Genomic DNA, 144,179 nt, shown 5'->3' with positions numbered 1-144,179 from the left:
GTGGTCAGATGAAGCCCATGATGAAGCCTCATGAGATGAACCCTTTTGCGAACCAATTGGCTGGAAAGCTTCAAAGCTTCATAAGGCTTCATCTCGCCATCACTAGTTTCCAGATGTCATAGCTAGAGCTATAGCTCTATAGCTTCACTCTCATGCAAAATTGCGTCAGCAAAGCCCCAACCTTTTTGTTTTACCATGTGTGTGAGTGGGGAGATTCCCCTTCGATTCTATTGGCTCTAACGGTCAGAAAGAGATGTCAATCACCGAAATCGACCAATGGGTTCCAGAGAAACGGTAAAACCTCCATTTCCACCCAAATCACCTCAGAGGTGGAGTTATTTTTGCTAAGCCTCTCTAAAAAGGTCAAATGTCACTTGTTTTGCATCAATCTTGATGCAGGGTACTTATTATATGTTGTACTTTGGATTCCTAAAGCTTTTAGTCTACCTTACCATCATCCAAGGGTAGTTTTCACCAGGCCCGGACTGGCCATCGGGAGGACCGGGAGGTTTCCTGATGGCCTGGCCTGCTGGCCTTAGGCCATAAGGTGAACCCTGTTATCGTTTCAACCCGCTCCACAGAAGTGGAACTACATAATCTTCAGTTCATAAAAAAGAACGAGTCATGCTTATCCACCAAAAAAAAGTTTGTCGCTAAAATTCCTGCCAATTCTTCTAGGCACGTATTTATTGGCTGAACTAGTCCCTTCAAAGCGTAATAATATCTTGGTCCAAAGTAGTGCCACGGTTCGTCACGTGATCGTGCTACACCAATTGGGTAGCTGCATATTGTCAACAGAGGTGAAAGATGGCCGCCTACATGGTTGCGCTAAACCAGACCAAATGGATTCTAAACAGTGCAGTATGCTTGTTTTATGTCATGTTTTGTCATATGTCTTAATACATCACTAAGTCCGAGGTATTTGCGTTATATACGCGGTATTTGTGAGAGGTTTTACTATCTGGGAACAGAGTTGACCATCGAATCAACATTGACTAGCAGCGTTTATCAGCCAACTCCAGCTACAAACAATTTCCCCACGGGAATTAATAAAGTATATCAAACTCAAATTTATCAAACTATCATTCCTGGACTACCATGTTCGCATCGCTAGGTTCATTGGCTGAGCTCGTGGATTATTCCATTAGACTGAGGACTTTTTGTCTGTCTGTTGTTACCCTGTACACGTTAAATGCACTCTTAAAATGACTTGATTTCATACATAGCTGCGTCCAAGAAGAAGGTTAACTTGTTATGTTAAGTAATTTAGATCAATAAAATGCAGTACTTCCAGGCTGAAGACTTTTCTTTTTGTCGCTGCTTTTAATTGAACTATTCATATCTTAGACTGCACTGTAACTTTTATCCATGTATTTTTTCTTTTAATGTTTATTTTATTAGCTTTTCTTTTTAATGACTGATTTTAAATGCCATTTTCTTAATGTCTTTCATTTTTTGTAAAGCACTTTGAATTGCCTTGTGTTGAAAAGTGCTATATAAATAAACTTGCCTTGCCTTACTTATACCAATGTCCATTGATTCATTTATTTACTCATTCATCCCTCCACAAATGAAAACAACACTGATGAACCATAAAAACGAGATTTATTACAAATATAAAAAGGTATGACGTAGAAAACAGTACAAAACAGAATAAGGACATGTAATGGAGTATAATTGATTGGTGTCAGGTGATCGTGATCCGCAGCCACGGCTGGGCGGAGCGGCTGATTGGTGCTGTGATTGCCTCAGCTGGTTAAAAGAGTCCTGCTGATTATACTCTGTGTTCTAGTTTGGTTTTGAAGCCACATGGTTTTTTGACCGCTGCATTGCACTGCAGAGAAGAGACTATTTGTTTATTTAAAGGACGAACACTGTTTCAACCTCGTCTGGTAAGATACGATAACTTGGAAATAAATGTACAAAAACAAACGTATCTCTGAGTGATGTGTGAGCGCGTCGGCCAGGCGCTAAAACCAAAAGAACAGAAAAGAGCTTAAGAAAGGTGGAAAGAAGGCTCCAGACGCACCAGAAAGTCTCAAAAAGTCAAAATTATCAACACACAAACATTGTTACATGCATATTACGTCTGTGAAGCACAAAAAGGTTGATTATTTTGCCAATACAAGATGGAATACGTACAGGACAAGCTTACAACGGTGGCTCGGCTTGAAGGGAGACTCTCGGAACGTGGTGGCTGAAAACCACAAGTTTAACAACCACTGTTGATGTTTTAGCGACAAACTTTTTTTTGGTGGATAAGCATGACTCGTTCTTTTTTATGAACTGAAGATTATGTAGTTCCACTTCTGTGGAGCAGGTTGAAACGATAACAGGGTTCACCTTATGGCCTATGGGGCCTCACCTCGCGGAGGGAGCCGCAAATACGGCGCACCTATGCGCTTATGCGGCGCATAGTGTGGCGCGGCACGGTTGCGAGGCTCAAACTGTTTGGTCACCATTTATGTAAACTAGGGCTGTCAAGTTAACGCGTTAATAACGCGTTAACGCAAAAAAAAATTAACGCCACTAATTATTTTAACGCGATTAACGCATGTATATTTTTTTTCCTCGGCCGCCCCGTAGTTTCAGAGCGCATCGAGTTTAAAATACTCACTACTTACAAATATCTGGGATTTATTATTGACCAGAACTTGTCGGAAAATGTTGTCTCAAAGCTACACATAAAATTAGGTTTCTTTTATAGAAACAAATCCTGTTTCTCTTTTCAGACAAGGAGCGATTGATATCTGCAACGTTTTTACCTGTATTGGATTATGGTGATCTGCTTTATATGAATGCCTCTGACCAGTGCCTAAAGAGTGTGGATACTGTGTACCATTGTGTTTTACATTTTATATCTGGATGTGGATATCGGGTACACCATTGCACTTTATATTCTGCTGCTAATTGGCCATCTTTGTCTGCACGCAGACTTTCCCACTTGTTGGGTTTTATTTAGAAATCTCTGCTTGGGCTGGTTCCCTCTTAAATTTGCACCTTTTTGTGTAAAAGACAAAGTCTATATGGCCTGCGCTCCCAAGATTGTATTCAGATGCTGGTTCCTAAAGTAAGAACAGTACTGGGTAAAACAGCTTTTAAATATGCTGCCCCCACTGCTTGGAATAATGTACAGAAGGAGCTGAAACTCCCAGAATGTATCACAAGACACCATTGGTAGATGTGAGTGCTCGTATATACCAAAATTGAAGTCGTTTTACATTTTGCCAGTTTTTAATGATTTTAATAGTTTCTTTTATATTGCATATTTGACTGGCTAATGTGCCATTCTATTTGTGTTTTACAGCTGTATTTGTCTGCCTGTATTGTCTGTGTTTTATCTGTTGTATCTTTGTTCATGCTGCCGTTCTTGGCCAGGTCACTCTTGTAAAAGAGATTTTAATCTCAATGAGTTATTTTACCTGGTTAAATAAAGGATATATACAGCAAGGATTATTTCTGAAACAGTATGGAGCTCAAACGGTGAGAACCTTTTATATTCGGCTTTTTTGCACATATTATCTCCAGTACAGCGTTAGCTCTGAGTGTTAGCGATGCTTGCTAATGTGAACACAGACCATATTACTTCCAAAACACGTTGCGCATTGTTTCTTATACAGCGACATTTCTGATAGGGGACGATAGGTTGTGTGGGCGGAACGTTGCCAGGAGTTCAATGTAACGCCAGCCCACATTTTAGTAATGTCGTCATGACCGCAGCAAATCTGGATCGGCTCCGTTGTACCCCCGTTATTAGAGATGTGGATAAGGAGGAAAAGAAAGATGGTTGTTTTTTCTGATACTTTGTGAGTCTCCTTACACACCAGGGACACATATTCATGTATAAAAGACATAAAAAAGTGCATTTTGCACAATAGGTGACCTTTAAACAATATGTAGGGTGAAGTATGGAAACCATTTTTTTTATTTTCTTGCAATGATTGCAACTAGTTTCTTTTTTGTACTCACTGGGACCGATTTGCCTTGCATTTGGTGTAGTCCTTATTTATCTTTAATATAGTTAATATAGTTTTTTTGGTATGAAATAGGGAACTCAGTTGGACAAATGGGCTACTCTCCAACACCAATCCAAGTTTGTTTTAAACTGAACCAAAACAGTTGCTGCAATCAGAGTTTTAGGATGGGGTCTTTAGCGGGTTTCCCTAACTGTTGCCATTCAGTCATGAATATTTGGTGTTGTACAGATAAGCCTTTAAAACCATGTGACAAGGGCTTTTACGTAGTTTTTTTGATATTCTCAAGCTGTATGCACTTGAAACGATAAACATAATTTCTCTTGCTGCCAGATTGTCTTTATGTAAAGAACAAGATCACAAGGCTAAATAAATTCACGCTTTTTAAGCGGTAAAGTGAAATGTTATCTTATGTTTGTTTACTTATGTAACTTTTATGCTTTTATGATGCTCCAAGGAAAGTTGTTTCATCGTTTGAATTTCAAAGTTGACCACAGTGTACATTGTGTACACAGTGGCACATTAATGCTGCGAAATAAGACCAGAGATTTTTTTGATCTAAAACCTTATTATCTTTGCTGGTCACCTTGCCTAATTGATGTTTATGGTTTGGTCCAGATTGTATGTATTTTTGCTGTACTGGACCTGCAGTAAAAGTGTTGAATTCCAATATTCCAAGAAACTCTCGAGGTGATTTTCTGATTTTGACTGCTAAGGAAGTCCCCCTGCAGCACAGTTAGTCCCAGTTGTTCGATCTCTTTAATAACATATGTTGGATAACTTTAAAACTACAGGGAGTACACAAATGTAAATAAGAGTTTGTTTGCAAGGATGCTGAATACGAGTATGCATGCTCAGCAATACCTCCCTTAATTAAAATAAATGATGCTCCCTTTCTCTCACCACCAATGTGTCCAAACAATACAAAAGCCATGACTCTGTTCCAGGTCTGCAGCCTGTGTTTGCATTGTTATTCAGTCATACATGTTTGTATTCTTCTACATAATCTCTGCTTTGCAGGGTACACAAGAGTCTGCCTTGAAATCAGCTCTAACTGGCCAGTAGTGTTTACTGACCTCTTTATATGTGCTTTTAAAATGCCATTATTACAAGCAAACAGTAGTTTAGAGATGATCAAATGGTTACACAAAGGTGTAGGACAAAGGAAAATGGCATTCATATATTTCTGTTGCGAGGCAGGGACATCCTCAGTGTTAGCAGAGAAGAGTAATAGGGAGTGAGATGTGTGATTGAGGAGAGAAAGGGGCACGTGTCATGCTTGTTGATGAGAGGAAGTCTCACTGGAGGAGGAGCAGGAGGAGCAGACTCTGCTGTCCTGACTAGGGTGAGCAAGTCAGTAAACCATCTGGGATCAAGGAGATGGAGCTGCTGCGGCTCTTTAGGAGCAGTGGGGAGGATCCTGCAGGGGAGGAAGAGAGAAGAGCAAGACAATGTGGAGGCAGGACTGAGACTGGTGGTGCAGCCCAGTGGTTTAAAGTAACTAGGTACATTTACATTTAAGTACTGTGCTTAAGAAACATTTTCCTTACTTGAGTATTTAAATGTTTTGCTTCTTGCTACTTCTACTCCACTACAATTCAGAGATATTATACTGTTTTTCATCAATGTATTATAGTTCTCAGATATATACAAAACATGTCTCTGAAGTGTTTGGCTCGAAATACCAAACAGATCATGCATTGCAGCATCCCATAATCCCCTCTGTTTCAGCCCTGTTTCAAAAGTGCTGATTCTGTGTCTGTTTCTTTAGAATAACATAAGGAGGCACTCTCAATGCCCCTGTGCGAAATATTTGGTAAAAAAAGAACACAATTGTGCTCTAGGAGGAGATTCAGGTGATAAAATGGGGGGGGGGTTGGCTAATGGTTACAAGCCAAATAAATCGTTATGACATCATAAAGTGTCCAAAATCTGATCAGCTCATTTCCATACAGGTTTTTATATAAATGGATCAGGACAAAAAGTGAGCGAATCTTTTTTCCTGAAACTTTCAGAATGTCTTTACACATGTTTATGTATAAAAGACGTGAAATTCGCGGATTCCGGACGCAGCAGTGCAGCTACCAGGTCGCTCTACCCACCGCTACGACAGGAACAGCGCTTCCGGTAAGAGCCGAGGGGGTGGTCTGTGTGTTTACATCCACAACGACTGGTGCATGGACAGCAGGGTTACACATACACATTGCTCTCCCGACCTGGAAGTAATGTCTATCATGTGCAGACCCTTTTACCTGCCCAGAGAGCTGACGGTGGTGATAATTAACACTGTTTATATCCCACCTGATGCTAACGCCAGCATTGCACTTGACCACCTCCAGAGCTTAATAAATAAACAACAGAGGTCCCATCCGGACGGAGTTCATATTGTTGCTGGAGACTTCAATCATGCATGTCTAAAAAATGTGCTTCCCAAATTTGTACAATATGTACGATGTACCACCAGAGGAAAGAACACACTGGACCGGGTGTATTCTAACCTGAAGCATGCTTACAGAGCGGTCCCCACTCCCCCATTTAGCACTTGAGGGTGCTTCGGAGAAACCGACTGAACAAGAAGCTGCTGGTGTCCTTCTACCGGGCGACCATCGAGAGCGTGCTGTCATACTCCATCTCGGGGTGGTATGCAGGATGCTCAGCTGCGGACAAGAAAGCCCTGCAGAGAGTGATCAGGATGGCAGAGAAAACCATCAGCTTCCCCCTGCCCTCTCTAGAACACATCTCCACCTCCCGCTGCCTCAGCAGAGCTAACAAAATTATAAAGGACAGCTCTCACCCAGGTCACAGACTGTTCTCTCTCCTGCCTTCTGGGAGGAGATACAGGAGCTTCAAGTCACGGACAAACAGACTCAAAAACAGTTTCTACCCCTGGGCCGTCAGGCTGCTCAACCTCCACACATAATGCAATAACTGTAACCATTCTCACACATACTATACACATACTATTTTGTATATCAATATTTTTAACTATTTATTCCCCCGTATGATTGTATGTTGTCTGTCCTATTGCCGTGTTTTTTAGTGTTATGTATGTGTTTGTATTTTTTGCACACCGGGACAGAGTTGCACTCTGAATCTCGTTATACTCTGTGTATAATGACAATAAAAGGCTCTCTAAATCAATCTTCCTATTCCAATCCCAAAAAACTATTTTCCATCTTCTCCACCCTCTTGGACCCCCCCAAAGCCCCTTCCCCCTCCTCCCTTCTGTCAAGCGACTTTGTTAACCACTTTGAAAAAAAGGTTGATGATATTCGCTCTTCTTTTTCTGACTCACCTTTACTCACCGCTGGGTCACCAGACCCTCCTTTCACCCACACACTAACCTCCTTTTCCCCTCTCTCTCCAAGTGAGGTTCTTACCCTCATTACCTCTGTCCGCCCTACCACCTGTCCTCTGGACCCTATCCCCTCAAACCTCCTTCAGACTATCGCTCCTGATATTCTGCCGTTTCTCACCCATTTAATCAACACTTCTCTAACTTCTGGTCACATTCCAAACAGTCTCAAGGAGGCAAGAGTAAACCCTCTCCTAAAGAAACCGACTCTCAACCCGTCTGATGTTATAAACTACAGGCCTGTCTCTCTACTCCCGTTCCTGTCTAAAACACTTGAACGCGTCGTCTTTAAACAACTCTCCTGTTATCTCCATCAGAACAACCTTCTGGATCTGCACCAGTCTGGTTTCAAGGCAGGTCACTCCACAGAAACTGCTCTCATTTCTGTCTCTGAGGAACTGCACACGGCTAAAGCAGCCTCCCTCTCCTCTGTCATCATCCTGTTGGACCTGTCTGCTGCATTCGACACGGTGAACCATCAGATCCTCCTTCACACTCTTCAAGAACTTGGAGTTTCAGGCTCTGCACTTTCCCTCCTCACCTCATATCTCAAAGACCGTACTTACAGGGTAACTTGGAGAGGGTCCGAGTCCGACCCTTGTCAATTAACTACAGGGGTCCCTCAGGGCTCTGTTCTTGGTCCCCTCCTCTTCTCCCTGTACACAAACTCGCTCAGATCAGTCATTAGCCCGCATTGGTTTTTCATACCACGGCTACGCTGACGACACCCAATTCATTCTGTCCTTTTCCCGCACAGAGACCCAGGTCGTCGCACACATCTCTGCTTGTCTAGCTGACATCTCTCAGTGGATGTATGATCATCACCTCAAGCTCAACCTTGACAAGACTGAACTGCTTTTCCTTCCGGGAAAAGATTGTCCCACTCTTGACCTGACAATCAACATCGGCACCTCTGTTGTTTCCCCGACTCAGACTGCAAGGAATCTGGGTGTGATCCTAGATAACAACCTGTCCTTCACTGCAAACATCGCTGCTACAACCCGTTGCTGCAGATACACGCTCTACAACCCAGAAAACAACGCAGGTTCTGGTCCAGGCTCTCGTCATCTCACGCCTAGACTACTGTAACTCCCTCCTAGCTGGTCTACCTGCATGTGCCATCCGACCTCTGCAGCTCATCCAGAAGGCAGTGGCTCGTCTGGTCTTCAACCTTCCAACATTTTCCCACACCACTCCGCTCCTCCGCTCACTTCACTGGCTTCCGGTAACTGCTAGAATTCACTTCAAGACACTGGTACTTGCGTGCCATGCTGCGAATGGATCTGGCCCTTCCTACATCCAGGACATGGTTAAACTGTACACCCCAGCGCGTGCACTACGCTCTGCATCAGCCAAACGACTCGCTGCACCCTCGCTGCGAGGGGGACCCAAGTTCCCATCAGCAAAAACATGTGGGTTTGCTATCCTGGCTCCAAAAGGGTGAAATGAGCTCCCCATTGACATCAGGACAGCAGAAAGCTTGCACATCTTCCGGCGCAGACTGAAAACCCATCCCTTTCGACTCCACTTCGAGCGATAGAATTACTAACAAAGAACTGCTAACAGAGCACTTATATAATAATAAAGGACTGGCTTATCTATAGCCAGTTGAGTAGCACTTGAAATGTTTGGCTCTATGAAACCTGATGTACTTATATGATTCTGTTTTCTTCAAGGTTGTGTCTTCCTGGTCGAATGTACTTATTGTAAGTCGCTTTGGATAAAAGCGTCAGCTAAATGCAATGTAATGTAATGTAATGTAATCCAGGACTACGGATCCAGGACACATGATTCAGGATCCAGGACCGCAGCAACAGGATCAGCCACGACCAAAAAAGAAATTTGGGGGAAGCTGGGTTATTCGGAACATGAGAGTTCACCGGTACAGACAGACAGAAGGAAGAAGTAAGGTGTCCACCGACAGTCTAAGCCTATAGCAGCAAAACTAACGTGTCTACGTACATGGACTGCCTTAGGATAGGTTGAGGGAAAGGGGTAGCAAGTAAGAAGTAAGGAACAGAGGTGGAGAGGCACAATGTGTCTAGGTACATGCACTCCCTTAGGATAGGGAAAAGAGTAGGAACTAAGATGTATGCGCAACATCTATACAATGAGCACATTGCTCCTAAAAGTTTTTTTTTGGCACTGACACCAATCAACAGTTTTGCGTAGACTCGGCACTGATCAAGGCACTTATATGCCTCTCCCTGCTTCCACCGTACACACACAACCAAATGACATCTATACCATGAGCGCATTGCTCCTAAAAAGTGTTTCTGGCACTCTTACCTCATTCACACCAACGCAACTCCGGTTCAAGCTCCGTGCTAGAGCTTTTCAGGTTCAGAACCAGGTCTTCGGTTTAGCTCTGACTCTTTTCACACCGCCCAGAGTCCGACTGGTAATGTGTCGTTGCGTCAACGTTTGCGTCATGACGTAACCATTTGCGTGCCTGCTTCATAAAGCCAAACCGCGCGGATGAAATCAGTTGCATTCATTTCCTATGGCTCTATCTGCAGCTTTTCCGGAGTCATTTCTGTGGTTTAGTTATATTCTTATAAAAAAGTGTACTCGTGTCAATAAAGGTTTTTTTAAAACACAACTGCTTCCGAGGTCGGTCTTATTTCTTAAGGTGGACTGAACCATGAGTGTGGAGTAACGTTGTATCTTTCATTTAAATGAACTGTAACCTTCACCCAGGTATGTAACAGCTGTTCTCAAATGAACATGTGAAGTAAAGTTTAATATTTATAGTTTTATAGATTTATAATGAGAGGTGATCAACGTGAATGCTCAGGTTCCACCTTAACACGCAGACACGTTGCTTCACCATGAGCAGAAACCTTTATATATACAGTCTATGGCAGAAACACTGAAACTCTTGTTAAGTTTCTCCATCGTTGTGTACAAACTGGATAAAACGCGGGCTTTTTGTTGTTGTTCAGGAGTTGATCCCGCCCCTGCCCCTGCCCCTGCCCCCACCTCGACGTAAGCGTGACGTATGTGGTGCTTTTGCTCTGGCCGGACAATTTTTTGGTGCTTGAAACGAACCGGATTCCGGAGCTAAGAGGCTGCTCCGCTGCGGTGTGAAGAGGAAAACCCGGTGCTTTTCAAGCTCCAGCTCCGAACCGGCCCTGAAACACCGTTGGTGTGAATGAGGTATGTGAAGCCCCTGTGGGTTCATCTGGAGAGGGTGTGGCTGTGCTGCATCCAGCCTCCTTGATTGCCTTGATTGCAGTAACTCAGGGCACCTGGGTCTGGTGCCCTGCAGTTATTTAAAGCCTCTGCTCCTCACTGTCTCCTTCTCTGCTTCTCCCTGCAGGCACCCCGGTTTTGTTGAGTATGCTATGAGTTTCTTCAGTTGCTTCACTTTGTGGACTCTCACACTCATACATGTCCATACAATCCTCACCCTGCATTTACACTACTGATACTACTGACATCCACACCTCATACTTTATTTGCTTTGGACTTAATTAATTTGGTTGATTTGAATGTTTTGCTTAAATAAACACATTTTGTTAAACGTGGATATGGTGTGTCTCCTCTTTGTTGTGGCCTTTTGAGCCAGGTCATAACAGGCACTGACACCAATCAACAGTTGTGCGTTGACTCGGCAGGGATCAAGGCACGTATATGCCTCTCCCTGCTTCCACCGTCTACACACAACTACATTACATACCATCAGTAAGGAAAATGAGTAAGAACTAAGATGTATAGGTGAAGAGGCGCAACGGGTCTACGTCAATGCACTCTTATTAGCTCCGTTGTACCCCTGTTTTTAGACATGTGGGTAAGGAGGACAAGAGAGTACCTCCAGTCGGGATGTTATAAAGGCATGGATGAGAGTTTCTGCTGCGGTGGATGCGTGCAATGTTTTTGAGGTGGAAGAAGGCGGTTTTTGTGACCCGGTTGACATGGAAGGAGGAAAGTGAGAGCGGGGTCGAGGATGATACCAAGGTTACGGACGTGAGTTGAGGGGTTGACAATGGAGCCGTCAATGTTTAGAGAGAAGTCCTGGGTGGAGCGGGTTAGTGAGTTTGGGCCAATAATGAATATTTCAGATTCATCACAATTTAGTTTCAGAAAGTTGCATCCATGTTTTGATGTCAGTGAAGCAGTTGGTGAGTTGGGAGTGGGTGGTTGCAGAAATAGTTTCTGTTATCATTATTATCATCATAACTGAAAGAACCAAATGCCAGAGATATCAACAATTAACCCTATCTGTATGTACAAAAAAGTTACCCTTCAATAAGTAAAGGGCAACTATTAATTGTGGTTTTAAATGCCACAGGCAGGTTGTTATAATGTATGTTGTTGGTCATTTGTTGGAATGGTATGTCTGAAACCATTCTCCTCATGAACACCATCAGACCACCAAAACAGTGAATCATTTATGAAAACTAAAATGTAATAAAATGAAAATCAATCCTTATAAATATCAGATTAGTACTGTCTGCTGTTTGTATCAGTCCATTAAAGCATTTTTAATTTGCTGTTTCCATGGGTCTTTCCTTTGAAACTTCCTCTGGCACACAGGAAATGTTTCATTTTATGTTGCCAGAAGCAGCAGAATTGTGTGTGTGGAATAAATAGAAGATAAGCTCCTGCAGCTACAGCCAGATACTCAGCTTTTATCAACAGAAAAACTGAGATATTGCACAATATTGCACACAGCGTTAGATTGACGGCTGATACTTTGGGATTTGTTGGTTGTTTTGCAACCAGTGTGTCATCAAAATACATTTAAAAAGCCATATTTTTAAAGGGTTTATAGAGGAGTCAGGCAGTTGTTCAATGAGTTGAAAGACACTTATGGATGATGTTTGCCTCAATAGGCGCTTTCACACCGGAAAAAAAGTTCCCGGAACTTTTATTTCCTGGAACTATCTAGTAAATCGCGTTCACACCGGAATAAGTCCCTGAGGGAGCCTCCGATGTCACTTCTTCTGCTTTGGGTTTACTGGCAGGCCGCAAACAACTTCACGTCGTATACTGCCACCCGAAGTCCCCGGCCGGAAGTCCCCGGAGTTGGGGACTGGCCATCCGAGTAAATCGCCAGAAGCGCCGACACCCATACTTGCCAGCCCTCCCGATTTTCGCGGGAGACTCCTGATTTCATTGCCCTCTCCCGGTTTCCTCCCGGGGTCATATTTCTCCCGCATTTCTCCCGATTTCTGACAAAATCAGATTTACTCACGGCTTTTTCTACTCTGACTTTAATACAGCTACACCATTGTTTGGGTTCCATGGTAGCGCGTCTCTTTAGTAACGCCACCGCGCGCAACTGAAAGTCTGAGAGGGTGTTCAGCATGGTGAGGAAGATTGTTACAGAAAACAGAACAAGAATCGACAACTCTACCCTCTGCTCGCTTCTTTCCTGTAAAATACAGGTCCCATACATATGCTCCATCAAGGATGGTGCTACAGGCAGCAAGGCATTGCACTTACAACTACAATAGGCATGTGTAGATGTTCTTTTCATCTTTAAAAGTCAGTTTCCCCGCTGCGAGGCTCCGGCGCTAGAGGTGTTGTGAAGAAATGGATTTCAGCAGCGTGGCTGCACTGAGACGACTAAAATGGAGGAGAGTGGAGGTGCACACAGGTAGAAGTCAAAGACACAATGGAGCAGAAAAGGGTTTGATGAATTTTTAGATACATGGACAGGAAGAAAACAAGACAGGTAGAAAAAGAAGTGGTGATAAAATACAGGAGATACACAATTTGACTACAAAATATAAAAAAACAATGAAATGCAGCAACGCCAAGAAATGTAAAATCATCATCTCATCATTATGTTTTCCGTTTTACATATTGATTACTGCAGCTTTAATTAATCTCAACATTACTTCCATTGATTATATAGTTAAAATAAACGGTCATTTAACAACACAGAGTTGGAGAAATGTTGCTTTGATCAGATTTCCTGTTACACTGAGGGCTTTTTCTCTCAGCACTGTATTGAAATGTTGAGTGTGTGCGACATATTTGACACATTTAGTTGAACGACATACGTTGAGTGCATATCAAGAACACAGACTTGTGCACAAGCCTGCTCCTTGAGAAGTAGAAAAAAACAACTAACTGAGTAACCAGAAGCATTAGTAACTGTGGGATAGAATGTTTTACACGAAAAAAGAAGGCTTCGAGGAACCTTTTGATGTATAATAAAGTGAAGCAGGAGTACAAAAAAATGTGTGCACATCAGAAAAACCTTTCTTGCTTATTCATTGTTAACTTTTAACATGACTTTGAACAAACTTAGAATATTTTACTAATATCAGATGTTGATGATTAATAGAAATGTTTTCATTCTGCTTGCATTTATTAAGAATAGAGTTAGTTTTGAGAAAACACTGCACTGAGAACATCTTCAGAGCCCCTCTTTTTCACATTTAGTTATGTTCCTGTCTTATATTGTTAAAATAAATGTTTACCCTCATTAATGTACTCTCATCTATGTATAGACAGGTGTATGCCATTATACAACATTGCAACCAACCTACATTTCAATTCTCATATAGCAAAATGTCTAAATACTGAAGTGAATGTGCTCTTTCTTTTTTTCTTCTTTTTAACATATGTAAAATCTTGTTTTCTCTGTTTTGTGTATTGAGTCAAGATTTGAAAGGGAATTTTTTTTACGATTTTAGTGCAAGGTTGCAATACAATAAAACCTATTGACTTTTATAATGAACTGTATCTCCTTTGAGAATATTTCAAAATTGAGATATGTGTTCTTCTTGTGTTCCATTAAATGCCAGTGTAATTCCAAAATGAGTTATCAGACCTTGTAAAATAAAAATGTTGGTTTATATAACCAAAATGTTTATGAAATACAATAATTGCAAATTCCATTTTCAATTCGGTGTTGCAAATAAAATACTGACGTTGAATTAATGCTACAGTTTTTTATTTACACCTTCCATGATTCCATGATGCATAAGGTATCAATTAAGGCATTTTAATTGGAGCGTAAATTCCAGCAAAGAATTTCAGGATGTCTAAAACGGAATCTACAGACTCCACAGCAAAAATGCTTTATTATTCAACTGTGTAAATTAGAGCGACATCAGGGGAAAGAACATTGAGTTATACAACAGGCAGCAGCACTGTCTCTCTGTTTTAAAGCAGTCCATCCATGGTCCTGAGTGCTACAGCACACAGTTGTTGTTGTTGTTGTTGTTGTTGTTGTTGCCCATACAGTGCATGACTCATCAGTACACACACACGCACGCACACACACACACACACACACACACACACACACACACACATACGCACACACTGTATTTCTACAATTGTGTTCTCAGAAGGCAATCCAAGTAATGATATATGCGAAACCCCATCTGTGTTCCATTTTCAATTTGGCACATCCTGCAAACACATTTGTATGCAATCCATTTGCAATGGGAGCATATTTTCACACCACACAACATATTGATATGATAAATCTCAAGATTGGATTTCGAATAAAGTTGACTTTGCTGTGATATCTTCACAAACAGCATGTGTGGAAGCCATTTTCCAACACAATTTATCGTTTATAGCAATAATGATAACATATATTCTTAATGGCATCATTCATTAACAAAGAAAAATAGGACCTGCAATGAAAGTAATGGAGGATTTAGAGTATAAAAGCTTTAGATGATTGAATAATTGATTGCAGGAATAATGTGTTTTATGCAAGTGAAGTAAGTGGCTGTTTCTTAGTCAACTGTTGTTGAAGACTGGGAAAAAGTAACCAAAGTAATGATGACAAAGCATCAATTCTTCATGCATCATTGCAAAGAAACCCACAAAAAACACCCTTACAACATAATAAAGATGTTGTCAATCCCACACCAATGAACAAAGCTGTTTGTATTTACATTTATAGGAAATAATATAAATATTTAATTATATTTTAACCAAAATGTAACATAATGAAGCTATTTTGAGGCCTATGATTTTGATGTAATAGGCTTCTTGAATATTTGAATATAAAAATTGATGTTAAAGGTTTTTCCAGAATAAAAATCTTAGCCTTTGTCTACATTTAGATTCATCTTACTGGACTCATAAATCTAATATTCTCCTTTTAGACTTGTTTTGGTCTTCAAAATCTGCTATCTTTGTTTGTCTACCATTTGATAGGTAGTTCAGGATTCTATTTTCATGAAAGGAAAACAGCTGTCTGCGGTGGAAACAAAGTAAGAGTCACTCTAAACATGTAATGCAGGCCATATAACAAGAACATCGGCTGAAAGACGCTAAAACACTGTCGAAATCAGGGGAACGGCATATTTTGGGGATATCTATCACTATTGGTGACTCTGTTATATATATAAATTGTGATTAGTGCAGCAATCAAGTAGATATTATGTGACAAAAGAATTATTTGTAAAACCAAAGACGTTAAAACGTAGTGCATATCTCATTTGAGGACCAAACTTATCAATTGATTTTTCCACAAGATGATATGCAAACATGGCACCACAGTGTTCGAGGTTGAAAAAACCAACCTCATTATCCTCCCTGTGACACCGCAAAGCTATTGCAGCTGTGTTTGTTTTGAAATTGGAAAGGGGTAATGTGAGTATTTGACCTGCAGTATTCAGTAATTCCAATTACACCAGTTTAATCCCACCTCATTTTAAAACAGCAGCCTCTTCTCACCTAGACGGCTTCGAATCGATCACATCACATCCTTTAATTTAAAAAGTCATTAAATCAGACCGGAATTCCAGACTTTCTCATCGAGCATAGGCCAACTCTATTCGTCCCTCCTCCCTCGTTGGATTCTGCTTAGCTCCACATTACCCTGAGCAGCTGTTTGGGAAAATCTAATTATGCATGGAGATGAAATTCAAATTCAGCTGACAGAGTAACTTATGATTTATTGATACTTCGGAGCAGACATTAATATTGTCATTATGATTAAGGCTCATCCGACGATCGGCTCCAATTTTGGTATCTTTATTATCTTTCTGTCACTGTGCAGGGAAGTTGATCTTGTGTTGCGGCCACACTGATTGTCAGCCAGTGGGGTTTTTACAGTAGGGCTTCCCTTGTTATGCTTAACCTTTCCAAAGGTTGCATTGCTTCGTTTGACATTTCAGAAACAGCCAATTTGCTTCGACAGGCACGCCATCACTGAATGACACAACCTCTTTCTTCGACGTGCTGCATTACCTGTTTGTCAAAGCACTATGCTCTATGAAACTATGTTTGGTGATTAATGTTTTTTAATGATAAAATACCGTAGTTCAAGAATGTACTGGATGCATGTGTAGATAATTGAAAAATATATTTATCTCAAAGTGTAAAAGCATGTTTTATTTTTCTTAATACTTTAATAGCATTTCCTTGAGCAAGGCTGAATTGCAAAGATTTTTTGTTTGAACCGATGTTTTTGGAGCAGCTTTTATGAAAGTAAGGGAAAAACTACTTGAAAACACAATAGCTACTACAACATGTTTTATTCTGGCCTCACTACACTGGCTTCCAATTTGGTTCCGAATTGATTTTAAAATCCTTTTATTTGTTTTTAAAGCCTTAAATGGGCTGGCTCCTGCCTATATAGCCGAACTCCTCCATCACTACACTCCAGCCAGAGCCTTAAGGTCGAATGATCAGCTGCTGCTGGTAGTGCCCAAGACCAGGCTCAAAACCCGAGGTCACCGAGCCTTCGCAGCAGCTGGCCCCAGGCTCTGGAACACTCTGCCCCTCCATGTGAGGTCGTCCGAGACACTAGGGTTTTTTAAATCCTCACTAAAAACACACTTCTTCTCCCTGGCCTTCTAGTCAGAGCGGAGCATGACACCTGACTATTCCCTGTGTTTTTGTTTTTTATATTTCTGTTGTAAATGATTGTCTTTTATTGTGATTGTAGTAATGTGTTTTTTCTTTACATGTACAGCACTTTGGCTCGACCACAAATCGCTTTTAAATATGCTATATAAATATGCTATATAAATAAAACTTGATTTGATTTGATTTGATTTTTCAACAATATATTATAGGTCTCAGATATATTAAAAACATGTCTCTGAAGTGTTTGCCTCAAAATACAAAACAGATCATAGCATGCCAGAAACCCCTGTTTCAGTCATTAAATCAGACCGGAATTCCAGACTTTCTCATCGGGCTGAAGGCCATCTCTATTCGTCCCTCCATACATGTGAAAATATCAGAGCATTAAGGGCTAAAGAGTCAAATATTGCCCTCCTGGGTTGGTGAAAACAGAGTTCAGAGTGAATATTGGTCTATTGTTCGTCAGATGGCCAGAACAATAAGCCCAAATGGATGATGATAAATACTTTTGCTATCTTTCTGCTGGTTTTGTCATACAACTTGATATGATAATATCTCAGTGTTGTGTTTACAGCAGGACAAACAATAATGAGTAAATGCAGTTTTGAGTATTATGAATAAATACACTTGAATGTTCTAAAAGTATACAAATTCAAACTCACTCAACTCAAGAACACCCTCCGTTGTTGTTTATAAAACTCCAGTATTACATTTGAACCTGGAATGTGTTTTTAATATTCAACTGTGTGAAAAGTTAATATATATATATATTAGGGCTGTCAGTCGATTAAAATATTTAATCGCGATTAATCGCATGATTGTCCATAGTTAATCGCGATTAATCGCAAATGAATCGCACATTTTTTTATCTGTTCTAAATGTACCTTAGAGGAATATTTTTCAAGTTTTTAATACTCTTATCAACATATGAGTGGACAAATATGCTTTATGCTAATGTTTATTATCATTTGAACAATGACAAATATTCTCATGAATATTAACCACAACAACCTGGAACCTCTCTCATACAATACAAATTGTGTGTGTGTGCGTGTGCGTGTGCGTGTGTGTGTGTGTGTGTGTGTGTGTGTGTGTGTGTGTGTGTGTGTGTGTGTGTGTGTGTGTGTGTGTGTGTGTGTGTGTGTGTGTGTGTGTGTGATCGTTGGAGCTATGTGCAACTCAAGGCATATGCTCGAACGGGAGCTGCCTGGACGCTGCAATCATGTTGCTGCAATCATGAGTGTGCTGACTTCTCGTACAATGTCCCGCTGTCTGTCTTCCTGCATAAAGTCAAGTGCTCGGTGCAGTTGTGTGGATGGAGCGCTCCTCTGTTTTCATTTAAACAGCTCCTTATATCCGTTAGCGCAGCTAGCTAGCACCAGATGCTAACAACAACAATAGCCGCGTTCACACTGCGGTACGGTAATGCACGTAAGAGGTCTCTCTCTCGCTCGCTCGCTCGGGCCACACACACACACACACACACACACACACACACACACACACACACACACACACACACACACACAACACACACACACACACACACCCTCCCGGTCCTCCCGATGGCCAGTCGGTGCCTGCCGGTGAGCGTGGAAGTGTGGTCTGCCACAAGCGGGCGGCAGGAGCGGGGCTGTCAGCATCAGCTTGTAGATGGTGTTTTAAACTCGATGCGCTCTGAAACTACGGGGCGGCCGAGGAAAAAAAATACACCTGCGTTAATCGCGTTAAAATAATTAGTGGCGTTAATTGTTTTTTGCGTTAACGCGTTATTAACGCGTTAACTTGACAGCCCTAGATCAAACATAACATGGGATTTAAAGAACAACCATTACTCAATGGAGATGCAGTACCATCGGTCTTTCTGGTGTCATCACCGACCAGGACACCAGTTCGGCCAGTAGAGAAATCGCCCTCTGCAAGTGTGAAGCGACGGAGGAGCAGAAGTAGTGCTCGGAGTAAGAATAAGGTATGTTATAGCGCATTTCCATTGCAGCGGCTAGCCTCGTTTTAACGTCCTTTAGCGTCCAGTCCAGGACAGTTTTTGGTGGCCTTTCCATATAGCGTAGTACCGGCTAGTGTGTATTTTACCCCAGTTTTTTCCGGCCCCATAAAATCGTGATTCTATGGCCAGGGACAACGAAGCTGAGTATGCTAAACTAGAGAGGGAATCGCTAGCAAGGGTGGTACTACATGCATACATATAGTATCTTATATCATCTTCCCATTATACACACATGCATTTCCAAACATTTGGACTACCTATGTTGCAAATGTATTATCTTTTCAATGTACACACGGCATCTATTGCACGTCTGTCCGTCCTGGGAGAGGGATCCCTCCTCTGCTGATCTCCCTGAGGTTTCTCCCATGTTCCCTTTAAACTGGGGGTTTTCTTCGGAAGTTTTTCCTTGTACGATGTGAGGGTCTAAGGACAGAGGGTGTCGTATTGTCATACTGATATGTATGGCTGAATTCCCCCATCCAATCTCTTCACATTGGTCAAAACTTGTTCCTCTGCTGACGAGTCCGAACTGAAATACTCATGTTTCCGTGTGTTGACAAAGTGAACGCATGGATGACGTCACGACCATCACGTGACTACTGAAAATGGCAAACATGGCGGCGGCCAGACGGAATATACAGGTCTTGATAAAAAAGAGCTATAAAATCATTATTTACCAGGGAATATCGCTGATTTCTTCAGGGTATGGTTTAAACATAACGTTTCACTAAATACTGAAGTTTTGATTAATTATCTAATGAGTGGACCATTCCTTTAAAGCAGTTGAGAATGGCCGATTTGTCAGTGAAAGTGTCACGATCTGTCTGTGTTGTGTTTTGTCTTGTCTTTTTCTGTCTTTGGTTTCATGTTTTATTTTGAAAAGTGTTCACCCCCTGTCTTGCCTGTTGCTTTCTGTCTGTTTTCCCTCCTACCTAATTACCCGATTGTGTTCACCTGGAGCCCCTGTGTTTTCTCCTCCCTCCTCACCTGTGTCTTGTTTGTGTGATTAGTCTTGTGTGTATTTAAGTTCTGTTTTTTCTGTCTGTCATTGTTGGTTCATTGTTTGTCTTTCACTGTGTTCACAGGTTAGTGTACTGTTTGTTCCTAAAACCTTGAAATAAAGGTATTTTTTCTGTTTATTCTGCATTTGGGTCCTGCCTGCTTCTCTCAACCCTAACAGAATGAACCAACCACAAATGGACCCAGCAGATGATCCATTTGAAGTTGAATTACAACATGTTACCTTTTATTTGGCTTGCTGCTTTGATTGGTGGAAGGGAGCGTCCAGTGTTCGGCAGAAGAGGGCCGCTCTGGTAGAGGCGCTCCGGTTGGCAGCAGAGAAACCGTGTTTTGTTGAGTTCTTACCTGACTGGATTTTGGACTTCCTTTCGACATGTGATTCCCGGCCTGCTAGCCCCCTGCCTGCCAATTCCCAACCTGATGCCATACGTCTCGGTGTGTTCCGTCTGGACTCAACCCCTGCTTCTTCCCCATTTCCTGCTCCTGTCCAGGAGCCGTTCTCGGGTACTCGTCTGGCTTTTGGAGGTCCACGGAGCCTCCAAAAGGCTCCTAAGAGAAGGAGTCGCAGGTCCAGGCTAGCAGCCCGAGCCACAGAAGCCATGCTTTGGGCTCCAGTACAGGCCCCAGCAGCCATGGTCCCGGCTTCAGTACCGGCCCACACAGCCATGGTTCCGTGCTCCAGTGCCGGCCCACACAGCCATGGTACCGTGTTCCGGTTCGGTGCCCAGCAGCCATGGTGCCTGCTCCAGTACCGGCCCACACAGCCATGGGTCCAGCCCCAGTTCTGGCCCCAGCAGCCATGGTCCCGGCCTCAGTTCTGGCCCTAGCAGCCATGGTTTCCGGCTCCAGAACCGGCCCACAAAGCCATGGATCCGTGCACCATACCGGCCCACACAGCCATGCTTCCGTGCTCCATTACCTGGCTTACACAGCCAGGGTTGTTATCTGTGTGTGATTATTCTAGCGTCCAGGAGAGAAGTTTAAAAAGGAGACTAAATGGAGTCTCTGAGAAGGTTCAAATTGGTACTTTAATTAATAAAAAGCGTGATAATGTCACAAACAGAATATTGTCCGAACAGGAGAGAAAAGCTGCAGCTCCCTCTCCCTTTGGTGGCCGTGCAGAAGAGCTTACAAGCATTCGTCTTTCCCGCTTGCTCGCTGTTCGCTCCTCCTCTCTGGGAGCTGTAGTGACGCAGGGGACTTCCCCCCTCGTTCTCCTGTGTCCGATATCGCGTTAAACAGAGGATTTCAACATTTTACATTCATTGCTTACTTCCCCATGCCTTTTCTCCTCCTTATCTCTTTCATAACATTATATGTAATACATGTTAACGGCGTCAATAGCCACTTTAATGATACTAATGGGCGGTAGTCCCGGATGTCGTCATGACGGATTTTCAGAATAAAAGCTTAGTATTGAGAACTTCCGGGTTTTTCCAGAATAAAATAGCATTTAAACTGACGGTATGTTTAAGGTACATTATGCCATAAAACATTGATTTTAATTTCTAACAGGGTCCAAGCTTCTGTTCCGTGCCCAACAGCCATGGTTCTGGCTCCAGAACCGGCCCCAGCAGCCATGGTTTCGCTCCAGGACTGGCTCTCCGGCCGACGCCGACTCCCCGTGTCCTGTCGGTGTACCGGCCGATGCCAGCTCCCCGTGTCCTGTCGGCATTCTGACCGACTCCAGCCCCCCGTGTTCTGTCGGCGAACCGATGGTCTCAAGTCCCCTCTCGAGTCCCCTCTCCAGCAGAGGTCGCGTTAACCGAATATTTTCCGTCTATGACGGATTTTCTTTAACAATGACGGACAAATCTGAAAACAGTCCGTCATTTTGACAGATTAGAACAAACTCAGAACAGCGCCAAAGTTTCCCCGCAGCGAGGCTCTGGTGTTATGCATGCCCTCCAAAAAGGAAATGATACCGTTTCCAAACCTAACTGAGCCGTACAAATCATTGAAATGTCTGTGAGTTTTGGCTTTACGCTGTGCACGCTCCCGCGAGGTGCAGCAGCCATGCATAACACGGCACATGTGAACTGTCCCCCCCCCGTTAACAGTTCACGAGCATGCTCCCCCCCCCCCCCCCTCGTCAGTGTTGTGTAAAGGCCGACGGGTAATTCTGGATTTTGACAGAAGTTTTACGATCCTGTCCGTCAAAATGACGGGCAGCGAAAAAGTCTAGCGCAACCTCTGCTCTCCAGTCACCTCTCCAGTCAGCTCTCAAGTCTCCTCTCGAGTTCCCTCTCAGGTCCCCTCTTGAGTCTCTTCTCGAGTCCCCTCTCAAGCCACCTCTCGAGTCCCCTCTCGAGTCCCCTCTCCAGTCCCCTCTCCAGTCCCTACTCAAGTGCCGTTGGAGGTTCCGCTGGGGGTCCTGCCAACTCCATGTCCTGTCCCGTTGGGGGTCCCGCCAACTACTCTTCTGCCGGGGGTCCTGCCAACCCTATGTCCTGTCCCGTTGGGGGTCCCGCCGACTACTCTTCTGCCGGGGGTCCTGCCAACCCTGTGTCCTGTGCCGTTGGAGGCCCCGCCGACTACTCCTCTGCCGGGGGTCCTGCCAACTCCATGTCCTGTCATGTTGGGGGTCCCGCCGATGCCTGCTCTGCCGGGTTTCCTGCCAACGCTGTGTCCTGTCCTGTTTGGATCCCATCGACACCCGCCCTTGCTCCGTCGTGTGTTCAAATGACACCAGCCCATGTTCAGTCCAGGGTCTCGTCTACGTCTGACCTGCCAAGGGTTCCACCAGCTCCTGCCCGTCCTCGAGCCCGGCCCCGTGACTTTCCCGGCCGCGGTCCTCGCCCTCGAGCCCGGCCCCCTGACTTTCCCGGCCGCGGTCCTCGCCCTCGGGCCCCGCCCCCTGACTCTTCCAGCCGCGGTCCTCGCCCTCTGGCCCGGTCCCCTGACTCTTCCAGCCACGGTGTTTGCCCTCGAGCCCTGGCCCCCGAGCCGGGCCCCTGACTTTCCCGGCCGCGGTCCTCGCCCTCTGGCCCGGCCCCCTGACTCTTCCAACCACTGCCTTCTCCCTCATGCTCGGCCACCTGAGTTTGCCCGCTGTGGCCTTCGCCCCTTTGTGAACTCTATCTTGCCCCCTGGTCGTCCGCCTGAGACCCCCACCGCGAACTCTGCCTTGCCCCTGGGCCGTCCGCCAAGATCCCTTCCGGGTCCTCCACTTTGCTCCTGGGCTGTCAGTCCAAACCCGTCCTCCAGACCCCCTCGACCCACCCTGATGGACGTTTTTTTTGGACGTTTGTTGGACTTTTTTGTGTTTTGGGACGTCTGGGATCCGTCTGGGATCCGTCCCTTGAGACGATCTGTCTGTGTTGTGTTTTGTCTAGTCTTTTTCTGTCTTTGGTTTCATGTTTTATTTTGAAAAGTGTTCACCCCCTGTCTTGCCTACCTAATTACCCGATTGTGTTCACCTGGTGCCCCTGTGTTTTCTCCTCCCTCCTCACCTGTGTCTTGTTTGTGTGATTAGTCTTGTGTGTATTTAAGTTCTGTTTTTTCTGTCTGTCATTGTTGGTTCATTGTTTGTCTTTGACTGTGTTCACCGGTAAGTGTTCTGTTTGTTCCTAAAACCTTGAAATAAAAGGTATTTTTTCTGTTTATTCTGCATTTGGGTCCTGCCTGCTTCACTCAACCCTAACAGAAAGTTTGTGAGTCTGTAACAATGCAGGCTGGTAATTTATTTTTAGTTTCTGTTCCAAATCAATGTTGTATTACCTTCCAGAATTTATTTGGATCATTTAAGTTACTAGTAGTATTAGAGATGTAGTACTCAGATTTAGCCTTTTTAACGAGGAAGGTAAAACGATTTTGGAGTTGTCTAAAAACAATCCAATCCGCTTGGAATATTCTGGCCCTTGACCAGGCAACATCCCTTTCCTTTAGAATGCTGGCCAGTTGAGGACTAATATAAGCCAGGGATGTTTTAGCCCTTTCACCCTAAATGTACAGAAAGGAGCATGTTTGAATACCATGCCAGTTCAACATCACTAATGAGAGATCTTGTTCCAATCAAAATCCCACAGGTCACGAAAAAATGCTTGCTCGCATAAATGTTTAAAATCATGTTTAAAAACGATTTGTGGTCTTGTTTTTGGAAGCTTAGCTTGCCTGATTGTAGCTAAAGCGCAATGGTCACTCATGTCATTTGCAAAAATACCAATATCCAAAAACTTTTGAGGCGCATTTATAAAAATAAATTGATAAGCCGATTTATCTTGGTGTTTAAGATTAGGACGAGTTGGGCTATTGATTAGTTGCGTAAGATTACATAATAATATGGCGTTTAATTACGGCAGCGTTTAGCTGAGTAACTGCTGGTAGATACTCTTCTGTTCAGAGACCTCACTGCTTGCATGCGGCTCCAAAGGGGCATGGCCAGCAGCAGCTTGGTTACATTTAAAGGTACAGACCCAGAATCAGCACTTCTGTAACAGGGCTGAAATAGAGGGCTATGAGGCATGCTACAATGGGTGATCTGTTTGGTATTTTGAGAAAAAGACTTCAGAGACATGTTTTGTATAGATATGGCCCTATAATTTATTGTTCAAATATAGCATAATAGGTGAGCTGAATTATATCCAGTACCACTTTGTCTTTGTATGTACAGTATGAGTGCATTTCTTTGTGTCCATATGCCTGTGAAAAACAAAACGACAGTGACACAGAAGCGTGCAGAAAGGAGTGTGCTGTGTTTTAGACGGGGACAACTGACAGAGGAGGAGGACAGGAACAGATGTACTTTGTTCATGTGTCTGACAGGTGTACCAGAGAACCCTCTCCCCTCTACCCTCCAATGACAACCAAACATGTGCTCCCCCTCAAGAGACATATCTCTCTTCCCTCTCCTGTCCCTTAGCCACGAACCGTACCCACAGTACCCGCAGGTGGGACCTCACCGGCGACTCGAGCAACGTGGATCCCATTAAAAAAGCAGCTCTGTGTGCTGTGTTCTCTCAAGTGGAAAGCCTATTTCATTCCATAAAAGCCAAACAGCTTGCAGTAGCTTGACGCACGGGTGGTTTGTTGCAGATGGAAAAGAGCTGCAGAAGCTTCAGTTTGTTTGTTTTTGGCATTTGTTTGGGATCCAGATACAGTTTGTAGGGTGGAATTCTTGACTCAGCTGAGAATCCTGCCTCTAAGCTCCTACAGTCCCAAGTTTTAACCCATCCAATATGTGGATATGACTTGAAAATACTTTTTGAAAAATAACAAACAAATACAAATCATGATAATTTGGGATTAACTTCCCTGTTATTGCTTTACTGCACTTCAAAATCCAATGTTGTATACATTTGAAATTGCATGGAAAGGCTTTTAAAATGGTTGCAACATACAGTACAAAGACAACAGTATCTGTCATTTGTAGGGAAAAAACAGGCTTTTGTTTTAATTATCAACTGCGAAATTGCCTCTGTACTTAAAAATCAATTAATTGAATCTATGAAATGTCAAATTCTCCCTCACAAAAAAGTGACATTTTAATTACTTGTTTTGAAGAAACATGAGGAATTACTGGTTTAAGTTGCAGATCTGCAATTTGTATATGAATGGCATTATGAAGTTTCCATATGAGGACTTAGGATAAGGTGTACTGGCAAATCACCAAGAACACACTGATGTATCTTCAAAAGTTAAAGTTAAAGTAAAGATTCAATAACTTGTGAGTTTATGGGAGATATTGAAAGTAAGCCAGGGTTTTAATGATAGGCTAGTAGTAACATTTAGGTTAAGCCTAATGAAATTTGATTGAAGAGTGTGGTTTTTTCCTAATTTGGTGTGAAAATTGTTACCTAATTACATAGCGGATACATGTTTTAACTGTCAAAACAATGCAACTTAACATCTGAAAACGTCTACCTCTTTAACCAAGTAAAACTATTGAACACCTTGATGTATTCTAACCTGCAAAACAAAATCCAAGTTTGCATAGTTTTTAGGGTGACTTTACAACATCTGTCCTGGGAATACAGATGAGGAGGAACCAAAACTAAGAGCAGTGAGTTCTCGGCCAGCCAGAGGTGAGTTGTTTTATGGCTGTTGGCAGGAATGTTTTCCTGTATCTGTCCTTGTGACAGTGGAGCTGGAGCAGTCTGTTGGAGAAGGAGCTCTGCTTCAGCTGGTGGTGGAGAGGGTTGTCGTGGTTATCCATAAGTGTCCTCCTCTCCGCCACAGCATCAAAATGTCCATTTTAACGCCGATGACTGAGCCAGCTTTCAGCATTAATGTGCCCTGTCCCTTGCCCCGATACATGGGCCGTATTATGCTCAATTCCATGTTCATATTTGTATTTTGTTTCTCTTCTGTGAAATGTTTACATGCTTTAATGTTCAAAAAGGTATTTATTTTTCTTATACTGTCTGTGCTGCAGCACCTCTTTTCACCCTCTGTCTAAAACCAGAGCCCAATCTGCTCTGTGTGGTTTGCTGGCTGGCTCTGATAGTATTGGTCGGCTGTTTAGAAATGTCCCGCCCCTTAGCCTATCACATACAATCTGTTGGAGCTTTAGCCAATAAAAGCCTGAGTGTTACATCGTGAGGTCACAGAAGTAAGCTAGGACTCCAGTTGATGAGTTTTGAGGCAGGGGGGAGTGTGATGACAGAAGGATACTTAAGGATGATAGCTTTTGCAGACCATTTGCATGCACAAATATCTATATAACACACAGGAAAGGGAAAACCCCAATAGCATAATTGGGCCCCTTTAAATAAACTAATACAATATATAATTTAAAATAAAAAATTATCAACAAATGAAATACTGTGATGGTTTATATCCCACTGCAAAGATCTAGCAGGCACTACAAATCAGTTTTTTTCCCCGACCTTCATGCAAAGACTATTTATATCCACAGCAAACTTCTTGTGTTTGTATTTTAAAGGAGAGAGTAAAATCAACTTTCCCTGCTGGCATGAAGAGAATGTTGAGTATTTTAATTTAGCTGGCACTCAAATAGTGCAGAGCCCTCTTAATCAAGACATTTCATCCTTCTCGCTTTGTTATGAACAACACATGTGGAATCTTTAATGAAATTATCACAGGCTCAATCAAAGCCATTCCACTAGCCAATTGCTTTTCTAAGTCAATTTCAAATGTTAAAGGGATCAGGAAAGGATCCTTGAAGCACTCCCATCCTTATTCTACTTGTTTCGCAGACAACAAGTGAGAATCTCAGATATTTCACATATTACAATGCTAGTGCCATGATAGTGTCATCCCATTAGTCAGCGATGTTGTTGGTGTTCCTGTGGAAAAGTACTACAGGGTTGTATTCTGACCTTCGAAAGGGACAGACTCTCGATCAAACATGAGATAACACTGAGGGCTCAGTAGCAGCCAAAAATCCTTGCCTTCAGCACAGATATTTTGAAGCAAAATATATCGATTCACATGAGGTAAGTCTGCGAGGGTGAGAGCGTGAGGAGAATTTTTGGACATTACTCAACTGGACTCTCTTCCGAGGAGCCAACTTTAATCATAATTTGAGTCTTGGCTGTCTCACTTGTTGGCAAAATGCCTTCATTTTAAATAGGGGATCTGTTTTTTTACCAATGACAAATCAATGACAAAATGTTTCAGTTGAAATTATTTGAAATATACATTAACATAATTATTTTCAAGCTCATACTTGGAGCTGATCATGTGTTTCCTTGTTCATGTTTATTCAAAAAAGTTCCGAGTGTAATCAGCGCCAAGGCTTTAAAAACAAAAAGATGTCAGTGACAACAACTGCTGTGATCTCAAATGGCTATGGGAAGCAGATCTGCACACACACACACATGCTTTTCTATCTCCTTTTTGCACAGACAAACTCAGCTATTCTTATTTCTGTCACAGGGAGAAGTGCAGGTGCTGTAACCTTTTGCTGCTGGTCCTGTCAGTGAAAAACCCAGCTGTGCGGTGGGAATGACATACTGCAAATAGGCCTTCAGCTTCTTATTGGCATTCCGGTAGCCTAACCCTTCACTTTCTCACACACACACACACACACACACACACACACTCACACTCACACTCACACTCACACTCACACTCACACTCCCATCCACTTCCTCGCTTGTCACCATGCATATTGATAAGCCCTTCCCGAGCACCATCTTGTGGACATTTCCCACTCTGGTGGTTGTCTAAAATGTCCCTTTTGATTACATCCAATTATGCAACGGTCTAATAAAGTTCAATCAAAAGTGCCTGGGATTCTTTGATTCTCTCTCAAAGTGCAATTATAATTATTAATCTATTTCATTAAATCTGTCATTAAAAAAAGCTTTGTCTGTGTCTGTCTTTCCTTGGCTCAGTGAGACATCCTGAGCCAAGCCAATTCTATAAATTTGAAGCAGTATTTCTTTATTTTTGAATGACTAAAAGCGACAAAAATGACTAACAACTCTTTGGCTGATGAACAAACAAACACACCCTCACCCTCTGCTACAGATCCCCCTACCGGATCTTGTAGGCTAGATTACATTCAGAATTCAATGTGTGCGTGCGCTGCAAGATATCTGTCTCCCCAGGGTGTGGAGCTGTGCAACTCCACTGCCTGTGCTGTGGTGCAGCCATCTGGATCACAGTGGGGAGCACCTGACACCTTAACACTGCATCTGCTACACACTCCTCGCCAATCATTTCTAACTGAAACCCTTTTCATCTCTATGGGAAATAAATGGTTCTGCCCTAAATGCTAATCTAATGCATTTCAGACCAAATTCTTCGTATTTGTTGATTTTGTGTGATGGTTTTTTTTGGAACACTTTGAAGCTGGAAGTGGGTTGCTGCCCCTTTTCCAGCAGCATACTAGTTACACATTTATATCATTTTAGCTGCTCTTTTTACTAGCTTTATTGTTAAAGGGGTAAATCATAAAAACCCTGTGAACATCCCCTCCAGCTTCATGTAGCGTTTTAGCATCTGTTAGCTTATTGTTTTGGTTTTATGGGTTGCTTGCAGTTTAGTATTTGGTATTCACCCTTACCGCTGTCATCAGTGTTTTTAACATTAGATGGTAGCCGTACACAAGTTAGCGACTAGATTTGGTAAACATATTGGAGCTTTTACCACGTAAAAAGATAGATACATTCCCTAATAGGCTGTAGAGACCAAAAACAGAGCAAAAATAAGTAAATATTGGACATATATTACTCAGGTTGACACAAACCCAACTCAAAATGAGATAGTGTTGCTCCTTGACTTCTTATAGGCAACTGTTTGCTAACAAGATTATCATATTGACTTTAAAGGTGGGGTAGGTAAGTTTGAGAAACCGGCTCGAGATACACTTTTTGTTATATTCCATGGAATGCTCTTAACATCCCGATAGCAATGAATAAGTGCTGTGGAAGCCCGACCAATCATCTGAGCCGGCCCGGCTAAAATAACTGGATGGCCTACCTGCCTGTCAGCCTTCCATCTGTGCACACACTTATCTCGTGCCCTCATTGGTCATGTGCGCATTCGTGTGTGTTGGAGGAGGGGCTCTGTAAGGAAGTGGCAGTTTTTTTCCGGCTGTGTATTTTCAAATTATAGCGCACTCGAGCTGGTTTCTCCAAAATGACCTACCCCACCTTTAAAACGTGACATTAATGTTACTGTTTAAAGCTTGTTTATGTTTCCCCCATGTGGTCAAAACGAAAAAATGCAAGTTTAAGCTTCTTTCAGTAAAACTACATCCACTAGAGAATATAATAGTTCCTCATTCAAGTCATTGCCACCTTGTCTCCTTCTTAGCTTATTTATGTCAGGGTTTTATTTAGCAGCCTCACCCCTGCTTTCACCTTGCTCCAGATTTATTGTCCAACTAACTCAGCCAGAGGTCGGTGTGGAGACAAGCAATCAGCTGGTCACTGGTACACACACGTCCTCTGATGTCAAGTTTCTACAACAAGGTGCAGCAGCAGCAGCATACTGATAATGGCCCGCTGCTCCTAAGTGGAGCCAAAAAATCTATATTTCATCTTCAGGTGCAGACCTAATAGAAATGACAGTGTGAAGGCCTGGAATGGAGATTGTAAATACCGGAGTGGACTACATTCAATATGATTTAGACCTCACAACCATCTGATGCTAGATGTATGAGATGCTTGTTGAAAGTCTTTTGTGAACTTCAACATACAATTTTTGAGGCAAACATTTTCATCATTATAAGCAGGAGTCACAATGAACTCCTATGTGAATTCATTTACACTTAATTCAAGGCATGAAAAGCATGATAATAAAGTGTGAAAACCTTCAAATGTGTTGCGAAACCAAAATGAAAAGAGGGTGTGCTATCCTTTAGAGAATGTTCTGTTTTAAAAAACCCTAATAAGTAGTTTTTGAAAGCAGGCAGAAACAAGATGAAGAGGAACAATGCAAGCATATCAACAGTTTAGTTAAGCAAGTAGCGCTATACAATTGGACAATTAATTTACTGTCATTCAACAGAAAAGCAATTACTTTGATTAATCCCATAATCATTTTAGCAATTTGTCAAGCAAACATTTGCTCCTAGTTATAAATTATATTTTGCAGAATACTATTTTGTTTTGGACTGTCGGTTATAATCAGAGGTGTAAATTAACCAAGTACATTTGCTCAAGTACCATTTTTAGATACTTGTACTTTACTTGAGTATTTCAATGTTTTGATACTTTGTATTTCTACTCCACTACAATGCAGAGGTAAATGGTGTACTTTTACTCCACTACATTTATGTAATACTATGAATTACTTTGCAGATTTGGATTAATTATATGAAATATAAACAACACTTTAATCAGACTCTAGTTACACCTGGAGTCAATTCTAAATCTGCAAAATTATTACTTTTACTTTTGGTACTTTAAGTATATTTTGATGACAATACTTTTGTACTTTTACTTGAATAACATTGAACGCAGGACTTTTACTTGTAACAATGTATTCCTAAACTCTGGTATACTTCTACTTTTACTGAAGTGCAGGATCTGAGTACCCACCTCTGGTTATAATTAAAGTGGGAATATTCTACTATAGTATGTTGTTTTCTTAAGAAATAAATTAATCAAAGTATAAATCAGAAGATTCATGGAAAATAATCCTTGAAGAGAAAACATTCTACACAAGAGAATATTAACCAATACAAATAAAAATCTCCTTCCAGTTCCAGAAACAATATTACTATTGACAGAAGACAAGTCTTTCAGTTTCTTTGCATTTAATATATAGAATGTTTAAAATACACACATGCAATAAACCGTAGCTGTTTTTAATTATTAACACATTTACAGTCTTGATTTTGACATTTCATACAACATGTGTTTGCCTGAGGCTTATGACAGCCCATCTTTCATGTTCCATTATAGCTGAGAGAAGAGTTGAGCGGCACTATCGATGTTTACAGACTCCTTCGGTGGCTCTTTGACAACCTAAAGGACCAATAACAAGTTGCATTATTTATATCATTAGGACTAAAATGCTGGAGGATCAAAATACGTTTTTAAAATATCCACCCCTACCTGTGTTAGTTTCTTTTTTTCGGGAGCAACAGACTTTGAAATGCTCGTGACATCCCTCTGGACTTCTGTGAAGATCTTATTGAGGCTCTCTACCTTCTCCTTTTTCAATACAGTGATCTGTGAAGCCACAAATCAAAGTATGCAGGTGACACCATGTACAAAAGAGAGTAGTAAATATATGCAAGAGAGAAAAGAAAAGAAAATATATCTTACGTGTTTTAGCGTTGTGGTGACAGGCTTTGTTTTGTTCTTGTGCTTCGTGTGCTTGTTTGCCACTTGAAAGACGTTCTTATGTTTTTTCCCCTTTGGTTTATTCTTCCCCATGTTGCCTGAGGAGAGAACACCAGTCAGCATGGATAGGCTCTAGGCAGACATTTCATTTATAAACCAGGGCATGTGTTTTATCCTGTTTTCTTTTATTATTATTTTTTGGTCTGTGTGCTCTCAAGTGGTAGTTTCTACATTTCAAAACAAGCGATAGGCCTTTTCTGTTTTCCAGTTGGTACATCCGCAATTTGTCCTCTAACGCCAATAGGAGAGAAGGGTTGGGGCGACTGGCATTTAACCAAATTAGATAACTTTTTCAATAAAAGAGACATCCTTTGTAAGCAATGTCAATGAATATGAGGTGTGGCACAGCTTAGGGCTGCTCAATTAATCGTATTTTAATCGCGATTACGATTATGGCTTGCAACGATTACGAAAAGAACGTAATTGAAATAAAACGATTTATTTATTTTTCAGTCGAATTATACTTAAAGATCAGGGTAATCAACTGTTAAAAACATACTGTTCAAATATTTTTGGATGTTTTCAAAGTCAATGAATAATCACAATTACAATTATTGACCCAAATAATCGAGATTATGATTTTTGCCATAATCGAGCAGCCCTAGCACAACTTCATCATCGGTCCACAGTTTTGTTGAACTGCTGTATTCGATTAACTTTATCAAATTAGCCTAAGGGCTCACAATGTTGCCTAATGTGTATAGTGAAAAGCAGTACAAATGTTTACATGAAAAATACTATAAAAAATAAAGCAGGGAAAACTCTGCATTCAATCTGTACAAGTTGTCGTAAAAATATCAAATTTGCATTTTAGGACGCCTAGAGAAAGGCATTCTTTAAACAAGTATACACTGAAAAAACTGAAACGTTGACTTCAACTTAATGTCAACAAATTTCACATGCAATAACATAAAGTTGAACCTATTTTTTGTTGCTTTGAACTAACAGTTATGTGAAACTGTTGAAATAATACATTTAATTAAATTGTACAAGATTGAGTGAGAGGGATACAAAAACACACTCATGTCTACCTAGCTTTCTACTGCAGTCTTTCTATTATACCAAAATACAACAGCACATGAGTGTTGAATGTGGTGGATGTTCTGCTTTGTATAATGAGTTGACGTAAGCAGCTGCACTCGTTAACATCTTGTCACAATTAGCTTTAGAATTAAATAAAAACAAAAGTAATATCAAGGTGAAATTACATGAAAGCAACGCGGTTAGAACAGAGCCTTGAGGCGCTAAAGGAACGGTGAGACAAGTTGGAGGATAGAGGAGCGAAGAGGCACTGAAATCAACACATTTCAAAGGATTGGTGAGTCATTACACTTGAAAAGGATCAAGAGGTTGAAGTAATGTTTAATAACCCTTATTCAATTATTCTGATTAAAGCAGACTTCCTTGCAATTTCATGCACATATCTACTTTCTCCAAGAGGTTGCACCATAAACAAAACAAACCCTCTTCCCAGTTGTCTGACTGGCAGTGTATTATGACAATACTAATAGGAGTTGTTAATTTGATAATAAACTTAATAAAGTAATTATAACATCTAAAAATGTGCTCTTCCAAAATCTTATACTTAAGTACAATTGTGTGTTACTTGTACAATTTTGTGTTACTTGTACTTTACTAAAGCATTTGATGTTACTCTATTCTTCTTAATTTTGGAAGGCTATATTGTACTTTTTACTCACATATATTCGACAACAAGAGTTAATATTATTGTGGTAACTTTAAAAATGCAGTTTAGTAAAACAAATTAACTAATACATGATGATGTGTTGTTATGGATTAAGCATCCTGCAGTATATAAACTAGTTAAAGCTCCACCAGCTGCAACAATAGTGAAGCTTACACATGAATGCATCACTAAATATAATCCGGGTTACATAATTGTATTACTCTGAAAAGATCAATTCTGTACAGGAAGTTATTTACTTTTGGAATTCAGTATGCTAATACTTTTGCACCTTAAATGCAGGATGTCTCACTTGTAAACATGTTACACAGGGGATACTAATGTAGGGTAGTTTACCAGAGGTGGAAGAAGTACTCATATATATTGTACTTAAATATAAGTAGAATCACTACTAGTTGTATACTTCTTTAACAACTGTTCACTGGTCAATTATACTAGACAACCCGACAGTAATTCAACAAATACTGAACTGTGTATCCCTGCCTCCTATTTACTACGGTCATGTTGGTCTATAGTTGTGCACTGAAATATCACACACGTAGCATACGTGTTGGAGAAACATTTAAATCCATTTAAAACTGTATCTGTCCTTCTGTATAAACATGACGTCAACTAGAATACGGTTCCAATGGTGTTAACAATACCAGCTTGATGTCTTGTTAAATATATCAGGAATGCTATGTCAATTGTTATCGAAGTTGAGTAATTTTACTAAACGGCATCTTTTTTAACAAAAGGATTCGAAAACTGTGCGTACACAGCTAAACGATATAACATTAACAATGAAATACTTGCAAACAGACCGTGTTTCAGTCGATGTTGGTTAATGTTGATGTCCTCATGTGCCGTGCTCGCGACTAAAACAAACGTGCCTTCTCTGCTACGTCATCAGCGTGCGACGAGTGTTGACAATCACTTTGGTCGAAGGAGATTACAGGCACTGTGTTAATGTTTTTTTATGTGTTACCGTCTTTAAAAAGTCTACAAGTGAAAATGTGAAAAAAAGACAACATGGCGACTAGATTGCTGAAGCGAACCGGCCTTTCAAACGATGTATGTGAGCAACTTAAACGGCATCACATAGAAAGTTGTAAGGACCTGTTGTCTCTGACTCCTTTAGAAGTGATGCACGTTGCATGCCTGAGCTACCAAAGAGCTATTGAGCTGCTGCAGTCAGTGAGCAAAGCTGTTGCACCGCCAGTAACCACGGCTCTGGAGCTGTGCAAAAAACAGGCCTGTTTCTCCACTTCCTTGCCTGCTTTGGATAAACTTCTGAGAGGGGGCCTTCCCTGTGGGACAATCACTGAGGTGACAGGGCCCTCAGGCTGTGGGAAAACTCAGATATGTTTAATGCTGAGTGTTCTGGCCACCATGCCAAAGAGTGAGGGTGGCCTGGACAGCGGTGTGATCTACATCGACACAGAATCCGCTTTCTCTGCTGTGAGGCTGGTGGAGATCGCACGGAGCCGGTTCCCAGACTACTTCAACTGCAGGGAGAGAGTCCTAAACATGGCTGGGCGAGTGCTTCTCTGCAGGGATCTCACCTGTCAAGATGTCCTCAACAGGCTAGATACGCTAGAAGAGGACATCATCTCATCAGGAGCAGGTCTCATCATCCTGGACTCTGTGGCATCAGTGGTGAGAAAGGAGTTTGACCTGACGTTGCCAGGTAACCTGATGCATCGCAGCGACCTGCTGGGTCACGAGGCCTCCACTCTGAAATACCTGGCACACCAGTTCAACTTACCGGTGGTTCTCACCAACCAGATCACAACTCATTTAGGGGGTCATGGATCTGAGGATGCTGGATTTGTGACAGCGGCTCTGGGTAACACCTGGAGCCACAGCGTCAACACACGTCTTATTCTCCAGTATGTGGACTCACACCAGAGACAGATTCTGATAGCCAAGTCACCTGTGGCTCCATTTGCGGTGCTGAACTACACCATTGAGAAGCAGGGAATCTGTATGGATGGAGACGATAGTCAGGAGACCTTGTATGAGGGCACAGATCCTGGACTACAGCCAATCAGGGTGCAGACTGGATTCACTTATAACCTTACCCCGCCTATGTGACCAAACACTGTGACCCATGTCATGTGTATGTGTCTGCAAATGGTTTGTTATTGTTTTATGGAGAGGCAAATAGAAAAACATTTTTATTTGAATAAATCCAAAACAAGATTTCACAGAGTGCAGAAAGTTATTTACATGGAACATCATTCTGTATGCAGGAAACTGCCTACTGGAAATCTTCATCTGATTTGCACGAACAATAGAACATGCACTATATTTGTATACCAACATAAACAATGAAAAATCACACAAATGTTTTTTTTTAAATATATATTTATTTGTATTTCTTTATGTTTCTCCCACAGCAAGTAATCACCAATGTCCAATTTCCCCGCTATAGGTTTGCAAGGCTTCCATCCTTCTCATAGAAAATAATAAATGTATTTATTTATTTTTAAAAACGACATCCATAGTTATTTTAGCCATTTGCAAAATATTGGTCTGTTTTCATTTTTCCAGCTGTTTTCTATTTTATTAAAAATACAAGCTTAACATTTTATTTATTTTGTATTGAGAGTTGCCAAACCTTAAATTATTTCCGGAATAATTCACTGGATAAAACAGAATACAATTAACTTGATTTAAGAGTTTAAAAGTCATCTCTAGAGAAATTACAACAACGTGACATTCTTAACACTATTAAATACTATTTTGTTTTTGCAATATTGACTTAATTGAATAAAGATTTAATTATGATTTAAATGAAAAAGAAAATAACTCAACAAAACAACATTGCATTCTCCTTTACCAACAGCAGGTGGCAGCGTAATACCATGAGCTTTTCACAACAGCCTGTATGATTTTCTGAAAAACTGAGCAATCATCAGTGAGCTGCACTGGCCACTAGGATGCTGTAGCTGGAGATTCTGGGGAGAGACCTGAAGTTTGAGGCCTAATTGTCTAAAAGGGTGACAATAGATTATTTCTTGAGTATTTATTTTCTCAAACTTTTCATGCAAATTGTGTCGTGATATCAGCATAGGCTATATGTAACTAATTTGTGTTTATAATGTGCCAGTCAATTCTTTATCACTAAACACTGAGTTGGCCATGTGTTTTCTAACTGATGCAACACCGTCACTGATAAACACATCATCGACAGGAGGCGCCTAGTTCTCTTATCTTGTCTTGCAAGAAGCGGACAGATATCTCTCGTGTTTTAACTGAAGGTTCTTTTTCAAATTAGTTTTGTGTTTTTCATTAAACGTGTGTATGAATTTCCAATAGACTAGACTAGAGAATAATAATTCAAGTCATTGTTTTTATTAGTTTGGAGATGCAACCGAATTACTACATACCCTTACGCAAAACCTGTTTTTCGGATAAAAATGTGTTGAAGCCAATGTTACATTTTATAATTCACATATAATAAAAGTGCTATTAATAGTTGTATATTGATTTCTTATTCCCGTGGCACTCCAACAAGTAACGATGGTGTGTTTTTAACTGTGTAGTAACTGTGTATATCACTATTTGAAGCCCTTGGTCTTTCACTTTTCAGTTTTTGCAATGCAGGTTTTCCATACCATGCACTTTCTGTTTCAAGGTGGCACATACTGTAGGTTGCATGCTGCTGCGTAATTCCGTTACTTCCTGACATAACATATAATTTAAATTAGATGAGAGGTTAGAATGCGGTCAGCACGTTGCCCTGACTGTCGCTTGTAAATGAAGACTTTACCACCACTATGAGAGAGAGAGAGAGAGAGAGAGAGAGAGAGAGAGAGAGAGAGAGAGAGAGAGAGAGAGAGAGAGAGAGAGAGAGAGAGAGAGAGAGAGAGAGAGAGAGAGAGAGAGAGAGAGAGAGAGAGGGGGAGAGATTGATCCACAGTGTTGCGGCTAACACCAGCCCGACACTCACCGCTCGCAGGGGACCCTATATAAGCCGTGCAGCTGTCAGGTGGAGGACACTGACTGCTCTGTGCTCAGGGACGACTTGCTTTAGGGAATAACACAGCTCATCCAAACTCTAACAATGGCTCATGCATGGGGATACGCTGCGAACAACGGTGAGGCACTAATTGCAAGCTATAATGATGGGGTGAAATTATTGAGAGAAATTATAAAACCTGCAAATCTGTGAATTAATTGGAGAATGTGATCACTGCAGATATTTTTTATTCTACACAGTGATCTTTTCATCATTGCGCAATTTCTTTAATTAAAATCCCATTGAAAGATCTCTATAATCACACTTTTGTTATTATTTTATTTTCAGGACCCGACAAATGGGTTTCAAACTTCCCTATTGCCGATGGACCCCGTCAGTCTCCCATTGACATCCTACCTGGTGGAGCATCATACGACTCCGGGCTGAAGCCCCTCAGCCTGAAGTACGACCCCTCCAACTGCCTTGAAATCCTCAACAACGGACATTCCTTCCAAGTGACCTTCGCAGATGACAGCGATAGCTCAAGTTAGTGTGACATTAATATTTGATGAATACAGACGCTCGTTGGAGACGTGATATCACCGCTCAAGAATCTTATTTAAAAATGGCATTAAAATATATCCTCTTAGCCTGCCCTGAAGAAAGACAAAATGTCCCTATATTTCGACTAACATATTGCAATGTTTTAAAATGAAATAGAGGAGCTGTATTGGTTTGCAAACAAAGGCAATCAATCAAAATGTCCTCATGATGATACGCCATACGGGATGCAGCAACCTTCAAATGCGGCATTCAGGCGTTATGCATCCTGTCCGTTAACAGAAGCTCTCACAGTGTGCACAATTTAACTGCATGTTAATAGAATGTTAACATGTATGTTTGATGCATGAGTAATGCGCCCCAGTTTCCATTAGCGCCTACAGGTTGTTTTGTTAATATAGGGATGAAACAAACGGACATAGATTTGTATTTAGTTGTATTAGATTGTATTTCTTTTTTGTTTTTTAACCGTTTTAATTGGATTGAATTCATTGAAGGGTTTTCCATTCAGCCGAGCACAAAGAATGCATACTAATTGGTAATGTAACACCGCAGTAAACCTTTCCCACGCCACATTATTTCAGCTGCTAGTGAGGTCAAAAGCGCAAAAATCGAAGTTACTCTCCAAACAAACGCCGTTTTGGTTCAATTTTAGTTCACCAAATGTGCATGGGATTGAGTAACCACATGAATGACGCTTGATTTTTTTTCCCCCAAACTATAATTTAAAATGGAGATTGCTTGTTCCTCTATTTTTATTTCATTGCATTTCCATTTATAACATTTTATTTCAGAAAGAGACAAATTAAAGGATTTAGGATTTGGATTGGTTGTTCTTTGGGTGACCTGATAGAGAACAAAGAAGAGCATGTTTGCATAACCAACACAACGGATTATTTCGTGTGGACACTTATCAAAAACAAAAAAGCATACAGTACTAAATCATGAGCTATGTTAGAGCTTCTTTATTCTTTCTTACATTTTACTGCACTTATTTTTCCATCATGCCCTTCTAAATAAAGCACATCATCATACATCATGTCATAGATAGATCATGTGGAAAACATGAATATCAGTCTTTATTTTCATTTTTGTGGAAATCCCTTTCAGTCACTTCTTGAGATCAGTAATGTGTTTTCTTATCATTTGAGGCTGACTACTGAGAGACAAATATTCTGTTTAGAGAGGCCAGTTGTCTGTTAGTGACTCAGTATTTGGTAACAATGTACCAGAAATAGCACACGTTTTTTCTGTATCTGCTACAGTGTCACTACATTGTAAAAATATGGAGTATGTATAACATTGGAAGGATGTTTGATGTTAACAATACCTAGACATCCTTTAGGACATAATGTAAGCCTTCAATTTGATTTTATGCAACAGGAAGTCAGTCTGCCTCCAAGAAATAGGAAGTCTGTAGTGTGTGTGTGTGTGTGTGTGTGTGTGTGTGTGTGTGTGTGTGTGTGTGTGTGTGTGTGTGTGTGTGTGTGTGTGTGTGTGTGTGTGTGTGTGTGTGTGTGTGTGTGTGTGCGTGTGTGTGTGTGTGTGTGTGTGTGTGTGTGTGTGTGTGTGTGTGTGTGTGTGTGTGTGTGTGTGTGTGTGTGTGTGTGTGTGTGTGTGTGTGTGTGTGTGTGTGTGTGTGTGTGTGTGTGTGTGTGTGTGTGTGTGTGTGTGTGTGTACCCAAAAGTAATTGATCTTGTTAACCTGCTGTTGTTGTTTTTTTCCTTCAACGTTTAAAACTTGGATGTATCACTGTATTGTTTTATAAGAACGTCTTATTTTGGCTCATTACAGCCACGTTAAGTATAGGATTAACTGAGGGAGATGTTTGTTTATTCTGCAGCTCTGAAAGAAGGACCCATCTCAGGGGTGTACAGGCTCAAGCAGTTTCATTTCCACTGGGGAGCGTCTAATGACAAAGGCTCTGAACATACCGTGGCTGGGACCAAGTATCCTGCTGAGGTACGTTTGCTCTGAGCCATTATGGTGACCATTATACTCAGAAAGCTGTAGTATCTGACAAATTGAGGTTAACATTCAATATTAAAGAAACCATTTTCTGTCCCTTTATGTTTGCCAGTAAACAACTTAGTTAGCATTTTCTTTTTGCTTGTTATCTGTCGTGTTTGCCTTAACTCAACCATTAAAGCTGTTTAACCCCAGGGATGTTTGTATTTGACTTCAATCTGTGAGGAAATTACATTATTTTGATCTATTTCTTTTCTTTTTAGCTCCATTTGGTGCACTGGAACACCAAATACCCAAGCTTCGGTGAGGCTGCAAGCAAGCCTGATGGGCTTGCTGTGGTTGGAGTATTCCTGAAGGTCAGTAATAACGCTTAAAGCATGTCAGTATTACTGTAGTCAGCAACTTTTCCTGTACTACTACTGGTTATAATGATCATAACATGATACTGTTGTTTTTTCAGATCGGTGATGCAAATGCCAGTCTCCAGAAGGTTCTCGATGCCTTCAATGACATCAGGGCCAAAGTATGTTTCCATAAAGAACATAATGCATTAGCATTTCATGAATTAAAATGAGGTTTTCCACTAACCTGGTTTTTTTCTTTATTGATTTCAGGGCAAGCAGACCTCTTTCGCTGACTTCGACCCTTCTACCTTGCTGCCTGGTTGCCTTGACTACTGGACATATGACGGCTCCCTGACCACCCCCCCCCTGCTGGAGAGCGTTACCTGGATTGTCTGCAAAGAGCCAATCAGTGTCAGCTGTGAGCAGGTATGGCTAGCTCACAGAGGCCATTCAGCGGTAGCACAAGCATTGGCTGTGTGCCCACGGCCTAGAATAGCAAATACTCTCTTCCATTAAGATTGAAATCAAGGACCTAATTGTTCAGATTAGCTACGTGGCTTAAACGAAAAGAAGAACCTCTGTTAAGGGAGGAAAGGCAATACAGGCAGCTATTTCACCTTTCAAATATATATAACAAGTTGCAAACGAGAGTTCACACATATGCTGTTGCATTACAACAGCATTTCTTTTTTTGTAGGTAATCAACAGGAAATATTGTCCCCACACATGCATTTTGCACTTTAGATAAAGATACACTTAGTCTTAGTCAGTGGGTGATTCTCTATATAACTACACATCATACCTGCATTTGCTAAGTGTTTACTCCTAAAATTACCCATAATCCTACCACTGAAATAGAGATTTTTCTTCCAACCAAGCATTCATCCAAACTAACAGCCCCTCCAGGAAGGTGTGTCCTTGTGGTTGGAGTCTTTAGGCCATGTTAGAATAAACACTGCTTGCTCAAATGTTCATTTCATGGAGGCGAGTACAGTAGGTGTCTGAAGGGTACAAATGTGAGACGTGTTGACATAACCTTTAGACTTGGTGCTATTTAAGTCGGTCAAGCGGATAATGACAACACAAGTTGTTGATATAAAGTAACACATATACAATTCGTAAATGGTTTCAGGTAATACACAATTAGCTTAACTATTTTGTCCCAGTAGAGAATAGTTAACCAATATGTACATTGTACTCATGTGGCTGAAGAGTTAATGATAAATCATTTGACACTGTGCTGTAACGGTTGACTCTTGTTTCCAGTCTGACTTAAATAGTTTGACAAAAAATTTGTCTAACTCTTTATGGAAAGCTAACAGACTGCTAGCTGTAGCTTTATACTACTGTACACACATAAATATCAATATTCTCATATACTGTACCTTACAGTAAGAAAGCGACTATTTCCCATAATGCTTCAACAGTACAGCTGCTAGTACACGACTCTGAATAGAAGTCGGTGACTCGGCAGTGAGACTAGTTTGCCTAGTGACACAGGAGGTCATCAGCAATGACTAACGCAAGTCTTCTCCTTTTTCACAGATGGCCAAATTCCGCAGCCTGCTCTTCTCTGCTGAGGGTGAGCCCGAGTGCTGCATGGTGGACAACTACCGCCCTCCCCAGCCGCTCAAGGGTCGCCCTGTCCGTGCTTCCTTCCAGTAATACCCCTCCCCCCCCCCCTTTTACCCTTTCTGCCCTGTTGCTCTCTCCCTTCCCCCTCCCTTTAGTCAGAGTTACCTCTTTTGCAGTGCGCCACAAAGCACACATGTCTCTCTCTGTCCAATTTTTTAAAAGAAATGAAATTCCTGTGGCCCATTGCTTTTTCACGTTGGGCGCTCTAGCTGTGAGATGAAGCACTTGCCATATTTGGATCTCTGTTTATTAATGTATGTAATGAGCCAGCACAGATTCCATGTCATAATTCATTTTAAAAGACAAGCACTTCACGATGGCTACGGCACCTTTACCAGGATTCAGCATCTGGTGCCAATGTTATCAGAGACATAACACTAGTGTGTGTGGGTCTTCCTTGTGTCAACAAACAAAGCAAGGATAAATATGAATTTGAGTTTAATCATCTAAATAGTGCTTTCGAACCAGCATGGAGTAGACAGCACATGATAGGGGGAGGGATAAATCTACATCACCATCTGTGAGGGGGGGTAAGGTGCAGATCAAAGACACAGACCCATACACTCCTGCTGCCAGTCTGTCAGTAATCTCTGACCGACTGCCAGCCTCTGCATCCCTGCAGCTTAATGAAAAGCTGCAGCCGCCTCCATCACAACCGATTGAATCAGAAAATCCCCCCTGGCACACACACACACACACACACACACACACACACACACACACACACACACACACACACACACACACAAACACACAACGTGGCACGCACGGTCTCATCCAGACATGATGCCTATAGGCACTGACCTGCTTATTGATTTGAACATAGTGTAAAGCAACAAAGGACATGAGGACAGTCTGTTGCTAAGTGCTAGTTACAGAACATCATAGCAATTGTTCAGTTTGTACAGCCTAATCTACAAATCTGTCTTGTGTTTGCCATCTTGTGGTGTGTGTTATTATTATTGTGGATTCTGTATTTTTCATTAAGCCTGACAGCTTATGCAAAATAAGTCTTAACTTAGTCCTGAATTGTGTTTTTGTAACCAAAAGCCCATCTGTGTTGTTGATGCCCAGATAGTTAAGCAATACAGAGGATTGTTTCTGTTTTACAAAATTAAATGTAATGTGTGAATTCTTTCGATGTGTTTTTTTTAAACCCCAATGTGTCGAGTGCTAATGCTTAAAACGCACAGTTGCCCTTGTGGGCGAAACCATAGTGGCCAATGCACAAAGCCAAGGAATAAATTACCCTGCCAAGGAAGACAAGGAAGAAAAGAACCTGCCAACAGATCAGATTATCGTGTCAGCCTGGTGTCAGGCCCTGTATAGGAGAATAATTAACAAAAGACCATGACAGGTCCTGAAGACGTCTGGTCCAATACCCCGGTATGCATTTCTGAAACTATAAAGAAGTTTGATGAAAATGATGTGAAATAAAGATTGTAATTAACATAAAACATAAATGCGCCTTATGCCAAATCAATGTTAGGACCATCCCATGAGTAGCCTATGTGCTGTTGTCATTCTATTTTGGAAGAGGATGTTTTACTAGTTCAATAAAGTATTTTTATGACTAAGAATCAAGTGTTTTCTTTCTTGAAATCAGATATGATCATCAGACGTACAAGTCTTCTTTGGGATGCCAAACAGTCAGCTGTTTGTGAAACTTCCTCTTAGAGACTCAATTTGTAACTGTCAACACCTTAAACCTAACAGTATTAGAATTACACAACCCCATAATGCATGCTGTCAAAATGTACAGTAGTGTGTAAGATTCCTTTATGTATCCAATATTTACATATTTTCAACTAAGCTGCACCAGGTTTCAGATGAATAATTTCAAAATGGAAGACTCCAACTTCCTTCTCAGAAGAAGAAGTCTTGAGCCAGGTATGTGCTGTTTACATTAGAACCATAGGGAGTCTAGTTGCCATCAACCCACACATTTGTACAATTAGCCTATTGCGTTCATTGAAATGAATGGCATTATATTCAATGTAAACATAGTTTTAAAATTACTTGACCGATTCAAAACATGCTGAATCCATCCATCAGGATAAAAAAAATGGCAGTTTTAAGCAAAAAGTGGGCATATTTGTACTCTCGGTGGGCTGATTCTTACTACCATGAGCAGTGTAGAGACCATCAGATATAGAGAGCACAAGATGAATAGTATTATCTTTACTGTGGAAACTTTTTCTTCAAATAAATAGGCAATCTGTCCAATCCAAATAAAATAGAATCGGAGGGATGAAACCTTCTTTAATGGTCACACAGTGAAATGTGGGCTCTGCATTTAACCCATCCTAGTACCAGGAGTCTAGTACTAGGAGTCCCCTAAATCTTCCAAATCGCCCCAAAATTCAAGAGTCTTATTGACATTTTACGGTTACAACTGCAATTTAAAATTCTCTCACAATGCATCATATTTGATAAGATGAACATGTTTGCATGCAAAATATAAAAGATGTAATATATTAGATGTAAATACTTGGCTGTTGTAAATCTACAGCATTTTAATGGGTGTGCTTATTATTTGTCACCATTGGCCTTATGAGTAGCACATTCGGAAACAGTAGCTCAAGTTTTTGTATTTTGTAAGTACTTGGGGAAATGCCTGGCAAGATTAGGCTGCATATAGTCCAAAGTGCTGCACTGTGTCATAGGGGAAGCTGTATTTCCGCATTGGAGTAGAGCTGACCTAATACCAAACTGTGTGTAATTATTTTAGGTAATCAATCTTTAACAGCAACCAGAACATGGTCATTAAGGAAAAACATATATATAACAATATATTATTGCATATATACAATATTTATCATGCTGGTTTTACTTCTATACTGAAAAAGAAATATGACTGCAATCACATGGATGGCAATTGGTGATCATCGCCCATAGCTGCTAACACCTCAGTCTTCTCAAGACTTTACTTACCCTGTGTGAAATGTGAGCCAAGACTTCACCCAAATTTGGTCCTGTGAGTATTGTCCACAGTACATGACCGTTACATGTATGATATGTGTGTAATGTATGTAAAGCGCTTTGATGACTTTGAGGTGTGAAGATGGGCGGAGTGTCGCAGTGGGCTGTGCGTTGATCATCAGATCAAGGGGGCATTGGGGAACACCAGTTCGAAACCCGCCACCACTGCGTCAGGCCGTTGTGTCCTTGGGCAAGACACTTCACCTGAATTTGCTCCTGTGGGTATTGTCCACAGTACATGACCGTTACATGACTGATGATATGTATGTAATGTGTATCTGCAAAGCGCTTTGAGCTCTGGAAAAGCGCTATAATAAATGTAATGAATTTAATTGAGCAACACTTGACTTCCCACCTCCTCTGTAAACCTTTAACAGGAAGTTGAGACAGATTTTAATCAACAGTGCTCTTCTGCTTGAGGGTTGGTGTGAGCTGGTCTGTGTGCGTCCCTGATGTAAAAGTTGGCTTGCCCATAGAGATCTAAATGTGTCCTTGTCATCCTCCGTCCCTTTGTACCCTTAGTCATGCTAATGTGGAACATGCCCTAGAAAATGTCAATAAAAGTAAGAGCTATCGACTACTGACTACTATGTCTGTCTGGCCAACCCGGTCAGAATCAATAACAAACAAAAACCTTTGATTAAGATCTGAATGGTTTGTTTGGCTTCACATGTAGTGGTGACACTTTCCGACTTTTATCATACGCCGTACAGTCTGTAAAGCCCCCTGACACAAATGTGTAATTAATGATTTTGGGCAATCTAAATAAAAATTGATAGGCTGATTTGATCAAAATCAGTTGGATTCAACGTTGACCTAAGAGCAGCTGCTCCCTGGTAGGCTGAATCAAAGTTAGCTTGGTTCATTCTGGCCGGCTCGTACTGTCATGTAACTGAGGCATAAATCATATGACAGAACACATCTTTATTTACAGAGGTGATTTGATGGGGCAGCTGGCAGGTGGACAAACAGGTTAACCTAGCCAGTTTTCCTGGAGACAAAGCCAATTCTTGTAGACTTGTGAGCAATCTTATTTTAGGAGATGGAAGCATGAAACCTTGACAGAATATGGGGGGGATCAGAAGAAGACTGGCTGTTGGTGCTTAGTGCAGGGAGAGAAGATGAATTGTAAAGGATGGGCAAGGGTGCAGCGGGAGAGACAGAGAGAGCAGAGGGTAGAGAAACAATCAGACAAAACCAAAACACACCAAGCACACCTCGCTCAAACAAAAGGCTGGAAATAATAAAACAACACTCAAACACAGGCTGGTGTCACAGGGAGGGAGAAAAGGGAGGAGGGACCATGACAGGCTTCTCCCATTAGTATAAGCATCAGTGTACATTATAATTGTTATTAATATATTACTTTATTTTTTATTACAGTTCAAATATATAATTTGTTTTCTTTTTTTATATTTTCCTTCTTTTTTTGTGGTGCAAAGAAAAATCTAATTTCGCCATGCCACATTCTTACCATACACTTAATACTGACATCAGGAAATAAAATGAAAAACACAAAGACCAATAACTGGTTCCGTCTGAGATTGATCGGCCACTAGTTGTAGAGTTTAGGGAAAGGGTTTAAGTAAGGGATAATGTGTGCGACGCGGTCATTATGGGGAAAAGAACACCGACAGGCTGATCAGGAGCCCGACGCACAAAGCAGTTTGCTTTTCGGCCCAACTGTATACAGTTAAATCGACCGAACTTCTTTCTGAAGATGTGAGCGTCCTTAACAACGGTCAATAAGTCCTTTACAGCGGTCTGTCTGTTCGGTATTAACAACGTGTCACGTGTTCTGAATTGACCAATTAGAATCGAGTATTCAACTAAGCCATGTAATAATAAACAGTTATTTGATTGACGTTCTCTCCACAAACATATATCCTCAAGGTTTGAATTATACCAAAGTTGTTTTTTAAACATCCTCCATGCTGGACTGTTTGACAGACTTTGATCACCTGTGTTTAATCACAGCACAGCTTCCTATTTCCACAGTCCTATCATCCCACCAGCATTGCCTGCCTTTGTGTTACATCTTTCATCTTACTGACTGTTGTGACAGCTGGGTGAGAGGAAAGACCCTGCTGGGTGCCATCATTTTACACAGATGTGTCCACACTTGCATGTTGTGTCTCCCTGAAGCATGCTTTCACTAAATGACGAGAATAAAACCCAAGGCCTGGCTGTAGTCTGCGGCAAGGTCAGACACTTCAATGTCATATCAGATTTATGTTAGTTACACTGGTTTGATCCCCACATGATAAACATGAGATGATGATGGCATATTGTGGTTTAAATGGATTTCATTGAACATACAGTATAACGCTAGGGTAAACAAATCAGGGCTAATTCGTTATGGTCAGTGCATAGTACAGTAAGTCACGGTCAGCATGTCACACATTTTCCCCAAGGCTTGTCAACTGTAGTGCAGATTGTTGTACATCAAGCGTGGCAGGATGGTGAAATGTATTAAGGAGACAGGAACTATAAATATTTTCTGAGAGCAGAGAGAGGGGGTGAGCCAGAGTAGGAGGCCATCTCAATGCACACCTCAGCAGAATGCAGACAATAGATCTGATGTTGCACTTCTGTGTGATTGACAAGTAAGGTTAAAATGTCAAGGATAGTCATTTCCAATTCAACAGAGAAGGGGATGTATCAACCTGCTGTAGAGATGCTGTGTAACTCATTAATTCAGGATGTTGAATACTTGAATAATAATTAGCCATTTTTGTGTATTACCATTTGACAAAGAGATGTCAGTATCCATTTATTGGCGGTACTGGAGTTTTTAATCATATCTCATTGACAGCCAATAGAGTTTGCCCAGTCGTCATTTAATTGTAAGTGTTACATTTTTCCTTGGACTTAAGTTATTCCCCTCCATTGAATACATCAGAAGGGCAATGTAATCCAATGAATAACTAATAAAAAAGGTAATCCCCGCACCATTTTGTCAATTCTGGAAAAATATTTGACGTTTCGATCACAATAACCCTTTCTCTAAACATTTTGAAGGTCACCCTCTGTTGGTTTGACCGATGTAATCAGTATCATGGTATGTTATTCTCTAAATTCATGTATACTAGGGATGTGTGTTTTTCAGAGTTGTAAGTGTACTCATTAGATCACATGTTGTTGTTCAATCATGTGAAAGAACATCTGAGTCTGTTTAAGCAGTTACCATGTTTTTAACAGGCCTGATGAACAACAACATGTTTGAAATGTCATGACACGAAGGGCTGTAATTGGACTCGGACGATTTTCTAATGTATGTCTTGTATCCCATGAGTCTTTAAATTCTGGCAAGAAGGACAGAAAAAATGCAGTAGGGTTAGATGGTTAGACGTTAAACACTTCACTTACTTATAGTCAAACATATTCATCAAGCAGATATGGCATTTCATATCAGCTTCTGTAGACAAACTCCTCAGGCACATATATACAGAATCTACAGTCATCAGTTCAAAGAGAGTGTTCAGGAAGCCCTTCACTTAGCACTAAGCATTTTTCAAACTGTGCGCTAGAATGGTTTTACGTAAACATTTCTACAGCAGATTTCCTCAGTAATTTCCTGCCCATGGCCATTTTATGTAAACATCCACTTCACAAGAAAGGTGTTTTACTGAAATATGTGAAATCCACCGTGACAAAAGGTATGTTTCATTATATTCCCATTTATTTCTTGATTAGGAAACAAAATGCTGCCACACATTTAGGCCTTAAACTTGGGAATATCCCATGACACATGAGATATCTGAAATGTAAACAAATGTATTACGTAAATGCTTAATCCTTTGTATAAAGCACATGTTAGTGTGTACTCTATTTCCCAGACATGCAAGTATTAACAAACACTGACCCTGTGTGTGTGACTCTGTAATCACTGCGGGCAAATTCAATTTGTAGTTCAAACAATAAACCCAAGCTTAAAAGAACATATTTTAAGAAATATATTGTTTGGTCGTTAAAAATGCATTACATTGATACACAGTTATATTGTTTTTAATGCAGCCATGACACATGGCACAACAGGATATTTGCTTCAAACATCAACAACATTGTTTTACTTTGTTAATCCATGGGGATGATGGTGACCAGAAAACATGTCAACAAACCAAGTAAAAATGCAAATATTTATGAAATAGAGCTTTAATATTTAGTTTCCCATGAGCAAGGGCAAATAAAGACAATTTATTTTTGTAATCCTCTCCATTAAACGAAAGCCTCCATTTTGTATATTTCCTATTGCTGCCTCTTTTATTCTCTCTTATCACACAATGTACAAATGTCAAGTAGATTTGCTGCGTTAAAAATGGTATCTTCAATTGATACCTACACACAAAATAGCCTGCTTGAAACGTATGAATTGCAAATCACATTTGACCATCTTTATCACACATAGCCTTTTAGATAGTTAAGATAGAAGCACAAAACAAAACTGACAAGTCTGTTCTCCTGCAGCTCTGCTATGAGACCATCCGTTGGATTCTAAATTACATTTGACACATCCACACGTTGTGTTGTATCACTATCTATAATGAGATAATTGGATAATCCCTGTTAACTGCAGTTGTCATGCTAGTGCTGAACCAAACTGACAACGATAATGTGGGTGATGATTACAGACTGTATGTGTTGCATTTACTCACAATACATCTGTTTATGATTAATTGATTAATCAGTTATGGTGTTGACAAGATGGATATGGATGACAGTATATTTTGTGTGTCTGTTTTAAACCGGCAAGGATAATCAACAGGATTTTGTTAGCTGAGTCTATTAGCAATGCAAGTTGGCCCACTTCTCCATATGATAATATTTTCAATGCTAAGTCTAGTTATTGCTCAAGGAGACCCCCTTACTATGCAGAACATGCTTCCTCTGAGCAGTGAATCTGTTTTAGTTTCAGCTACGTGGGCTATTGCTGCTCATGGTGACTCACCAGTCCTATTTTGTGTCCATTTTAAGTAAACCGCAATTCATCTGGTGCACAAGCATACAGGTCGACTCAACAAGCCACTGTATTCCAACATTTGCCAAGGAAAGCAATTTCTCTGAAGAATATAACATGTGTTTGCAGTTGCTTCAAAGTAACCAATGTTAAAGTAGGGTGTGTGCGAAACTTTCAGAATTGATTGACAGGACATATGACTTAGAAGAAGGTCTGAATTAAATCATGGAGTACTAGCAAGGTCATAAACCTCATGAACTGAAGATATGTTCTGAAATATATCCTCTGAGTGTTACCATTATTAATTGTTTAACTTTCAATATACATGCTTTGCCTTTAGTCCTGGTCTGTTGGGGCACCTTAGGGAATTGTTTGGGGGTTACGGATGACATCAATGCTAATTGTGCTTGAAATTGATTTCCATTTACCGTCTTGCTAACACTTGTGACACTGGACCGTATAACTATATTACAGTGGTTTATTTCTAGCTACTTTTAACCAGCGTTTGGATAATAGTGATTTGATTGATCTATACAGTTATTCAGTTAGTGTACACATCTTAGGATCTCAAGACTTCAGCATTCCAAGCAACAGGTGAAACCATTTTTTAAAGGACGACAATCTCCTTGTCAGGAGACATTCAAATGTGCAATTGGTCTACTGCTTTGTTAAAAAAATGGTATCTTCAATTTATTCCTAGAAACAAACTAGCAAATGTGAAGCTATATCTTGCAAACACAGCAATAAACGAAAATGACAAGTCTGTTCTCCGAAAGCTCTGTTACATATTACAGATGACCACACATTATACTGTAGCTCACACTTTAATGAGAGCATGTAGGTTCATCCCATTTCTGAACCAAACTTACAATTACAATGTGGGTCAAACCTACAAATCACTCCTTGTGTGGTCCGGGTGGAAAATGATGACTGTGCATTTTGTGTGTCAGTTTTAAACCTATAATCCGCACGCATAACATAATCCACAATATAATCAAAAGGATTTCATCAGATTAGTCCAGTTGCATTGAAGTATGCCCACTTTTCCATATAACAATGTTTCAATCGTTAAGTCTATGGATCAGGAATGCCTCTGTGGGAGTGTGAGTAAACTAAGAACCGCCACACATCCTATGCACTGTGGCTTTGTTGCACTTTCCGCTGAACACAGTTGGCAGAACGGGAAACCAGTGAGTGATGACATCTTTGTAAAGGCATCGAAAATCGCTCTGGTCTCTTGGGTCACTTAGAACTGGGAGAACTAGTGGGAACTTTACTGCAATTTACACCCTGAATCTCAGCATCTGTGTCTCTTTCGACACACATGGTTCTACCCTATAGGCCAATGAGGAACATAGTGTGGTGTCTCTGAGGGAAAACAAATGCAAATTGTGCTTGAACTCGATTCCTGTAAACAACGTGCTAACATGTTGAACTTGTGGCATTGGACAGTATCAATCAATTGCAGTGGTGTATACCTCGCTATTGTTGACCAGAGTTCTGCTTAATGTTTGAATGCATTACAGGATGTTTGTTTCTATGACATTATACAGTTCTGTGCCTATTACACATATGAGGATTTGAAGACTTCAGCATTCCAAGTAGGGTCCTGTTTATTATCGACAACCCTTAGCATGAAACACTTTCCGTGTCATGTGGCCTAATTTCTGGATTTCAAGTTGTCATTGTGTTTTATGTTAACAAGTATTTATTCTAAGATCAAAGACAAAAAGGACAAAAAACTCAAAATATTGTCATGAGATGAGAGCAGAGGTGGGAAGTAGTGGAGTACAAATACTTCATTACTGTACTTAAGTACATTTTTCTGGTATCAGTACTATTCTCCAATACTTATTTTTCTGAGGAGTTTTTACTTCCACTTTTTCCATTTTTAAGACTCACCTGTACTTTCGAATTATTCCATATTCAAAACAGGTTTGTTACTTTAGTTTTAATCAGCGTTTGGTGGCGCGATCATTATTATTTAGAGTCATTGCGTGCCTATTGATTTGAACAAGATCTGTATATCCATCATTTCCTGGTCTTCTCTAAAGAAGAGTGACCAATGAAAACGTTGTCATGTTGCCGTTGTTCAGCATCGAAACATTCATTAGCTAACAATGGCATTATTGTTCTATTAATATAAAGGGAGGTCAGTTACTCTTTAAAACAGTTGGTAGTTATGGGTACATTTCAAAGCCCATACTTCTTTACTTTTACTTGAGTAAAGAAGTTTAGTCAGTACTTCTACTTTTACCAGAGTATTTTTAAACAAGACTATCTGTACTTCTACTTGAGTAAAGGTTATGTGTATTTTTGCCATCTCTGGACGAGAGCAAGGTTGAGTTGTGTGTTTGTATAGGGTTCATGTTAGGATAAAAATGTCATTGTTGACATGAATGTCCTTACTATAACCCCTTAATCAGAGTGCATAGTTGAGTTTGAGCCAACACAGTCCATGCCAAAGCCATACTGTATGACATAACACAGTATCAACCATGTGCTGTTTGGAGTGGGGTCCCTCACGCTGATATCTCCTGACTTGCATACATTATCTACTGATAACAAAACAAGCGGCTGATGATAGAGGAGGGGTGGGACGCCTTTGGAGGACACCCCACTTGCCCTGTACAGATCGAGGAGAACCTTATCTAGGTCACCTACAGAGAACCTCACCTCCTCCTCCTGCTGGCCACACTGATAAGAAGAATGAGGCTATTCAATGTGCCTATCAGCCTGGCTCTTTGCTCAGTGAGAGTGAGCCAAACCTGTACCAGTTCCAGCCATTTCTTTGTCCGTTTGACTCTCTCTAACTCTCTCTCTCTCTCTCTTTGTCCCCCACTTTTTCTCACAGACAAACTTTTCGAGTTGGAGACATGTTTCGCCTGAATAGATAGCAACAGTCACTTATTCACTTTCTCACTCCTTCCTTCCTTTGTTCCCTTTTTTCATTCACCCAAACAAAGACAAATCTTGTCTTCTTCTTCTTCTTCATGTCACCGCTGCTATCCAATGATTTGCCCCAGTCATAGCTCCTAGCCACAGTCAAATTCATCCACTCATGGGCTGGATTTACGTTCATGGTCTGTGCTCTCTCAGTGGTATGCTGGCTGGCATTACCCATGGGAGTAGGGTTTCCTGAAAATCTGCAGGAGGTCAAGTCTCTCACGTTACCACCTTAATGTAGTGCCTGTGAAGGAAGATAAATGCAGCAACGTGGTCACGAGATTTGCTTTTCAGCTGTTCATTTAAGAAATATGCTCAGTGTACTTAGTTTAATCTCTGTAATAGGTCCTTGATGATGTCACAGCTTTGATAATATTTGACTTTTATTTTAAGAATGAGTGGACTGATCTTTCTTTGCACGATAGTCATTACATTTAAGTGGCCAGACAATGACCGACGTAGGTATTTGAAGGTGTATGTGTTTGTTTTAGATTATGTATTAAAGATCTAATGTTGGTCTAACTCTGTTGAATTGCACGGCTATCAAGAGATTAATGTAATCTTTTTTGTATTCATCTTTCCTCTTTGTAAATTATTTGGCAGCATTTAATTTAAAGAGTATGTGACTTCCAGCAGGATTAAATAGAATGATCTATTTGTTTAGTGTTTGTTTCAATAAAAATATGTTCTTAAAATAAAAGAAACATGCTTTATTTTTACATACTAAATGTTCTACTATGGACAGTATACATCAATACTGTAACCCAAATCGAACCAAATCTTTATTAAGTGGATATTGCATTCAGTTTGTTACCGTACAAAAAATGTAATATATGTAAATAAAAGGACTGGAAAATGCAAAGAAGATAGAATTTCCCTTTTCAGTTGTATATCCGGGAGTTCTTTGCTCACTAAAAAGGTATCAGATTTCTATAAAACTTTTCATTTTGTGCTAAAACATTGCACATTGTCCTCCTTGGAAATACACAAAGATAGCGCAATAAAACTGTAAGCACTTCAGCCCGTATCACACAACTCTGTGACAAATCCCCCCTATCAACAAAACACCACAACAACTGTTAATACTTCAAAAGAGTTATTTTCATTTCAAAAGAACACTTGTCTGGCGCCAGGGACGGAAATACCTTTAAGGGAACAGAAGCCTATAGAAAGATAACGCCTTTGAAATATCAAGATAGCCTAAATAGCATCACTGAGAGCCACTGCACCATGTGGTGATGAAGTGATAAAGTGCAACAGCCGTGGCTCCTCATGCTTTCAAACAGGTTTAAGATTGCAGAGATTCTGAATGTCCCAGCTGATTTACATCACACACATGAAGCACATTTCACAGTGTCTAACATGTTCAAATCCTCAATGCATCCCCAAATGTGGCCATGAGTAATGACTTGTCGAGGAGCTATGGCAGCATTCTGTCTCTACACCAAAAGGAAAATATGATACTCCAAAGACAAACAGTTGGACAATATATGACCATTTGCTTCCTTTTAAGAGAGTTTTAATTAACAATCTGGATTATGATGTATACCCAATTAACAGTGATTGCAGAATTTCAACACTGTCTTAAAATCATTATGTGCTTAAACCTGTTAAGCCCCATGGATTATGTTAACTATCAACGTTTTGTTTTATTATTGCGTACATGGGACATCCTTTTAATGTACGGAAGTCCTAGAGATAAGGTTGTGGGTGGATTGGCGGGTGTACAAAGCACAGGAATTTTGACATCAAAGAGCGGCATCTCATGTGTTGTAGGTTTGAAGCTACTGGAGCCCTTGGTAAAGGTTAGGCAAAGGTTGTGGTCTGGGTTGAATATAACAACAAAAGTCAATGTGTCTGGTCTCCTGCTCCAAGTCAGTGTGATTTTATTATCATTCAAGCAAAACCACAATATTTCCATCATGTTTGATAAGATAATATAAAGATACTGACTCTTTTCGGATATACCAACACTATTAAAGTATCAGGCAAATGTATTTTTGTATTACTTTAAAGACAATTAGGTAAAAGGGTTGGTCCGCTTTAGTACCATGAACCAGCCCTTCTTCATCTGCTACCTCTTCTCAGAATCATCACATCACCCAGGCACATTGTGGTCATCAGCATCACACAAACTGAAACCTCTGAGGAAGCTGGGTACTCAGGGATGTGGGCACAGTGCAACCTGATCTCACCAGAATGCGTGACTCCACCACGACTCCTTAACACCACAATGCGTGGTGGAGTCACGAACTTTGTTACATTTGCGTGTCGGCACCACGCAAACAACCCCAATGTAAAGTGAATGAGGCTCCTTTGTCGTGGTGCACACACGCATTTCTACAACGTGCATTGTGTGTAATGCAACTGTGATTTTTATTAAATTAGTTAGTTTTTAAGGAAGGCCAGAGCTTCAGCTGTGTCAAATAGATTGTTCCCTTTAGTTAACGTTATTTAAAAGATAATGATCATGTCTTGTATTACGAGCGTCCATTCCCATTGGATAACGGAGAATTTTACACCTGGAAGTAAGTAGCCTATTCTCCTTACTGTCGATTGATTTTACAGTGATATCTGCACTACTCATCGACTAAAAAACACCAAATTGTCCTGTTAATTACACAACATGTATTGGTTTGAATTGTGTGCAATGCTTTTGTATTTTACCCCTTCGATTCGGAGAAACAAATATTTTTTCGGAGTTTTTGGACGGCAGAAGACACTACACTACCCAGAATCCTCAGCTATCGTTTGGGACTACACCATGAACCCCGTGATCAGTCCTCAAGTTCTTTGATTGGTTGACCTCCAACTGCATTCCATATGAAAAAAAACGTTTCGTAAAAGAGAAAATCATACTTTATTCAGCAGTGCTTGCTTTACTCTTTGATAGTCATCACATGAATGCATTGTAATAAATGGTTTGGCTGCATTAAATATTACACATCTGTCTTAGTTCTTTATTTATCTACAGAGATCGGACATCAGAATACACCGGAAACTATTCTTCTACCGTTGTTTTAATTTCACAATAAAGTTAGTAGTAATATTTTGTTTTGATATTATTGTTTTTTATTAACTACTAGACGACTGGGTCATGTTAAGACCATCTTTTTTTGGTTGCTATGGGTTTTTTCCATCGTTTTTGTGTTACAAATATCAAAACAATAACAAAATAATATTCGTCGTAAACTAAACCGGAAACAGCAGTAGGCCTATATTTTATTTTGTTAACACTGTAAACTTGACAGCCTTTTAACCCAAACCACCTACTGGTTAAAGCACGTTATTACACGTTTAGAGTAATTGCAATGCAGGAAGATTGTGTTGCTTTTTAATGACTGTTTAAAATGCCTTTTTCTTAATGTCTTTCATTTTTGTAACGCACTTTTGAATGTGTTATATTTTATGAAAACATTCAAATATTAAGAGTACATACAAAATAGTGGGAAAGTAGAAGGTCAATTATATAAATATAGAATAGAAAATATCAAGAAGATACTCAAATGATATCTAGAGTAAAACAGTTTAGTGCCTGATAGGAGGATGTGCTAACTAATAAGGCTTTAATTAAAGAAATGTGCAGAATACGACAGTGTAATGGTGGAGGTATACACACATTGATAGATGTCTTGTAATGCACTGTTGATGAACCTGTGACCCAAGTTGTTCATTCATTGCATAACTACACTGTTGTGTATATGATATGTCAATAAACCTTAGAAAATCTTGAAATCTTGAAAGGGATGTGCAAAATAGCAATTATATACAGTCTTTAATGAACTATTAGAGAATAACGAGTAATGAATATGCTTTAAACGGATCTGCAGATAAATATTTAGTCTTCTCAAGCACCAACTATCAAATATCTCGCCTGATTGTTGGCACTTGACAATCACCTTCACTGAATTTCATTCAGGTGTAACTAAAGTCTGATTTAAGGGTTGTTTATATTTCACATCATTAATCCAAATCTGTAAAGTAACTAAAATAAATGTAGTGGAGTAAAAATACCAGGTTAACCTTAAAGAAAGCCCTCAGGATTATAAAAGACCCCCATCACCCCAGCCACAAACGGTTCTGTCTGCTGCAGTCTGGCAGGCGGTACCGCAGCATCCGGACTAAAACCACCAGACACAGAGACAGCTTCATCCCACAGGCCAGAAGACTATTAAACACCTGCACTTAGAAATAACATTCATCTGGCTGCTACTTAGAAATTATTTATCTAATATATCATATTATATCATATTCCAATCACTTGTATATAGACTCTTATTGCACTATTTCACGCGTAGCACTGTTGGAGGAGCCTGTGACCTAAGGGGGGGGGGGGGGGGGGGGGTAGGACACGTTCGATTCCTGTTTTGAATAGTGTGCCGTCGATGGGTTTCATTCCATTTCAAAGTCCTTTTGGACGCTCCGTGTAAACGTCGCGCATCCAATCACAGAGGTTGAGGATTGATCACGGGGTTTGTCAAGCTCAGCACATGGTGTAGTCCCAAACGATAGCTGAGGATTATGGGTAGTGTAGTGTCTTCTGCCGTCCAAAAACTCCGAAAATATATTTGTTTCTCCGAATCGAAGGGGTAAAATACAAAAGCATTGTACACAATTCAAACCAATCAATGTTGTGTAATTAACAAGGACAATTTGGTGTTTTTTAGTCGTTGAGTAGTGCAGATATCACTGTAAAATCAATCAACAGTAAGGAGAATAGGCTACTTACTTCCGGGTGTAAAATTCTCCGTTATCCAATGGGAATGGACGCTCGTAATACAATACAGGGGACATGATCATTATCTTTTAAATAACGTTAACTGAAGGGAACAATCTATTTGACACAGCTGAAGCTCTGGCCTTCCTTAAAAACTAACTAATTTAATAAAAATAACAGTTGCATTACACACAATGCACGTTGTAGAAATGCGTGTGTGCACCACGACAAAGGAGCCTCATTCACTTTACATTGGGGTTGTTTGCGTGGTGCCGACACGCAAATGTAACAAAGTTCGTGACTCCACCACGCATTGTGGTGTTAAGAAGTCGTGGTGGAGTCACGCATTCTGGTGAGATCAGGTTGGCACAGTGGCATCAAGAGAGATACAGTTCCTGTAATGCACCGAAACCAACTTTGAATGTCTTTCCCACGCTTCATGAGGAGGGACGACTAAAAAGCATATACTGTCCTGCTTAGAGAACTTGGGTTTTGCTTAGGAAGCTGAAATGAAAAGTTGTTAAACTGTCATAATCAAACATTAGGTTATGGACAAGAAGGGAAGTAGCTATCTGAATACTATTCTTGAGAAATATCTTTAAATTAACTTGAGCTGATGAGAATGTTGCATTTGCAAATATTTCGTTATCCAAACAACAAAATTAGCTCCAAAAATGTGCTCATCAACTATACTTTGTATATTGTGTCAAATGTGATAGTTATTACTCTTATGTTCATACTGTATATCACTGACATCTCACTGCTTCTGTGTAGGTATATAATGGTTAATGGTTTACGAGTTTACCCTTGTAGATACTGCTGACAGAGAGTTAATATGTAACATTAGAGACAGTGAGAGCTCTGCTCATATTTTTGGATATTATCTTCTTTAGTTGAGCAACTGTCACTTTGTTTTCAAAACTGTTTTCATATATCAAAAACATTGCATCTGATGCGTATCTGGGCGTGGCTGTCTTTTGTCTGCTCCAGACTTCTGGCACCATGTCTCTCTGATAACATACAGTTACTCTGATAACATATTGTACGATCTTTTTGATGAGATGTAAATGATCTTCCCATACTGTAACCTATTAGCAAACTGGTAAGCATCAACAAGTGTACAATATATAAATGTTTACTGCATCAAATTATATTTGTTATAATTTACCTCTCTGAAGAACCAGCACCTTACCGTGGTAGAGAGGTTTGTGTGCCCTGATGAACCTGGGGGCTGTGTTGTCTGGAACCTTGTGTTCCTGGTAGGGTCTCCCATGGCAAATTGGTCTCACGCAAGGGGCCAGACTAAGATTGGTTCAAAAGACCTCATGAAAGAAAAACCAAGAAGTGAGGATACCCGGCCCGGAGGAAGCCCGGGTTCGCCTTCTGGAGCCAGGCCCAGAAGGAGGACTCGTCGGCGAGCGTCTGGTGGCCGGGCTTGCCACGGAGCCCGGCCGGGCACAGCCCGAAAAGGCAACGTGGGCAACACCTCCGCTTCTCCGTCCCGCGGGCCCACCACCTACGGGAAAAAGCGATGGGGTCTGGTGCGCTGCCAGAATGGTGGCATTGAAAGCAGAGGGTCTCGACGGACCAGACCCGGGCGACAGAAGCTGGCTTGGGGGACGTGGAACGTCACCTCTCTGGGGGGGAAAGAGCCGGAGCTTGTGCGGGAGGTGGAGCGTTACCAGTTGGATCTGGTTGGGCTCAACTCTACGCACAGCGTCGGCTCTGGAACCTTACTTCTGGATAGGGGTTGGACTCTATTCTTCTCCGGAGTTGCTCAAGGTGTGAGGCGCCGGGCGGGTGTGGGGATACTCACAAGTCCCCGGTTGGGTGCTTCGTTGTTAGAGTTTACCCCAGTGGACGAGAGGTTCGCCTCCTTACGCCTGCGGGTTATGGGGGGGGAAACTCTGACCGTTGTGTGTGCTTATACACCAAACAGTAGTTCGGAGTATACGGCCTTCTTGGAGACCCTGGAATGAGTCCTGTATGGGGCTCCTGAAGGGGACTCTTTAATCTTGCTGGGAGACTTCAACGCACATGTGGGCAATGATGGAGACACTTGGAGGGGCATGATTGGGAGGAACGGCCCCCCTGATCTGAACCGGAGTGGTGGTTTGTTACTGGACTTCTGTGCTAGTCATGGATTGGCCATAACAAACACCATGTTCGAACATAAGGATGCTCATAAGTGTACGTGGTACCAGAGCACCCTAGGCAGAAGGTCCATGATCGATTTCGTTATCGTATCATCGGACCTGAGGCCGTATGTTTTGGACACTCGGGTAAAGAGAGGGGCGGAGTTGTCAACTGATCACCATCTGGTGGTGAGTTGGGTCGAGTGGCGGGGGAAGCCTCTGGATAGACCTGGTAAGCCCAAACGTGTAGTTCGGGTGAACTGGGAATGTCTGGAGGAGGCCCAAGTTCAGGAGGCCTTCAACTCACACCTCCGGCAGAGCTTTTCGGGCATTCCTGTGGAGGTTGGGGACATTGAATCAGAGTGGTCGGTGTTCAAAGCCTCTATTGCCGAAGCCGCGGCGGGGAGATGTGGTCTCAAGGTCTTAGGTGCCTCAAGGGGCGGTAACCCTCGAACCTCCTGGTGGACACCGGTGGTCAGGGAAGCCGTCCGACTGGAGAAGGAGGCCTTCAGGGATTTGTTATCCCGGGGGACTCCCGAGGCAGTTCCAAGGTACCGACAGGCCCGAAGGTCAGCGGCCTCAGCCGTGGCCGAGGCAAAGCAGCGGGTGTGGGAGAAGTTCAGAGAAGTCATGGAAAAGGACTTTCAGGCGGCACCAAAGTTGTTCTGGAAAACTGTCCGACACCTCAGGAGGGGGAAGCAGGGGACCATCCAAGCTGTGTACAGTAAGGATGGGAAAATGTTGACCTCAACTGATGGAGTGTTAGGGCGTTGGAAGGAACACTTTGAGGAACTCCTGAACCCGACAACTCCGCCCTCTATGTTGGAGGCAGAGCTGGAGTATGACGGGGGATCAACACCAATCTCCCGGAAGGAGGTCACTGAGGTTGTCAAACAACTCCACAGTGGCAAATCCCCGGGGGTGGATGAGATCCGCCCGGACATGCTGAAGGCTCTGGGTGTTGAAGGACTGTCATGGTTGAGAAGTCTCATCAACGTTGCGTGGAAGTCGGAAACAGTACCGAAGGAGTGGCAGACCGGGGTGGTGGTTCCCCTTTTCAAAAAGGGGGATCAGAGGGTGTGTGCAATTACAGAGGCATCACACTACTCAGCCTCCCCGGGAAAGTTTACTCTAAGGTACTCGAAAGGAGGGTCAGGCCGATTTTCGAACCTCAGATTGAGGAGGAACAATGCGGATTCCGTCCTGGTCGTGAAACGACGGATCAGCTTTTTAGTCTCGCAAGGATCTTGGAGGGGGCCTGGGAGTACGCTTATCCGATCTACATGTGTTTTGTAGACTTGGAGATGGCGTATGACCGAGTTCCCAGGGAGTTACTGTGGGAGGTGCTGCGGGAGTATGGGGTGAGGGGGTCTCTACTCAGGGCCATCCAATATCTGTACTCCCAAAGCGAGAGCTGTGTCCGGGTCCTCGGCAGTAAGTCGGACCCATTTCCTGTGAGGGTTGGCCTCCGCCAGGGCTGCGCTTTGTCAGCAATCCTGTTTGTAATATACATGGATCGGATTTCAAGGCATAGTCGTGGGGGAGGGGGTCTGCAGTTCGGTGGACTAAGGATTGCACCACAGCTTTTTGCAGATTATGTGGTTCTAATGGCTTCATCAGTCTGCGACCTTCAGCACTCACTGGATCTGTTCGCAAACCAAGTGTGAAGCGGCTGGGATCAGCACCTCCAAATCTGAGGCCATGGTTCTCAGCAGGAAACCGATGGACTGTCCACTCCAAGTAGGGAATGAGTCCTTACCCCAAGTGAAGGAGTTCAAGTATCTCGGGGTCTTGTTCTCGAGTGAGGGAACAATGGAGAGTGAGATGGGCCGGAGAATCGGAGCAGCGAGAGCGGTACTGCAGTCGCTTTACCGCACCGTTGTGACGAAAAGGGAGCTGAGCCAGAAGGCAAAGCTCTCTGTCTACCAGGCCATTTTCGTTCCTACCCTCACCTATGGTCATGAAGGATGGGTCATGACCGAAAGAACGAGATCGCGGATACAAGCGGCCGAGATGGGTTTTCTCAGCAGGGTGGCTGCCATCTCCCTTAGGGATAAGGTGAGAAGTTCGGTCATCAGGGAGGGACTCGGAGTTGAACCGCTCCTCCTTCACGTCGAAAGGAGCCAGTTGAGGTGGTTCGGGCACCTAGTTAGGATGCCACCTGGGCGCCTCCCTAGGGAGGTGTTCCAGACACGTCCAGCTGGGAAGAGACCAAGGGGTAGACCTAGGACCAGGTGGAGGGATTATATCTCTTCGCTGGCCTGGGAGCGCCATTGGGATCCCCCAGTCAGAGCTGGTTGATGTGGCCAGGGAAAAGAAAGTTTGGGGCTCTCTGCTGGAACTGCTACCCCCGCGACCCGAACACGGATAAGCGGGAGAAGATAGATGGATGGATAATTTATGTCTGATTTCCCAACATTTATGCAGTGTTGTTTTGCAAGATAACACACATCTAAGAAATAAATAAACTTGACCTAGATTTGTATCTGTAATCAAGTTTTAAATGCATCTTCCAAAGCAGAAGGAATTTAAAACTTGTACAAATATTTTCAACTTTCAATCTGAACTGTATACCTTCAAAAATGGAGATCTACACTTTCATGACAAGCCAAACTTCCTTTTCTGAAGAAAATTGCATTATACGAATAAGAGCTCCAGCACACTTAATCTGTAGCAATACACACATGCGTCACAATCTGTTTATTTTCTTTAGCAGCAAAGGTTGGACCCAAGTGCAGACAGACAACGGTGTAAACCGAAAAATGACCTTTAATCAAGATGACTGGATATAAGCCATACACACAAGGCCTCTATCTCCATATGAAACACAAAGACCCCACAAACACCAACAAAAAAAAACAGAACTTAAATACATACAAGGCCAATCAAGACGATAAGACACAGCTGGGGAGGGGAGGGAAAACACAAAGGCACCAGGTGAACAGAATCAGATAATCAGACAGGAGGGAAAACACAGAGACAGGAAGCAGATACATAAATTAGTCAGGGGGTGAACACTTCAAAATAAAACAGAAAATAAACAGATTGTGTGAACTAGCTTCGATTCAGTAGATGTTTAACCTCTCCCGTCTCTCTTAGCAGGCCATTCGGTGGTGTAACAGTTAATATGGTTTCTCTCTCAATACTCTACAGTCTACACAGTATTCATAACGCACAAAACAATCCTGTGTATCTTCCAGTGTGGCAAGTGCAAGCATAATCAAATTAACGCCTTATGTGAAAAACATAGGGCAGCCAAAATGTTATTTTGAGCACAAATGTACTTCAGTGTCAGTATGCACACGATAAATAACGGATGAACATAATGTAAACCCTTCCTCGTTTAAAGCTTGCATTGTGACAATAACAGTGGCTGAGGGTATGCTCTAAAAGAGATACTACAGCGTGCCTGTGCAGTGTAGCAAAATCTGAACACAACTGAAGTGTCAGCTCCCACAGTCCCTCGCCTGCAGGCAGCGGCTGTACAACAGAATATGAAATGACAGCTACTGTGTTTATTTGACAAATCGCTGGACACGATGAAGACCGCAGGGTTCAAAGCTGTAAATCTGTGGGATGTTGAAGCGAATGTGTTTGTGTGTATGTGAGTGGATGGGAGGCGTAACAGGAGATGGGAAGAGAGAGGAAGATAAAGCTGTTTATGGACAGAATCTCTCCTCCCCATCCAGTATATTTCTCCACAAATGTTTTTGGGGGATTATATTCAATCATCCATAATTCATGTGTAAAAGCTTTTTTTTTTTTTTATAAAATATCATTAACAGTTTGAATCCAATGCTAATATTTCAACCTAGCAACACGTGACGATAACATCAAACGGACATGTTTCATTCATGCAAGAAAAGGTTAAACTACAGGTTTTAACCATGGTTTTAACAGGATGTGTGGAACGTATGACCACTAGTGGTGCTATAGAGCAGTGCTTCTCAAAGTGTGGTCCGCGGACCACTGGTGGTCCGTGACCACCCCCTAGTGGTCCGTGAGTATATTGGTAACATTTCACATTTTAAATAAATAAGTTAATTTAAGTTTTCCGCACTCTCGCGGGAATATCTCCGCAATGGAGCGAGGTTAAGTTTCGATTTGTAATCTGTTCTAGAAAAACGATGTGTTTTTGGATATTTGTGGAGTTAGGTGGTCCGCGAGTGTTTTTTTATTGGTTAAGTGGTCCTTGGTATGAAAAAGTTTGAGAAACACTGCTATAGAGCAATGCTAGCCAGAAAACAGGAAGAAAACAGGAAAGTGAAAACAATAAACCATACTTGGTCATATCAATTGTAGCTTATCATTCTATACTCAGCTGATCTAACCCTGAAAACATCTGATCACATGCAAATATAACTTGTCAAATGTAAAGAAGGTGTAGTAATGAGCCAGTTACTAATGCACAAATGTAACAATGTAATCAAAAGCTTCACAACAAACTTCCTTTCATAAGTTGTCTGAGGAAGGAAATGTCAGGATACATGAGAAACCCTGATTAGTCATGTCAAACCTCAAAGGGTACCGTATCTTTTTAAGATCTTGCAATTAGTAAGGTTGCGAGAACATTCTGTTCTATTTCTACGTTTCTTTTGTTTTATTATAGTGTGCTGAATAACAAACGTTCTCAATTATCAAGCTATGATTTTATGAGGCTACTACTCTTTATGTTCCATAAAAAACACATTTGATCAAAAAAGGGATTGCTCGAAAACGCCTTTATCTCAAATGTTGTAGCAGAGATTCCTCTCTTGTTCTGATATCTTTGCAGATAATGATGATTGCAGTTTATTCTCAGACTGTCAAACACATAGGCATTAGGAAGCCGGTTGGGTTGGGTGCTGTTTTCTATCGCTGTGCCTCATGTGAGATGCCATTCCCCAAATCCGCAGCACAAGTCTGCTGACCTGAATTCAGTGTTTGAATGTGCGTTATGAAATGCTTTGACACACACTGCTCCGGGGTCCTCAGCTCATAATTCAGCTTAAAATGTTACTTTTATGAGATTTTATATAGGATGTTAATATTGGACTTACTTTGCAGGACATTTCTATGATCTAAATCTTTGAGGATGCCATCTTATCTGCCCTGCTCGAGCTACTGACTCCATGTTGGCATAGCAAACAGAAATGCCTTCAAGTAAAAACAGACGGAGTAATAAACAAGCTGATTGCCATCACACTTCCTCCCCAGTGACCCCCGGGGAGGGAGCATGGCGGGGGCATCGACCAGCATCCTTATGCAACCAGACACACTCTGTTTGAAACCCACACGAAACTGATGTACAAATACAGACAGAGACGAGGGAACAGGTTTGTCAAAAGTTCATGGGTAATGATAAGTCAGGTATCTCTGTTTGTACATCACACAGTGCATGGAGAGGCCATTTGAGTGTATGGGTTCACGGGATGCAGAGACACAGGTTTGTACAGGGCGTGGTGGACAAAATAAAACACGATGTTCATCTGAAATATCTGATGGAATTGTCTGTGTTTGTGAGACCAAGCAGATCGCGATTCAACGTTTATTTGCCACAAAGAGTAAAAGTCAGTTATTTCGGTCTGACCTTTACCATTTTTTGTTCTGTTATGTCATTTTTGGTGATCATGTCTGTTTATAATACAATGCTTTATATCCACAAGTAACTCAAATCTATTTTTTCGTTTAAAATCCAAATTAGTTAAAATATAGCTTCCTACAGCGTGCATATAAAGGTGCACAACAAATAAATAATGAATATCCAATAAATAAGGGTGAACTTAGCTAAATCATTGTTTCAGAGGTTAATATTTTGAGTCACAACAATACAATGTGTTCAGGGTAAAAGGGATTACACCAGCCTATTCCTGCTTCTGCTCAGGCCTTAAAATGATTATGAATGAACAAAGGTCTGCATTTATGGCAGATTTAATGGTGTTAATTCAGGGTGGTTTGCACCTGAGGCTAGTTATGCTTCTTGGGAATCTGACCTGATCTATCACAGCACTCCTTCACTGCCGTCTCACTCTGTTATGTGTCAAGGTCGCTCTTTAGATCTTTCCTTACAATTAGACCTCATTATCTCAATATAGCACACAACAGCTTTAATCCAAAGTCTCACTGTGATTGGTCACACTCACTGCCTGTATTTCCGTGAGTGTTCACTGACCATTACATATCTGCTGCAGACAGTTTTAATAAGATTTACATTTTCACCTCTGATTTTAGAGATGAAGCGCCTCAATCCTTTCAGCAAGCAAATTAGATTAGAAACATTATTCACTGATCAGATGGGAACACATGTTGAAATGGTATGAATCCGTTTGTAGAGTTTCTGTAGCTATTATTTGCAGAATATTTCCTCAAGTTATGTCACTGGAGTTGTGGAATTTAAGAGCAGTGAGTTTACCAGATCTTTTGTAGGCTAATAGCTTGGGGTGACTTACATAACACAAAGTGCATTGTTGTTTATGTAACCAGCAGATTTTGACAATGAAGCATGGATTATTATATTCAAGAACATCTTATTTTCAGGATCATATTTGTATTTGTCCAATGATGCTGATCTTTTTCTAAACACACAAAGACACACACAATGACTACATAGAAACATCTTTAAAAATATGAGAAATTATAAATATAGCAAAACAATCGCATAGACATTCAATACAACTAAAAATAAATGCATAAATACCAAAAATAGACTACAAATGGACCCAAAATAAGGAAGCTCTTTTTGACTGTGTAACTCGTGAACTTGCCTGCTATGTTGTATCTTTATTGTGAGTAAACTCTGCCTACTGATGCTATCAACTGGCAGCAAACTATTGTGGAGAGGTCCAAATATGAATAAAATAATATAATTGTTTGAAGTATTCCAGGGATGTCTCGGCAAAAGAAACAATCTCTTTTTACTGTTTGTATCTACAACAGATACGGTGAAACGGGTGTAGGTTTTACTACCTTCGATCACAACTGAGTTTGAAGCATTAATTGTGTCCTTTCCAAAAAATTATTTTGCCACATCATGCCAATGTCAATTAACCCAAAAAGAGTAACTGACTGATGTGAGGAGTTTGGTTTAGAAATCAGCAGTGAGGAGACAAAGAGCATGAAATAAGAATTCAAAAAGGGAACAAAGGCTATATATATCATGTTTGGGAGTTATGGAAAAAAGGGAAGGAAACATGGGACATTGATACACTTTTGACAATGTCATTATTAAATAACGTTTATTTTATTACTTACAGTATAAACATTTTTTAAAGAGATGTTCTGCAGTTCGCACATTTCTATGATTAACATGCTTTATATTCATAAGATCATTGTACAAGTATCATGACATGGCATGTTAATGCTGCATTTTAATATAGGGATTAAATTCAAACCAAATGAGATCATCCACCATTTTCTAGGATGAACATCCATCTGATGCCCTGCAGTCATCAGTGTTCTCCCCTTTTGTTCATTTCTCCAAGCCATAACTCATCAGTAGTCTTTTAAAAATGCATGCACCATATGGTGACCAATGTATTACGGTATGTTCAACCATCACACTGAAGACTCTTTTAAATCTTACATAAAAAACAATATAATAACACAAATGGAATCAGAAAAAGTAAATGCACACATGTGGAACAAGTAGATTTAATTGAAAACAGCCTTTTGTTGAAAAGGCATGGACACTTAATATTTTTAACAGATGGTCTTCCTGACAGATCCACCTCACCTTAGGAAGAGCATTTATATGAAACAGTGTACCTTATGTCCACTTAAAATAAATAAGGCAATGAATGTTGCTATTCCTTAGTCCCCAAAGAACCAGCACAAGCACACAGACACAGTTTTGTTTGGCTCTTATAGAACTTCTTGCCAGTAAACCAGGGGGAGATGGGTAGCTGGAAGCCAGAAATAACAGGTGTGGGGGATTCGGTATAGACACCGCGTGTGCCAAGTCTCCCCTCAAATAACATAGTTGTGCCCCCTATAAATCGGAGGCCCAGAAACAAGGCCAGCTCTCTATTGTGTGCTTCCTGAAAGCAAAGAGGTGGCCCGCAGTGACACACAATTCCCCCAATTTCCCCTCAATTTGCAGTTTAAAGTAATAAGATTAGGCTAGTAGAGATCTATAGCCTTTTTCTTTGCATGCTGTACGGCATAATGATTAAAGCTTTACATCTCCACCACCTGCCACCTGCTCATCTCCTATTGGGGGTGTGAGTGGGCTGAACCAGCAAATGGATTTTAGGATTCTACCCACATCTTCAACAGACCCCCATACACTCTATCCCATCATGTAAGAATTAGGTGGGATGCACTCATCGTTTATTACATTTGATTTATTTCAAGTTGAAATGTTGTAGTTTTCAATCAATTTTAGAACATACAGATGTATAATTTTGCCTTGAGATGTGTAATATTTAAATAATGAGGTACATGAATAAAAAATTGCATATTTGCATTCTTTAGCGTCCATTGTTCGCTAAAACCCTCAAAGCTCACCCTATTGTAGTTCAAAGAAACATACATAATATGCATTTATTATGAGTAGGCTAATGGTTATTTCTTCCAAAAAAACAAGCAGTTTAACTAGGAGCAGTGTTATATTTAATTTTTTACAAGATAATCTCTGCAAATAAGGATTTTTACTGTTAAAAATGGAGCCATTGTTTTACTTTATTAAGTTTATTTGACTTATTTACTCAAGCTTATTAAAACTAACTTTAGCTGTTGTTACATTTTCAATCAAAAGACGACCAAAGTCATTTTCCAAATTCATTTCAGGGAGCAAGAGAAACGTAAGTCACACAAGTCAAATTAAACGTATTCCTAGCTCCTTTTATCCGCCATGAATAGTGAAATTAAATGAAAAAAAGCCATTATCCTAGATATGTTTTCGAACACAGTTAAGCATTGTGCATGGGTTAGGGTTAGGGTTTGCACCAATGATGAGAACATGTAGAAATATTATTTGTGTTGGGGAAATCTCCTTGAATGGGGCCTGCTTTTTTGCTGGGGATGACCGATGAACCTCCATGTGTTTATACAATAGCTTCCTTGGTGATGCTGTGTGAAGCATCTGCTGAGAGCTGAAAATCCCCTCAGGGACAAGCACCCAGGGACATGAATAGAATATCAATAGTCCATGGCTGGACCGTTCTTTTCTGCCGGTCTGAAAAGAGGCGTCAAGGCTCACAGCCTAAACCCGCCTAGTCTCTCTCTCATTCAGATGCATATGAACCCTTCGAGTTCCTCCCTCAGCCATGTGCTCTGGTTCAGTTTTCCTTTGAAAGCCCAGTTTCCCCCCCCCCCCCCCCCCCCCCCTCTGCGGCTCATTTTTTTGTGAATGTGTCCGGTGAATAGCAAAGAGCTCCTTGGACCACTTCTCTCTTTTGACAATGACAAACTGTGCACAGGAGACGTGCTTTGTATGGTAAAACTGAGGGATATTTGAGACTATTCATGGTAGTCATCCCTTGTCTTTTGCACGCAGGGTGTCTAATATTTGAGGACTACAGAGCAGCTGTGGGAAGACATTATATGTATACAGTACTTACATGTGGTGTGTACAGTATAGCGTTTGTGTGATGATTTATCTACTCTGTACAGGTGGCAGCAATTGTACATACTTTTGTGGCATACATGCTGCAATGTTTAACATAATGCGTACAAGTGAAGTCAGTGCAGTGCAGAAATATTGGCAAATGTCCAGGTTTTTGCAGGCAACAGACACAGTGTTTCAATGTCCTTGTGTATATCTAGTAAAATTATATAAATAAATATATGCATTATTATTAATGTGATGGAGACTGTGTTGTGTTGTTAGTGTCTCTTGGTTGTTATGTGTGTTCCTGCTGAAATAAGCGTCAAATAAAATCTCTTTTGAGAATGATGCTTTTTTTAATTTTAAGACTGATTATAATCAATATAACATATTGTTAGTAACACTGGTGTGCTGTTTTGATGCAAATACAGTTTGTTGTTACTGTAACTCATGTTGTATGGCTCTGTTGAGCCTGTGAGCCTTTGTTAATCCACTTGATGAGTGCTGAAATGTATTTAAATACACATTGTGATTATGTGAAGTATTACATAAAGTAATCCCTCTCAGTAAAAACTGAAGAAATCCTATCTGTGTCCAGGAGTTCATTGGAATTTCATTTTGAAAATTGACCTCCCCTATGGAAAGGTTTTGTGCAGACCACCATCGTTATTAATCAAGTTAACCGGCTGTCAGTGAACATACACGGACCAGATGTGTAAAGGCATTACCTTCCTGTGTTTCCTCTGCATTTCACCTCAACTATACACATGAGAACCCTAAAGAAAGCAAAACTCTCAACTTAAATATTTACCAGACCATTCTCATAATTCTAGTGCCTCGTGGAAGAAATGCGTAGCCAATACGGTGCACAGTTTCACCACACGCTATGAGTTCTTAAGCTTAATATCCAAGACTAATACATATCTGTCATTGCTTTGGTTTGAAAAGGGAAAATGCAGATCACACACAGAGTTACACAGATTTGTACTTTATACCAGATTTATATCCGTAATGTAACCCTCTCTGATTACATAAAACAGTGTCCCCAATCCAGTTGCTCCAAATGAATCATCTGTTCTCAGTTTGAGTATTTTTGGAGTGCGTCTGTCAGGGAAGCTCAGCGGGAGGACAGCGGGGTCAAAGCCATTTGCTGTTGTGGGAGGGCGCGGAACATTCTAATTCCCCATGTCCAATGTTTTTCAAGCCACTCTTCCATCCAATCCCTGCCCTCACATTGGTATCTTGGGTGTTTTGGGGCATGCATGTCTCTCTGTTTGTGTGTAGGCGACTGCAAAATGACCTCTTCCTGCAAAAGGCACAGGATGTACTTGTTTCTGTGTAATTTTGTTTAAACTAGTAATTACTTTGAACAGTCTAAACTGTAGCAGGTGAATAAGCAAACTAAGTGTACAGTACATGAAGAAATCTGCACATAAAACAAGTGAGCCTTACAAAATGTAATGACGCTATCTGTATTGTAAAATGTTGTACCAAGCAGCTTCAGTAATGTATGATTAACTGTTTGAACTTTTGTATGTAATGTATCTATTATTTTACAATAGTTCTTATGATGATGATTCGTTATTGTCATTTTCTTATCAATGTCCAGCAACAGGAGGGATCAGTGTGCCTGCAAGGAAAAGATGATGGTTTGGGAAAAAAAAGAAAATAAGTTGAATAAATCAAAGTTGACCTCTGGTTTCACACCAGACATGAACAGTTGTCTCCTGGGTGATAACCTTTCCACCCAAACATCCTCCCTATGCAGACTTTGTCACTTGTTGTACTAAGCTACATGCCCTTGCTCACTGTTATGTGGGTTGAATACAAACTGATTAGGGGAGAGTGGGGTAAGATCAGCCAATGTTTACTTATGTTGTCCTCTAAGCAAAGACAAATTAAATAGAAGTCAAATGACAACAACAACTTTTCCGTTGGGATGTTTTCTGTCAATCAAACTGATAGTAATGCATCATAGAAAGGGCCATGAAAGTATGACTTCTCAAAAAAAGATTTCTAGTGGCTTAACTTGCCTCATCTAAGGGGTAAGTTGATCTTCGTCAAGGGGTAAATTGAGCCATCTAGGGGTAAATAGACCAATTGACTTTTCCAAGTTTAAGGCATTGTTTACACGTGAACGAAACGGGTTGTGTCCGCTATTTTTCTCTCGCGTATAGCCCGTTTGTTCACACGAGGCCGTAACGGAACCGCGGAAACGGACCCCGCATAACAGGTCCCAAGGTGGATAGCTCTGCAAACGGAACACTCTGGGGGGCCAAACGGCTCTGTGTGTACGTCCTATACGATCATTTTCCTGATAACGATGAAGCCATAGCCCCACCTCTCCCCACCTCTGCTGCTCACTGCTGTAGCATGGTCAGTAGCTACTGTCAGTAGCTACTGCTACTCCTACTGACCATGCTACAGATGTTAGTGCAAAATCTACAGCTCCTATACCACAACCATCAGCAACAAGTGGACATGGAGAACTACATGAACTACATGTTGCTAAATCCACCGCGGAGAATAAACACAAGGGCAACCAGGCAACCATGCTCGGGGTCTTCTTCGCTGCTTTTGGTGTATTTTGCTTTTACTGCTTTTATTTGAACTATTCATATCTTAAACTGCACTGTAACTTTTATCCATGTACTTTTTCTTGTAATGTTTAATTGAACTATTTATATTTTAGACTGCACTGTAACTTTTATCCATGTATTTTTTTCTTAATGTTTATTTGATTAGCTTTTCTTTTTTAATGCTTAATGTCTTTTTTTTGTAAAGCACTTTGAATTGCCTTGCGTTGAAAAGTGCTCTATAAATAAACTTGCCTTGCCTTGCCTTGCCTATTTTGTGGCGGAAGTACAGCCTCACTTACAGGCCCGGCATATGTACTACAGCGGGTCGAGCGGTCTCGTGTGAAGGGACACGTTTATTGAGCCGTATCCGTGTGAACGGAATAGTTTTTTTACATGGAATTCGGTTTGTTTGCGTTTTGCTTGCGTTCCCGTGTAAATGGGGTCTAAATCTGAGTTGTTTGGTACAGGAATGTTGTTTCTGTCTGCTAATTCAAAAGCCAGTTCACTCCTTTCTTTGGAGTAAGGCCATGGAACTGGTCGGCCAGTTCTTTTTATATGATTTGCAAGCTCCTTCTATTTCCTGTGTGAAGAACCTCTTTACCTCTGCTGTTCCACTGTACCCACTGTTTTCATTTCCTTTTCCTCCTCGCTTTGTATGTATCTATGCAGGGTTGACCTGTACATTTTCCTGTCTTTTGCCACTGCTCTGATTGGTTTTCCTCCCTTGCCCTCAATGGCTGCTCTCTCCATCTCCTCAGTTTTTCTCTTGTACTTTATTGGCGGGTTGATGGGGTTCATCTGAATTTACAGTCACATGACAACAAATGTGCAGTTACCTAGATAAAGGGCGTGGGTAAACTTACCCACTGGCTCATCTTACCCCACTCTCCCCTACGTGGGCTATTTTAGTGCATCGAAACAGTGCTTCATGACAAATAATATTGATCTTGCATTCACCAGGTGGCCAGAAACAAGACTCCCAATTAATTGTAATGTTGCTCCATGACTGCTGTATGTGTGAATAGGCTACTTTTTGCTAACACGTTAGCCATATTAACTTCGTAAGGAGATACAAGCTTTGGTAAAGCATTTGTTTCCTCCATATTACAAAACGTGTGCAAGCAGTATAAGTTGGAGTGATCACATTGTGTTTTCTGTCTTTGTATGGTACATCTATGAAAAAAGTTGAGTCGAATGCAGTGTTATACAACAAGACGAGTAAATTATCTTTGTTGTTGTGTTAAATTGTTGAATCCCATCTTGATAAAATGCATAGGAGACATTGTTAGATAAGGTGTGATGTCAAAGCAAACCAAAGACACACAAATAGACAGACTGAGGGCACAGATGGATCAAGGATGAATCTTGGTTTTATTCATTAGCATACCATATAGCCTCAGTACTTCCAGCCTATGCAAAATCATCCAAACCAACAGATTTGTTTATTAGGATGTTCTGGTCAGCATCAAAGTGCCTTTTGATTAGACATGAGTATAGGCGTGGTGCATTTTTCAGTCTTCACAGAGTCAAAACTTGCAGCTGTTACTTATTACTGACTCACAGTCTGAGATAAGACTCGGAAACACATTGGAGCTGAATTAATGATTGTTCATTTCAGGGCGATAAGAAAGGTAAATCATTAGATGCTGAAGATATATTAGCCCTCACAATATAGTAAACTGTTCTACATGTCTTTAATGAGTTATGAGCTATACATGTCAAATCATCAGAGCATGATGTGTGGGAACAATGGACCAAACAATCAAGGGCATAAATGTCTTATTAAAATGTGTATTACATTAAGGCTGATAAAAGCATGATTATCTCAAAGATAGTTAAGCTGCTCCAAGGAGGAAGTGAAGTTGGGAATTTGTTCTTATACAGTTTTCACCATGCCATATTTGCTGGTTTAAAGAGTATGCTGTCCAATTTGTATTTGTATATGTCTTCATTTGATCATTCGCAACTGACTGGAGATTTGCAAAATAACTAGGAAGCCAGTAGCTTGTGCCTCTTTTCTCGTTAACATGACTTCCAATACTTCATTAGAAAGATGAAGGTTGTTGTCTGTCCTTAATTCTGAATATTACATATGAACCATGCCAATCACCAAAAATATAGAAAGCATTAAAACAGTATTATAAAGAGACTACGAGCAATGAAATGCTGGGCCTCTGTGCACAGACAGTCAGAGTTGACTTCTTTAACCATTTTCCTCACAACTAACACATTCATCTCTAGTGTCACCTAGAAGTTTCTTTGACGCCAGCCATTGTTTTTAATATATTGCCACAATCAACCAAGACTCTTCTTATCATCTGGATTGAATAAAGATTTCCATTTATTGCACTATATGAAAAAAGTTTAACCTGTTTCCAAATGTCTGAATTATAGACTACACTCATTTCTCATTATTCTTGGTGTCTTTCTACGCCGGGATCCTGAGTCGTCGCTGATCCTGTTGCTACGGTCCTGTGTCCTGGATCCTGAATCATGTGTCCTGGATCCTGCATCCTGAGTCCTGGATCCGGAGTCCTGGATCCTTAGTCCTGAGTCCTGGATCCTATATCCTGGATCCTCTATCCTGAGTCCTGGACTTGAGTCCTGGACTTTGAGTCGTGGCTGAACCTGTCTCTGCGGTCCTGCCAGACTCTCATCATACTACTTGCCTGATGGCTCCCACAGGATTGTTGACATCCTCGTGGATTCATCTTCTTATTATAGACACATGCATTTCCAAACATTTAGTCTACGTATGCTGTAAAATGTATTATCTCTTCGATTTACACACGGCATCTATTGCACGTCTGTCCGTCCTGGGATCCCTCCTCTGTTGCTCTCCCTGAGGTTTCTCCCATTTTTCCCTTTAAACTGTGGGTTTTCTCTGGAAGTTTTTCCTTGTACGATGTGAGGGTCTAAGGACAGAGGGTGTCGTATTGTCATACTGATATTCTGTACAAACTGTGAAGTCCACTGAGACAAATGTAACATTTGTGATATTGGGCTATATAAATAAACATTGATTGATTGATTGATTGATTGATTGATTGATTGATTGATTGATTGTTTGTTTGATTGATTGATTATTCAAAGGAATACAATAATAGAGAACAACATAACAAACATATCATTTAAAAATATTATCATTATCATTTGCTTTTGTTAAAAATAATGCAAACATTTTACATTGCTGAAAAAACCTACAATAACTATCAAAATAATTTGAGGTCATATGAGTCGCACGTCTTATTGTTTCTATACGCAATGCAGAACCAAACCAGGCAAAACACACGGAAAAAGTATACAAATGACTCATACAATACAAACCCTTTTTCAGTTAAATACATTATTTGGTTTGTGTACAAGGTGTGTTTAGTAGCGTATTTTTATGTTTCTGACAGCCCTGTGATAAAAACTCTTTCACCCTTCATTCATTGATGTATTTATTGTTTATATACATAGTGCAACGTTCACAGGGATCTGTGGCCTACACTGTACGGGGAATCCTGGCACGCTCATGGTTGCATCACAGAGATCAGAGGAGTCATTCAGAACATTTTGCTGCGGCCGACACCAGTTGCTCGACTGCTGAAATGTGACAGACTTCTGTTGATCTCTTTGCACTCAGTACTGGATTCAGTTCATACAGGGAGCTGTACCTGATATGTCTCGAGTGAGAGAGAAAATCTGACACTAGATCCAGCTCCAAAGGTTACACGAGACATTCTGTAGCAATACAAATAAAGAATATTGTTAAAGTACATATTTACTGCTTTGTTTGCTTGTGTAAAATAATGCATTACACTCTGAAGGCATAATGACGGGGCCACTCCTGTTAAGAGTATTTGGCAAAGGTGACATTTAGGATGACAGGGGGAATAACTGTGTCAAGGGGAGAGGACATGTAAAGATATAGGCTCAGCTCATCTGCATACTGTTGTTTTCCCACTGTAGAAACATCAAATGACAAGTAAAGAGCCCAACAGAAGTCACTGATGGTACAACAATAAAATGTTTTCTGCTAAAAATGACTGCAATGCATGTAAAGGACATTGAAAAAGGACATCCTAGAGCCTGCATTATATTCAGGGCAGTTACTATAGGTACATAAATACTTATTTAATAAAAATATCCTGTCTGAGAGTTTATTTTATGAATCAGGAGGTCAGTCTCTACAATGTATTGTCCCTTATCAGCTGCATAGCCATTTAGTTGGGTGGGTAGAAGGGGGTATCATGTACCCCCCTGAAATATACTTTTAATCAGCTTTTCTAGATTGAAAAAATTGTGTAGAAAACGATTAGCTATGTTAAAAAGTTGAAAAATGGTCCCACGTATATTTTTTCCCCAAATTAGTGTTTATTTACCCTAAAAATCGAGTTTCACTCTTTTTACACCTTTCACTATATCTCAGCCATTATTGCAGATAACTGAACAAATAAGGTATCCAGATCCATGTTTTGAGGGTCAAGGAACACAATAAAACTATTCCCAAAGTGATCACATGTATCTGTGGCATGCTATGCAAATTTAGAGACGCCAATATTGCAGTACAGTAAGTGAACACATAAGGTGTCTAGACAGATGTTGTGTATTTAACCAATATTTATTTGTTTTGTACTAGCCTACAGCAAGGGTCAAACATCATAATATAAGTATTGATGTGACTACTCTTTCCCATTCCAGATAAGCAGTCAAGGTTTGGCTCTCCACTATCTGATTAATACTCAATCTGAATCATCGTTTTCAATGCTATCATCAGAGTCAAATTCCTCTTCCTCTTCGTCTTCCTGTTCACGCCCTGTCGTGTCCAGGAGATCAACCAGGGAGGTTGGCAGGACAGGACCACAGGACCACACCGGTCTCAACACTCCATCAGTCCTCATCCATCCCTGCTCCTCATCATAGGGGTTTGGTTTTTCTAAAATTGATTCATCAGCTCGCTTGTACAGGGCGATGCGATGGTTCACACGTTGGACGTGCGGCTTCAGAGCATCATAGCATGGAGGAAGGCGAGCCAGGTCAACCTTAGACTTGGCAGTGAGTTTATCGTCCTGCCCCACCATTTTGCGCAGCAACTTCCCACGGACTACGTCCACTGAAGACTTACGACTCTCTCCATATATCAGACAGGTGAATTCCTCCAACTGCTTCATCACCTCAGGCTTGACATTCCAGTTGTCACCGAGTTGACTGAATGACCCGTGAAACTTCGGGTTCTTCTCCAGCTTTTTCAAGGGCCCCACCTTCCCCTTCCCTTTGAAGGCACTGGTGCAGTCTTCTCCGCTGAACACATGGAATCCAAGAAGTGTGGCACAGTAGTCTTCTCCCAGGTATTCTGCGAGCTCAGAGAGGTTGAGAAGTTGTCTATGTTTCCCTGACCCCGTATCCAGGTATATAGTCAGCCTGATGGCATGAGCGTGGTAAAGAAGAATCACAAAGATATCTGTGTCAGGTGTTCAGACTACAGCATTCTTGTACCCAAGGGCAGCAGCATGATGAAGGTAGAGTACCACCCTTGTATCAGTCTCTTCCTGGTTGCTGTAGATTGTGGGGAGCTCACTTACCTCAACCTGATACACAATGGGACATTGCACTTTGATCAACAATGACAGAGACTAGACACAAATCACAGATAATCACTTAGAGTATAATTAAACCATCAATCTTTTAATATGGGCTTTCAATTTACCTTGCCATTTGAGGAGAGAAGTTGATGGGCTCTCCCTTCCACGACCAGCACTGTCATTTCTGTTCTTTCCAGCCTTGAAGCTGCCTGTTGATCACTCCATACACGCAGCAGGAGCTGGCAGAGTTGCTTTTTGTTGTCATAATTTGCGAGAAACATCTTGAAGTCATATGGCTTCCTGGTTGCTGGTCCAGCCAAAATGATCTTCTCTGAACTGCCACGTCTCAAGCTCTCCTGTGCTTTGATAGATCCTGGATGGTAACTGTCAGTCGAGAACAAAAAGTGCTTTTTGGCCATCATCTGATCAAGCAATTGTAGGCATATCTCCCCACAGGTTGGAGGAAGGTTGGTGAGGACATGGAGCAGAGCCATGCCATCCTGAATGAACAGGGCATTCTTAGGGTATGGCAGATCCTTTGGGGTGGTGTCCGCCAGAATGTAAAGAAAGGGTCCAATCATAACCACATGACGGACAAATGTATCTGGCCAACACCAGATGATGGGTAGGGCTTTCATACAGACACCAAGATTAAATGTATTCAGGACCCACCTCTGATCCACCTGATCAGTGGCTAGCTCAGAACGCTTCAGTAGCTCACGAACAACTGTATTGTCAGTGATTGGTTGATGGATGGGCGTGCCGTGAAGTAGTCCACTGTTGATTTTCTGAGTGGAGGAGTACCAGTTGCAGAGGTGAAGCCCCCTAGTACAGGCACAGGCTGCTGTCCATTGCTTCCGATGTACCTGATAAAGAGCCAGCTGTAGTACACTTGCATCTCAGTTGCATAGACTGTGTCATTCTCTGCTGGCGGTGTGAATGATGAGCCATCATTAAACTTTGGGTCAGCGCGAGTGAAGTGCAAGGGTGGGAGTGTTTCTGGTGTGTTGACTTTCAGGCTACGCTGTTGCGACTTGTCGATGACGGGTAGCATTCGGACCTTGTTGCTCTCAAACCCAGGCTTGACCACCTGAACCATGATTCCCCCAGCACTGTTGACAATGTTGCTGGCGTGCACACTGGGCGTGGTTTTATTCAAATTGTCCCACTCACAGTGGAATACCATGTTTCCCTCTCCTATCACAATTGCGGGTGTCCGATAGGATGAGACTTTGTCCAGGACCTTTGCCAGGGCAGTTTCCAACTCCAAACCAAATCCGTAGCTCTCAGAGTGGCCAAGCCTGTGTAATATTGTGGTGAGCTGCTTGCTTCTGAACAAGTGCCTGACAGTCACACAGAGTAGAATGTGTTTTGGTAACTTCCATTCTCCCTCTGACACTGCACGGCGCAGTTCTTGCCCAATGGAGAATACCAGGCGCTTCATCTTTTCATTCGTCTCCATGTCTTCCTTGCCAGCCATAACCATGCTGAGAAACCGGACGATGTCTGTGGGTAGGAGGTTTTCAGGAGAGAGCTCCATGTCGTCAGCTGTTGGCGGCCACTGTAGGTCTTTGGACACTCTGAAAGCCTGCAGAATATTCTGGCGGAGTAGGAGAGCAACGTGTTTGTACTTGTCTGTGGTTCCGAGAGTGTAAGCTTGTGCAACGGCATTCGATACCGTGATTTTCAAGCTGTACACCAGCCAGAAAGAAATGGCATCAGCATTGTCGTGGTCAACTCTCGTAAACTGGATATGCTCCTAGATTGGATCTTTCTGTAGCCGTTTCAGGAGTTTCTCTGAGCGATAATTTGTGTTCTCGTACCCATTCCATTTCAGCTCTTCCACATACAGCAAGCGCAAGGAAGATAGCTGTAGGACCTCAATTTGCTGGACTACATGAGTTCCAATGTATTCCAGTACTGAAACAAATGCCTTTTCATGGGAGGCTGACATGAAAGCTTGGTTGGTATTCTTAGCTATTGCTTTAAGAATACTGCTGCACTCGTAGTTGGCTAATGCTGTGCGGAAAGATTTAAAGCACGACTGATGGTGTTTAGCCTCACAAGCAAAGAGGTCTTTGCCCTTCAATTGTCTTTGAAGTCAAACTAGACCCATATTCTCAGCCCGTGATTCTATTTGCTCCCATGCATTTTCTTTGTTCTTATAAGATGGGAAGTATTCAGGTCTCTCAGTTTTACGATGACCATCTTTAATCTAAACTTTGTCGCAACTAACTCATTTTAGTTTGGGTTTTTTTTGGTGTGAACGCAACTTTTCGGAACTATATCGGAACTATTGTGGGAAAAGTACTCCGGTGTGAAAGCGCCTAAAGACACCCTCTTATACAATCAGAACTTTTGAAAATTATAACGGATGTTCTGAGAGCAGCCATCATGTTCCACAGTTTAACCTGTTAAGCCCTGGGCCTATTTTTCAGGCCTCAGGCTCGAAAATGACATGCCCAGAATGAATGATTATATCTTCACAACTAAAAGGGGTATATGAATAATATTTTGTATCAAAGCAATGATACAATAAATAAATCTATCACTACACGACATATTTAAAAAAATGAATGCCATTTTAGTTTTTTGTTACTTTGTTCTGAAAGCTGAACCTGCTGCTCCTCACAGAGAGAAGAGGGAAGAGGCTGTGTGAATTACTTTACATTGTGGATAAGGGTGGATAGCCCCCATTGTTCTGTGTGTCAAAATGAAAGACAGCCACTGTGTGTGTAGCCAAGTTAGCTACTTGTTTGTTTTTGGCGGGAAACATTTTTCACTACTGCCAGAGCTGTATGCCACAGATACATGTGATCACTTTGGGAATAGTATTATTGTGATCTTTGACCATCAAAACATGGGTCTAGAGTCTAGACCCATTATTTGTTCATGTATCTGCAATATTGGCTGAGATAGAGTGAAAAGTGTGAAAATTCCGTGTTTGGTAATTGTGACACTAATTTGCATAAAAAATACATGTGGGACATCCAGACAACATTTTAACATAGCTCATCATTTTCTACATACTTTTTCCACTTAGGAAACACTGATTATAAGAATATTTCTGTGTCGGTGCAAAATACATCGTTCTTGGTACAAGACTAAAATGCAATTTTATTGTAATGGGGGCACTAATTAGCATAATAGCATGCCACAGACACATGTGATCACTTTAAGAATAGTTTTATTGTGTTCCTTGACCCTCAAAACATGGATCTGGATACCTTATTTGTTCAGTTATCTGCAATAATGGCTGAGATATAGTGAAAGGTGTAAAAAGAGTGAAACTCGATTTTTATGGTAAATAAACACTAATTTGGTAAAATAATATACGTGGGACAATTTTTCAACTTTTTAACATACTGTAGCTAATGGTTTTCTACACCATTTTTTCAATCTAGAAAAGCTGATTAAAAGTATATTTCAGGGGGGTGCATGATACCCCCTTCTACCCACTAGACTAATTGTAATAATACACATATTGAGACGAGACAAGGTAACCAAAAAGTGGAGAAATACAACATAAGAAATGCATTTCCTGAAATGCTGAGATTGGTGTTTGTGTGCCCTGTTAGGAAACGAAATAGTGCAAACCTATTGGTATTTCAAACGCTCCTAGTGCTCCCTGACCTACTTTGCCATTTGAGCAGATTAAAGATGGAGGGCAATGGCAGGGGCAAGCCAATTTGTTATGAAGCCTAAACAAGGGAATAGATGGAAGCAGTTGTATAATTGTAAAATTGTCAATGTTAAATAGGCACATGGGCCTCATAAGAGGACATTCCAATTTTAGCAATTCCTAAATCACCAGTAGAAGTCTTAATTGCATATTTTAAGCGAACCCGATTTCAAGATTCTAAAAAGAAAAACACATATTTTTCTCTTTGTACAGTACACTCAATAAACACAATTTCTCATGTTCATACCTATTACATTAGTTTATTATTATACTCGCAGACTTTTCAAATGAAATGTGATACTGGATGTCATGCTGCTATAAATGTAAAGCAGCCATTAAAACAGGCCACCCCTTTCCCACCCGAGGGGCACATTTACACTACACTCCTTGCGGCAGCTCTATAAATAGCTCTGCATGCCTGTTTCCTAGGGCTCATGGCGAGGCCTTAATGACAGTCTGTTCACCCTCAAAGGGAAACGTGTTCGCCATACTGCCATCTTGCGACAATCTCAAATGATCTCTTTAATGAACAGAGCCGGAAGTCATTAATGGAATCAGGTTGGTGTTGAAACACACCCTTGACACTGATGAAGTTCTTTGGCGCCCACTTTTCTGGGACAAAGTGACACAGAGGTGTAGCTGTGATGATTCATGCTGCCACCGAGATGAAACGGCCAAGATGAAAAGGTGGATATAAAAGGACGGACGTGAAAGGTGGGTGTCTGCAGAGAGCTTACTGATTCTGTTAGTACTTCTGTTGTTTTTCAAAAATGAAACACCAGAACACATCAGCTTTTTACTACAATCATATTATTTCTTATGTGAGCACGTTATCAGGATCCTATCCAAAAATAGCACGTTTGAAACTGTTTTCATTGATTTCAGAAGAGAGATTTTCTGTATTTTCTTTTGTTCTACACTCTAAATTAAAATGGGTTGTACGGAGTGATGTCACATATTTCTGTGCACCAAACAGGATTTAGCAACATTTAAATCATGATGATGAGCATTGCTGCCAATCAAATCTGATCAAACTAAACCTACAGACTCATGAAGAAGCAAATTACGTTTGTTGGTTTTATGCAACAATTATGAGTTATTGTTGATGTTACTTAACCAAGCCCCTTTGAATGTGGGACCCCAATTGCCTGCTTTGATTGGTTCTGTTATAGCAGAATGTTTAATACAGTGTATTTCTGATGTATTAGACATCACATGCTAAGCTATATGATGTGTGTTACTGAGTTGGGTCACACACAGTTAGAGAGACAATGGTCGTTCTGAATTATCAATAGATGTATTAATTTGAAGTGAGCTGACACCGAGGTTAGAGGAAGTTCAGAGAAGGCCTCAGGTAATAAAAACAGTTAACCTTTGTCAGTTAACTAATCCTAAGGATGTCATGAGATGATGACGTTTAAACATATACAAGTATAGCTTTCAGAGAGAAAAACATGTGTGGTAGGCTGCATGATAAAATGTGTGTGCGTTAAACATGCTTAGGGAAAATGTGTGTGTGTTCATTACAGTGGCGATATATGCTGTATGATTGTTGATACTGTCGGGGAGCATTCCCGCGATTGGCTGCTGTGGCAGCAGGTGATGTACTTCTCATTATTGTTTGTTTGTTTGTTGCAACAACCAAATAATAATTATTGATCAGCTATATCTGTGTTTGTGTTTTATTGATTCCTCTCTGTTTAATTATTTCCTGTTGTGTGTGTTTTCTCTTTCAACCTTTTATTTTGTATAGTTCTTCACACACCTTATATCAACATATAGGTGTTCTTTATTATTTGTTTTATGATGACCCTGATCAACCATGAAATTCGTTAATCTGACAATAAATTGCTGAATCATAATTAAATTAAGTTTGGCAATCGTGTGAGCACCACATAGACAGTTCTATTCACCTCCATTGCACTGATGAGGCTTGATAGTTAATGTTATTAGTAAACAGTTGTTGCTGCAGCTGTTTTTGTTGACCTTGTAAGCAAATAAACAAGTCTAAAATAACGAATGCATATGAAAATTATGTTTCAATCAAATCATCATGTGTTATAAACTCAGTTTGAGAGTCATGATTATGAAAGGGGAAATTATGTTTTCTGCATAGACCTATAGGGTCAAACACTAACTGCACTGTACATACCAAAAATCAGCTTTAAGCCCATGGGGGGAGAAAGAAAATCGGTGACAAAAACCTCAAGCTTGTTTGAAGGAAACTGGTGTTTCAACGTGTTTCAGTCAACGGTGTCACCTGCTGTAACAAGTCCACAGTTTCACATTTTGAAGGTAGAGATTGTTATCTCAAGGGTAGAGATTGGTATCTCAAGGGAAATTGTGCAGCTGTTGAAAAGCAATTACAAGTGTGAGATTGGATCAATAAAGAGGAGCGGTTTGAGCCAATGAATGGCACCCATGATGTGTTATGTAACCACTCAAAGAGGTGAGGGAGACTACGAGCGTGACATACAGCAGTATGACCGGGGGTGTAGAAAGAACAGAATGTGAGATATGGACGAATCAGTAGGTATGTACAGAAAAGGTGAAACAGGATCTGAGGACTCTGGGAGATGTTTATCGAGTCCCACAGCTTTGGATAATTTTTGTTTTTGTAGATGAAAGCTCAATGTGTGTGTGTGTGTGTGTGTGTGTGTGTGTGTGTGTGTGTGTGTGTGTGTGTGTGTGTGTGTGTGTGTGTGTGTGTGTGTGTGTGTGTGTGTGTGTGTGTGTGTGTGTGTGTGGTGTGTGTGTGTGTGTGTGTGTGTGTGTGTGTGTGTGTGTGTGTGTGTGTGTGTGTGTGTGTGTGTGTGTGTGTGTGTGTGTGTGTGTGTGTGTGTGTGTGTGTGTGTGTGTGTGTGTGTGTGTGTGTGTGTGTGTGTGTGTGTGTGTGTGTGTGTGTGTGTGTGTGTGTGTGTGTTTGTTAGGGGAGGGGTGAGGGACGTGACCTTGGAAAGATATTGTTATAAGGTAAACAGTAGGGCTGCATGCTCTAGCTTTGCTGCTGACCTGCTAGGGCATGGGTTTTTTTTAAGCATAGTTTTTCTCTAAATCACCATCTTTTGAATGGTAATCTCGCAAAGTTCATCTACAGAAAATTGTTTTATGAAAAGGTCCTTCTCACACTCTTATTTGTATGCTATTGCTACATTTATTTTGTTAAATAGGACCAAATTAACTCGAACACTTTATGTGTGACCTTCCCTTGCAGAATGGTGTTTATGCAGACATTAGGCACGTTCACACACCGGAGTACTTTCCCCGTACTTTTCCCGTACTTTTCCCGTTTAGTTCCGTTAGTACCCCTTATGTCGCGTTCACACCAAAAAGAGTACTTATGGCGCATTTCCACTGTAGCGGGTAGCCCCGTTTAAGCGTCCTTAATCGTCCTCAAGCGGCCAGGCCAGTTTTTGGTGGCCTTTCCATATAGCGTAGCACCGGCTAGCGGGTACTTTTTCCTTCTTTTTCCGGCCCCATAAAATCGTGGTTCTATCAGGCCAGGGCCAGGGCTGAACTAGTGACGTCAACACTCTCGACTGCTGATTGGTCAGAGAGAATCGTCACAAGATCGCTCGCGAGATCATCCCTAGCGTCGCATATATATCGAGAAGCAAGCTTGCAGCATTTTTATACACAGCATTTTTGTAAACGGAGGAGTGTCATGTCTCGGAAACTTATCATGAAAGTCTATTCTTTATATTAGTTTTGTCATGTCCCTTGGTTCTGTCTTATTGTAAAAAGTATTCCTCCTCTCGTTTCAGAACTCCATGCTCCCCGCCCCTATGTGTCTTCTGTGTTCGTGATTGGTTTCCCCGCCCTGATTGTTTCCACCTGTTCCCCTCACCTTGTGTATATATTGTGTTAGTCCCCACCTGTCCAGTGCCAGTTAGTTTCTTATTCATGACCACGTTCAAGCCTGCTCCATGGTCGTATCCTGATTTCTCAAGATCACGATTTTTGCATTTAGTTTGTCCTCGGAAGAGTGATTTTGTGTTTCTTGTTTTTGTTACTGTGTTAATTCCAGTAAAGTCTTTATTTGAATACCACCCGAGTCTGAGTCTGAGTTGTGCATTTGAGTTCATGCCTCTGAGTTCACCCCTTGACAAGGAGCTACAACAATGGCAACGTCAAAGAAAAGCACACCTTCCTACATCTCATTGGGGATGATAAAATCCAGCGGGAGCTCGACGGGAGCCCCGCCTACACTGCGTTGCTACCCCAGGTCCTTAACTGTAATGGAAATGCGCCATGGCCTCGGACGGCCAGTGAGGCAGCCCGAGGCCTGATTGAGGACGCTTAGGGACGCTTAAACGGGGCTACCCCGCTGCAGTGGAAATGTGCCATTAGTGCCGGGAACTTTTACCCTTATTTTTAGTGCCTGCTGAGAGGTGGTACAAAAAGTGCCCCAGTTCTGATTGGCTGGTTGAATTGCAAACCACGCCCCGTAAAACTCTGAAATGTTTTGTAGAGCCGCCATTTTATTATCCTCGCATTAGCATTATTAGCATTAGCATTCGACCAGCGCACAAACGCAGAGAGACTAACTTATGGCAACACAAAAGAAAACATGGGAGCGTGAAGATGAGGAGGTGTCGGCATTCTGGCGATTTACTCGGAAGGCTTCAGTAGACTTCCGGCCGGGGACTTCGGGTGGCAGTATACGCCGTGAAGTTGTTTGCGGTCTGCCAGTAAACCCAAAGCAGAAGAAGACGAAGTGACGTCTGCGGCTAATTTGCGTAATCTTCCCTCAGGGAACTTATTCCGGTGTGAACGCGATCGGCTCTTAGTTCCGTAGGGGAACGGCTTCACAACACTTTTTGGGAGTTTTACGGGGCGTGGTTTGCAATTCGCCCAGCCAATAGAAATTGGTACTTTTTTGGTACTTTTTTGGTAGGCCTACCACCTCTCCAGCAGGCACTGAAAATGGGGGTAAAAGTTCCCGGCACTAAGTACTCTTTTTGGTGTGAACGCGACATCACGGGTAGCCTACTAACGGAACTAAACGGGAAAAGTACGGGGGGAAAGTACTCTGGTGTGAACGCGCCTTAGATATATCTGCTATGGGGGGGGGGGGGGGGGATTTTCTTGGTACGTGTTCACTATTTAAAATCTCCTTTTGTCTTTGTTTTGAAGTGCAATGTAAATAAGGTATGCTTCTTTGTTTAATTATGTATTCATTACTTTTTATTATTATTGCTCTGACATTACATTTCACTAGATGACAGTTAGTTGATATCTAATATTAATGCTATAAAATGCTATTTGTAGGCAAATCCCTTTTCACAATATAAAATATAACATTGTATAGTAGGTCATAGCAGAAAGGGATTTAGTCATTTAGATAATGATACACATTTATGGGATGTGTTTTGTTGAAATCATCCGGTTTATTACTACCTTAAAGCACTGTCATTAACTTTCACAATCAACAAAAAAAAAACCTGCATCGTCTTTCTGTCTCTCTGCCAAAGTAAAGTTAATATCCAATTATAGCTAATGGATTGTTCTCATAGTTTATTCAGAGCATCCTCCTGCTTTTCCCATTGTTGTTCGCTTCTGGGAAGTTGCTGAGGCGGCGCCAGTTATAACTTAGGTAAACTGTTTTGTCTGATGTTATCTCACTAATGACAAAACAGAAGCCAATCAACAATAGCAAGCATCCGAAGGGAAGAATCATGGGCAGATACATTGTGTCATATCATTAAAATGTACCTTAAAAAAACAGAAAAAGTTAGAGCAAGTATAGAACAATATAATTAATATAATTAATGTATACCTGAGTATTAATAATGTATCCATTCTTTTATTTTTAATATTATTAATGTATTACTATTATTTTATAATGTATGTTCGTATTTGTCCTATGTTATGTTAATCTATATGTACCTAGATGTGTTTATTTTTGTTATGTATGGTTTGTGAATATTTTCTTAAAATGCAAATTAAAAAAATGGAATAAAAAAACTGAAAAATTCACCCTCTTGGAAAGTATATCCTCCTGGTTATGTAATTCTTTGTTTGTTTACCTGTTTAATTACAGAGCACCTGTTACATAACAAAATGATGAATATGGCAGGTTGACTACAGTAGGCTATATGAGGTACAAATTAAAAGCCACCTAAAACAAGTCCTGTCCCACTAGGCGCCACTTGTTGCATAAATAAAGATGGTAAAGGAAGAGAAAGAGGGGGAGGAAGAGGGTTAAGAGGATGCAATCAGGATGAGTGCACACAAAGTTCATTTGGTGTTTTTAATCTAATTATACACTCTCCTACCTGTCTTTGTTCAGCATATATGCACACATACATACATAATACACATGCACTTTTTTACTGACTGATCCCCCAGAGAAAAGGGAAGGAAATGTTTTCTTACGCACAATCAGTTGATGACGGTGCAATGTTTCCTGTTTTAAAGACCTCTGTCCAGCCGCAGCCTGTAATCCCACTGTATCCGTGATAATGTATCTAAGGGATGAATGAGCCATTCATGGGGTTTGCTGATCTTTGATGGGTCATTTCTGTTTATGGCTAATTATTTGCCCAACATAGTGGGATCTCAGCGAAGGACAAGATTTACCCACATACCAGCCTGTTAATTTGTCTATAGACATAACAGCAACACAGGGCTAGTGTCAAAGTAAAACAGTCTCCCCCAGCTGATTCACGGCGGTGGGTGGTCATTTGCAGCCCCCTGCTGGAGAGGTATGTTTTTGTCTAGAGAGGGAGCGGATTTCTTTTTGTTTTGTTTGCTTGTTACTTTATTTTATTTGTATTGAAAGGACATACTCTTTTTTATTGTAATCATAGTCAAATGAAAAGTGTATTGTGTGATGTACATGTTGTGTTCAAAGACTGCAAAAATAAGACCTGTATGGCTATTAGTTCAAATCGCTCATTTATTTGGTTTGATAAAACAATGTCCAGTCAAAATAAAAATGTTGTAAAAATGTTGTGTGTTATTTATCTGCGTCTATATTAATTTGTATGACAACTTTTGCTGCAATTTTAATTGTAGGACTACTGTACTATTTTTACAGGGTTTGAAAAAATGTAGATTGAAATAAACAAATTAAAAATTAGATGATGTTTAAAATATGTCGCCGACACATTTACATAAATAAATAAATAAAATTGAAATGTACTCCCCACCCGCCCGGCATAGCCCGCGTTAATAATCGAACACACCCAACACAAAGATCTTGCCCATAACCTGAAGCTCAACCAATCCGTGTTGTCCGAGAGAGACCGGGTCACAACTGATTGGCTGAAATCCCAGCCAATACATTCTGACAATTAATTCACATTTCCGCATTTTTAACCAACATACTTTTTCGTGACGTTAGTGGTGCTGTTGAATCCGAATTTTTAAAACATTTGTTTTGAACGTTTGTTCGTAAAGTTTTACACCAACCTGACAGCTGTAGTAAAGTGAGATGCAGGGTATAAGGTGAGGACTTGATACATTCACGACAGTACTTAATCTGTGTAAATATCGTACGTTCGTTTAAATTAACCATACATGGGAAAATAGCCTAATTGTAGAAGACTGTAATAAATTCATTACTACATAATAGTGTATGGTAGGTCGTGTTTCTTTAACTTAGTTGAAAGTAAATTAGTATTTGTTCTAAGCATATTTACTTTATATTATCTTGTGTTACACACATTCAGCTGCTTGAGTCAGCTAAAGTTAAGCAACAGTGATTTCCCAACTCAACAGAAACCTCTTCCGGTCGGCCTGGTCCTCTGCTGAGAGGCTGGAGGACAAAACTGTTGTCATCACTGGAGCCAACACTGGTATCGGAAAAGAGACAGCCATTGACCTGGCAAAGAGAGGTGGGTTTGACACATTATACTGGTCCTCACATCAAATATTAAGATTGATCTAGCTCTGTAAAAGGCACTCTTGCATCATGTAGTGTTTTACCACTTCTAAAATGTGTTGACATTGTTGCTAATATATACCACAACAATATTGAGTATGGCTTCACATCGAGGGAAATATACACATTATTTACTACTAAAACACTACTAAGCCATATTCATGTTTTTTTCACTTTGTCCCAACACAGGGCAGTTATACCAAAGTAATAAAGAGGTTGACATTCACACAAAATATTAACTGCTTAATGTGAAAAATGTGACTGGAATGACATTGAATTAATTTGTGATTAGATTTGAATAGAGGTCCTACAAAAGAACAATCAAAGTACATCTATAATATATATTTATAGAGAGCCAAATATCTATATAAAATATCAGATAATAAGACATAGGAATCTGATCAAGCCAGCGATGGTTACCTGAGAGATGTGGACAATCAATTGTACACATTTTGGTCTGTAACCAAACAGTAGTGGAGACAGGTACCAAGCTCTAATAAATTACGAAAGTTAAGGGAAAATATAACATTTAAATTACATTAAATATTGTCTAGTAAAATGAATGTGAAACTTATTTGTCCCTCAATGTGAACATAAGTCACACATATTATTATTTCTTTCATGTAATTTAATATATTCATGCAGGTGCTTCAAACAAGTATACTTGCATGACATCAGTTGGATTGGATTGTAAAATCTGCATCCTAAACTAAACATTTCAAAAACCCAGTAAATTGAGTTATATTTTCTTTTAAAAGGTCTATGACATAGAAGGAAAAAAACACACTTCTTACTTCTAAGAGGTTAATAATGTCTCTCCTAATTCCCCTTAATTATTTTTGTAAACTACACATAATGTACACCTTTTGTCACAAGGGGGTGCTCTTCACCTGCTTTTATACTCACTGCTGTTTATTCTTCTGTTTAGGTGCAAAGATCATCATGGCGTGCAGGGACATGGAGCGAGGGGAGGCCGCTAAGAAAGAAGTCATCGAAAGCTCGGGCAGCGAAAATGTCCTTTGCATGAAACTTGACTTGGCAGATAGCAAATCGATAAGAGAATTTGCTGAAGCCATCAACAAAGGTTAGCCAATATCATCCTTAGGAATCTGTAAACATTTAAGATCTTTGAAGCCACACAAATATAACTTCTTAATGTTGTTTTGTACAGATGAGCCGAAGCTAAACATCCTCGTCAACAATGCTGGTGTGATGGTCTGTCCATATGGGAAAACAGCAGATGGCTTTGAGATGCAGATCGGTGTCAATCACTTTGGTAAAAAAAAGAACGCTATGTAGTGCTCTTAAGTGTGTCATGAGGAAAGGACTCGGATAGAGATGTGAGTCAAGCATGGCCTGTCCTTGTCGAAATCCAACACAAAATATATGATTTGACACCAACATATTAGTATTATGGAGTCATGTTCTTACTTGTCAAAATCTGCATATACTTGGCGGTTAGGTAAGCAGAGCTAATTGTATCAAAGGATTACAATTATTTAATTGTTCTATCATGTTGCATCGGTCAACTACTGACACTCAAAGGTTTGCTTCACTCCAGTTTTTCAAATGGGAGGGATCAGAGCACTCAAAATTATTCCCATACTTACATGTAATGTCCACCAGGAGGCAGACTTGCAAAGCTTTATTCTCCCTTTATGTGTACTTCCTAAATCAAATATATTTTAACAGTACTTTGGTTTTGATATAACATTTTTAATAGGTTACTTTAGAAATGAAAAAAAAGCATACATTACTGATATCACTTTGCTATTACTGTGTTTTATACTGGGGATAAAGATCCTCTTGTCACTTTTGAACCTCAGCCCTTTTATTATGCTTTATTAGCATCATATGCTTTATTAGATCAGTAACATCCATCCATCCATCTTCTCCCGCTTATCCGTGGTCGGGTCGCGGGGGTAGCAGTTCCAGCAGAGAGCCCCAAACTTTCTTTTCCCTGGCGACATCAACCAGCTCTGACTGGGGGATCCCAAGGCGCTCCCAGGCCAGCGAAGAGATATAATCCCTCCACCTGGTCCTAGGTCTACCCCTTGGTCTCTTCCCAGCTGGACGTGCCTGGAACACCTCCCTAGGGAGGCGCCCAGGTGGCATCCTAACTAGGTGCCCGAACCACCTCAACTGGCTTCTTTCGACGCGAAGGAGGAGCGGCTCAACTCCGAGTCCCTCCCTGATGACCGAACTTCTCACCTTATCTCTAAGGGAGACACCAGCCACCCGGCGGAGGAAACCCATCTCGGCCGCTTGTATCCGCGATCTCGTTCTTTCGGTCATGACCCATCCTTCATGACCATAGGTGAGGGTAGGAACGAAAATGGCCCGGTAGACAGAGAGCTTTGCCTTCCGGCTCAGCTCCCTTTTCGTCACAACGGTGCGGTAAAGCGACTGCAATACCGCTCCCGCTGCTCCGATTCTCCGGCCCATCTCACGCTCCATTGATCCCTCACTCGAGAACAAGACCCCGAGATACTTGAACTCCTTCACTTGGGGTAAGGACTCATTCCCTACTTGGAGTGGACAGTCCATCGGTTTCCTGCTGAGAACCATGGCCTCAGATTTGGAGGTGCTGATCCTCATCCCAGCCGCTTCACACTCGGTTGCGAACCGATCCAGTGAGTGCTGAAGGTAGCAGACCGATGAAGCCATCAGAACCACATCATCTGCAAAAAGCAGTGGTGCAATCCTTAGTCCACCGACCTGCAGACCCCCCCCCCACGACTACGCCTCGAAATCCGATCCATGTATATTACAAACAGGATTGGTGACAAAGCGCAGCCCTGGCGGAGGCCAACCCTCACCGGAAATGGGTCCGACTTACTGCCGAGGACCCGGACACAGCTCTCGCTTTGGGAGTACAGAGATTGGATGGCCCTGAGTAGAGACCCCCTCACCCCATACTCCCGCAGCACCTCCCACAGTAAGTCCCTGGGAACCCGGTCATACGCCTTCTCCAAGTCTACAAAACACATGTAGACCGGATAAGCGTACTCCCAGGCCCCCTCCAGGATCCTTGCGAGAGTAAAAAGCTGATCCGTCGTTCCACGACCAGGACGGAATCCGCATTGTTCCTCCTCAATCTGAGGTTCGACAATCGGCCTGACCCTCCTTTCAAGTACCTTGGAGTAAACTTTCCCGGGGAGGCTGAGTAGTGTGATGCCTCTGTAATTGCACACACCCTCTGATCCCCCTTTTTGAAAAGGGGGACCACCACCCCGGTCTGCCACTCCTTCGGTACTGTTTCCGACTTCCACGCAACGTTGATGAGACGTGTCAACCATGACAGTCCCTCAACACCCAGAGCCTTCAGCATTTCCGGGCGGATCTCATCCACCCCCGGGGCTTTGCCACTGTGGAGTTGTTTGACGACCTCAGTGACCTCCCCCCGGGAGATTGGCGTTGATCCCCCGTCATACTCCAGCTCTGCCTCTAACATAGAGGGCGGAGTTGTCGGGTTCAGGAGTTCCTCAAAGTGTTCCTTCCAACGTCCCAACACTCCATCAGTTGAGGTCAACAACGTCCCATCCTTACTGTACACAGCTTGGATGGTTCCCTGCTTCCCCCTCCTGAGGTGTCGGACAGTAACATCTACTGCTCTTAAATATTTATTGGTGTGGAATTTATTAGAGCTTGCTACACTCTAAAATGGCACCCTGGGTAAGATAAAGGATAGTTTATGACATTTGTCCCCGTCAAGGTGTATCGACCACAGATTGACTAACTTCCTTGTCTATAAATCTGGTCTCTAAAATCTATGTAGTTTGTCTTGGGCAAGGTCCAAACACAAGTTTCTCACACTTCCAATCAAACATGTTTTGTAATACATTATACATCGTTATACATTGAAATGATAAAGAAGTAAAGATAGCTTTTTTGGACTTTTTTTCAATGGTAATGACAGAACTTTAGCAACATAATTTCCCAAATCTTGGATTGATCAACATGATGCTTTTTCCATTGTCTAGCTGCCCAGTTTTTATGTTTGTTAGTACTGTTTTTTTACTTTGGTGTAGGTTTCCCGAGCAATTTGTCAGTTACAGTCCCTCTCAGTTGATAGTTAGTAGTTTTAAGTAGCAATATTCAAATATACTGACATGCCCTTATGATCTCAGAGTGTCTGTTTAACTATCCTTAAACTTAGACATTTGTCACTCATCACAACATCTATTCAATGCAGTGTAGATTCTGGATACAAACCTATTGGTAAGGGACATTCAGCAGCCATTCTGTAAAGTATATGAAGCTTGGAAATGTAGATCAAAAGTTAAATTCCTTAATTATTACTTTTGCATCATAAGGTGCCTTTTACCGTTTTCTAAATGTATGAATTGATTGTGAAAGTCATGTCCTTGTTCTCCAGGCCACTTCCTGTTGACACATTTGTTGATTGACCTGATTAAAAGATCGGCACCAGCCAGGATAATCACGGTGTCCTCCATTGCTCACTCCTGGAGCTCCATGAATTTGGAGGACATAAACAGCGAGAAGAGTTACGACAAGAACCGGGCCTACTCTCAGAGCAAGCTAGCCAATGTCCTCTTCACCCGCTCATTGGCTAAGAGACTAGAAGGTGAGCGTCATACCCTCATATCCGTGATTTTATGCATTTGTTGTACTTTCTTTCTATTATTCACACATTGTTTCACTCCTGTTGTACGGTGACATTCATTTGATGTCTTTCAGGCACAGGTGTGACGACATATTCTCTACATCCTGGAGTCGTGCAGACAGATTTATGGCGTCATGTAAACGCCCCTACACGGGCCATCATGAAGATGGTCAGTCCTTTCACCAAAAACTCTTGCCAGGGAGCTCAGACGAGCATTTACTGCGCAGTGGAACCATCACTGGATAAAGAGAGCGGTGGATATTACAGGTAGATTTCTACAACTCATCAAATATTTCTTATAAACAACATCTGATACCATTGTTGAGGTCAAAAAGATAACTGGAAGTGAACAAGTAATAAGTAATTGCTTTATTGTCTACAAGTTGTGACAACACTTCAAGAAACAATTCTCCTTTTTAGATAAAATAAATGATAAAAAGGGTTTTGTTTTTGTTGCATATTAGGGCCATTCAAAAAAATTATGGAGCTGAGGGAATTGTGTAATATTCCGAGAAGACACTAATCTAAATTAAAGTTGTAAATTAACATTTAAAAGCTCAGAATTTTTTTACCAAATTAAGCTGTTAAAAACTTAGTTCCTTCATTTGGGAGCAAAACAACTCAGAAAATACGCTTCCTGACTTTAATCTTTAAAATTGTGTGTTTTACTCTGATTTAAACCCCTATTTTATAAGTTGCTTCCTTTTTTCAAGATTGGCAATCACAGATCTTATAAACAATATATATTAACCCAAGGGGTAACATTTTCATTATGGGCATGGGCAATTCAGTCTTACCTTAACATGATATATCTAGTTAGATTTGTTTGTGACCGGCACTATATAACAGATAGATGGCTTTGTTTATTACCCATCATACTTAGAAAAGCAGACACTGTTATGTTTTACTTGCAAATGACATACTTTTCCAGTATACAATAGTTGGCTTGTAGATAAGATTGTATTAACAAGAAAGCAAGAAGTTACTATTTCCCAATAAGTTATTACCTAAGATACGTTTTAAATAATCACTTTCAAGTTAAGAAATATGGATTGAATACTATCTGATTGAGCCATAAACTCATTCTGTATTAAATAACCTGCACTGAATGTATGAAAGAGATGATTTATCAATATTTAACGCCACTCTTATATCTTGTAATTTGTCTTTTCATACAGCGACTGTGCTCCTGCCAACTGTTCAGCAGCTGGTAAAGATGACGTCGTGGCGCAGAAGCTGTGGGATATGAGCTGTCAGATGTTGTCGTTAAGCAACCTGGATATAGAATAAGTGTTGCTTTTCTCAATATGTTTCAATGATAGTCTTCCATTAAAGACATTTCATAATCAGCACTTTTTCAGCACTTCTTGGGTGTTTCTGTTTAACATACAGTATTTGCACAAAATGGCATTACTTCCTATTAAGTAAATACTAATATACCATGTAAAGTATGTAAACGAAGTTTGATTTAAAGTACTTTTCTTTTCCTTTTGATAATAACTTTCTAGTAATATTTGGGGAAAAACTGTGGAATAGTTCACTTAATGTTGCACATTTGTTAACTGTATTTTCTGCTATTAAACCTGGTGTTGACCAATCAATTATTTTGTTTTGTTCCTTCCTGCACATCATTTCAATTAACTGAATACGAAAGGGCATATTTTTGGCCACCTTCATACTTATTTACAATAGACAAGAGAAACAGGTAGCACCACATATTTTGGTTTAATATCTGTTATCTCTTATATTTTGTTTGATTTATGTTTGAGAATAAAAGTAGTTTAGACTTGAAAATTCAACTGGAAAGTTAATCACATTATTTTGTGATTGGCTTTTAATTAATTTTCCTGGCTGTCGTTACAAATTGATCTCAACAAACGCCTGGAAATGAACCAAACCTAAATAAAGAAAGAAAATGGTGGCAAGGAACCATCCCTTTGCCCACTACTCCTGTTCTCTTTGTGGAGTCTTTGCCAATCTTTCAACTCATAGGTGATTTAACTGTTTATATTAGATCTTTGCTTGATCAGGTTGTGATAAAAACACCCCAGTCAATAACTTTAATACCGCACTATGATCTGTGTGACTTTAGTGGACTGATCAACAACACTCTCACTCCATAATCGTCCAGGAGCGACGTTTGGTCAGTGTCCGTGGCGTGCAGTTGTGACGCTCCTTCAGCTTCATAAAGGGACGCAAATAGCTTTCAACTAGGGTGACCAGATCCCAACAAACCAAATGTGGGACAAGGAGTATGGTTGTGTGGGACAATGTGGGACACCCTCTCAACAGCACCCCCCAACCCTCGGAAGAAAAAAAACGTAACAAATATATAACAACAGAGCAGAAAGTGAAGTCAAAATGCAGTTTTTTAGTAAAGAAAAGTAAACTAAGGCTAACCAAGGCAGCAGGCATTATTCACTTCAAGTGTTTAGAAATGCATCTTCTTAATTCAACTAGTGTATTACCTGTACAAGTAGGCACAACATAAATGAATAGATAAAATAAAACCAACACTGGCCAGGAGGGAACAGAAACATAATAATACATACAATAAAATACCTTTCAGTTTTGTCCATCACAGCAACAGAAGGTGGGCCCCCACACACAGTGTGTGGGCTATTTTATCACCTAGAACCACTGGTGTCTTTGACTCTGTCAAACAACTCTCCACAGAGGCAGGGGCAAGCACCAGGGGCGGATCTACCGGGGTGGCATGGGGTGGCAACTGCCACCCTAAACAATAGCCTTGCCACCCCAGCTGCCACCCCAGTTGGCATCTTTGTTTTGAAAGAAAAGTTGTAGCTCATCGGACATTTATGAGAGAAAGTCTCTAATGTCCGAGTGCAAGTGAATGCACCACAAGATGCACGTCATGGTGGCGAATTCACTTGAACAGGACGGCGCAAAACGAGAAGCCTTTCGGAACCAAGCACTGAAGGAATGAGGTAGTTGCGGTCTACAATGACAGAGAAGAGAATGTCAAGTTTGGCTGTACTCAGCATTGAATCAAAACGCACTACAGCTGTTGATCTTAATAAGTTTGTGAGGCGTTTTGCTGAACAAAATAGTAATCGCTGCATTCAGCTGTAATAGACATGCCAACTTGATGCTCTGCTCACGGATGACTCGATGAGAATAACAAACTGTTAAGATGATGACCTTGTATGCGTGTATATATTGTTTTTCTTCGTGGGGGTCTGCCCCCAAAAAACAGTTTTAAGTCCTGAGAAAGTAAAATAAGACGGTGTGTAAAACTACACTGCCCAGCCAACAGAAAGTAACCACTTTGATGTAACTAGGCCAGTAGGTAAGGGCCTTCCACTGGATAATAACTGCAGCGATGTTTTAGCTGAATACACGTTTTTTGAACCCTAACTGATGCAGTTAGTCACTTCTTTAATGTTTGTTCTTTCTGATGTAAAATCAAGGTTGTAACTGTATATCAATAATTATATAATTACTTGTTTTTCAAATTTGAAGGAGGGTGAGCAAGCATCTTGATGAACATTCATCATTAACTCCTCCAAAAAATATAGTTTATTCAATAATAAATGAATATGTGAATCATAACAGTTCTTCACTATATCTGTAAAGCGTCTTTGAGCACCTGTAAAAACGCTAACAAATTACATCTATTATTATTATTATTATTATTATTATTATTATTATTATTTATTAACAGTGATTGACAGCTGATAGGAATAATATGATTGTTAATAGTATCATATTCATTCAGACAAACATCGATGAGACAGTTAATTAATGTGCTTATTGCAGCAGTCTGCATATATTTGGTACCCCTGCTGGTCTAAGAGTGAGACAAACTCACAATAATATCACCTATGTGATTGATTTAAAATATTAATATTGTGGCTTTCCAAGTTAAAATTGATTGTAGGGGTGTAACGGTTCACAAACATTTCGGTTCGGTACGTACCTCGTTTTTAGGTCACGGTTCGGTTCGGTACGTTTTCGGTACAGCAGAAAAAATTATCACAAAACATTAAAACATTTTTTTTAATTATTATTAAACTGTGACTAATGTATTCAAATAAATACAAAATATAGTAAAATAAACATTAAGGTGCAGCATTTCGATGAACTGAAATAATCTGTATTTGAACTGTACTAGTACCTAAGCAGCCAGCTTGACATTAGGACTTGCTTGTCATTGTATTTTCATGTTGTTTAAAGAAAGATGAACTTGTCCACATTGCTTGCTGAAAGGGCAGATCTGCTGGCACTAACAATGTCTCCTGCTGTGGAGAACACCCTCTCTAGGGACAGAGGTAGTAACAGATACAGCCAGGTAGCGCTTTGCTAACATGGCAACATAAGGATATTTGGCGTTTGTAATAGATTTGGCTCGGTCTGAACTTTCTGCGAGTGGTGGAGGCTTACATATTAGTGGGAGTTGAGTTTGCACTTCAGTCTTTTTTATTTTGGTACCGGTGATATTCACGTTCAGGTGATGCCTTTTCAAATGAGTGTGCAAGTTTGATGTATTGCCAGCCGCGTAACCAATGTTAGTTGAACAATGCCGACAAACAACTTTGGTTCGGTCCACCTGTCTTTGTCCGTCATCCTTGTACGTAACTGCGAAACCAAAATGTTCCCAAACCGGAGACTTCAATGATGCTGGAGGATTTTCAGCTCAACTTTATCTGCGTTCGCCATTTCGACAGTTCCTCAAGTTACTGACTACATTTGAACGCATTCCTGTGACCAGCTCTCATAGTATGCCTCTCGTCCAATGAAATTAAATGATATAGATTACTTCCAGAAAGTTGTTCATGTTCTCAATTTTTTACGTTTAACGCTATATCCGTTCGGTACACACGTGTACCGAACCGAAGGGCCCGTACCGAATAATTTCGGTACGTGTACCGTTACACCCCTAATTGATTGATATGATTGCGATTTAAATCAGCATATACTTCTGTCAGGGGATGCCACCCCTCAAAATCTCCTGCCACCCTCTTGCCACCCCATGAATATTTGTCTAGATCCGCCCCTGGCAAGCACATCTGTTATTATGGACGCTGCTTTTGTACGACCACATGACATTTTCTTTACTATCGCAGAGTCGGGAAAAATGGTCGGCGCTAGCTTGTTACCAGTCATTTGACCGGTATGAATGGGAGTGTTGCACTGTATGGTAAACACTGGTTATTTCTGCTGCTGTTACCTTGTCTGAGTGGCCATACTTTTTTGGTTTGAGTAGGAATGTCTCCATAGAGTGGGATGTCTCTTTTTGAGCGACACGTTTCTTGTGAGAATTGCATTCTCTGTGTCTTTTGACGTTGTATTCACTCACTGCCATGTGAAATTTAAAAATTACTCTTGCAAAGATTGCAAAAAACTCTGAGAGTCGCCCTGCACTGGCTTCACTCACGGGTAAGTGTCTTCCCAGTCTTTGTTGTATGTGCATCTTCTTTTCTTCTTAGCAGTTTCCTCCATTTTCCATAACCTGCTGCGTCGCCTGCGTTCGTTGTTGTTGTTTGGCGGGGTGGGGGGGGGGGGGGGGGGGGGGTGTGTGAGTGAGTTACTCTCATTGGTTAACACTTGACCAGCACCCGCCGTGTGTTACAGTTTGATTGATAGCAAACACAGCCCCCTGATGATAGCCTTCCCTGCTTTCTCAACAGCCATTGGATGAATCTGATTTTAAAGAAAAGCGTTTTAGCCAATCAAAATGAAATATGCGGGACATCGTCTCAATTTGCGGGACGCACCAAAAGTCGTGAAAATGCTGTCCCGCGCAAAGCGGGACATCTGGTCACCCTGCTTTCAACTGATTGCAATGTATTCCCATCTGCGGCGGGATTTGACGCTCATGGAAGCACGGCATTCGTTTGTGTCAGCTGCCCTTAAAGGCAATGTGAGCGTCCATTCTCATTGGATAACGGAGAATTGTACACCCGGAAGTAAGTATTCCCCTTACTGTCGATTGATTTTACAGTGATATCTGCACTACTCATCGACTAAACACCAGATTATCCTTGTTAATTACACAACATTGATTGGTTTAAATTGTGTGCAATGCTTTTGTATTTTTCCCCTTCGTTTCAGAGAAACAAATATGTTTTCGGAGTAAAGGATGGCACTACCCAGAATCCCCAGCTATCGTTTGGACTACACCATGGGCTCTGTTTGACAAACCCCGTTTTTGTTCACCATTCATTCCAATGGCTGGCGTCTATGTCACGTGATCTTCAAATTTCTCCCTGCAGAAAAAAAAAACATGGCCGAACTTCGTTTTATTCTCGATGGAAAATGCCTATTTTAAAGTTAGTTTGGCCATTAAAATGCGTTTTGATGTCATTTGATGCGAGAAATATGAGTTGTTATTTCAGATTATGTGTGCAGTGGATGTACATGATCTTTAGTTTGCTAGTTATTACGAAGATTACTTCAGGAAATTGCGTTTTCATTGTTACCAAGGTGGTTGCTAGGGACGCTGCTATCGATATTATTTCTGTTATGTTGTGTAACTGTTTAATGGTGTTATCTTTATTGCTATCCCCTTCCCCGTCAATGTATAGTGTTGGTCCACAGCGCAAACATATTAGTTTAATAAAATCTGCATCTAAAGATTCTTTCACACACAGTGACATCACGAGCTACCCACAATGCAACGCACGCCATATATATATATAAATACGCCATTTTCCTGGAGGTGCTAATATCCTGGAGGTGCTAATATAAACAGCTAGCTAACATAGCCAGGCAGAGCGCACTAGGTTTTTTTTCTGAATTAACGACCGAAGAAATCGCTGTATGTCTTCGGATTACATCTCTGGACTTGAGGGGTGTGCTCTAGGTCGTTACCAGCGTAAACTAGAGCTGTGTGGGTTGTCCGATTGCCCTTACAAGACTGCCTGACTGTAGATGTATGGAAAAATGACTCTCGAAAGTGGCCTTCGGTCGATTTTGGCAGCATCTACGTCTATCTTCTGGAAACACCAGGTGAATACCCCACTTGTCACAATAATATTATCATGCCAATGCATATATGTGGTATTTTAGAGTTGACTATATTGATTAAGGCAATAGACTATGAAATGGCGCATACCGGAAGTACGGTCTCGCCCTCGGCCCAAAACCTGTATGTGTGTGTGAAAGAATAGCCTACGTTATTTTCCCCTGTGCAATTCCAGTCTCACATCTCACAGCACATCGTCATTAACAAATACCGGAAACAGACCGAAAACATTTAAAAAAAAATAAAATAATACTTTATTCCGAGTGTGCTTGCTTTTCTCATCACATAACGGCATTGTAATACACGGTTCGGCTGCATTAAATATTACATATCTGCCGTAGTTCTGTATTTATAGAGCCCTGATGAGAAGAGTTCTAGACAAACATGAGGAACTGAAAACGTGACGTGGATCATAAATATATCAGCCATTAAACAACATCTTACATTTATTTTCGCACAATACGTCTCCTTGCAGTATCAACACTAATTCTGCTGACTTTTATATTTCATCCAATTGGTAGATGCTGTATTTACACCATAAAGGTGCACAGCTGATATAAAGGGACACCTAGTGGTTAACGCATTTTATTGAATTTCATTATTTTTATTATTAGATATTAATCCCTTATAAAGTATATTCATTACTCGTTATTCTCTCTTAATAGTTAATTAAAGACTGTATATAATGACTATTTTGCACATCCCTTTCAAGATTTTCTAAGGTTTATTGACATATCATATAGGCCTACACAACTATGGTGTAGTTATGCATTGAATGAAAAACTTGGGTCGCAGGTTCCTCAATAGTGCATTACAAGACATGACATCTATCAATATTTGTGCATACCTCCAGCAATGTTAACTATGTTGAAGCACTTATTTTAACTGATATTATACATAATGTATTATACTCTTATAAGATGTATGTAGATATTTCATCTCCGACCTGGTCAGGTATTGAACAATCAATAAATAAAGAATGCAGAATTGTTAAATATAAAACACAGAATTTGTGTGATTATACTAAATGATTTACAAATAAACACCACTGCATATTTACAACTGTTACACATGCTGATGTAATGCAAATGTTCCAACTTGGGATCAATAAAGTATATCTTATCTTAAGCTGATCGATGGCTACTGCCATATTTGCAAAATGTGCCTCTGAACCTTGACAAGTGCATGTTTCAGGCTTACCATGTAATGTAATGTAATGTTATCAATTAACAACAGGGGTCACAAACATAAGACCAGCTGTTAAATAAAGCTCTTCTGACCTTAGCTGGCATGTGTGTATATATATTAATGCTGCCCATTATGGGCACAAGCAATTTTCACCCATTTATTATGTTTTAAATTTGAGTGTTTCCTATCCCCTAAACCTCCAGGGATGTACACAGTCTAATACTGGTAACTTCTTATTATGGGAAATACGAAAACGTCTTTTAAAACTACAACTCGAGAAGTGCCATAGATAGAGAACATGTTGCGAAACAGAATAGCCAGCATGTGTAGTTCTGGGGACGGGTGGGGGAGGGGGGACGGGACGCGGTGGACCCGTTCAAATCCAGTTTTGGACAGTCTGCCGTGGTTCCATCCCATTTCAAGTGCTGTTCGAGGCTCGATGTAACCCTCGGAGCACACTCTCCAATCACAGAGCTTGAGGACTATCACGGGGTTTGTCAAACAGAGCACATGGTGTAGTCCAAACGATAGCTGGGGATTCTGGGTAGTGTAGTGTCTTCTGCCATCCTTTACTCCGAAAAAATATTAGTTTCTCCGAATCGAAGGGGAAAAATACAAAAGCATTGCACACAATTTAAACCAATCAATGTTGTGTAATTAACAAGGATAATCTGGTGTTTTTTAGTCGATGAGTAGTGCAGATAACACTGTAAAATCAATCGACAGTAAGGGGAATACTTACTTCCGGGTGTACAATTCTCCGTTATCCAATGAGAATGGACGCTCACATTGCCTTTAAGGGCAGCCGACACAAACGAATGCCGTGCTTCCATGAGCGTCAAATCCCGCCGCAGATGGGAATACATTGCAATCAGTTGAAAGCTATTTGCGTCCCTTTATGAAGCTGAAGGAGCCTAGGAGCTCACAACTGCACGCCACGGACACTGACCAAACGTCGCTCCTGGACGATTATGGAGTGAGAGTGTGTTGGACTGATAAGGGCAATGAAAAAGAGATTACAGCAAAACCCTTTACATGACGGGAATGGAAACTATGATGACCATCAGTAAAATTAACCAGGTGTTTTTTGTTCTGCTTTGTATAGCGTTATATGATACTTGTTTTTTATCAACTACTTGTCAAGCCCAAAAGGAAATATTTTGTATAGTGTGTGGATACATGATTTCATTTGATTTAACTCAGTGATACATTATTATTTAAAAAACAGTACACATGAAAAAAAGAAAATCAAGGTTGAATGGGTGCTACCTTAAACTCAATGTTAATAAAAAAACATAAGGATAATGAAACATCAGTTAAAGTCACACTCAGATGAAGTTGAATGCATTATACAATTCATTGGAGTAATGATTACCTTTTTGTCTTAAAGGGCCCATGTCATGCTTTTCCGGTTATTACCCGTCCCCTTGTGTGTTATGAAGGTTTTTATGCATGTAAACGGTCTGCAGAGTCACAAACCCTCAAAGTACACCCTGTAACACAGCAAATACCTTTCTATGCTGCCCCAAAACGCCTCGTTGGAGATTTCTCATTTTCCATTGTTTGCTTCCTGGGTACTGTGACGTGTGAACACCCAAATCAACAACAAATGACCGGATTGGCCCAAATGGACCAATCCGCAGAGCATCTCACACACCAGGTAGACCCTCCAGAAAAACGCGATTCTGCGATCGCAGAATTTACCGCATAATCAGAAGGCCGCATATTTATCAAAAGGCCGCATAATCCCCGCATTTTTCCACACAAAGTTGAGAAAGAAAAAAGTGAACTCCTCTTGACGTGAAGTGATGATGACGTTGACGCGACGTCATCAGCTCGCGCATCACAGAAGGTAAACAACACCGTAGAGTGAACGTGTGGAGCTCACACGAGAGAGAAAACACCAAGATGAAAAAATCGAATCCATCTCATTTACCGACGAACATTTCTGCTAAAGACCGGGCAAAGCAGTTCCCCGATGGCTTGCACGAAAGTGGGGGGAAACTATTCTGCACCCCGTGCAACTGTGTTGGAGCATAAGAGAAAATCCACGGTGACGACCCACTTTGATTCATTCAAACATTCGAACATGCTTTCTGCTGCTGCGGACAAGAAAGCCAAACAACTCATGTTCACCGAGGCATCGACCTCCAAAACCCTTTCGAGGGCTACAAGAAACGAGGTGAGAAGCCTACAAAATTGAAGCTGGTCAGATAACGAACGAGTAAATGAAAACAGAATGAGGCGGAGAATTGTGTGTGTGTGTGTGTGTGTGTGTGTGTGTGTGTGTTACGTTCCATTGTAGATCTAGGGGTACCAAGGGAAGTAGCGACACAAAAGATAGCTGGACGAGAGAAAAAGGAGAGGAAACTCAATGCTGAAAGTTTAAGTGAGGTTTTAATAAGAACATATTAAGGCGGCTCACCAGCCAAATTACAACACCAGCGTACAATAAACAGCACACAACTAGGCTGGGTCTCACACAGAGACAGGCTGCACACATGCAGCCAGACGAGAAGGAGAGAAAGAAGGGGCCTCACTGCCGTCCTCCTCCGGTCCTATATGGAAGCCGTGATTGCTAATTAGGAGCACCTGGGGAGAGGCTGCACCTGGGGACAATCAGAGGGAGAGAGAGGAAAACACACACACACACTACGGCACGTAACACTTCCCCCCATAAAACACACCTTATACTGCTCACCAGCCGCCAACACCGGAGCAACACATGGAACACACACACCACTCACTGAACACAGATCCGCATCGCTCTGAGCTAGGTCCACCCCCACCGCTTCAGAGACGGAAACACCCACACTACTGTCACAGACGGATGCAGAACTTAACTGCACCTCACCACTCTGTCGCATCGCAACCGGGTGCCGGGCTTTTGGCTTTTCCAGAGCAGTTGCCACCTGCTCCTTCCGAGCTACACACTCTGCCTCTAGATGACCAGGATCAAGACAAAAGAAACACGATCTCTTTTTCTTGGGTCCTGGAAGAGAAGCAGAATGAGCACGTGTGGCACGCCTGTTACGAGCTTTCCGGACCCCAAAACGATGAGGAGAATCGCTCTGAGCTAAAAGCTCAAGCCCTTCCTCATCCGCCATAGTGGTGGCCTGCTTCCTCTTCCAAGCTGCACAGTCTGCTATCATGTGACCTGGGTCAAAACAAAAATAACACGCTCTGTCTATCCTGGGACCTAACACTGGAACACTGGCACAGGGAACATCATTATCAGGAGCTCTCCGATAAGTGTCCCGCTGAGGAGGGTCCCGCTGGAAAAAACCGCTCTTGTGTATCAGCGCACTCTCGTCTGCCAGAGTGGCAGCCTGCTGAAGGGTAGTCACTCTCTGCTCATTCAGGTAGACTACCGTACGCTCCGGTACACAGTTTTTGAACTCCTCCAACAGCATCAGCTCACATACTGAAGCGATGTCATCCGCTTTACATGCTCTACACCACCTGTCAAAGAGGACTTTCTTCTCCCTCGCGAAGTCCACGTATGTTTGGCCAGCAGCTTTCTTCATGCCGCGAAAACCCTGCCTGTAAGCCTCAGGCACAAGCTCATATGCCCTGAGAACAGCACCTTTCACCTTGTCATACTCCAAACTATCCTCGACAGAAAGAGAAGAGCAAGCCTCCTGAGCCTTGCCGACTAGCTTGCACTGTACAAGTATGGCCCACACGTCTTCTGGCCAGAGCAGAGCAGCAGCAATGCGCTCAAATGCACTAAAGAACATCTCCACTTCCGACTCAAGAAAGACAGGGACCAGCTGAATGTTGCTACCAGCATCAAAAGCAGCAGCCGAACCTGAAGGTGTAATGGCAGAATCACCCACCACAGCTGCTTGGAGCTCTAGCTGACGCATCCGGACAGCAGTGTCTGCCTCCAACTTCCTGATCTCCAGCTCATGCTTCCTGATCTCCAGCTCCCTCCTGAGCTGAAACTCTCGCTCACGCTCCTCCCTCTCACACTGGAGACGAGCCATACGCACTTTTACCCTGGCATCTAATTTAGACCCCATAGCAACGGCTACTTACAAATATTATTATTTATTTATTTACAAACTTCCCCAGATCCTGCCTACCAAACTTTACCTAACTATCTTCTGGAGCGTGCCGGGCTCGAGGCGACTTTAAAGGCAAACATCAGCGGCCGAAACCCTGAATCGCCTGCCCCCAACAGGGAATGAATCCCCACCCAGGATTACCCCGAAAATAAAAACGGCAAAATAAAAAATGAGTGCCTGAAGGAAGGACTGATTCAGTCCAGCTAGACACTCCCCTGTCTAAACTGAGGAAGCTGTTCAACAGGAAGACACTTCACAGCCAATCCTACACCTATATACACTACTGCTCACCACCACACACAATATCAACACCAACCAACAACCAAATACTCACTCTTTGTCTCAAAGATTGGACGAGCCCCCATGTTACGTTCCCTTGTAGATCTAGGGGTACCAAGGGAAGTAGCGACACAAAAGATAGCTGGACGAGAGAAAAAGGAGAGGAAACTCAATGCTGAAAGTTTAAGTGAGGTTTTAATAAGAACATATTAAGGCGGCTCACCAGCCAAATTACAACACCAGCGTACAATAAACAGCACACAACTAGGCTGCACACATGCAGCCAGACGAGAAGGAGAGAAAGAAGGGGCCTCACTGCCGTCCTCCTCCGGTCCTATATGGAAGCCGTGATTGCTAATTAGGAGCACCTGGGGAGAGGCTGCACCTGGGGACAATCAGAGGGAGAGAGAGGAAAACACACACACACGACCACACACACACTACGGCACGTAACAGTGTGTGAGAGAGAGAAAGAGAGAGAGAGTGTGATTAAAATAGCCCAATTGCCCAATAAATACACATTGAATGTGTTTAATTGAATAGTAAAGAGGTTTAACGTTAGTGGCAGGTTGTGTGTGAGAGAGAATAAATAAATAAGAGAGCCCAATATTTATTTTTTCCGCATATTTCGCAACTTTCCGCACATTTCGCAACTCCCCGCAATTTCACCGCATAAAATCACATAAAACCCCGCATGTTTGATCGCATAATCAAGGATTTTAGCCTGCATAATCAAGGATTTTTGCCCGCGTTTTTCTGGAGGGTCTAACCAGGATCCCTTGGCTAACTAACAGGGAGTCTCCATTGACTTGCATAGAACTCCCTGAACGCTGGTAATAGACGAGTTGGGATCCCGGAAAAATGCTCTCCGCAGACCCATTCTCACAACGTTCTAAACCTTTTTCTTACTCAATATCAAGCCAAACTTATTGTTTTTACTTCGGCTGTGAGTGTTTGTGTGTGCTCAGGATGAGTTTCGCTGTGTCTCGCTGTATCGCCGACCCGGAAACCTGTCCGCTCCTCGCAGCAGCTAACAGCAGTGGCGAGCAGCAAAGAGCCTCACAAACGAGCCTCGCAACGTCCCGACCAATCAGAGCACACTGGGCTCACAGGGAGGGGGGGCAGGAGCTCCAATAAGCCGTTTAGGACAGAGAGTGAATACCTGGTGAATACACATACTATACAGAGATGCTGTATGAGAAACCAATGTTATTTTGGAAAATTGGACAATTTAAATCTATTCTAGTAGACCTCAACAATGGAAATATGATCAGTAGAAATGGCCATGATATGGGACCTTTATTATTTACTTACCTATATCTTAAAAGTGGTAAGTACATTTTTTAGATTGGTGAACTTACATTTAACATTGCCCATAGGAATAAGGAATGTAAACTTGATGTCCTTGATTGATAGGTTGATTGTTATAACTGTGATAAACTACAATAAATGAAACAAGACCTGAACTCACCCCATCGTTGGATAACATGTTGATTTACTTATTAACTGGGTCTAATCATTTGCAAGGCGCCATACATGTGTGCACTGAAGTCCTGCATCTCCATGGCCACGTATTCAATAAATCATTCATGTTTAATAAAGAAAATAAGCTGGCTATAAGAATAAAGTGCAGGTCCGGCAGTGATACCATCACTGTGGGTAAAAGGTAACAGAATGGATGTAAGGATGCACCGGTGCATGACGAAACTGGACTAATTAAATAGTTTGCAAGAACGCTATATACATTGACTTTCCGGATGCGAGCGCTGCCTGCAAGCAGCAGTGATACTGTGATGATGCAGTAAAGATTTTAGATTTTTGATCCTCAGTGATGTACAGTCAGAATGGAAGAAGCTGAAGACGCTATTGCCGTGGTAGGCATTGGATGCAATTTTCCAGGGGGTAAGTACTTTGAATTTGTGAACGTATTTTTTGTTCATTACGTTTTTTGTGTTAATTACTATCACATTGACAGATTTTCCATTTGTGTGTTAAGACAAATGGAGAACATTACTAGAAATTAACACAATAAAAATGGTTGTACTTGAGACATACAACCTCTTAAAGACCATCATGGCTGGTGAAATTAATACCCAAAACATTTTCTTCTTTTTATTCTATTTAAATCTAATTAAAAAAATGGTTCACAAAGCAATTTTTTACACTTTTCAACATAACTTTGTGTTGCAAACCAAGAGCATTGTGCAATTGACAGTGGGCATTGTTCTTATCTGCCAACTACAATTTATATTACCACAGTTGAGATTTGAAGTATGACGTATGTCTTTTCAAACAGGAGAAGGGCTTGACAATTTCTGGAAGGTTCTGTTGGAGGGGAAAAACTGTTCTGTGCCAATTCCCAAAGAGAGATTTGACATATCCAGCTGGTATGACCCTGATGACAACAAGGCGGGTAAATCCCGCACAGCCAAGGCTGCACTTATCAATGGGTATGCTGTTTATAAATGATTTTCCAATTTAGATAAAACGACTCGTGTTTTATAACTTATACATTAAAACTGATGTAATAACGTGTTTTCCCTATTAATAAAGGTATCTCTGTAATGTTGTACAAGCTTAGTTGAGGCTTCTCCTAATTATTTGTATTGGGTAAATGAAAACGGGTGTCATTTCTTTGTGGCCCTTCATTTAAAGTGGACCTATTATGCTATATTTGAAAAATATATTGTCGGGCCACACCTATACAAAACATGTCTGTGAAGTTTTTTGCTTAAAATACCAAACAGATCACCCATCGTAGCCATGCCTCATACTGCTCATACCCCTCTATTTCATCCCTGTTCCAAAAAGGCTGATTCTGCTTTAAATGGAATGGCTGCTGCTAGCCACGCCCCTTTGCAAGAGAGTTTTCTACCGGGAGAAACTCAGCTAAATGCTGCCGTGATTAAATGCCATATTATGCTCCCAACCGCTTCAAGCATTATTTCTGAAACAGTATGGAGCTCAAACCTTCTCTCTCGCAGGGTTTACCACAAGGACATTACATTACACATATTCTCTCCAGTAGCCTACAGCGTTAGCTCTGAGTGTTAGCATGCTTGCTAATGTAAACACAGACCATATTGCTCCCAAAACACGCAGCGCATTGTTTCTGATACAGCACATAGCTTGACATGTTCTTTCTTAAGTGTTTACCGCTAGAACAGTGCCATTATATGTATTATAACAACTTTACTCTAAGTGCCTCCTGCAGATATCCTGCTGAATACACAGACACACAGCTGTGAGAGGGGATTCAGCTAGATACTAGTGATGTGTTGGTCGCGAACGAGCCGATTCTTTTGAACGGCTCTTTGTTACGAACGAGGGGAACCGAGTCGTACTTGGTGAGAGCCGTTCTTTTTATCGTTCAATCGTTGGTCCGCACCATAGGTCCGCACTCACTGCCTGCCAAAATCCACTCACCTTTTAAAAAGCTTGATTTTGTTCCCCAAACGTATTCTGTGAAGACCCGCCCCTACTCTGATTGGTAGGTTTCAGCACGAGGAGTGAGATGGGGTGCTGAGTCTTAACGGAATACGTGCGAGAGAGAAGTCATAACAAAGGGTACAGGACAGGTAACGACGTGTTGTTCGGATGGAAAATGAGCCAAACGCGAAAACGCAGCAGCCTTTGGATGCACTTCAACCAAAATCCAGGCAGTGATAAAGCGCACCATTTGTAAAGGCAAACTATTCTTTAAAGCAGGGTCCACACATAATCTCCATCGCCACTTAAAAACACAGTATCTAATATTAAGAGTTGCGTACATTTCATTCAAGGCAAGGCAACTTTATTTACTTAACACATACAGAGGGTACATTCAAAGTAGTACACTCACTGACATGAATGACATGGATATGGCGCCACCTTGTGTCATGTTTACTGGCAATACAGTCAATCATTATCCTTGTGATTATTTGGCAGATAAACCTAGTAACCCCACCCCCTTTAAAAAAAAACGGCTCTTTTGAACGGCTCTTTTGAACGGCTCTTTGAAAGGAGCCATACGAGCCATAATTCCCATCACTACTAGACACGGAGACGATAGGTTGGGACGTGTCACGTATGCCGGACACCATAAATTGGGACGTGTCACCAATGACGTCATAGGAGCCAAAATCCTGGATCTTCTCATTAGCACTCCCCTTTTTCTTTTCTTTTTCTGAGATGTGGGTTGGGAGGAAAAAATAGAGAGTTTTGTTTTTTGACACGTTGTGAGTTCCCTGACACACCGGGGACATATATTTATTTATAAAAGTTATCAAAAAGTGCATTTTGCATAATAGGTCCCCTTTAAGGTTTTCTGCGTTATTGAGATGTCTATTAAACTGTGAACTCAGATGTTGATGATGTCACTGATTTTGTATTAATTCCAGATTCCGGGTCGATGCCGGATCTATTCTAAATCTATCTAAAGGCCTTATCTGACAATTGTACTGAACTTGCATTGAAAAAGAACGTGTAGTCCTTTCCGTTATATAATACACAGTCCGAGCTTAATGTGCTGTCATATTCCCCTTAATATAAACCTCATCCATCCATCAAAAGACGATGTTAAATCTGATCAAATACAAACTGTGTAACTCGATATAGAAGGGAATTTGGATCATCAAAAATGAAGAAGGGACACTGGACCACCTTACAACTTTGGAAGGGGGTCTTTGCACAACACAAACACGGATGTGTGTAGAAACCCCCTTCTTTGTTTTATTGCTTCTCCCTAAAAAGAGCTCTTCCTTTGAAGAGCATAAATGTTAAAGTATGGTTATCACCAGCAAAGAAGTTTCACTTCAGGCAATTCAAGTAATACATTATGAATTATTGATATATCACTACATTTGATTTAATGGATTTCAATTGTTTCAGGTTCAATGCATTTGACCACAGATTCTTTGGCATCAGTGACAGTGAAGTGGAACAGATGGACCCTCAACAAAAACAGCTCCTTCAGTGTGTCTACAGGGCATTGGAAAATGCCGGAATCCCTATGGAGAAGGCCAGTGGGACCAGGACTGGAGTGTATTTCGGTAAGTCACTAAAACTATTTTGCCAGGGAAATCTTTTTTTTATTTATTTTTTTTTAATATTTCCATCAGACGTTACCACTTTTCTTTGAATATTCTCCATGCAATAACCACTAGGTTATGTTATGCACGTTTCTTATCAGTTTAATGTTGCTTTTATTGTAGGCATCATGAACAGAGATTATGAGACAAATGCTGCACACGTGCACCCAAGTGTGATCAACCACTGGACTGGCACATGCCTTGCCATGAGTATTGCTGCAAACAGAGTGTCCTACATCTTCAACTTCACTGGGCCCTCACTGTCTCTAGACTGTGCCTGCTCATCATCTCTTGTGGCTCTTCATCTTGCCTGTCAATCCATTAAACAAGGTCTGTATAATAGTCCAACTAACATTAATGAGACTTTTTAGAGCAGCCTGTAAGGTACAGTTGATGGAAATCTGTAGCGTTGTGGGTTTAATTGCAAAGATACTGTTTAATTATTTATTGTTTGAGATTATGCAACGTGTTTTATTTCATCAGGTGATTGTGAAATGGCTGTTTGTGGGGGAGTCAACTGTATTATAGAGCCAAGAGTGTTTGTTGCTCTCAGCAAGGCCAAGATGATCTCACCTGGAGGGACCAGCAAACCCTTCTCGAACAAAGCAGATGGTTATGGTAGAGGGGAGGGCTGCGGAGTTGTTCTGCTGAAGCCGCTGAAAAAGGTAAGAATATGAAGAGTCATAAAAGTTGAACAATATACTTTTTATCTTTTTATTTTCCAGTAACCATATCAGTAACTGGTTTATTTTAAACATTAAACATCACACATTTTATTCCATATTACATACTCTTCTTGTTTCTTTTCTTGTTTTTGCTTTACAGGCTATACAAGACCATGACCATATCTGGGGTATCATCAGCAAAACAGCCGTGAACCAAGATGGACATTCAGTTTCCCCAATCACCAAACCATCCATGACACAACAAGAGGAACTCCTGCGCAGAATCTACTCAGAGTCTGACCTTGCAAATGTCCAGTACATAGAGGCACATGGGACTGGAACCCCAGTTGGAGATCAAACAGAGGCAGGAAGCATCTCAAATGTCATTGCTAAAGCCAAACCTCCTGGTTCAGAGATACTGCGGATTGGCTCTGTGAAGAGCAACATTGGACATACAGAATCTGCAGCGGGAGTGGCCGGACTCATTAAGGTTCTCCTCATGATGAAGCATGAAACAATTTGCCCCTCAGTTTTCTATTCTGAGGAGACCGCCAGTGTAGATGCTAAAGCCCTGAACATTAAAGTTCCTCAGGAATCAGAAAAATGGGAAGCCTTAGGTCCAAGAATTGCAGGAGTTAATAACTTTGGCTTTGGGGGTACCAATGCACACGCCATTGTCAAACAGCACAAGCAATCACACATTGAGCAGAGAAATGGTGGGAAACAGAAAAAGTATTTTGTCATGTCGGCAAATTCACCAAAATCTCTTACTCTGATGACAGAAGACACCATTAAACATCTAGATGCAGATAGTGAACTTGATGTAGATTCGCTGTTGTACACATCAGCTTGCAGAAGGAGCCATCTAAAACATAAATACAGAAAGGCCATCATGGTTTCATCCAAAGTTGAGCTTAAGGAAAAGTTAAGTGCCACTTTAAGCAAAAATGTTCGCCCTTCCCTTTCAGATCCAAGGCTAGTGTTTGTGTTTTGCGGAAATGGTGTCACTTACCATGGCATGTGCAAACAGCTACTTAAACATGAGCCTGTGTTCAGGGGTAAGTTGGAAGAAATTGGAAAACTCTTCCAAAGACTGAGTAAAACTAACATTTTGGACACACTTGAGAGTGAGATTGAGGGTAGTGACTTCAACAAGCCACATGTTATCCAACCACTCCTCTTTGCTATCCAAGTTGGCATTACTACCCTACTCAGGTACTGGGGTGTCAAGCCCGATGCAATACTTGGACACTCGGTTGGCGAGGTTGCAGCTGCTCACTGTTCTGGCCTCTTGTCTCTTGAGGATGCAGTAAAAGTCATCTATTTTCGCAGCACTCTCCAGAACAGAGTCACTGGGGGAAAGATGCTTGTGATCAGCAACATGGCTAGATCCGAAGTAACTGCTCTTCTCCCTTATTACTCTGGTAAAGTTTGCCTGGCTGCTTTCAACAGTTTGCAGTCCTGCACCCTCTCAGGTGATGCAGATGCAATTGAGAGCATCCATAAAGAGCTAAGCACCTCAGCTAACAGTCAGAATCTGTTCCTCCGTGTTTTGGACGTTCCTGCTGCTTACCACAGCCACATGATGGACCCGATTCTGCAAGAAATCGAGGAGACAATAGGCTCGTTAAAGGTCAATGATCTCGACACAGAGTTGTTCTCAACAGTGACTGGCAAGGAAGTCCAGCATGGGGATTTCTGCACAGGGGAGTACTGGGCGAGGAACATTCGTGAGCCAGTAGCTTTTGAGCAGGCCGTGAACTCAGCAACCAAAGGCAAGAAGAATGTAGTGTTTGTAGAGATAGGGCCAAGAAGGGCACTACAGAGAAACATCATGGAATCTCTGGGGAATGACACATCTGTCCTTGCCTCTGTGCAGCCAGAAAAAGATCATGAAACATTGCTGTCTGTTGTTTCTAATCTGTTTGAACTAGGTGTTCAAGTAAATTGGGACACCTTCTACAGAGGATATGAGACGATGCCACTGCCTATTCCAAAATACCAGTTTGATTGTTCGGACAGGGATGTTATCATTGGAGCAGCACAGAAAAACACAGTGAGCAATCACCCTGTTCTCTGTCAGACAGGGAGTGAAAGTAACATTTTCAGTTGTGATCTGATGTCTGACTCTTCTTTCTACCTGAAAGAGCACAAGCACAACAACATACCCATAATTCCTGGGGCCTTCTATGCTGAGTTGGGCTTAGCGGCATTCATGGCCAGTGCCAAACCAAAAGTACCGCTCTGCTCACTACAGGTCAGTGTCAATTTCCACAGTCCTTTCGTTTTAAGCCAGAATTCACCAGAAATGAAGGTGCAACTAGAAAAAAGAGAGGAAGACACTAAGTTCATGGTTCTCTCTCCATCAGCAATGTATGCATCAGGCACAGTGGTTTCAAAGAAAGAGAGGCTGATTGAGGAACAGTGCATTTCATTAAGCTCCATCTACAAAAGATGCAAATCAGTAGTGAGCTCTGAGGAGTTGTATGCGTATCTCTTTCAAGGAGGCTTTCAGTATGGAGACGTCTTCAAGAATAAGTGGGATGTGCACTATGGAGAAGATCTCAAGGAGGCTTTTGCAAAAGTCACTGTTCCAGAAGAACTGCGGTCTCAGTTGCATGACTACTACATCCATCCTGTTGTCTTGGATTATCTGATGCAGCTTCTCCCAGTTACAGTGGAGCACATTTTTACTGGTAGACCAGGATTTCCTGCCAAAATCGGAAGTTTGACAGTGTTCGAACCTTTGCAAGATGAGATGGTTGTGTATCTGAGAGCAATTGATGTGGGCAAAAATCACCTTGAGATATGTGGCTGCTTTGCAGATAAACAAGGCAAAGTGTTGGTTGAGGTAAAGCACGTGATAATCAAGTACCTTGGTAGTCGCTCTCATGTGGTTGAGGAGTATTTCTACCATAATGCCTTTCGTGTCATCCCTGAAGGTGTCACATCTGCATTTCCTCCAAAGGCATTGGTGTTTGCCGACAGTAAAGGGATCTCAAAAGGCCTGCAACAATATTTGGACTTGAAGTCTATATACGTTCCCTTCAAACATGCAAAAGACATCTTGAGCAATGGGTTTCCTACACTCCTGGCCAATCTTAATATTACCGACATTGAGAACAACTTCGATGAGGTCTTATTTGTGTGGGGCAAAGAAGACCTGACTTCACTGTCAGCTGATGTTGTATTGCAGAATTTGGCGAGCTGCTTGGAGACTTTCCGCCAAATAGTCCTTAAGCTAAAGCAAATTCGCTTTCCAAACTCCATCAGAGCAGTCACCTACTGTTCATCTGATATCACAGTGGACCACATAAGTCCAGGTTTTGCCCTCGCTGGTATGACCAGATCATTTGCTGCAGAGATACCCGAGCTTTCCTTTCAGCTGATTGATATTAGCAGCACCTCTGCCAAGAACATTGCAGCTCTGTCTGAAGTCCTAAGATCACATCCTTGCAGCAAGTACCCAGAGTTGGTGGTAAAAGATGGGCAGATTCTGAAACCTTCTATTGTCCGCACTCCACCTGAAATCATCGACAGTTCAGTGGGCAGGTTTACTTCTACAGTGTCAGAGCCCTGCATCCTTCAGACAGATGAGGCACATAACATGACCCACTTGAGTGCCATTCACTTTAAGGGGGACCCCGAGGCAGTTAGGGACAGGTCAGTTGAAATTCGGCCAAGTAAGATATGTGCTCATTCACCAGATTACTTCCCTGTCAGTGCATCACATCTGAATTTTGGCCAGACGCTGTACTGGAACAAACACTCATCACAGAAACACAAGCTACTGGCGCTTGATTTCAGTGGTACTATTACAGCAGTCGGAAAAGATGTCAGGAAATTGAAAGTGGGAGACCAGGTTGCTTCCTGTTATCCTGTGGTAGCAGCCAGCAAGGTCAGAGTTCCAGAGGATGTGTGCTACAGCATCAAACGGTTCCCATTTCTTCAAAAGACACCTTGTGTTTCCTACTTTGTGCTAGCATGGGAGATCCTTCATCGAGCCTTGTCAAGAGCCAAACATAATCTGGGAATCGTATCCTCTGTGCCTGATTCTGCTCTGATGAAAGTCTTGGCACTCACTGCTTACAAGTCAGGCTGGAACGTGATTGTTGGCACACAGTGCAATGGCTCTTTTGTAAATGTCAATCAAATGGATGTTTTTGTCATCCTGCCTCCGTTTGATGAATCACTGATCTCTAACATATGCAACTTTCCAGGTATCCAACATGTTGTATTCATCTGTGAATCCCAGATGCAGTGTTTGCTTGCTCAGGATGTGATCCAAAGTGTTAAGGACAGTGTTCATGTTCAGACAATTCAGATGCCTGTCATTTTGCAAAAGGGATCCTTGAGTGCACAAATGCCTTACATCTATCATTGGTTAAAATCCTTGAACTTGAACAGGACATTTTCCCTTGATAGCTATACTTATCAGAATGTCAAATCTGAAAGCATTGAGATCCTTACGTCAGAGACACCACAATCATACTTCAACTCAAAGAAACTGGCTGTTGTGGTTTTGGAAAAAGATGGCAGCAGTACGCCGTCTGACATTCCGTTGCTGCCAACAAAAAAACAGCTTTTCCGAAAGAGGGCAGTGTACATAGTTGCAGGTGGTCTTTCGGGTCTGGGGTTTGAAACTGTCAAGTTCATTTCACAAAGAGGGGGTGAGTATGTTGTCATACTCTCTAGGAGCAAGCCCACACCAGATGTGGAGCAAGAGATACACAATGTGGAGAAACAGTGTGGAAACTGCATCACTTCCATGGAGTGTGACATATCTGTGTCTGAGTGTGTGCACAAGGTTATCAACGCCATAGGCAAGACATTCCCTGGTTGTCCAATCAAAGGAGTGTTTCACAGTGCAGTTGTCTTGGATGATGGGCTGATTGAGTCCCTCAACAGATCTCTTTATGAGAAAGTACTCAAACCCAAAGTCAATGGTGCACTGCATTTGCATCATGCAACAAAGCACTGTCAACTGGATTACTTTGTGTGTTACTCCTCCATCTCAGCTTTTCTGGGAAACGCATCACAAACAAACTATGCAGCAGCCAACACATTCCTGGACATGTTCTGTCAGTACCGGCGCAAAATCGGGCTGCCTGGGCAGTCCATCAACTGGGGAGCCCTAAACCTTGGCCTCCTCTTGAACAAGGAACATTTCCAGCGGTTTCTTGAGGCAAAGGGGATGATGGTGTTGGATGTGGCTGAGATTCATCAAAGTCTGGAGCAATGCCTTGTGCTCAATCTACCCCAACAGGCAGTTTGCAGGTTTCACTTCAGAAACATCAGGTTCAATATCCTCTCACAAAATGCGGCCTTGACCATGCGCCTGTCTGCATTGGTAGAGGAGGCTTTCCAAAAATCCAAAGAGACAGATTCTCAAACCAAACAAACTCAAACAGTGTCACCAAAAGATTATGTTGTGTCTCTGATTTGTGAGACCATCGGCATGGATAAAAGTGAGCTGAAAGATGAATCACCTCTTTCATCTTTAGGCATTGACTCCATGCAAGCCATGACTCTGCAGAATCTCATCTTTCAGGAGAGAGGCATGAATGTGCCTTTGGTGAAACTGTTGGATCCAAATGCTACTCTCTCAACGGTAGTTTCTCTACTGAGTGAAGGTGAAGGTTCCAGTGATAACTTGGAACCTATTCCCGTTAGACGCATTAGTACCAGATTGTAAAAATTACAAATGCAGACACAGAATTCTAGACAAGCAGTTATTAGACCATCATAACACAGGAATACCTGAACATGTTATTGGACCTAATATGAGGCTTATAATGGCCATTGAAAACAATGCACATTCCTACTGAACTTTTCTTATTTAAAAAAAAAAAAGTGTAAATGTTTGCTGTTGTTTTTGTTCCTTTTGGTATATTTGTTTTACATTGTAATACATAATCTTATTTTACTCACTTTTTTTTGAAGATATAGAAGGGATACTTTATTTGACCCATTCTGTTTAGTGATATGTTCATGATGTAAACTTGGAAAAAGTCAACATTACAATAAAATGCACACTTCTGTAAAGACATGTTCAGACTATATAGTACAAGTGTAACTTAATTTTGCCGCTGTTTTACATTCCCTTATCTCTCACAACTCATGGCAAGTTTTTATCACAGCCGGCTCAAAGATTCTGATTAATAATCTCCTTTATGATATTGATGGAACAAAACGTGTGATACTGTATTCTTGCATGTCTTATAAATGTTTAATTGAGGGCATCTATAAATACTGAGCCTTGTATAATATTGTTGAACAATCCATTATAATTTGCGCTGATAAGGACATTGTTCTCAAGGAGGACGTGAACACACATGCAAATAAAATGAAAACTGTAAAGTATGATGTCAATATAGTATTTTTCTCATTAATTTATAATCATCATTAACCCTCTGCGCATAATTTACGTAAATTAATCATATATTTTCGATTATAAGGAGTAGAAATATGATTCAGATATCCGCGGAATCGCTGGAAGAGTAGCTTTCCAGCGGTACCTCCTGTGAGACTGTAACCTGGGCCCTTTCTCATTTAATCAAATCCCCCTCCTCGACTCCTCGGTCCTCCGGTAGTGACCCGGAAATGAATTTTAGCGTGCCATGTTGAAGGACATCTAATTTCTCTAAATGCACTTCGAGGACCGAGGACCGAGCATCGAGGAGGCTCTCTGGAGGAGCTATAACCGAGGATACACTGATGGGTCCTCCACGGTCCTCCACGGCTCCTTTATGGATGCATTTCCGGCAACAGAGATGTTTCAAAGAGTCGTGACGCACAGCCGGACTTATCTCAGCCAATGACAGGTCTGCATGCATCCCCTGGATATTATTTTATTAACTGCTTTCATCGCGACGCGATGTTTACAGTGAGAACAGCTGTGAGGTCCGTGCAGAAAGCAGAGCAGTGTGTATAATATATATCACTCAGTATAACAGGCCTACATTACTCTCTGTATTTGCTGTAGTTTAGTAGATATCTACAAACAAAGAGTCGATATTTTTCTAAAACCATTTAGTGCTTCACAATAAAATACACAACGGCTGTAGCCTGTTTTAGGAGCTGTAGGTGCGTGTGTGGTGTCGGTGTGTGTGGTAGGCTACAGTGTGTGCATAGATGCAGCGGACAGACAGGTCTCAGTTGGTTTGGTGTCCTCTGCTTACTTTTAATACTTGTAAATATAACTTTTGGCCCGTAATTTATTTCCCTCATTGTAGCGACCAGAGGGGGGGGGGGATATATCCAGTCTCTGATAGTGTTACGTTATTATGAGTGCTCTGTTTAATTCTGAAATTGTATATATTTATATAAATATATACATATGTGTGTGTGCGTGTCCGCCTGTTATTGTCTCATTATACCGCACTGTGAATGAATCAAAGTAAATATATAAGTCATCATGAACACATCTGTCCATCAGACAGAGGGCTGCTGTGCCTTCTGTCATCATTAATGGACGTCTCTTTAAAATGACCGCTCAGAGGAGAGGAGTTCTCATTTCTCTAACTGCCTGCTGCTTCCCCTCCTCTCTCCTCGGTTCTCCTCCTCGGCTCCTCCGCTCGCATCTCCTGTGGGCGGGACTAAGTATCGAGGATATGAGTCGAGGAGGGGAGTTCGAGAAATGAGAAAGGGCCCAGGGCACAGCAGCCAATATGGCCGCTCAAAGCAGCTTGACTTTACACTGTGTGGGATTGGTGGATTCGTGTGTCCGTCAAGGAAATCTCGGCCGGCAGCCATCATGGTCTGAAATGACCAATGGACATAGAGAAATCACTAAAGACCTACCCACCAAGTAAAAAAACCCATAAACCACGTGTCATCAGTTTACGTCTGTGAGGAAAGAGAGAGAGACAGAGAAAATGGCTAAAAAAAACTTTACAGTTGCCGACTTCGCTAGAGATTTTTTTCGCTAGCAGCAGTGAAGATAGAGCCTAACCTGAAGTCTTCGACTCTTCTGAAGAAGAAGAACACAAAGACAACAACAAGGATCCATTTGGACATGGGTGAGTGTAAATGTTACAGTAATAGTGTACTGGCAATGCGAAAATGAACAATAGGTTTATTGATATATTTTTTATCGATAGTCAGGAACTTTTTCTTGGGACAAAATAGACTCTCCATTAGCAAACGTTTACTCTGTGTTAACGTTATTTTGGTGTGTAACAGTGAGATTACGTGTGTAGATGATTAAATTAATCATTTATTCGTCCCACAACGGAGACATTTATGGCACATTTCCACTGCAACGGGGTAGCCCCGTTTAAGCGTCCCTAAGCGTCCTCTATGGAACGCCCTTTGCGTCACAATTTGAGCGTTTATTCGCGCGTAGTTTCGCGCGGATTAACGGGGAGGTCCGTTTGTTCGCGCGAAACTACGCGTGAATACACGGGGAGGTCCGTTTTCTAAACGGGGAGGTCCGTTTAAATTCAAAGTCTCAGTAACCAATCAGTGAAGAGCAAAACCAGACCAAAGCAATCTGTAGATGAAAAGTTCCTGACATTGTGAGGCTGGAAATTGTACGTTATTCCAGCTTCAGGGGACTATGTATTAATTTGGCTTTCAATATAATAAATATATCAATCAATCTATAACCTGCCTTCATTGTCTTTTAAAATAAAATCGCCTTACCTTATTTTACTGAAGTGAAGGGTATTTGTCTCCTTAAATCACCTTTTAAATGTAATTCTTATAACATGGCATGGTGTAACATATCAAAAATGTTCAGTCTCTGGTCTTGCTAGAAATGCAATGTCACTCACCTTAGAGCACTGTCTTATGAGATACTTAGCTTAGAAATCAGATTTTTGGAAAACTTGTGAAAACACAGATGTACTCATGTCATCCATTTTATTTTGGTGTTTCAGATTTGGTTTACCAACGTTTTTGGTTCACAAAAGTAGTGAAATATATGAATTACACTATAGGCCTATATAAATGTGTTGTTCATGTCTAAAATGAAAATGTGTAAAATAGTTCCATCACTCTACTTTCACCACAGAAAAGTTACATCATGACTTCATATTCCATACTGAGGTTCATATGATGTGTACACATACAAATTGAGCATTACAACTTTTTTTTTTAACCAACTATTTATGTTAACATAAGAAACAGTAACATCTCAATATTTACAATACAGAGTTCATACACTTTTTCACCAGTGATTTTAAATGACTTTTCCACGACCAAAAAAATGACTCATTCATGTGGCTAGCATGCGCTGCCTCGCCCATATTCTAAATATCGAATATGTTACAACACAGTTTGCATTTAGCACGTCTTGGGTCAATGTCTTTTGATAACCACAATTGGTACTTATTCTTTAGAAGCCATACATTGTTGAAACTGCACTTCCCTGGCATCTTTATATCAAATAGTAGCTCCTATAGACTAGAGAGCGTGATTGTAAACATCTCTCACCAGCGAAATACTGCCACAGTTGCCATTTTACATTTCATTATACGATACAGTATTTATTATCAGTATAGTATTACTATTTTGGCGATTAGATAACATATCAATTATATTTGATGCAACTTTAGTTATATTTCCACGACTTTTCCAAAACTTTGGGAAAAATATTGCATTCCATGACTTTTCCAGGTTTTTAATGACCGTACGAACCCTGACAATATCGGAACTTTCTCAACCAATATTCATTATAAATGTAAAGACAGGGGGAGCAGTGCCATGGTCTTTGTCTGTCTTCCAAGACAGTGGGTCTGGCTGCTGTGTAGGTGATGGTGCATGTGCTGCTGGTGGCTGTGTCGGCGGGAGGGAGGTGTGCTAGGCGAGACTTCTTTGCTGGCTGGGTTGATCGTGATGGCTGTGGTGGAGGCCTTTGTACCGAGGTGGCCCTTGAGCCACGGTAGATCTTGACCTGGGTGCAGGCACAGGTGGAGGTTCTTGCTGCTAGGCCCAGATAGCTGTGAAATCGGAAAGAAATATAGGACAATATTTACTACTAAGTTCATTAAAATATAAAGTTCAAGTGGAATGTTTCTCAAGCACAAATAACAATGCACAACTCAAAATAAAATGGGGAGCAGGGCTCGCAATTAACGATGTCCCGATGCCCATACAAATTCCTACTGGGACACAAATCTATTTTGTCTGGGACTATTTCGGGACAGTAAAAAAAAAATTAAAAGTAAACTTCAAAATGGGTGTTATTTGCAAAGTCATTGGGCTGTCAAATCATAGAATGCATTCTACGTCATCCACTCTGCTGCTGACTGCTGCTAGACTCGCGCCAATGCAACGCTCACGACAGTTAAAAACAGAAGAAAGAAATGCTGAGGTGGTTGAATAAACAGCCCCCTGTAGCAAGCCCCAATTCTGCCGACTCCCGAAACTAAAACATCCCAAGTCCTGGTCATGATGCACCGTCTTCCATTGTGGTAAATTAGTTAATTAGTCTTAAGTGTCAATGTTAGTGCTAACTAACGCTAGCAACTGAAGTGTGCCTTACAATGCATACAAACGTCCTAAAATGCGGTGTCATGTTCTTTTGAAGTTTGTGAAAATGATGTGAAATACAGTTGATCAGAATAAGAGGTGTAGCCTATCATTTTTGTATTTTCTTTGTCAGCCAGTCAGTGAGCAGGCTAGAATCTTTAGCTGCAAAAAAGTAAGGCATTTAGCTTTTCATCTTTTTTTAGTGTTTTACTTTTTTTGGGTCAAGAACGTCAGTCAGATTGGGTGACGATTAGAAAGGGGGTCGCAAGGTAATTTTAGTTTGTCAATCAACTCTGGTATGACAATAATGTGTCATGTTAGAGAGAGTAATGTTCCAGTTGTGTTTGTGCCTAGGGGGGGGGTGGTGAATGATTGAGAGCAAGATGATTGACATTCATGAATGAAGATAGAAGATCAATTTATATTCCTATAGTACTACTGACGACTTGTGAGGATAACTTGTAACTAGAACTGAAAACAGATACATTTATTAAACTGTATTATGGAACTTCTGTTTTTTTATTATCATTCATACCACTTTTATTGCCAGATAGAGGGTTCCGATCATAAAACACAGAGACCATACAGCCATACCGTATTGAATTGAAAAATACAAATCAGAATTCTTCAATGTTGACATGACAATGATAAATTAGTCTGGATATTGAGAAACAATCGAAACACATGTCTTAAAACAACTCTCTTCCCTTCTACTCTAGGAGAGGCAACAGATCAGACTAATATTCATATGTTTAAAAGAATAAGTATTTTAAACTTACATGGTGGACCAGAGTCTATGGTGTGATGATTAAGTGACAAAAAAGTATCAAATTATATGTATTCTGCATAATTGGGGGGGCGACGATACAAATTTAAATTTGGGACACTGCTGGTTATATCCGGGACAATACAAAGTAGAATTCGGGACAGTTGTGGGACACTGAGGAAAAAAGTTAATTTTGAGCCCTGGTGGGGAGGTGGGACAGGAGTCTCTCTCTCTCTCTCTTACAACCTATTTAACTAAACCCACACAATGAAAGTACACTATTACTGTAATATTTACATTTACCTATCTTCAAATGGATCCTTGTTGTTGTTGCTGTATTCTCCAGGTTCTGATGCTCCATCTCCACTGCTGCTAGTGCTACAAGTCCGCTGTGCAGAGCTGGTAATCAGATAATAAGCCTGTTGAACAGGAGAAAAGAATGAAGCAGAGGGAAAGTTGCTGCCGTTTGTGTGGTTGTCCTAGCCAGAATTTATTAAACCCATTAATAAATACACTTACAAATTATATCCGTTTTCTCTATTTATGTATCTCTGCGTTGTGTTGTGTGGTCGAATGAATATGACTTCCTTCTTGCCAACCAGCTTTATTATCTGTGCAAACAGAATATAAGGAAATGGCTTCACCAGCGTTCTACCTCAATACTTCTCCTCAGTGAGGCCTGAAGCTAACTGAGAATGTAAAAATACATTTAGCCAATCAAAATAACTATGTCTGACATATTTCGTTTTCTAATCAAATGGACATAAATCCACATGCCATATTATGACTTTCATGAGGGATTAAAGCCGTTTTCATTTACAGTATATAATACGGTGATAACAGATACAGGGATGCAAACTCATCAGGTATGAAAAAGGTGTCAAGGATCCGAGCCCCGGACCCCACGGAATATCGGCTTTAAAATTAGGAATAACAGATGATTTTAGCAGTCAGAACAACTAAAGCAGCAGGTACTAATAACAGAAACGCCAAAGAGTCACATCTAATATAAATATATATAAAAGCGTTTATTTTAATTGTGTAGCAGTGAGTTTAACATTTTGGCAGCACTGTTGAGCATTTTGAAAATGTATTTTCATGCCTCTGTGCAAGGCTTAGTCTTTCTATCTTTATAGCCACTGGTGTAAAGTAACTAAGTTCATAAACTCAAGTACTACTTGGGTACAATTTTGAGATACTTTTACTTTATTTAAGTATTTCAATGTTTCTTTTGCTACTTTGTACTTCTAATCCACTACAGTTCAGAGGTACATGGTGTACTTTTCCTCCACTACATGTATTAATACCTTTAGTTACTTTACAGATGTGGATGAATGATGTGAAATCTAACCAAGTGTTGAATCAGACTTTAGTTCCACCTGGAGTAAAGTCACCAGCTACCCTGCAGTCTACAAAGTACTTCAGACTAGCTGCACCTTCACCAGCTTGGAGAACACTTTCATGATCAATCATTATAAAACATATCAGATATATTATTCTGAAATGGACAAATCTGCACAACGACTACTTTTACTGTCGCTACTTTCACTATATTTTGATGAGAATACTTTTCTACTTTCACTTGAGGAACATTTTGATTGCAGGATTGTTCCTACATTCTGGTACTTCTACTTTAACTCAAGTACAAGACCTGGGTACTTCTACTTTTACTCAAGTACAAGATATATACTTATACCACCTCCGTTTATAGCCTATGAAAAAAACTAATAGAAAACGAAGGCTAAAGCTAACGTTAGCAGATAGTGATGCTAGTTAAGTTTGCTCAACGATAATATTGCGACAGAAAAACGTTTCAGTTCTCAGACCGAAATATGACATAATCTGTGTACACACTACTAACCTGTTGAACAGGAGAAATGAATGAAGCAGAGGGAAAGTTGCTGCCATGTGTCTTCTTCTTCTTCTTCTTCTTCTTCTTTCAGACCATGCGGTTTCTTTAACGCTAAACCGGAAGTGAGGCTAAGAACGGCGAATTTAAAGATAACAATACCATTAGCACTCCTAGTGGTGACTTTATGAACTGCAAACAAATTATAACATTATAAAATGCCTTTAAGGCAGCACACTGTTTGAAGCGCTGCACATTATATAAACTAACGTTACACACGGCAACGACATTAACTGCAAACAGTCGTGACTTGTGTGAAGTGTAACATTAAACAATATATTAACATATTAAATACAACATTTATGACACCACTCGTTCCACTCAGTAACCCTCTTTCCAGCGCTGAGATAGGCTACAGCAGGCCTATTCAAATGGCGGCCCGCGGGCCAGATGCGGCCCAGAACCAACTCCCGAGTGGCCCAGCCTCCCGTAGCCAAATTCCTACACTAGTACAGACCATGAATGCAACACTCCGCGTTGCATAGAAACCACTAAACCACAACGCAGCACGTTTTTTGAAAGTGCATCTGGTGGTGCTAGTAACGGTGGACATATGATAGCAACTCTAAAACATGTCTATCGGAACTCTGAAGCGTAAACAAAGACAAATCGGTCATTGATCTTGTGGAGCAGATGCGCGAGTCATTGCCCAAGTCAAGCTGGACCTTTTCGCGACCGACTTGAGTACGGGTTGGATGCTGCATTTTCCGACGCTCCCCAAACACATCACATCCCCGGCACAAATCACGGATGTGATGACAGATTTCATTGCGAGGTTGAAAGAGAACTTTGCCGGTTGATTGGATGGGCTTTGTCAGAGACCCCTTCACTGTTGCAATAGAGGGGGACGTATCAACCAGAGCAAAGGAAGTGGTCCCCTGCATCGACGAGGGGAAATTTACACTGGAATTTATTGACATGCATTCATCCGTAACCATGGCACCAGAGCAGCGCACTAACGGGCCAGCGAAGTTTTGGAGTGATGTCAAAAAACAGCAGTTCCCTAACGTTCAGAAAGTAACGATCTGTGTGCTCAGTATGTTTGGATCAACATACACATGTGAATCAAGCTTTTCACACATGAACTCAATAAAAAGTAGCACTCGCTGCTCCCTGACTGACAGCACTCTTCACCAATGTCTTAAGATTGCATTGACATCCAATGAGCCAAAAATCACTGCTCTTGTTAAAAAAAAAAAAGTCAGGGATGACAAATCTAAAATGAGGTGATAGTAAGCACCTAGTTTACTATAGGAGACGTGTAGTGTAGTATTAATGTTATTTACCCTTATCCCTTGTTATGGGTTTGTGCAGGGTTTGACAGTTATTTTTGTATTCATTTAAATGAACTTTGTAATGTGTCTGGGTCAATTGTGACCAAAACGTATGATTTTTTTGTTATTACTTGAAAAGTGAAAACATTATAGTATTACCTCTTTTTGTTACATTGGAGCTCTTTAACTGTTTGTTAATGCACTTTTTGATGTGCATGTGTCATATGTATCCAATTTTATTTTGTATGTGAGGACATTTGTTAAGACTGCTATTATTGTATTCAGTTAAATGCACTTTGTGATGTGCCTGGTTAAAACAAAAAACCTGAATATTTGACTTCTAAAGCAAACAAATGTCATGCTACAACTGTGCACTTTTTTTCAGATTCTGTTAAATTAATGCTAATTTGTTGTGTTTTTATGCACTTTTTGATGTACCTTTGTTAGATGAACAATGAATAAAAATGGCATGTTTTTCATCGCAGTAATATGTGTTGGTTTAAAATGTGTCATTACCCGCTTTTTACAGGCCGCTGAATGTCTGGCCCAGCTGAATTTTGTAGTTATAAAATCTGGCCCAACTGAATGTGTAATTGAATAGCCCTGGGCTACAGTCATACCAAGAAATGGCTTAGCCCCCACCATGAAAAATGATGTTAAAGTAAGCAAAATAAAGTCCACCAACTTGCGGAGTAAATTGCACAGACAGCAGTTAGTAAGATTGATTTCAGTAGCCACTTGTCTGGAAATACCGAGGACTAGAAACGGTTTTGAAAACTTTTGTCACGTAGTGATTGTCTTCGCAATAGAACATCTTTGATAATGTCTTCTGGCCAATCAGAATCAAGATAACGGCGTGATGTTGTTGCAGGAAGTCCCGACGGAGAATATGTTTGCTGAAGTACATCTATATATACATCGATACAACATTACGTGTTGATAGAAATCAACACGTAATGAAATAAGACCCCACGGTTTGATGATTGATAGGTGTGTGGGCTGTCACACAGAACAATGTTACAATAAACATACATACGTATGTTAAATGGATATATCCGCCTTCTTTCATTTATCTTTCCATTCCCACAACAATATACATAAATAAATGGCATATTTTGGACATAGTTCGAATGGTGATTAATCATGATTAATTAATTTTTAAGCTGTGATTAATCTGATTAAAAATTGTAATCGTTTGACAGCCCTAATATATATATATATATGAAAACAAGAGGAACATAATATCACAAAACAATTAATGATGATGATTATTTCAGCCATATGTATTAATAGTGTTAATATCTATGAGATTTAAAGTAATAATAATAATAATAATTCCCTGCAAAAGCACTAATAACAATACAATAATGGCAAAAATAGCAATTCGATATATACAAATCAATCATTGTCATGTGAAGCAAGGAGTGGTTGCCACAAGCGGGGCTATAACTGCACAACATCAATGACAGAGACCATTGTTTAAACAAAGTAATTTATTTAAGGAAAATTCACTCGAATACTACAACATAAAAACATAGGTACACACATATATACACGACACACTAGAAAAATGTGCAAAGTAGTAGTTTTAAAAAAGGCAATTAGTGTGAGTTCAAAGGCCAAAGAACAGCCTGCGGGGAGCCGCTGGGAAACATGTGTCCGTGACGAAATCAGACAACATTCAATGTTGCCATGAATGACAGTATATTCTGGATGACGTCCAAGATCTCCTCTACGACCAGCAAGAGGATCAACCTGCGGTGAGTTGCTCCATGTCCTCATCGCTGAGCAGGTGCTGGTTTCAAGGTACGGTGACCCTCTCTGGCTCCTCCTGAGCATCCTCTCCTGCATCAGCTCCACCCTCTCTCTCTGGCTCCTCCTGAGCATCCTCTACTCTGCATCAGCTCTACCCTCTCTCTCTGGCTCCTCCTGAGCATCCTCTCCTGCATCAGCTCTACCCTCTCTGTCTCTGGCTCCTCCTGAGCATCCTCTACTCTGCATCAGCTCTACTCTCTCTCTCTGGCTCCTCCTGAGCAACATCTCCTGCATCAGCTCTACCCTCTCTCTCTCTCTGTCTGGCTCCTCCTGAGCATCCTCTACTCTGCATCAGCTCTACTCTCTCTCTCTGGCTCCTCCTGAGCATCCTCTCCTGCATCAGCTCTACCCTCTCTGTCTGGCTCCTCCTGAGCATCCTCTCCTGCATCAGCTCTACCCTCTCTGTCTGGCTCCTCCTGACCATCTCCTTGTCCTCCACCAAAGAGGCTCTGCATGGCAGAAGTGGTCTGGCCCTGCCGTTCCAGGCAACCTTGGACAAAAAGTTGTGTGGGACTCTGGTGTCTTTCGGTCCTCAACCCATGATTGTTCCACTGCTCCAAAAACCCCGTAGGTCATGGTTTATGCGCGGGAGATAGACATAATGCAGGGCCCACATGTGCATTTCATTGTCTATGTCTATTATGCCTTCACTCTCCAGGAAGTTGAAGAGGTCGTAATAGACATTGCTCACACCTCGCCACAGGTCACCCCAGAGCCGTTCTATTCTCTGGTTGTGGGTGCTTCTTCCACGGAGAGCACTGCCTCTGTGAGAGCATCTGAAGATGCTCATCAATAGGCAGACAGAGTTGTTTTCGTCCCCATGGTCGGTTCTGACCCTCGAGGGCATGTTTATTCAATTAAATGTCAAACTGTATCACAAAATCCTCTCATAAGCTAAGGGTCTGACAGGCTTGTGGTGGGGGAGGAGTAGAACATGAACAAAATTGAAAAAAGGTGTGTGGCGCTCCGAGACTTTGAGAGTGTGTTGCTTAACTTGTGTGGAACCCGCGTGCAAAATGTGGGGACCCTGCGACCTTCGAACAAGGTCAAAATCGAGGTCAGAGGTCAAATGTGCATGTCGACAGTCCCCTCGACGGTGCAAAGGAATGTCCGAGGGCTTTGAGCTTGGTCTTGTTGGATCCGGCTCGGAAAGTACATGCAGATTGATGCCTCTGGTCCAACTAAATGTCAAAGGTTACGCCTTAAAATGTAACAAAACCTTCCCTTAAGGCCTTTTGAGATGCAACTGCTGCATGAGTTTTTAAAGGACTTTGGAAAGGGCTAAAGAGATACTTTTTCACAGGGCATTGTTTTTGCCTTAATGATGGACAAAAAACAAGAATAGACCTGAATAGGGGGACACAATCATGTTTGGACCTCATACTTGTGACGGATAGTTTAGTTAAATCGTGTGAATGGTATGTAAAAAGTGCCTGTACCATAGGAAGTGATCATTACCCAGTAACATCACACTTGTGTAAATGGATGGAGAAGATGATAGTGTATAGACTATCACATGTCTTAGAACAAAGAGGGTTACTGAGTGGAACGAGTGGTGTCATAAATGTTGTATTTAATATGTTAATATATTGTTTAATGTTACACTTCACACAAGTCACGACTGTTTGCAGTTAATGTCGTTGCCGTGTGTAGCGTTAGTTTATATAATGTGCAGCGCTTCAAACAGTGTGCCGCCTTAAAGGCATTTTATAATGTTATAATTTGTTTGCAGTTCATAAAGTCACCACTAGGAGTGATAATGGTATTGTTATCTTTAAATTCGCCGTTCTTAGCCTCACTTCAGGTTTAGCGTTAGAGAACGGAATGGTCTGAGAGAAGAAGAAGAAGACCACAGACGACAGACACATGGCAGCAACTTTCCCTCTGCTTCATTCATTTCTCCTGTTCAACAGGTTAGTAGTGTGTACACATATTATGTCATATTTCGATCTAAGAAGTGTCTTTGAAACTGTTTTATGTGTAGTTAACTTTAATGTCATTCTGTGAGCTACGCCACTAGCGTGTGGCTAATGGATAATAGCGTCCGCTAGCTTCTTTAACACAGGCTCCCTGGATAATGTAGCTCTACTATGTGTATCAGTCCCGTGCACTAGTCTGGCTTACATTTCAAGTTTATTCTGTTTGTATAAATATGTGAAATGTTGGTCTAAGGTCATAATTGTTCATATTATTTAAAAGCTAAAGCGCTAATGCTATGCTAATATTGTGCCTGTACAACAGCCATGTTAAAGTGAGTACAGTCGGGTTGTGTGTGTTATCTGTTATCACTGTATTATATACTGTAAATGAAAAAGGCTTTAATCCCTCATGAAAGTCATAATATGGCATGTGGATTTATGTCCATTTTTTAATAGAAAACGAAATATGTCAGACATAGTTATTTTGATTGGCTAAATGTATTTTTACATTCTCAGTTAGCTTCAGGCCTCACTGAGGAGAAGTATTGAGGTAGAACGCTGGTGAAGCCATTTCCTTATATTCTGTTTGCACAGATAATAAAGCTGGTTGGCAAGAAGGAAGTCATATTCATTCGACCACACAACACAACGCAGAGATACATAAATAGAGAAAACGGATATAATTTGTAAGTGTATTTATTAATGGGTTTAATAAATTCTGGCTAGGACAACCACACAAACGGCAGCAACTTTCCCTCTGCTTCATTCTTTTCTCCTGTTCAACAGGCTTATTATCTGATTACCAGCTCTGCACAGCGGACTTGTAACACTAGCAGCAGTGGAGATGGAGCATCAGAACCTGGAGAATACAGCAACAACAACAAGGATCCATTTGAAGATAGGTAAATGTAAATATTACAGTAATAGTGTACTTTCATTGTGTGGGTTTAGTTAAATAGTTTGTAAGAGAGAGAGAGAGAGACTCCTGTCCCACCTCCCCATCAGGGCTCAAAATTAACTTTTTTCCTCAGTGTCCCACAACTGTCCCGAATTCTACTTTGTATTGTCCCGGATATAACCAGCAGAGTCCCAAATTTAAATTTGTATCGTTGCCCCCCCAATTATGCAGAATACATATAATTTGATACTTTTTTGTCACTTAATCATCACACCATAGACTCTGGTCCACCATGTAAGTTTAAAATACTTATTCTTTTAAACATATGAATATTAGTCTGATCTGTTGCCTCTCCTAGAGTAGAAGGGAAGAGAGTTGATTTAAGACATGTTTTTCTATTGTTTCTCAATATCCACACTAATTTATCATTGTCATGTCAACATTGAAGAATTCTGATTTGTATTTTTCAATTCAATACGGTATGGCTGTATGGTCTCTGTGTTTTATGATCGGAACCCTCTGTCTGGCAATAAAAGTGGTATGAATGATAATAAAAAAACAGAAGTTCCATAATACAGTTTAATAAATGTATCTGTTTTCAGTTCTAGTTACAAGTTATCCTCACAAGTCGTCAGTAGTACTATAGGAATATAAATTGATCTTCTATCTTCATTCATGAATGTCAATCATCTTGCTCTCAATCATTCACCACCCCCCCCCTAGGCACAAACACAACTGGAACATTACTCTCTCTAACATGACACATTATTGTCATACCAGAGTTGATTGACAAACTAAAATTACCTTGCGACCCCCTTTCTAATCGTCACCCAATCTGACTGACGTTCTTGACCCAAAAAAAGTAAAACACTAAAAAAAGATGAAAAGCTAAATGCCTTACGTTTTTGCAGCTAAAGATTCGAGCCTGCTCACTGACTGGCTGACAAAGAAAATACAAAAATGATAGGCTACACCTCTTATTCTGATCAACTGTATTTCACATCATTTTCACAAACTTCAAAAGAACATGACACCGCATTTTAGGACGTTTGTATGCATTGTAAGGCACACTTCAGTTGCTAGCGTTAGTTAGCACTAACATTGGCACTTAAGACTAATTAACTAATTTACCACAATGGAAGACGGTGCATCATGACCAGGACTTGGGATGTTTTAGTTTCGGGAGTCGGCAGAATTGGGGCTTGCTACAGGGGGCTGTTTATTCAACCACCTCAGCATTTCTTTCTTCTGTTTTTAACTGTCGTGAGCGTTGCATTGGCGCGAGTCTAGCAGCAGTCAGCAGCAGAGTGGATGACGTAGAATGCATTCTATGATTTGACAGCCCAATGACTTTGCAAATAACACCCATTTTGAAGTTTACTTTTAATTTTTTTTTTACTGTCCCGAAATAGTCCCAGACAAAATAGATTTGTGTCCCAGTAGGAATTTGTATGGGCATCGGGACATCGTTAATTGCGAGCCCTGCTCCCCATTTTATTTTGAGTTGTGCATTGTTATTTGTGCTTGAGAAACATTCCACTTGAACTTTATATTTTAATGAACTTAGTAGTAAATATTGTCCTATATTTCTTTCCGATTTCACAGCTATCTGGGCCTAGCAGCAAGAACCTCCACCTGTGCCTGCACCCAGGTCAAGATCTACCGTGGCTCAAGGGCCACCTCGGTACAAAGGCCTCCACCACAGCCATCACGATCAACCCAGCCAGCAAAGAAGTCTCGCCTAGCACACCTCCCTCCCTCCCGCCGACACAGCCACCAGCAGCCCATGCACCAGGGCTCTCGACTAACTTTTTTCCCCATCCTCCCGGAACCGTCCCGAAATACAATATAAGCCGTCCCGAAATTAATGTGGACCGTCCCGAATTTAAAATGTTAGTTTTTCTACATTATCACGAGTTAAAATCATTCAAAGTGACCTTTAACATAAATAAAACATCATACAAATCATTAGATGATAATTCATCAACCTTTTTATTTGAGCAAATCATTCAATCACATAAACAAAGGCCAAATATATTTAAACAAACACACAAATGGGAAAATTACTCATCCAATTAACAAAAAAAATCAACACTGTCCTGAAGACAGAACCCAGAGTAACCACTAACCAGGATGACAGTCTGTAACACAGTCAGGAGACCTTTACAAACGGCCCCGCCCCCTCGCACACAGACGGGAGAGAGAGATCTCGTCTGGATTGGAAAGCTCAAAAATACATCATAGACGCATGTTTTAGTCTTATTGCATATTAGAAACGGAGTTGGTGAAACTAAAACTGCAATATAATGTGGATGTAGCAATAATACATATGACTTATATTTTTTAAATGTCTCCAGTACCGATAAAAAGTCAGATTACGTCGGAGCTTAACGTTACCACTGTTTTTAATAATTCCGGCCCGTTTAATACCGGGGCTCGGTACCCATCCCTACATGGGGAGAGGCGCAGCATATTGCTAAGGACTAAATACGATGGAGGGTTCTCTTCTCAGCCTTATCACCCATAGGGGATGAAGAGGAGTAAGTAAATAAAGAGGCCGGCGCTCCAGGGTCTGGTTCTGCTGTGAGTTTTTGTGATGTAACGGTAAAACATTTCAGAATTCCTCCACGGGATGCCATTGTTCATCACTCAACCCGCGAACAGAACATAGCTAGACCCGCACATTTGCGGGCACAGCCAGCTGTAGCTACATGTGTGTATTTCGAGGGTTTCTGAATGTTTTGTGCGTGTGTGTTTATCATGGTGTTTATGTTGACAAGGAGGTTTAATAACTGTGCTACACAAAACGTGCAGTCGGTTTCATTTTCATCGCCGTTTGTAGTAGAGTTAGCAGGGTATTTTTATTTTAACTCGTCCCAAAATTATTTTGTATCCTCCCCGACACTATTTTTCTACGACGGGACGTCCTTATGCTCGAGCCCTGCCATGCACCATCACCCCCACCTACACAGCAGCCAGACCCACTGTCTTGGAAGACAGACAAAGACCCTGTCTTTACATTTATAATGAATAGTTGGTTGAGAAATTTCTGATATTGTCAGGGTTCGTACAGTCATTAAAAACCTGGAAAAGTCATGGAATGCAATATGCAGCTCTGCACAGCGGACTTGTAGCACGAGCAGCAGTGGAGGTGGAGCATCAGAACCTGGAGAATACAACAACAACAAGGATCCATTTGATGATAGGTAAATATTACAGTAATAGTGTACTTTCATTGTGTGGGTGTAACATAGTTAAATAGAGAGAGGGGAGAAACATTCTACTTGAACTTTATATTTTAATGAACTTAGTAATTATTGTCCTATATGTCTTTCCGATTTCACAGCTGCCTGCGCCTAGCAGCAAGAACCTCCATCTGTGCCTGCACCCAGGTCAAGATCTACCGTGGCTAGTGCTGCGAACCGGTACGCCGAACCAGTACTGGACTTGTAAAACGTTTCGGTTCAAGTCCGGTTAAAACCGGAACGTCGGGAACCGGTACTTACGTATAGTCTCCTTTTTGTTCTAAACCATCTAAAACCTTCCATAGATCGAAAAAAGACGAAAAACGTTTCGGCTTCTGATATGGCGGCCATTACTGAGCTCACAAAGTCTCGCAACATATCGCAACTGCTCGCGAGATCTGTGTGACGTCAAGGGAAGCTGGCTTAGACATAGTGGGCTGCTGCCGAAAGTGCAACACTTCACCCAGACAATGTCAATATGCTGTTGTTCTTGAACAAGAACACATTGACTTGTACTCTTGCATATTGAGTCTTGGCAGTCCACAGTCTCCTCACTGTCCGAGTGACATAGATGATAGATGCTTAAGTTAACTATGTATGACATTTGTATCAAAATTGTATGTATGTACATCACTATTTATGTAGTATGTACTGTATAATGTAGAGTTGTAGAAAAGACATGGTGTACAGACAGTACAGAGTACACTCTGACTGTACAGTCACTAGTACAGTGTGTACTGTATAGTAGGTGTGTAACAGTGTAATGCGTATAGTCTACTCTACACTCTACCTTTCAGCAACGTTTTAGGGATTTAGGCTCAGTCAGCTTAGGGACTGTTTGGTTACTTTAGTTTGGTAAATGTTTGAACTTTGTAGTAGTTCACTGTAGTTGCCGTCATAAGTCATTTGTAGACTAAGTGGCAAAAAGTGTTTTTTTTACATTTGTACTTTGTAGAGAAATGTAGACACAAGTTGGAAGGGAGCACAATAAACCTGACGAGTTTGAATTTGAGTTGATTATGAGTTAATTTTCAATTGATAATTAGCTCACAATAAGTTCACTTTAGTTACTCACACAACTTGACACAAGCCATGGGTTCAGGTCCGGACTTATAAGTCCAGACCTGAACCTGAACCTCTGGACTTGAGTCCGGACCTGAACCTGAATGTGAGTCCAGGTACGCAGCACTAACCGTGGCTCAAGGGCCTTCACCAGAGCCATCACCACCAAGGACCAGAGGACCAGCATCACTACAGCAGCCTCCACCTCCATCTGTGCCTGCCACAAGATTAAGATACACCTCGGTACAAAGGCCTCCACCACAGCACAAAGGCCTCCACCACAGCCATCACGATCAACCCAGCCAGCAAAGAAGTCTCGCCTAGCACACTTCCCTCCCTCCGACACAGCCACCAGCAGCACATGCACCATCACCTACACAGCAGCCAGACCCACTGTCTTGGAAGACAGTCAAAGACCATGGCACTGCTCCCCCTGTCTTTACATTTATAATGAATATTGGTTGAGAAAGTTCTGATATTGTCAGGATTCGTACGGTCATTAAAAACCTGGAAAAGTCATGGAATGCAATATTTTCCCCAATGTTTTGGAAATATAAATAAAGTTGCATCAAATATAATTTATGTTATCTAATCGCCGAAATAGTAATACTATAATGATAATAAATACTGTATCGTATAATGAAACGTAAAATGGCAACTGTGGCAGTATTTCGCTGGTGAGAGGTGTTTACAATCACGCCCTCTAGTCTACAGGAGCTACTATTTGATATAAAGATGCCAGGGAAGTGCAGTTTCAACAATGTATGGCTTCTAAAGAATAAGTACCAATTGTGGTTATCAAAAGACATTGACCCAAGACGTACTAAATGCAAACTCTGTTGTAACATATTCGATATTTAGAATATGGGCGAGGCAGCGCATGCTAGCCACATGAAAGAGTCATTTAAAATCATTGGTGAAAAAGTGTATGAACCCTGTATTGTAAATATTGAGATTTTACAGTTTATTATGTTAACATAAATAGTTGGGTGAAAAAAATAAGTTGTAATGCTCAATTTGTATTTGTACACATTACATGAACCTCAGTATGGAATATGAAGTCATGAATCAGTCCTGATGTAACTTTTCTGTGGTGAAAGTAGAGTGATAGAACTATTTTACTCCAAATTCTAATTTACACATTTTCATTATAGACATGAACAACACATTTATATAGGCCTATAGTGTAATTCATATATTTCACTACTTTTGTGAACCAAAAACGTTGGTAAACCAAATCTGAAACACAAAAAAATGGATGACATGAGTACATCTGTGTTTTCACAAGTTTTTAAGTTTTCCAAAAATCTGATTTCTAAGCTAAGTATCTCATAAGACAGTGCTCTAAGGTGAGTGACATTGCATTTCTAGCAAGACCAGAGACTGAACATTTTGATATGTTACACCCGGTTACACCATGCCATGTTATAAGAAGTACATTTAAAAGGTGATTTAAGGAGACAAATACCCTTCACTTCAGTAAAATAAGGTACGGCGATTTTATTTTAAAAGACAATGAAGGCAGGTTATATTGATTGATATATTTATTATATTGAAAGCCAAATTAATACATAGTCCCCTGAAGCTGGAATAATGTACAATTTCCAGCCTCACAATGTCAGGAACTTTTCATCTACAGATTGCTTTGGTCTGGTTTTGCTCTTCACTGATTGGTTACTGAGACTTTGAACTCAAACGGACCTCCCCGTTTAGAAAACGGACCTCCCCGTTTATTCGCGCGTAGTTTCGCGCGAATAAACGGACCTCCCCGTTAATCCGCGCGAAACTACGCGCGAATAAACGCGCGAATTGTGGCGCAAAGGGCGTTCCATAGTCCTCGGGCTGCCTCGCTGGCCGTCCGAGGCCGTGGCGCATTTCCATTACAGTTTAGGACCTGGGGTAGCAACCATGGATGTATGACTGCGGTCAAGCCAGCCTCCACTTGGGAAAACACAGTCAAGCCAGCCCGCATGTGATATTGGGGTGCGCGAATATTAGAAGCATTACGGTAAAATCCCAGCACTTACTCGGTCAATAACAAAAGCACCTATAAAAACAAACCAAACATATTAAATTAAGAAATATGTACTATATAATGTGATCAATAATTATTTAAAACAAACTACGTATAACTACCACGAGTAAATGTAAAATGTAAGGAGTTTCAAAATAAAAGTCCTTTGAAATCTCATATTGAAATCTCATATATGAGCTATCAGCCCTGTGTTTAGATAAGAATAAAACGAAATCTCTCCCTGATGCAAGACTCATCTCACTGCAGGGTGATAGAAGGACAGCCCATCTACTCACCCAGAAAAAATCAGGACATTCTGATGTGGAGTTTCAAAATAAAAGACCTTTGAAATCCCATATATGAGCTATCAGCCCTGTGTTTAGATAAGAATAAAACGAAATCTCTCCCTGATGCAAGACTCATCTCACTGCAGGGTGATAGAAGGACAGCCCATCTACTCACCCAGAAAAAATCAGGACATTCTGATGTGGAGTTTCAAAATAAAAGACCTTTGAAATCCCATATATGAGCTATCAGCCCTGTGTTTAGATAAGAATAAAACGAAATCTCTCCCTGATGCAAGACTTATCTCACTGCAGGGTGATAGAAGGACACCCCATCTACTCACCCAGAAAAAATCAGGACATTCTGATGTGGAGTTTCAAAATAAAAGACCTTTGAAATCCCATATATGAGCTATCAGCCCTGTGTTTAGATAAGAATAAAACGAAATCTCTCCCTGATGCAAGACTCATCTCACGGCAGAGTGAGAGAAGGACAGCCCATCTACTCACCCAGAAAAAATCAGGACATTCTGATGTGGAGTTTCAAAATAAAAGACCTTTGAAATCCCATATATGAGCTATCAGCCCTGTGTTTAGATAAGAATAAAACGAAATCTCTCCCTGATGCAAGACTCATCTCACTGCAGGGTGATAGAAGGACAGCCCATCTACTCACCCAGAAAAAATCAGGACATTCTGATGTGGAGTTTCAAAATAAAAGACCTTTGAAATCCCATATATGAGCTATCAGCCCTGTGTTTAGATAAGAATAAAACGAAATCTCTCCCTGATGCAAGACTCATCTCACTGCAGGGTGATAGAAGGACAGCCCATCTACTCACCCAGAAAAAATCAGGACATTCTGATGTGGAGTTTCAAAATAAAAGACCGTTGAAATCCCATATATGAGCTATCAGCCCTGTGTTTAGATACAACGAAATCTCTCCCTGATGCAAGACCTGCATCAGGGAGAGATTTCGTTTTATTCTTATCTAAACACAGGGCTGATAGCTCATATATGAGATTTCAATATGAGATTTCAAAGGACTTTTATTTTTAAACTCCTTACATTTTACATTTACTCGTGGTAGTTATACGTAGTTTGTTTTAAATAATTATTGATCACATTATATAGTACATATTTCTTAATTTAATATGTTTGGTTTGTTTTTATAGGTGCTTTTGTTATTGACCGAGTAAGCACTGGAATTTTACAGTAATGCTTCTAATATTCGCGCACCCCAATATCACGTGCGGGCTGGCTTGACTGTGTTTTCCCAAGTGGAGGCTGGCTTGACCGCAGTGATGTATGGGCCCCGCACGGCTCGGCACGCTTAAAGTGAGCTACCCGCTGCAGTGGAAACGCGCCATAATAAGAACTGGATACAGCGTGGGAGGCGGGGCCGCATTCATTCCTATGAGAGTTGCTCATTAGCACATGTATGGAGCTATTTCAGGGTCATAAGTTTTGATCATTCAAAAAAATACAATTTATTTGAAAGTCCAAGTTCTCATCCTGAACTTTGAAAAATACAATGTTGTATTCAAAACAAAAAAAAGTATTTGAAATAATTGTTCAGGTTGAATATTATTTTAATTCAGTTCAGCAATTTTTTTGAATAAAATATTTATTTTCATATTTCACTTTTATACATATTTTGATATTTGAATATTTGTTTTTTTCAGTTTCAGATTTAATTTTTTCAGTTTCAAATCTTTTTTTTTCGCCTTCAGATCGTTTTTCACTTTTAGATCCTTTTTTTCGCTTTCAGATCTCTTTTTTTTGCTTTCAGACTTGTGACCCTGATATTGCTTCGGGGGGCGGGGCTTACCAAAGAGTAGTTTGGTACCCTGAGTGACAGCCCTCCCTCTGTCATGATGCTTTCATGGATGTTAGGTAGCGCAAGAAATACAACTACACACTTTCTATACACAATACTCCCATGATTGGTGGTAAACAAAACTGATACTAGCGTCAAAGTTCCGTTAAGCGAGCTGTTGAGCATCGTAGTAGGCAAAAATTGCGGTATAAGAGCAATAAATGTGCTAGAATGTGAAATTACGTATCCGCAATGAAGCGTTGTCCTTCCCCACTTCCACGTAGCTCCGTGAACGCAGCATAGTATTGGCTTGGCTTTTATGATGGTGTCAGGTCCACCTGCTGGCTCCATGACTGGCACCAGCGCACAGGTAAGAAATATTAACTTTTTTCCATTCATGGTCTTAGAAGTTATCCAAGAGCATGATAATAATATTATAGCGACATACATAAAAGGAAGGCAGGCCTTTTGAGGTGGGGAATGAATGTGGCAACGCGGGAAACTAACCATGGCATTGAGGCTACTCATGGAGGCTATGCTATTAGCTATAGTCAGTGCAAGTGAATTTCCCTTATGTTGATAGAGTCCAGCTCACGTGTTTCTCAATCTGTCTTTGCCAGAGTGGCGACCGTAATTCATAACCGTGCTCACACAGCACCTAAGCCAGGGACAGCCGGAAGGAAGGAAGGAGGACCAGACACTGCCTGGTCCTTCTGTAGAGCAGGAGATGGCCAGGTTTTAGATTTTAATACATATATATATATTTGTGTTTATCTACAGGTAAACTGCAAGTTGATATGTCCATTTATGATTATGTGCTAAACAACATTACTTTTTTGTTTAAATAATGCAGATCTTTCCCTGGATTCTTTGTGGAAAAAAAAAAAATCGAAATTGCCTTGGGAAGAGAAAGCTTCCAGCTCTCAAGACCTTTGCAACTCAAGCGAAGAAAAACTGGAGACCCTTTACATTTTATGTTTACCTGTTAAACTTCAATGCAGACAGTACCCCAACAACCCAATTCCAACTAAGCTGTTGAAGGAAGTTTTTCCATTAATTAGCACTTCTTTATTAAATATTATGAATATGTCTTTATTATCAGGCTATGTTCCACAATCATTCAAAGTAGCAGTGATAAAACCGCTTCTTAAAAAGCACAACCTCGATCCAGAGGTTTTAGCCAACTATAGACCTATTTCTAATCTTCCGTTCCTCTCAAAAATTCTTGAGAAAGCGGTCGCAAAACAGTTGTGTGATTACTTAAAAAACAATGATTTATTTGAAGATTTTCAGTCTGGCTTTAGAACACATCATAGCACAGAGACAGCTCTGGTTAAAGTCACAAATGATATTCTAATAGCCTCAGACAAGGGACTTGTCTCTATTCTTGTTTTGCTCGATCTCAGTGCTGCATTTGATACTATCGAACATGATATCCTATTGCAAAGACTAGAGCACTTAGTTGGCATACAGGGAACTGCTTTAGGCTGGTTTAGGTCCTATCTATCTGAACGCTCTCAGTTTGTACGTGTTAACGATGAATCTTCCACGCAAACCAAAGTTAGCCATGGAGTGCCACAGGGCTCAGTGCTCGGACCTATTTTGTTCACATTATATATGCTTCCGTTAGGCAATATTATAAGGAATCATTCTGTAAACTTTCATTGTTATGCGGATGATACTCCACTATATTTATCAATCAAGCCTGATGAAATTAATCATCTAAATAAAATTCAAGACTGCCTTAAGGACTTAAAAACGTGGATGACCTTAAACTTTTTGATGTTAAACACGACCAAAACTGAAGTTATTGTACTTGGCCCGAAGAATCTACGAAACAAATTATCTAAAGATATACTAACTATGGATGGCATTAATTTGGCCTCCAGTGAGACTATAAGGAATCTTGGTGTTATATTTGATCAGGATTTATCCTTTAAAGGAATGGTATGCTCATGACACTCATTTTTTAAAAATTATCATCCGATAAAACAGACCAGTCTCTGCCAGTCTCTCTTTTTTTTTTTTTAATCCGATGACATTATCAGTGATTTTAAACTGATTATATACCGAAATAACATCAACACTGTGGGCGCCGCCATTTTCCGGACGTGACGTAATCCATGCGTTTGGTTTTTGAAGACACGTTGATCTCCATGTTATTTACTGTAGTTTCTCTCTTCAAATATGCCTCACTGTATCGCGAAACATTGCCACAATTCTGATAGGAACAATCCACGGAATGCTCGGTTCCATCTGTTGCCAAAGGTAAGCATAAGAAGTACATTCGGAGGCAGTGGCTAGCGAAATGTGGCCGGCCCGAACCGAGAGATTTACAGGCTCATGTATTGCAGCGAACATTTCACATTTCCGGACGACTACTCTGAGAGTATGATCAAACATAACATGGGATTTAAAGAACAACCATTACTCAATGGAGATGCAGTACCATCGGTCTTTCTGGTGTCATCACCGACCAGGACACCAGTTCGGCCAGTTGAGAAATCGCCCTCTGCAAGTGTGAAGCGACGGAGGAGCAGAAGTAGTGCTCGGAGTAAGAATAAGGTATGTTATAGCGCATTTCCATTGCAGGGGCTAGCCCCGTTTTAACGTCCAGGCCAGGACAGTTTTTGGTGGCCTTTCCATATAGCGTAGTACCGGCTAGTGTGTATTTCCCCCCAGTTTTTCCGGCCCCATAAAAGCGTGATTCTATGGCCAGGGACAACGAAGCTGAGTATGCTAAACTAGAGAGGGAATCGCTAGCAAGGGTGGTACTACATGCATACATATAGTATCTTATATCATCTTCCCATTATACACACATGCATTTCCAAACATTTGGACTACCTATGTTGCAAATGTATTATCTTTTCAATTTACACACGGCATCTATTGCACGTCTGTCCGTCCTGGGAGAGGGATCCCTCCTCTGTTGCTCTCCCTGAGGTTTCTCCCATGTTCCCTTTAAACTGGGTTTTCTTCGGAAGTTTTTCCTTATACGATGTGAGGGTCTAAGGACAGAGGGTGTCGTATTGTCATACTGATATTCTGTACACACTGTGAAGACCACTGAGACAAATGTAACATTTGTGATATTGGGCTATATAAATAAACATTGATTGATCAATCCCTCCAAAAATAACAAGACCATCTCTTTGAAAAACAACACAAATCACTTTTAGTGTCTGTTATTCATTATGCAAACAACTGTGACAGGGCATTTTAAAACATAACTTTTTTAATTTGTACTCTACTATCCTTTATTGTACATAGCATGTAAACATCAAATGTGTGGCGTACCTGATGAGTTTATGATTTGTGTCGATGGTGTACCAAGTGCAGAGGACCCTGAACAGAATATGTCCTTCTTGCAACACACCCCATCCTTGCCCTTCTTGTGAGTACACCCACAGAATCAACACGATGCATTGATGAAGACTCTCTTCCATTGCACACGGTGACCCATGGCCTTCAGGATTCCTTTCAATCATTCGATATCCTACATGTGGTGTCCTGGCCTTAACTGATCATGAAAAGAAAATCTTTCTAATCAATTAAGCGAATATCAAGCTAACTATAAACATAAATACTAAAGTGTAAAACACAGCAAAACTATATCATAAATGCAAGTGTAAAATAGTGTGGACAATTGTAACATGGATGGAGGCTAAAGTATCCACAACATAAAATAATATATTATATAACCTCAATCTTTCTTCTAGACATGTTAAAAGCTTGCTTGGAATGGGTTATAGGTTTCTTTTTGTTCTCTCGTCTTTGAAATATATAAGGAATGTGTTTGAGTCTAGTAGAACGAGGGGTATTACAGTGAGCAATTTCTACAGGTATTATGTATTTATCATGTAATTCTTAATACTATTACAAAAATAAACATGTAATACTGTTTTAGAGGAGGACCTCAAGCTAGCAAACTCAATTTCTTGCTTTAAATCTCTTAAAACTAAGGGGCTTTTTCCTAACTGATGGTGTTGTTATTCCTTTATAAATGCATGTATGTTTATATCTTCTCTAAATCAAGATTATGTGAATCTAATTTTTTTCTGTTGGGTGCAATTCATTATCAACAAGAGATAAGATAAGTCAAATAAGTACTTATGATGGCAGTATACAAAAAAAAAAAAAGGTTAAACAATACAAATAAAAAATTAAAAACTGTATTGCAGCCAGCATAAACATACATGGCATTGTAAAAATAAAATAAAATGAACATTTTAAAGAACATAAATAAACAAGAAAGTACAAATTTAAAATTAACTAGAAAAAATATATAATATGTACAATAACTATTGAGGTTATTTTAAGTTGGACGAGGAGGAGACGGGCCACGTCGGCTGCCCAGTCCCCCTAGCACCTCGCCAAGAGTGCGCAGGAAGGCTAGGTTGAAGGTCTCTGTTTGAGCGGCCTCCTCCCTTCTCAAGGCCGCCTTCTCAAGGCCGCCTCCTCCCTTCTCAAGGCCACATCCAACTCCCATCTCCGCTCAGCAGACGCTTTGGCCCAGTCCAAGTGCCGTTCCTGCTGGGCCATGTGCTGTTCATGGTGCCGTTCCTGCTGGGCCCGATCCTCTCCTCCTCGTTTCCTCTTGCCTGGGTGACAATAAGATAATAATTAGCAATAAGGAAAAAACACAGGACAGGTACAGGTCACACAAGGATATAAGAATAACATGTATAAATAAACAGAACAACAGTAAGGTGAACTAAAGAAAGTTCTGGCCCTAGATGTTTACAATGATTG

The 144,179-nt window shown here is 41.0% G+C and overlaps 6 protein-coding genes and 1 long non-coding RNA gene across 7 annotated transcripts; 5 read left to right on the top strand and 2 right to left on the bottom strand.

The window, feature by feature from the left end:
- Nucleotides 1–31,308: 31,308 nt before the first annotated feature.
- On the bottom strand, nt 31,309–34,525 carry LOC117466058 (ribosomal biogenesis factor-like). The gene is made up of 4 exons (XM_034109185.2): nt 34,426–34,525; nt 31,840–31,955; nt 31,627–31,743; nt 31,309–31,536 (listed from the first exon to the last, which is right to left on the bottom strand). The coding sequence occupies exons 2-4, from the start codon at nt 31,948–31,950 to the stop codon at nt 31,468–31,470; spliced, it is 297 nt and encodes a 98-aa protein (XP_033965076.1). The 5' UTR covers nt 31,951–31,955; nt 34,426–34,525; the 3' UTR covers nt 31,309–31,467.
- A 98-nt stretch (nt 34,526–34,623) lies between these two features.
- rad51b (RAD51 paralog B) lies at nt 34,624–35,806 on the top strand. The gene has a single exon (XM_034109184.2). The coding sequence runs from the start codon at nt 34,634–34,636 to the stop codon at nt 35,696–35,698; it is 1,065 nt and encodes a 354-aa protein (XP_033965075.1). The 5' UTR covers nt 34,624–34,633; the 3' UTR covers nt 35,699–35,806.
- Nucleotides 35,807–37,533: 1,727 nt separating this feature from the next.
- LOC117465716 (carbonic anhydrase 1) lies at nt 37,534–43,657 on the top strand. Its single transcript, XM_034108701.2, has 7 exons — nt 37,534–37,707; nt 37,917–38,114; nt 39,974–40,092; nt 40,362–40,454; nt 40,559–40,621; nt 40,713–40,868; nt 41,988–43,657. Exons 1-7 carry the CDS (start codon nt 37,674–37,676, stop codon nt 42,105–42,107), a joined length of 783 nt encoding a protein of 260 aa, XP_033964592.1. The 5' UTR covers nt 37,534–37,673; the 3' UTR covers nt 42,108–43,657.
- A 44,813-nt stretch (nt 43,658–88,470) lies between these two features.
- LOC117465929 (retinol dehydrogenase 11-like) lies at nt 88,471–95,284 on the top strand. The gene is made up of 7 exons (XM_034109032.2): nt 88,471–88,620; nt 88,894–89,009; nt 89,985–90,140; nt 90,228–90,332; nt 93,435–93,644; nt 93,758–93,950; nt 94,862–95,284. The coding sequence occupies exons 1-7, from the start codon at nt 88,607–88,609 to the stop codon at nt 94,971–94,973; spliced, it is 906 nt and encodes a 301-aa protein (XP_033964923.1). The 5' UTR covers nt 88,471–88,606; the 3' UTR covers nt 94,974–95,284.
- Nucleotides 95,285–104,237: 8,953 nt separating this feature from the next.
- On the bottom strand, nt 104,238–106,044 carry LOC117465952 (uncharacterized). The gene is made up of 2 exons (XM_034109072.2): nt 104,607–106,044; nt 104,238–104,468 (listed from the first exon to the last, which is right to left on the bottom strand). The coding sequence occupies exons 1-2, from the start codon at nt 105,882–105,884 to the stop codon at nt 104,442–104,444; spliced, it is 1,305 nt and encodes a 434-aa protein (XP_033964963.2). The 5' UTR covers nt 105,885–106,044; the 3' UTR covers nt 104,238–104,441.
- Nucleotides 106,045–108,052: 2,008 nt separating this feature from the next.
- Nucleotides 108,053–117,753, top strand: fasn2 (fatty acid synthase 2). Its single transcript, XM_034108257.1, has 6 exons — nt 108,053–108,110; nt 108,505–108,658; nt 111,078–111,238; nt 111,401–111,607; nt 111,761–111,942; nt 112,103–117,753. The coding sequence occupies exons 1-6, from the start codon at nt 108,053–108,055 to the stop codon at nt 117,635–117,637; spliced, it is 6,297 nt and encodes a 2,098-aa protein (XP_033964148.1). The 3' UTR covers nt 117,638–117,753.
- Nucleotides 117,754–130,021: 12,268 nt separating this feature from the next.
- On the top strand, nt 130,022–132,972 carry LOC139435904 (uncharacterized). The gene is made up of 3 exons (XR_011645116.1): nt 130,022–130,095; nt 130,696–131,003; nt 132,605–132,972. It is a non-coding gene; the product is annotated as an uncharacterized lncRNA (long non-coding RNA).
- Nucleotides 132,973–144,179: the final 11,207 nt, after the last annotated feature.

The sequence above is a fragment of the Pseudochaenichthys georgianus genome, chromosome 20 (assembly GCF_902827115.2).
Source record: "Pseudochaenichthys georgianus chromosome 20, fPseGeo1.2, whole genome shotgun sequence".
NCBI lineage: Eukaryota > Metazoa > Chordata > Actinopteri > Perciformes > Channichthyidae > Pseudochaenichthys > Pseudochaenichthys georgianus.
This window is presented reverse-complemented; position numbering and strand designations above follow the sequence as displayed.

Excerpts from the sequence above, each read along its gene's own strand:
- LOC117466058 (XM_034109185.2), bottom strand. The coding sequence starts at position 31,950 with ATGGGGAAGAATAAACCAAAGGGGAAAAAACATAAGAACGTCTTTCAA. Across the intron at positions 31,744-31,839 it reads TCACCACAACGCTAAAACAC|ATCACTGTATTGAAAAAGGA; the intron begins GTAAGATATATT and ends GTGGCTTCACAG. Across the intron at positions 31,537-31,626 it reads AAAAAAAGAAACTAACACAG|GTTGTCAAAGAGCCACCGAA; the intron begins GTAGGGGTGGAT and ends TTGGTCCTTTAG.
- rad51b (XM_034109184.2), top strand. The coding sequence starts at position 34,634 with ATGGCGACTAGATTGCTGAAGCGAACCGGCCTTTCAAACGATGTATGT.
- LOC117465716 (XM_034108701.2), top strand. The coding sequence starts at position 37,674 with ATGGCTCATGCATGGGGATACGCTGCGAACAACG. Across the intron at positions 40,455-40,558 it reads TGGTTGGAGTATTCCTGAAG|ATCGGTGATGCAAATGCCAG; the intron begins GTCAGTAATAAC and ends TTGTTTTTTCAG. Across the intron at positions 40,869-41,987 it reads TCAGTGTCAGCTGTGAGCAG|ATGGCCAAATTCCGCAGCCT; the intron begins GTATGGCTAGCT and ends CCTTTTTCACAG.
- LOC117465929 (XM_034109032.2), top strand. Across the intron at positions 89,010-89,984 it reads CATTGACCTGGCAAAGAGAG|GTGCAAAGATCATCATGGCG; the intron begins GTGGGTTTGACA and ends TCTTCTGTTTAG. Across the intron at positions 93,645-93,757 it reads ATTGGCTAAGAGACTAGAAG|GCACAGGTGTGACGACATAT; the intron begins GTGAGCGTCATA and ends GATGTCTTTCAG.
- LOC117465952 (XM_034109072.2), bottom strand. The coding sequence starts at position 105,884 with ATGGGGTCTAAATTAGATGCCAGGGTAAAAGTGCGTATGGCTCGTCTC. Across the intron at positions 104,469-104,606 it reads GCGATGCGGATCTGTGTTCA|GTGCAGCCTCTCCCCAGGTG; the intron begins GTGAGTGGTGTG and ends GATTGTCCCCAG.
- fasn2 (XM_034108257.1), top strand. The coding sequence starts at position 108,053 with ATGGAAGAAGCTGAAGACGCTATTGCCGTGGTAGGCATTGGATGCAAT. Across the intron at positions 111,239-111,400 it reads CAGGACTGGAGTGTATTTCG|GCATCATGAACAGAGATTAT; the intron begins GTAAGTCACTAA and ends CTTTTATTGTAG. Across the intron at positions 111,943-112,102 it reads TGCTGAAGCCGCTGAAAAAG|GCTATACAAGACCATGACCA; the intron begins GTAAGAATATGA and ends TTTGCTTTACAG.